The sequence below is a fragment of the Electrophorus electricus genome, chromosome 1 (assembly GCF_041902795.1).
Source record: "Electrophorus electricus isolate QZ-2024a chromosome 1, ASM4190279v1, whole genome shotgun sequence".
NCBI classification, from domain to species: Eukaryota; Metazoa; Chordata; class Actinopteri; order Gymnotiformes; family Gymnotidae; genus Electrophorus; species Electrophorus electricus.
This window is the reverse complement of record NC_137497.1, coordinates 117466-261644: the sequence shown is the minus strand read 5'-3', so window position 1 is coordinate 261644 and position 144179 is coordinate 117466. Positions and strand designations below refer to the sequence as shown.

Here is a 144179-nt window from a genome sequence, read left to right as displayed (position 1 = left end):
AGTTTGTAATGGGAATTGTGCTCATCATCAGCTGTGTGAAAGCCTCTTTGTGACCAAATTCAACCAACGTCATGTGCAACACCAAATGTGTAGCAACTATCTGTATAGATTGTTAGTGGGTGATCTGTGTACAGAGAACATGCTCTAATTAAACTGACAAGTTCAGCTGCTTGTGGTGAGTTTTAGGGAAGTGCCTGGGCTTCTAAAAAATTGTTGGGTAGATGTCAAACAGCATAACCGTGAAGAAATAACATCACTGGTTTAGAACAGGAACCATCAACCATTAACACTTTGTCCCATAATTCTAAAGGTCAAGATCCAATCTGTTTGCAGATTGTTCCACAACTTCTCTTGAACAGTCATATGTTTCAGCTACGAACTCAGGCAAGGATAGCATTTGATGTAAGTATTATGCTGTTGACTGAAGCTTTAAAAGTTAAATTGCTTGTGCATGTCAAAATATTTTTGTAGCCTCTTTGCCTTTGTGCCGTCATGTGCTGTGTTGATAATATATTGAGAATCACTAACACCTGATGTGAAGTATATAAAGTTAAGGATGTGATAAAACAACTGTTTCTGCATCCGTGATCGTAATAGCTGCTGCTGCCACAGTCAGGCAATTAAGCCTCGCACTACTGCATCTAAGGTTTTGGACAGGTATGCCTCAGGCCTGAGCTGCCCATTGTGTTGCTTGGTACACATATTGATGGCAGTCCCCGAATGTTCATGAGTGTATAGATGAAAAGGTTATGTATAGTCAGGCAATATAGTCAGGCAGAAAAGGCAATATCTGGATCACTCAAACAGATTACAGGCAGCTGATTGTTTTTGGAAACAAAACTGGCACTCACTTACTCCCACAGAATTAATAATTGCACCTGAAACAGGACCTTCATTGATTGCTGCTAGTTGATGAAAAAGTTGCTGTAGCATCAACCAAAAACTAAATTAGGACCATGTATGCATAATTCTTGGAGTCAGTTTTCCTGTAACTAATGTCATAATTTCTGAAAACATACTTGGGGCGCATTCTGCAGACAGACCTAGTTGCTGTTTAATTTCCAGACAGCGCGCTCTCCAGTATGTGTTTTAGGTTCTTCATTTTTTGCCCTATTTAGTTTGTGCGTCTGACTGTTGTTTAGAGTCGTTGGACTTTTTTTCTACAATCCCTAACCCATCGTCTACTTTACCTTTATATTGTTTGACTTCTCAGTTCTGCGTGTTCAACGTTGTTTAGGGTTAGGGTTAGCGTTACATTCCCGGAGCTTGTGAAGCGCAGGATAGAGGAGTTCCTGGCATTGTACCTATGAGAGCACAACCTGGTGCTAATTAAAATGCATACTCCACAATAAATTTTCTATAACACTGTAGTGGTTTTAACACTTTTAATAAATTGTCAGTTACAGTTGATAAGGTTAATTGGGGTACGATCCTGATTAACAAGGAACACTTATTAATTTTAATTGATTTATAAATTATTAATAATTTAGTCTCCACTCATGGAAGTCGTGAGTTCAATACATGATTATTTCTTGTCTACCAAACATTATAATATCACTCTTGACTCATAGACATAATAACTAAGGGATGTTAATTGAATAAGCAGAGATAAGAAAAACATTCACTACAATCACTAAGATTCTACAAATGACCAGGAGGAGTATTGAGTTTACTAGTATCACTGTAATAACAATCATAACAATGCAACCAAGCCAGAATTAACACACGATTCGTTGTGGATAAAAGTAGCAAACCTGGCTAATAAAGAAGAAAGAAACAAAAAGGAAAAGAAATTGAACATTTACACATTTTACTATGTGTAATAACCACACAGTCCTCAGTACTGCACCCTACAAAACATTTACATATTTTACTATTTGTAATAACCACTCAGTCTGTAGTACTGCACTCTAGAAAACATTTACACATTTTACTATGTGTAATATCCAAAGAGTCCTCAGTACTGCACTCTACAAAACATTTACATTTATGGCAATGAGCACTTTTATCCACTTTTAAGTAGCTTACAATTATGACTAATGCAATTCAAGCAACTGAAGATTAAATGGACGCCTTAGTCATCTAAACCCTCTAATTCCAATGTATCAGCTGGACATCCATGATGTGAGTCTGCTGTTTCACTACATCCTAATGGTGTCTGTTGGACTGAGATCTGAGGAGGACATTTGAGTACAGGGAACTCACTCTAATGTTCAAGAAGCAGTCTGAGATGATTTGCGCTTTATGACACGGTGCTTTATCCTACTGGAAGTATCCATGAGTGGACGGTACACTGTGGTCATAAAGGGATGGACATGGTCAGCAGCAATACTCAGGTAGGCTGTGGTGTTTAAACGATGCTTAATTGGTATTAAGGGGCCCAAAGTGTGCCAAGAAAATATCCCCCACACCATTACACCACCACTACCAGCCTGAACTGTTGATAGGGCAGGAAGGATCCATGCTTTTATGTTTCAACTGTTGCTCACTGGATAATTTCTCTTCTTCTGACCATTCTCTGTAAAGCCTGGAGATGGTTGAAAATCCCAGTAGATCAGCAGTTTCTGAAATACACAGACCAGCCTGTCTAACATAAATAAACATGCCATGTTCAAAGACACTTAAGTCACTTTTCTTCCCCATTCTGATGCTCAGTTTGAACTTCATGTCATGTGTACATGCCCAAATGTATTGATTTGCTGTCATCTGATTGGCTAATTAGATATTTGCATTAATGAGCAGTTGATCAGGTGTGCCTAATGTAGTGGCTGGTGAGTGTATATTGACAGAATTACATTTAAAATTACCTTTACATTTATGGCATTTATCAGATGCTCTTATCCAGAGCGACTTACAAAAGTGCTTTGTCATTTCCTCAGAATATATCCTAGAACAGTACAGTAGGTTAGAGTCCAACATACCAATGAACTAGAATACTGTATAAGTACAGGAATCAATGCTGATGCCTAGAAGTACAAAATACAATAGGTCTATCTTAAATAATGATAAGTGCAATAAACAATAAGTGCTAGAGTTTGTTACACAACATAATAAACAATACCCTACAATAAGTCCTAATTTACTCAGTCAATATGGGAACGGGGTCAGTTGTCCTTTAAATATTCTGCAAATAGATGGGTCTTCAGTCTGTGCTTGAAGACTGCAAGGGACTCTGCTGTCCTCACAGCAAGTGGGAGTTCATTCCACCATCTTGGAGCCAGGACAGAAAATAGTATCACTGCTTGTCGTCCATGAGTCCTGAAGCAAGGTATTTCAAGCTGAGCGGTACTTGAGGTTTGAAGTACTTGATGTATGGATCGAGCTTTGACTATTGTCCTCATTTATGAAGGGCCTGGTCCATTTTTGGCTTTGTAGGCAAGCATCAAGGTTTTAAATCTGATGCGTGCAGCTATTGCGAGCCAATGAAGGGAGCGCAGCAGTGGAGTAACGTGTGAATTTCAGAAGATTGAAGAGCAGTCATGCTGCTGCATTCTTGTCAAGTTGTAGAGGTCTGATGGCTCTTAGAGGAAAACAAGCAAGTAGCGAGTTGCAGTAGTCTAGCTTTGAGATAACAAGAGACTGCACAAGCACCTGGGTAGCTTCCTCTGAGAGAAAGGGCCAAATCCTTCGTATGTTACAAAAGAGAAATTTGCCAGACCGGGTTAGATTTGACACGAGTGGAGAACTAGAACTAGTTGTCCAAAGTTATGCCCAGGCTATTGGCAGCTTCAGATGGTGATACCAGGGAGTTCTCGAAGGAAACTGTGAGGTCATGGTAAAGGTTGGGAGTACCTGGGCTGAATAGAAGCTCGGTTTTACTGGGGTTGAGCTTCAAGTGGTGGGCTGTCATCCATGTCGCAATGTCAGTCAAGCATGCTGAGATACGTCTCGAGACCTGCGTGTCAGAGGGTGGAAAAAGAAATAATTGAAGGTCATCGGCATAGCAGTGGTAGGAGAAACCATGAGAAGATATCACATCATTAAGAGAAAGAGTATACAAAGAGAAGAGAAGGGGGCCCAATACTGAGCCTTGTGGAACACCAGTGGAAAGTCTACATGGTTTGGAAGTGGATCCTCTACATGTCACCTGATAGGACTGTCCCTCCAGATTGGAATGAAACCATCTCCATGCAGAGCCAGTCACACCAAGCCTGGAGAGAATAGAGAGAAGAATGCTGTGGTTCACTGTGTCAAAGGCTGCAGAAAGGTCTAGAAGAATCAAAACAGATGACAGTTTGGCAGCTTTAGCGGCATGAAGTTTCTCCATCACTGCTATGAGGGCTGTTTCTGCAGAATGTGCCCATGTGTAGCCAGACTGATTGGGATCATGCAGCTGGTTCTGGATGAGGAAAAGAGACAATTGATTGTAAACTGCTTGTTTGAGGGCTTTTGAGAGGAAAGAGAGAAGTGAGACCGATCTGTAGTTGGTAACGTTGGAGCCGTCAAGTGTGCCCTTCTTGAGGATTGGTACCGCCCTGGCGGTTTTGAGTGCAGTTGGCACATATCCAGAAGGTAAGGAGTTGTTGATGGTAAAAGAGATGAAAGGAAGCTGATCTCTTGCGACTGTCTGGAACAGAGTGGAAGGAATCGGATCCAGCGGGAATGTAGTTCGATTGCTGGGATGTAGCTGAAGAATTTCGTCTGAGGAGAGAGGAGAAAAAGAAATCACATAGTTGTATGTAATGTTCTGGCCTGACTGCCGAAGGGTGTGGAGCAGGACGCACAGACTATTTTGACATATCCGAACATTTAAGTACATAAAACATAGCGGCACTCACATATAACACAAGCAGTAAACGTGAACACTTAATGGTTAACACTGAACAGAGCAATGAACATGACTACCTTTAACAATGACAATGCTAGATCATCAATGACCAGCACCCAGCAGACAAGGACACTGGTTTCTATACAAACAAATATCCTCCCACTTCAGGTGGCAGGCCAAACCCTGTGACTCGCAGGAGGCGAACGTTCCGTGACAGCACCCCCTCCCAAGGGATGCAGCTCCTGACGCGTCCGTCCAATGAACATGAACCTCCAGGTGCTGTATAAACGTAAACACAAACAGAGCATGACAATTCCCAGTGCCCACCCAGTACCAGGCGGGCCAGGTGCTGGTAGATGTGGTAATGGACATAGATATGGTCGTGGACATATAGAGGACATAGATATGGTTGAGGACATATAGAGGTCCTAGATGTGGTTGAGGCACACAGACCAATGTCGTTCTCTCATTTTCATAAAAAAAAAAAAAAAAAATTAATTCAGTGTCACATGATATGATCATAACGAATCTTCCCACAGAAGTCTTGGAACCCACATCTAACAGCCGCCAGTGCCATGGAGGAGGATAACGAATATGAAAACACTGAGTGCATCTATACAAACATAAACAACTACAATAACCTGCCAAGAGTACATGAGAGATTCTGCCTGGACACTGAAGTACAGAAACGAGGTAAATGTTCAGATCAACCACAGAATCAAAGGCAGAACAAAGTGAGAATTATTTAGGATCTATATCCCTCTGTAACCAAAGAGAAAATTAACAAATTTTTTAGTTGCCTAATTTCTTTAATTCCCAGTAAAATAAAGTACATCTTTAAAAAAATGACTGGATTTAATTAAAATAAATAAGGAATGAATGGTTGAAATGTTTGGTTTGGCTGCAGCAGAAACAAAAAATTATTTTTTAAAATGTTTAAGAGTGAACAGTGTTAAAAAATGTAGTCCACACCTGTCTTAAGAACCCTCTTTGTGGAAACAGACTGTACATTTGTTCCACTCAAACAAAAGAACAAAATCCTTTAGCCAAAAGTAAATAAAACTATTAAAACACTTAAATCATCAAAGAACTATTACAACACTTAAATCATCATTAAAGGAATGTTTTAGATTTTGTCAGATGTAGACTGAAATACATCTGCAAAGCAGACAGCTGGAACATGATGTTTTAAAAAAATAAAGCAACATTTCAGGCTTCTAATAGACAGAAGTTATGGGTTAAGAAGAAAATAGATAGTATTACTTGAAGTTTCTAGCACATAAAGTAGCAGTCAAAAGTTTGGACACACTTGACAGATGTGTGTTTTTAATAGTAATAAAGGCATTTTAATCTAATGGATTATGCTTAAATTTGTTTTCAAGAACAATAGAATTTGGGAAAGGTGTTAGCATATATACAAAATCATTTTTAAAACACAATTTTAGATTCAAATGATTAGTTCAAATGATTAGATTAGTTCCTCACCGTACAAGTGCTCTGCATATGTGAGAACATCTTCAAGACTGATGTAAAAGCATCGTAGGTTGCTGTCTCATGAAGCTGGTTAAGAGAACACCAAGTGCATGCAGAGCTGTCATCAAAGTATAGGAAAGTTACTTCAAATGATGCAAACTCTACAATAGACAATATTTATCATAGCATAATCACATATGTGTTATTTCATTGGTGTGATACCTTCCCTGTTTTGTTTTAAAGGAGAAAATATTAAAAATAAACAAAGAGTAGGTGTGTCCAGACTTTTGAATAGTACTGTACCATTGCAGTAGAATCTGAAAAGCAGTAGAGGAAGTCTAACTGTGTTGCTGTTGTAACTCTCCCAGGCTGTGAGGCTGCGTCTGAGGGGAGGCAGGCGTGCTCTGGAAAACCAGCTGCAGTGTGTTTGGGGCTGCTGTGTGTTCTCCTGCTGGCTGTTATCATCGGCCTGTGGATAAAACACGATGCAGGCAGAGACCAGTTACAGAGTAGCTATGACAACATGACTAAGGAGAGAGACCAGTTACTGGACATTAACAATAAGTTGACTTTAGAGAGAGACCAATTACAGAGCAGTTATGATAACCTCACTATGGAAAGAGATGCATTTCAGCAAAAACAGGGTGAGGATGAATAATATTAGTACTACCACAATGGAAGATATACACTTACTGATGAAAATGCATTATTTGCTAGAAGACAGTTTACAGTCACACCACTCTTCACTGTCTTTCTTTTTGAAGAGAGGTGTTTTAAAGGTTGGAAGAAATTTGGAAGCAGCTGTTACTACTTTTCTAATGGGAGAAAGAACTGGACTGAGAGCAGGCAGTGCTGTAGAGAGATGGGAGCAGATCTGGTGATCATAAACAGCAGAGAGGAACAGGTGAGGGGAGTGGAGAGAAGACCCTCAGATCTGATAGAAATCTCCTAATTCAACTACATTCTGTAGACTGAGTAATATAGATTATATATTTACACTATCAGCACTAATCTCCTTATTCAACTACATTCTATAGACTGAGTAATCTAGATTATATGTATACACTATCAGCACAAATCTCCTTATTCAACTACATTCTATAGACTGAGTAATATAGATTATATATTTACACTATTAGCACAAATCTCCTTATTCTAATTATATTTTCCTTCCCTCCAGGAGTTCATTAAGGAGGTAAACATATATGCCTGGATTGGTCTCAGTGATGCACAAACAGAGGGGATCTGGAAGTGGGTGGATGGGTCACCACTAACCATTAAGTGAGTAATACAACGTGCCTTTTTCACACATTTCTGAGTGTAGACTACACCCATACACTTTATTTTCTAACATCCTGCGGTCAGTAAACATACATTTGTTCCATTTTTCAATGGCATGTAGGGTGGATTAACTCACTGAAAACAACCTCAAGGTTGCTGTTATGCACCAGTGCCATTTTGTGATTAAAACAAATTAAATGCAGTAAATTGTAATCTGTGTGCTGTATTCTGTGTGTTGTGTGTTATTCCCAGATACTGGAGGACAGGGGAACCCAATGATACTGGCAAAGATGAAGACTGTGCTGTTTTTTTCAATGAAGTTGACTTTCTGTTTACATGGATTGACAACCCCTGCTCATACAAGGCAGGCAGGATCTGTGAAACTACAATTGCTCCCACGTGGCTTTAGACATTTACATCAGTTGGTTTCTAAAACCAGTATAATTTTGGAAGGCTGTTAGTCTATAATTTAATTCATTTTCAAAACACACAATTTTAGATGCACCCTCAGAAAATAGTTTTCTTTCAGAACTTTAGTTCCTCACCTTACAAGTGCTCTGCATTTGTGAAAATGTATATGGAAAAGAGAACACCAAGAGCATTTAAAAGTGTCATCAAAGTTTAGGAAAACAAATAGGAAGCATAGACCAGACTATGGTATAGACCTTCAGTCTACCAGCCAAGTGCTCAACACTGAACCTCAGTGGAACGTTTCCTCTTACAAATACCACTCATGTTTTTTATCTTACTACATCCCTCAAAAATCTATCCAGTGTAGCTTTCTCTGTGTTTCTCTGTGTTTCTCTTGGTGTGAAGCCGATTAAAGACAGTCTGCACTAAATCATCTTTTCTTCAAGAGCAAACTTCCCTGTATAGAAGGAGACCCTCTTATGCATAAAACTACTGAGTAAAGACCACACACCTGTTCCAGGAAAAAGACCTGTGTGCACTGAACACAGCTCTTAATGGTGCATTGTAAAGGTGTATGTAGGAACAATGTTGCATTATAAAGTTGTTACCACAATGTTACTAAACATGTTCAAGTATGTAAATATATATATGTAGAGAGACCTCCTACTAATTCAGAAACACTTTGTTTGCACAGATGATGAAGGACCTCTGTCAGAAACGTCCTGTTTCTCTAGAAACTGTGTGTACTGTATATATATATATATATATGAATCTCCTGTCACATCACATCCAAAAGGTGCTCTGTTGGATTGAGATCTGGTGACTGTGGAGGACATTTGAGTTCAGTGAATACTTTGTCATTTTCAAGTTTGAGATGATTTGTGGTTCATGATAAGTGCTTTATCCTGCTGGAAGTATCCATCAGTAGATGGGTTCACGCTGGTCATAAAGGGATGGTGTAACGAATGCCCGAGTGCCGCAGGGTGTGGAGCAGGATGCACAGACTCTCTCGACGTTGTGAAACATTTAGGACATAGAACATTTAGGACAATGGTGGCACTCACAAATAACTGTAACAGCGAATATATACACACTAAACGTTAACGATTAAGATTGTAATGTAAACACACGCTATACAAACACTAACAAGGGCTACACAAACATGGACATTAACATTATACTCAGATGCTAACAAACAACGACCAACAGTGAGGCACACACTGACGGAGGTTTAAATAGACTGACAAACACTAACAATTAACCCAGTACAGGTGGGTGTGGCTACAGGGGTGTGGCTACAAACAGGAATAACCCCCCCCCGCCCCCTGCACGCGGCAGGCCATACCATGTGACTTGGACGGCACAGAAGGAGCGAGAGGTGAGGTTTCAGGGAAGTAGCTTTTATTGTCCATGACAATAAGCAGATCAAAACAAAGGAGAAGAAAATACATGGAGAAGTCGGAGTTTCAGTGGCGCTCGGTAATCTCTCTGTAGTCTGATAATGCACAGCACTGACTTCAGGTACCTGTGATCTTAAATAAAAGAGGAAAATAAGGAACAGATGTGTGAGGTCAATAATCAGGTGATTGTGAGAGGAGCAGGTGTGTAGTGCAGTCCTGGGCAGGAGTGGGCGTGTCCCTCCTGCTGGACGACCGGCCTACCGTGACAACAGGTCATCCTATCCAACACCAATAAACATGTTCAAAGCCACTTAAATCATCTTTCTTCCCCATTCTGATGCTCAGTTTTATCTTCAGCATGTCATGTCTACATGCCCAAATGCATTGATTTGCTGTCATCTGATTGGCTAATTAGATATTTGCATTAATGAGCAGTTGATCAGGTGTGCCTAATATAGTGGCTGGTGAGTGTATATTGACAGAATTACTTATATTCATCTAGATAGGAAGTGCTTAATTGCATGTAGAAGAGTGTATAACACAAATTGCACTGATCATATAAAACATGTATGATAATCAGTATTACTATACTTAACAGTAGGCAGATATTTGGTGTGTTTTTGTGGAAAGTACAGGCAGCTGTTGTACCTGCTGAGGTATTTGTTTGTTAAATGTGACATACTGACTTGATCATGATTCATGATGATGACACTGAAACACTGAAACACAAGGTATACCAAACCTAATGGCACAGTCCTGACCAAACAAACAGTAGTCAGATCAGAACTGACCCAACAGTCTTATTGGCAAGTGGAGGCAGATGCATGTGTGGAGAAGAGCAAGATTTATTAGGGGCAAATCCAAAGTCATGGTCGTTAGGGTCGGTAGTCCAGGGTCAGTTTACCAATACGAAGAGTACAAGGATACATGATAAACAAAACAAGGGGTAGGATAAACAAAGGCTAGGAAACACAAACCAAAAGCACACGAAGGCAAACAAGGGAAGCAGCTATAACAAAGATGCTAGGAAGAACTCGGAGAAACATACATCCAGCCAGATACAGGTTTTCAGATTATCAGACATTCAATGAACAGCAGAGACACCTGGAACCAGACAGGGTTTAAATGTATGAACTAATTAACTCAAAACCAGACACAGGTGAAAAGAATAACAGGCATGGAAAACAATACCAAGGAACGGAACAACTAGGAAATAAAGAAAAACAGAGACATGAGGGTAGCCATTCGTGACACAATGAATCACAATCAGATCAGAACTGATCACAGTGCCACATGGATACTGGCCTGGATAAAGAGCTTTAGACACAATATATTAATATATAAATGATATTTCTGGTCCAGAAGGTTTTCACAGGGAATTAAAGGAACTGCTGATTTCACATCAGATATTAACAAGAAACAAGTCAAGACATAAGTCAAGACAAACTGTCCTGGCTCCCAAATGGTGTAACAAACTTCCACTGGCTGTCCAGACAGCAGAGTCCCTTGCAGTCTTCAAACGCAGACTGAAGACCCATCTGTTTGTGGAATGTTTAAATGATTATTCATCTGGCATCTGTTGGATAACCAAACCTTTAGCACGTATAGTTTGATATTGTTTGTTATTGCACTTATCATGTCTGATATAGAGCTTGTATGTGTTTTGTACATCTAAGCATCAGTAGTGATCCTTGTGCTTCTACAGTATTCTAGTTCACTGGTGTCTTGGACTCTAACCTTCTGTACTGGGTAGGATGTACTCTATGAGTAAATGACAAAGCACTTTTGTAAATCACTCTGCATAAGAGCATCTGCTAAATGCTGTAAATGTTCATGGCATAAGACATAGTTAGTTTAAACTAAAATACTGCATAAACATCTTAGCAAATTCCCTTAAGTATAGCATATACATATGTAACCTTTGTCTCTCAGCGGCTCCCTAGCAAGGTGCACCAGCTGGTGGCGCTGTTTTATTGGCAAGCTTCTCTCTCTCAGCCCATAACAGGCAGTGGATTCTCTCTTCAAGAAATAAAACATTAGTGACACTATGGAAGCAACGCCACAGCAAAGAACATGAGAAAAGGTGTATGTGCCACCTAGTGGTTATAAATGTTAATAATACTACACATACATATATAAACAAGCAAAAACTAACAGTAACTAATTGATAAGTGAAATGACAGTTTTGTAACTAAATGTTTCTAAATGTAAAACTTCACATCTTGTCTAAGCAGAAATAGGCAGATAGTGTGGGGGGAAAAGCCACAAAAGATAACCACGCTAAATTAGTAGTCTGTCTGAAATGTGTAAAAGATTTAAGACTATTTGTTTGAATACTAATGCACAGGTCACAGCCCACATACTTCTTCTCTTATGGTAGATATGATGACCACAGAGGTGTGTACATTAGGTTTCAATTTAAATGTGAACACCACATACCGTGATTCAGCTCTCCGCTGCACGGTGGCCTTATGGGTCCATTACCATAGAGATTAACAGCCAGTCATGATACAGCATGAGAATATAAACAACCATAGAAGCATCACTAATATTTATCAATGCAATGCATGCTAACATTACACATACTTTATGCTTTTAACTTAACTGTTTTTCTCTAGCTAAGTCTGTCTGAAGAAATAATCTCCTCATTGATCCAATGCTTGCTTCTGTTGTTCGCATTTCTGACTTAAAGAAATAGTTTGTAAACACCCCTGATTTGTTGCATGCTTATAAATGCCTGTATATTCCTAATAGTGTTTTATCTTTCCTTCCTTGATGAATCTTTGTCTTTTTACCTCCAAACAGATTCAAGCCGGTCGGTGTGTATGAAGGACAGAGACAGATGATGGAGCAATGTGTTATAGGTTATGTTTGAGCAAACACAAGCGGCAGCAAAAATGTCTTTAGTGGATTTCTTTCCAAAAAGATTGTAAATTACAGTAAATGCAAAAATAGTTTATTGGGGAAAGTGTAGATTTTCACTGAGCCACAGTTCTGAACTTTGCTGATAGTTTCAAATATAATTTGATATTATGTAAAATGCTAAAGATTAAATGTAAATTTGTTTAGAAATTTAAAACCAATCTCAACCTAAAGGTGACAATAAAGGCAACTATGATTAAGATGCGGATAGAACTAGCCTGTTTTAAACCTTTTGTGGTAGTGTGATCTGTGCTGCATCATGTGTATTAAAATGTGCTAAGGTAAATAAACCAAATCTTTGCAGGTAGAAGACACTCTCTTAACCACACAGAATTTAACTTTTCAAAATCACTCAAAAAAACCCCAAAGAAAACCAAAAAACAAACCAAAAACAAAAAGGATCACTCAGGACACCCCCCTCCCCCTTAGTGATACATTAGATCATTCTCCAACCACTTATCTTATGGCTTAAAAAACTCCTACCTCCAGTATAATGGTTACTCTAACCCTAACCCTCCAAGTATAATGCTTAATCTAACCCTAAACCTAATCCTCCAAATGGTTAATCTAATAGTCTCAGGCAGGCTCATTACTTCCTTTGAATCAGAGTGGGACTGCCTCCAATGTCTTCCCTGTCCGTTTATGACAGATGCATCATAGTTAATCATTCTGAAGTGAAACAACCTTTAAGCATAATCTTTAAACAGTCTCATCTAGTACAAAGACGGGTGTCTATGAAACATCTTTCAAGTCGTGTTCAACTATCAAATATGAATAAATCAAAGAATAAATCAGTAGTTTTGCTAGTCGTTAATATCAGATTAGTTTCAAGTTTGGTTTATTTGTCACATACATAGTCATACATAGTATAACTTGCAGTGAAATGGTTGAGAGTGCTCTGTCCAAACTGAGGAAAAAGAAAAACAGGGGTGCATAGAGATTATGCAGAAACATCACTGGTGCTCATGACTCACAGATGTGTTTGAACTACTGAGTCTATATCATCACATGGATTGACTTGGGTTTGCTATTATACATGATCACCTGCCATTAATGCCAGTTGGGAACAACAAAGTTCTTTCTGTCTATCTAACTTAAGTTAACTTCTTGACAGCATCACCTGTTAATAATTAATTAGTTAATTAAATGAGCAACTAAACACCTCTAACACCTCTAACAATGGTTCATTTAGTCCACTGAACTCTTGGTTGAAGCTGGTATGAGGGCTCTTGATCTAGGCACTTTTAAGAAGACCTGTGTGTTTAAATTAGTTTTTAATTAACCTGTGACCTCTCCACTTTTTGCTGCTGTATTTTATTCCTTGTTTTATGTTATTACGACCCTCACTAAGATGGCTGGCTAGTGGAAGGCATTGTGAGGACCATAAACATGAGGTGGTGAGATCAGCAGACAGTAATGAGGCAGAAGTAAGAGTTCAACATATTTCATATTTCATATTTCACACCTGTAACACCGGCTCTTGGTAATGCCGCCTCTGGCCTCTAGAGGTCAGTTTTAGCTCGTCTCTCTCTGTCTGTTACCTGACTGTCCTCACCTCTTCTTAGTTTGTCAATTAGTCCTTCTGTGTCTTTAAACTTTGTTATGTCCTAGTCTCAGTGTGATGTTTTGTCTCTATCTGTTAGTTCTGTGTGGTTTCTTTGTTTCTCATCTATACTGTTATGGCCTTGTATTTTGGATGATGTTTTCATGTTTTGTCCTACAGTTTGGTTGATCTGCTTATCTTTCTGTTGCCTGATCTCTGCCTGTACTTATGTTACAGTCTTTGTGATTCTGTGTGGTTTGTTTCCTAATTCTAAGACTAGTTCCTCACATCCATGTGTAGTCTCCCCCCTTGACCTGACCTGACTCTGCAGAAATTCTTACAGTGCTCTGATTCCACAATATGCTACTGCTGGCAGTGAATGAAACTGATCTGTCTTTCACTGAGAACATAGTAGTTGTGTTGCGTACTACATCCTTCCATAAGGTGCACATGGCACAGTTGTTGTTCAAGCTTAAATACCAGAGTAGCACGTATGTACAGGACTAAGTAATGTATCTGTTAGATTAGTGTAACCCAGCCAATGCTTTAGGAGCAGTTGTGCAGACATGATTCTGTTTTCTGTGTTCATACCTGGAGCAGACATTTTTCTGTGTTTATAGTTGGAGCAAGTATGTTTCTGCACTTTGTTAATGGAAATCTTGTAACAATATGGTATGGTTTCACTCCATCCTTTTGTAACGTTGAGCATTAAGGAGGTGGACGCATGTGCAGAGAACAGTGAGATTTATTAGGAGCAAATCCAGAATCAGAGTCGTTAAAGCAGTCCAGGGTCATAGAGCCAATACGGAGAGCACATGATTACGGGGATACATGATTAAACGGGACCAGGGCTAAGATACAGGAGTAACTAAACACAGAGGCTAGAACTAAACACATGGAAGCAAACAAGGGAGCAGACTATAACATAGACTAGGAAAAGCTTGGTGCTAAAAGAACAAACTTAAACAAAATGATACAAATATACATACATGGAGTCAAGAAACAAGCACAGCCACATAAACACATTCAAATGAAGAGCCAAAACACAGGCATCAAGACATGGTTTAAATACATGAACTTCATGAGGGATAGGTGTGGGAGATCAAACGAGGGGCAGAGAAAATGAAACTAAGACCAAAACACACAAGACAGGGAAACCACAGAAGCTGGAACCTGGGAGGGACTAACCATGACACCTTTAGTTGCCCTTTGGTTGAAATGTTTTTTTAGCATCCTGATACAGTTAGCTTTATTCTTTGAAAATATTTAGATTATTGAACATAATATAACCTTACATGTGTCAGAATAAACTCAGCTCATTTTAAGACCTGACAACTGTGTGTGTGTCTCTGCTTCAGCTCAAGTCTCTCACAGCACTCCGGGAGTTTGACTGACTGAACCAAGACGAGTGAATCCTGAAAATGATCCAAAACAGTTTCAATCTCCTGTGCCTTTGGCAGCAGTGTACGGCTTACAGTAAATATTTTCCATGTTTCATCATTGTAGCATTAAAGGACACAAACTTGGAGATTTTGTGACAATGTGAAGTTCAATAACCTTAAAAGCAAAGTAATAGTACAATGTGTTTATTTGAATAATTATGTGATGTGACTGCATCTTTTTCAGGGAACACAGTTACTAACTGAGACATCATACATGACATCATTCAAATTAAACTGAACATCCAGATATAGAAGACAGCCTTGCTGTGATCATGACACTGGATATTCTGAGGCCACACATCACATATGAGATCAGTTTGACCCGTCTAAGACATGATCTACTGTAATCAGTGTCTGTTCTACCAGGTGTGGCTCAGTGAGTCATGTAGCTGCCTTCTGGATCAGCTGCAGAGGTCTAATACTGTGAGTTGTAGCTGTCCAGAGCTGATGAGGGACAGGACAAGCAACTGTGTGTCTTGTCAGGCATAGTGATAATGGAAGAGGCAAATGCAGAGAATTCACCATTTATTTTTAGAATTTGGATAATATAATTATTATATCATTATAATGTGATAATTTATAAACGTGCACAGACCAATGGGCAGTCAGAGTGCTTACCCCTACCAAACATACTGCACACATCAGACCTGTCATTCCAGCTGCACTGGTAACCTGTCATATCCCAGATTAAATATATCAGACATCTTCTAATCCACAGGTTTCAGTGCCCAAAAGGTCGCAGATGTGATTTTTTCAGATTTTCAGAAGAAACAAGAGAATAGTGATTTCTAAGAAGAAGAGGTATCTGAAGAAGAAGATGGGAAAGAACAACCTCGCACATGGTGTATCATCTTCAGATGAAGAGGAAATTTCCTGAGATGAAACACAGATATTTTTGTCCAAAAACAGCAAAATAGCATAATCCTTGTCACCATATGACAGTCAAGGCAGGATGCCAAACAATATCATAAGGACAACCCCAGCACCCACACCAGATGCATCTGCTCATGTCCAGGGCATCATCTCAACACTCTACATGCTCATCAAAAAATTTTGGAGGGTTTCTGTAAATATACATCTGGAAAAGGATGGATGAGGCTGACCTGAGGGTCAGATGTTAATAGGGCTGTTAATCATAGTGGTTGTTTATGGGTTTAGAGGTGAGGTAACATCTAGTCTCTAGCATGCAGTGAGTTGAAGGGCAATTTTTCATGCCACAATGGCATTGAAAGTCTTGCAGACTTTTGCAAGAATGCAATGATTTGATTACCATGAGTCAAGACTTGTGAAATGTTTGAGACAAATCGACCATAAGACAGGTCTCAGAGAAGTGGATAGAGTGTTTGCCAAACCTCCACAACCCTGGACCTGAAGAACAGTGGATGACTAACTCGTTCCATTCAGAGCTATATTTTTATTTTAATATTTGTAATATAAGGGACATTCATTGCTAATTATGCATTGCTGTAATATTATTGATTTAGGTTCTTGTTTTTTTTTTCTATTATTTTATTCTTATTTTTTTGTTGTTTAAAATCATATGGGTGGGAGTAATGGTTCAAAAAATGGAGAAAACTATTTATAGTTGAATTGATCATTGTACAGCATATAGGAATACTGTAATTGTGAGCGGTAAGGTGGCAGACACATGTGCAGAGAAGAGCAAGATTTAAAAGGGGCAAAACCAGAATTAGAGTCGTAGTCATAGACCAGGATCATAGTACCAATACGAAGAGTCTGAGAATACATGATAAACAAAACAAACACATGGAGGCAAACAGGGGAAGCAGGCTATAACAAAGACTAGGGAAAACTCAGAGATAAGAAACACGAAGGCTAGGATACACAGAGTACAAACCAACACAACCATACAAACACATTCACAATCATTACATTAAACATACATTTATCACCATTAACACATTCAGTGAACAGCCAAAACACAGGGATCAAGACAGGGTTTAAATGCATGAACTAAACGAGGGACAGGTGTTGAAAATCAAATGAGGTGCGGAGAAAATTAAACTGGAATGGAACTAAAAAAAACACAAGACAGGAAAAACACAGAACACAGAAGCTGGGAGGGACTGATCGTGACAAATACAGTATGTCACTATGTTGCCAAAAATGTTTTTTCCCTTCAATAAAATGCATTCAAAAATACTTTCTGTACAGTTTTACCACTTTTTTAAGCTACACAAGTGCTGATTCTGAGCAAACCACCTTTTCCATTCCATTGTATATATTTTTAATACTTATAAAATTAACCTGAACCTCATATCTTGCTAAAAATGAATGTTTACACCTATGCAGAACTTTATGATCACTATTATTTTTATTAATAATAATAACAATCCTCAACTTTATTAAAGAAAACCCAGGTATTCACAATATTGGTGATAAACTGTTGAACGGCTGAACTGCATGTGGAAACTTGCAACTCTGGCAGGGTAAACAGGTTTCAGTGCCCTGGGCCACTAGTGAAAGAGATGGTGAGATCTAATGTGTGCTGGAATAATCTTACACTGCCTTTTAAAACTAAACATTAAAGGCTTTCAATGACTTCAAATGGTGATGTGGATTTAAACCTTATTGTAATCCCTCCAACCAACCTCGAATTTAAATTTTTTTTTTTTTTTTTTTTTTTTTTACAAATTTGCTTGAACAATACAATTGATAAAGCTGGTTACCTTAAACAGGCTGTTACTAACGGTATGCTGCATGTCTAGACAGGCTTTTCTGTTGGTTAATCTCAACAGCACATACCTCCCACACTATGCCACTGCAGATCATCCCATAATGCAGCACTGTCCTGGGGGTTAACTGATTTGCAATGTAGTATGATGCAATAAAGCTGCTTGTGTGAATAGGGCATTAATTTATGAACATTTTTAGTTTGTGTTTTGACTTGGACTCGGTTTTGACTACAACACCAGGGAAGGGTATTTGTAGCAAAGCTTCAAAGAGACAGTGCAGACCTCTGATCATAACTGAAATTTCATAAACTGTTCAGTTGGTTCTCAGTTATGCTTTCTTAATTTTTGCCATATTTCATAGACACCTTGAATTCTTCCAAGTCCTTTTAGTATTTTCTTAACAGGCAGTTAGGAACCATGGGAGTTTTAGTAAGGCCCAAGGGTGTTTTCCTGTTTACCTGAGTCTGAAGTTCACTCCTTTGGATTCAAGTCTGCACAAAGTCTGTAGTACATCATGCAACCACATTTCTCATATTTGTGACTATTTCTGTTTGTTACTGACATGGTTGCATCAAGGAAAGAAGATGTCTGAATAAATCATCTAAGAACCACAGTACATTCTATCCTAGATCCACAATGAACTCAGAGAGGCCTCTACTTGTTTTGTTATTTTGTGTGTTTTTATGCAGGCAAATTACAGTATTTACAAATTGTAAGACACAACAAACTGTCTATTATGACTAATCACTGCCATGGTTGGGTCAAGTAAAGCAGAAGATTGAATGAAGCAAAAACCATAGAAACAAAACCATAGAGCTCTGCCTTGATCCATGAACACTCATGAATGAATGGATAAGTGCTTATAGACTCCATGCCCACCATAGTTGACTTTGGCTTTTACAACATACAGCTCACTTATTGACTGCTGAATACACTATGTCCTGTGCTTCTTCAGGTATCTGTAAAAAAAAAAACCCAAAAAACCCCATTATATATATTTTCAGCATTTGTCTGACAGTTTTATCCAAAGTGACTTACAATTATGACTGAACACAATTTGAGGGTTAAGGGCCTTGCTCAGCGGACCAACCGTGACACGTTCACAGTAGTGAGGCTTGAGCTGACAACCTTCTGGGCCATCACTGCAACATACACATGTGCATCTACAAATACATGTGCACATCTTGGGCACCATTTTATGGAGCTGTAAGGTTTACTTTGTTTATTTACTTTGTCCTCTGGGGTCCAGATATTCTTTTTTTATTTTATTGCTATGACACTGTGACATGATTTATCACGGTGCTGTGACATGGAAGCAGAATAAAAGAGCAGAAAGAAGCATTTTATTTACAGCTCAAACACAAACCAGAGAAACAACCAACAATAAGAGCAGAAAGGAGCATTTTATTTACAGATCAAACACAAAGCAGACTGAGAAAACATTCAACAATAAGCCCAAACACAGAGAGCACTCTCAGGTATTGTCTTGCAGCTTCTTTGTAACATGAAAGCAAAACGCAAAGCTCTGGAGGAGAGTTGTTACTAATACTGGGTCGGACCCTCTTTTGTTATCAGCTAAACAGGCTACTGAACTACACTAAACTGATTGTCGTGGTCAGTGAATCAGTTTGAGTTTTGTGACCTGGTGCCTTATCATGTTGGATGTTCCATTTCAGATGGTAATTTGTGGCTATAAAGGGATGCTGACCATGGTCAGCAACATCACTCACACAGACTCACACAGACATTCAAACGATGCTCGAATGATGTTCGATCCCCTCCATGGTTCTAACCCTATAACTCCTACTCTTTGTTCTTCACTCTATTGTATTTCTATTGCATTTTCGCTTAGTTAAATACCTGTTAACAGTCTGTGTGCTCGACAGGTCTGTCCAGTGTTACATACATGTGTGCACCCACCAAGACAAATTCCTTGTATGGGTAACATACTATGTGTAATAAAGTGATTCTGATTCTGATTAGTGGGTCCATTGAACTGTTCATACAAGGCAGGTTGGGTCAGTAGATTCATGTTGTTTACAACAAATTCTGACCATGCCATTTGTGTGTCACAGCTGAAAGTAAAATTCCTCAGACCTGTTTTCCCACTTTTTCTGTTCATTTTTGCTGAGTCTGTGACCATAATAATCTCAGATTCCTGTTCCTGTCTGACAGCAGTGGAACCTGATGTGGTTCTGCTGTTGTAGCACATCTAACCCAGTTTGATGCATTGTACTTTTAGAATTTTCTGCTTAGTAGAAAAACAGTAGTTGGTGGAGTATGTATTTCTTGTCAGTTTGAATTAATTGGCCAAATGCCTCAGACCTCTCTGTTCAACATGACTCTTTTGCCTACAGAACTGACTGGATTAAAACTCTAGAGAATGTTGCATGTGAAAATAGCAGATGAGGCTTAGTTTCAGAAATACTCAAACCACTCATGAAAGTCAGTCAGGTTACTTTCCTTCCCCATTTTTGTTTTTTGAATATTAGCTCAAACTCTTGACCCATGTCTACATGATTTTATGCATTCTAGTCCTCCCACATGATTGCTGTGCAAGTGTTCACATTAAGTGGACAATCTGTGTGTGTATCTGTGAATAGAAAAGCCACTCAAACAGCTTCTCTCTGGGCCTTAATAGAAAATAGCAAATATACTATATTGCCAAAAGTATTCGCTCATCGGCCTTCACACGCATATGAATGCATATGAACACACATATGAATCTTAATCCATGTCAACCCACCCTTTGCAGCTATAACAGCTTCAACTCTTCTGGGAAGGTTTTGTGCAAGGTTTAGGAATGCGTTTATGGGAATTTTTGATCATTCCATGAGATCAGACACTAATGTTGGATGAGAAGACCTAGCGCGTGGTCTCCGCTCTAATCCCAAAGCTGTTTTGTCAGGTTGACGTCAGGACTCTGTGCATTCTTCCATACCAAACCTGCTCATCCATGTCTTTATGGACCTTGCTTTGTGCACTGGTGCACAGTCATGTTGAAACAAGAAGGGGCCAGCCCCAAACTGTTCCCACAAAGTTGGGAGCATGAAATTGTCCAAAATCTCTTGGTATGCTGAAGCATTAAAAGTTCCTTTTACTGGAACTAAGCGAATACTTTGGGCAATAGAGCGTATAATCCTAGATTTTTATTCAGTATATTTGCACATCTAACTAGGAATAAAACTGAAACCTAGTAGTAACATAGTAGTAATGATGTTGTCATCAGTATTCTGCTGCACACTCAATGAGGTTGTGCCACTTAAAAATAAAAAGGATTAGTGACAAAAAAAAATGAGTACCTCAGTATAATGATCACATTCGCAATTTAAAACAAAACAGTTGAAAATGGAGTGTAAATGGCGCCACACGAAGCTTGTAGTCTTCCAGTTTGCATGGAAGGAGAGCCTTCTGAAGTATAGAAAGGCACTTATTACCGCTCAAACAGCTTAGCTCTCGACCCTAATAGAAAATAACAAAAATAATCCTAGACTTCTATTTATTACAATTGCATGTCTAACTAGGAATAAAACTGACACCAATGTTCAGATTACATCATCACACAGTATTAATGAGTTCATGAATTTCTTTAATGAGAAAATTAAGCACATTAGGGATAATATTAAGAGTATTAACGTGACATGGGGAAACTACTTAGAGATCGGAACACCTATCCAAGAGCCAGAATTTACATCTCTGATCTCATGCTCAAAATCGTCTACTTACTTACTAGATTCGCTTAAGGAAAACCTACCTGAAGCAATTGAACCTTCACTAAATATAATAACAGGCCGCCTTAAACCTTCCATTTATTTCCAAGATCCTAGAGAAAGCTGTAGCTCAGCAGCTAAACTCACACCTGAATCAGAACCAGATACAGGAAGTATTTCAGTCAGAGTTTAGGCCTCATCATAGGACAGAGACAGCACAGAATAAAGAATAATAATCTGTTGGTAGCCTCTAAACAGGGTTAAACCTAACCCTAACCCTAACCCTAATAATCTGTTGTTGGCCTCTAAAGAGGGTTAAACCTAACCCTAACCCTTACCCTAATAATCTGTTGTTGGCCTCTAGAAAGGGTTAAACCTAAACCTAACCCTAACCCTAACCCTAATAATCTGTTGGTAGCCTCTAAACAGGGTTAAACCTAACCCTAACCCTAATAATCTGTTGTTGGCCTCTAAACAGGGTTAAACCTAACCCTAACCCTAACCCTAATAATCTGTTGTTGGCCTCTAAACAAGGTTAAACCTAACCCTAACCCTAACCCTAATAATCTGTTGTTGGCCTCTAAACAGGGTTATGTCTCTTTTCTTATATTGCTTATATTGCACCATAGATCACATTTTAGTAGACAGACGCGATGGGATCTAATCGAGCCCATTGCTATGTTTGTCAACATACAGAGACTTTTCTGCATACAACAATATTAGCGATGGTGTCCCACAAGGATCTGTTCTAGGGCTTCTGCTTTTTCCTTTGTATATGCCACATCTATCTGACATTATATGTAAACACTGTGCTAGTGTCCACCTAGTTACAGCCAAAACAGAGGAAATATATCATCTTAGTGTTATTGAGGAATGGATAAAAGATGTCAGACAGTAGATGTGGAGAAACTTCCTCTCACTTAATCCTGACAAAACAGAAGTGCTTCTGTTAGGCCCAGAGACAGCCAGGTCCTCACTCTCTAATTACTCAATGAACCTCAATGATCTCCCAATCACATCTTCTCTAACAGTTAAAGATCTTGGAGTTATTATGGATCCCATAATATATCCCGTAATATATTACTTCTAATAACCTATAAAACACTGAATGGTCTTGCGCCACATGACCTTATAGAACTCCTAGTGCATTACGACCCACCACGTCTGCTTAAATCAAAAGGTGCAGGCTCATTACTAGTACCAAGAATAAGAAAATCTACCACATGGGGCAGAGCCTTTTCCCAAATTTCCCTAATTTATACACCCTTGTACCTGGACATGTCTAATAATGTATTCTCTCTTTCTGCCAAGGTTCACCTACCCCTGATGTCATGATGTTACTGAGCCTCAACTTGTCTTAGCTGCCATGGCTACTCCCATCACCCTCTGAATCACTTTATAAACATGCACTGGAGCAGCAGTTCACTGCCAATAAGAGGCCTTAGATCTAATGTGCTGCACATCTGCTTAATCTAAATTAATCTAAATTATCTAAATTAATGTATCATATCTTTATACCCTCAATCCTAATAATCTAGCATCCTAATTATGGAATTTTAAGGGTGCTGTTAACAGCTCTTAAGGTACATGGTGCAAATCTGTGATATTGCATTCCTGTTATTTTTTTTCTTATGTATTTTATTTTTAGCATAATCCCGTTTTACAGAGCATCATTTTATCATCTTCAGGAGAAATTTCTCCTCACAGAGACCTGATTCAGATGCTAAGAATCAGAGGCATCATAAGAATTATTGTACAAATTCAACTGGTCTGAAGAACAATATGAACACAAAAGATGATGTAGCTTCTGAGAAAAATGTGACACTGTTACAACAAAACATTTAACTTAGCCATGTTAAAGTCATTGTGTCTATGTACCTACATCCTAAACCAGTGATACATAAAGCCTGTACAGCAACTCTGATAAGAATGTACTATTATGAATGCAGAGACATAAGCATTGTACCCAGGCAGCACACGAGATTACAGGCAGGCGGACAAGTAACAGTGCATACACTGTAACACTGTAACACAGGTAACAGTGCATAGACTGTAAGACTAACAGAGGTAATAGCACATACACAGTAACACTAACAACAGGTAACAGTGCATACACTGTAACACTGTAACAAAGGTAACTGTGCATACACAGTAACACTAACACAGGTAACAGCGCATATGCTGTAACACTGTTACACAGGTTACAGCTCATACACAGTACACCTTACCACAGTTTGTGCACTTTGGGCACAAAAGATTGTATCAGCATAATGTAATGCTTCCTTATGCATTTGAACTATATAAGAATACATATATATTGTATAAGAACAACCATACATTTGCAAATACTGCTTGCTAAATATAATAGCTTGTAATAATTTAGTTTTTATATAGTTGCTAGAGCATTGCAATTAGTATCAGCCTTTATTGTAGAGCTTTACTTCTTTTGACCATCATGGTTTCCATCAACTATTATGTACAACACTGCAGAAATAAAGACTATTTAAAAAATACTTACTATTTTTTGCTTTTCTGAATTTCCAGAACAGGACCAGAATTAGAACCAGTAGTAGTGCAACTACAGGTATCACAGACAAAAGAATCAGCCGATGTCCTGTAAAGACAAGCGATAATTACTCTTCACTGACATTTAAATTATGCCACAGAAAACCCAAAACTGGTTTAGGGAAGCAGCACAAGATGGTCAGTCGATGAGGGAGGACGGATAAAAGTCCCTGTCATGAGTTTAAATGACAGATGGTGACACTGATGACCTTTTTAGTAGTAGAATATGGAAACAGGAAGGTTTATTACAGTTTTAATTACTCAATTATTGAAATTTAAATCTAAAACTAAATCTATAGAATTTGTATTGTTGATTTATGATAATGATCAAAATAAGGAACCATGATCCATGATAATGGCTTGGTTAACGAGAACCAAGAAATATGTTGACATTTTAGAGCTGTAGCCATCTAGCACAGTAGTGGAGAATATTACAATGTTACAATGTGGAGAATGATACAGTGGGGAATTTGGACTAAGATACATAAAATCTAAGATACAGTAAAGTAAATTTGAAATATGTTGACGTTAAAAAAAAAGTGAAACTAACACTTTGGATATATTTTCATATTTGGCAGATGCTTTTATTCAGAGTGACTTACAACTTCAATCATGTTCCAGAGGCAGGCAAATGTAGTGTTAGGAGTCTTGCCCAAGGACTCTTATGGGTATAGTATGGTGCATTTGCCCAGATGGGGAATTAAACTCTTGTTTATTAGATAAGTATTTAACCCTTACATTTAACAAACCTGTAACTAAAATAAAAAATACACACTCCAGTAATGTCAGTAATACTACATTACCTATTGATGCTGTCTAAACACCTCCAGTATAAAATACCATAGTTGGGACCAAAACTCAGAACATTTAATACAATTAATTTAAATTTAGATTTCTATGAGATATTAGAGTATAAGTATATTTGTGTTCTGCTTTAGCCTACATACCTGACACAGGCTGACAGATGATGGTTATGTTGAGCTGTGCCAGTTATGTTGAGCAGCTGTAGGTGTTTGATATTCAACTTCCAGAGGCAGAAAAAGTGAGCTGGTTTTAGAATCACTGACAGTGGAGATCACATGGTTGCCTTTGTACCAAGAGAGAGTCACCTTATTCACACTGTCCACAGAACACAACACTGGACATGTCAGGGATACGGAGCTCTTTCTTTTTGAATGTGATGCACGTGTGATGTTAGGCACAGGCAGAGTGGCTGAAAAAGAAACAACAGTAGAGAGAAGAACATTACCAAGGAACGATTCAGCTAACATCATTCAAACCATACACATGCAAATAAAAACCTATAAATACATATGATGTACTTTTGAGTTTTGTCTTTAATGAGAAGCACTTAAGTATACAGCAGAAATAAGTTATGACATCACTGTCCTAATATTTATGGATTTGTAATAGTGACACAGAACATTTTTTGTCCAGAGACTATGAAAAGTGTTACATTAATTTGATGGTCATCATGTCAATAATATCACTAATATTACAATGACAGAAAATCATACTGTGTTTCCTGAACACTGTTCTCAGTGAGAACCTGTCTGACCCACCTGACCTACCTGAACCTGTCTGACCCACCTGACCTACCTGAACCTGTCTGACCCACCTGACCTACGTGAACCTGTGTGACCCAGCTGACCTACGTGAACCTGTCTAACTCAACTGATCTACCTGAACCTGTCTGACCCACCTGACGTACCTGAATCTGTCTGACCCACCTGACCCTGTCTGACATAGCTGATCTAACTGAATCTGTCTAACCCAGCTGACCTACCTGAACCTATCTGACCCAACTGACCTAGATGAACCTGTCTGACCTAGATGACCTAGGTGAACATGACTGACGTAGCTGACCTAGGTGACAGTACAGCTCCTGACTGTGACTCATAACTCACTCCCTCTTTCAATCACAGCAGATATTGTTCATTAGACTGTGCACTTGTGTGATTGAGTCTCCCTTCACCAGTGGGGAAAAGGGGTCAGAGTTTAACCAGTATTTTGACTTTATGCAGTTTACCAATCAGCTGTTTGGAATTAATTTATGCATATTCATACATGCATATATGCATACATGCATCCATATTCATCAGTATAACACACACGTGCTGGGAAATTAAGTCATGACCTCGGTGTTACTAACACTGTACTCTACTTGCTTTACCAACTTCCCCATTTATGCAGAAGTGAAAGTGTTTACCAAAGACAAACATAAAAGATGGACAGTTAAAGACCTTAAAGAAAAAAGTTGTGAATTATGTGAATTATGCTATGTGCAGTGGATCCGGTGGCAGAAGGTGAGGCCTGAGAGCAAGATGGAGACACTGCAAAAGTACATCCAGTGCAGAGACACGAAGAAGAGCAGACAGCCGCACACGCACTCCGCAACCGTGGTGACCGCCTCTGCCTGCTCTGGCACCAGCGCTCCATCTTCCGGCTTTTACTGCTTGTGTGGGGAGAGGCATGCAAGCGTGCAGGGTGTGTGGATGACTGAGTCATGGAGTGCCTTTGACTGACTCTTGTCTGGTGTCTGAAGTTGCTCCTTGTGGCTGTATGCAAGCGTCTCCAGCCATTTCCGTGGGGTGAACTTCTGCACAGCAGTGGGGAAGATCATGGAGCAGTGGAAGGAGGAGATGAGGAGGAGATGCTGGACAGGGTCAGTGATCTGTTCTGTGTGTTGTGAATGAGCACTGTTTCATAATCATTTGTAGTTTTAAAAGTGAATGATCACTGTTTAATACTATATCATACTTCACAAAGTGAATGAGCACTGATTTATTCTGTTTGTACTTCTCACCATATGATGCATATGGTGCACACTGATTTATTCTGCTTTGTACTTCACTTTGTGAATGAGCAGATTTAAAACACTTTGCATTTCACAAATTGAATGACCAGCAGTTTATTCTGCATTCTATTACACAAAGTGAATGGGCACTAATTTAAACCACTTTGTTCTTTAATAAAGTGAATGAGCGTGTTTGTGACTTGTTGGTAATTAGACAAAATATGCTTACAAAAGATGCACTTGTTATTTTGATTGATATTATTTATTTGATGAACAATAAACGAGTGCTATTCAAACAGGTCAGTTTCCCGTGTATAAATCGGTTAAATTAACTTAATTCAATTAACATTCAATTAAGTCAAAATTATTATTATTAATCTTATTCTTAAATGATTATCCACATTTAACATTATATATAATAATGGGTTATATTTTTTAAAATGATGATAAACAATATGAAGGCAATAAAAATCAGACATTCATCTGCTGAATTTTTGCATGCAATCTTAATCATGATTAAAAATATAATTACATACACGGAGGTAGCGTATATACTGATTCTTGTTTAACAGCAAGAAACACATGCCTACTTGACATGCATGCTCAATTGCACATGGCTACTTAGCATATGAAACAACATCTGACTCTCTATCGCCATAGTCCTGCCTTCTTGCCAGAGAGGTCACAGAGGTGACCTGAGACAGGAATTTGGGCAGATTCTGGGTTCTGGGTTAACTGTGGGTCCAGGAACGCCAGGGACGGAGCAAATGAGATCGGGTGCCTCCGGACTGGCCACAGAGAAGATTGGCCCCCATCCGTTGTGCATAAAAAAGCTTGCTCTTCTCCGCACGTGTGCCCGCCTCCTAACCGCTCAACGTTACACGATGAACGTGGAGATACAACTAGATAAAAGCACATGATTACTTTTGATTCTCTAGGAGGAGACCTGCAGGGAGTCTATACTCCAGACTGGCTGCTGTGTGTTCTCCTGCTGGCTGCAATCACAGTTTTGTGGGTCACGTTCACTGCAGAGAGAGACCAGTTACAGAGCAGCTACTAACAACCTGACTATAAAGAGAGAAACCAGTTGCACATCAATTATAACTACATACTGTAGAGAGAGAAAGTGTATAAGGGGAGTGAGAAGGACTCAGAGGAGGCTTAAATTTGGTCCTGTTTTTTTCTGCTCTCTTTCCAGGACTTCTCTTCAGTAGAGACGTAGTAAACACTGGACCTAAAGTATCTCCAGCCTTGTTTAATGGCCTCTTAACGGTATTTCCGGAGAAATATAATCAATGAGTTGGTAAACTATTTCTCAGAACATTACTTTAAGAAAGAAACACATTGGTGCTGTTCACAAATGATATGCAGCACTGATCAAAAATCTTTAGAATCTTGTTTATTATCTTAAAATCATGTTTATTTTGCATATAACCACTGTAGTACACAGGCAAACATTACTATATCATTAATGCAAAAAATATCTTTGTAATAAAATTATTATTAGGATAAAATGTGGCAAGAAAGATTTTTCATTTGCTTTTAATACTTCAAGCTTGTTGCACCTCCAGTGGAGCCCAAGCGACATGTAAAATCTTTCAGCATGATAATGACAATCTCAATGACCCTCCTGCTGTCTATATATGTACACATACAGGAAGAACAGCACAGAGCCTCACTCTCAATATAACTGCTGAATTACAGAACAAAGCAAAAAATCACTCGGTGACATTGTAACATGTTTTAAGTAAATCAACACTTATTACCCATATAAGAAGCTTCAGATACCATTTTCATGGGTGCTTAAGACTTTTACACAGAACTGTAACAGCCTGGAAATGTTCACTTAACAGGTTGAGAAAACATTCTTTGGAGTCCCACTCTTTGTTTCTGTAGCTTGTCTCTCTCTTCAGTCAGGCTATTGACCCTGCTCTGTAGTTGGTCTCTCTCTGCAGTTAGGTTGTTGTAACCAGTCTGTAACTGGTCTCTCTCTGCAGTGAACTTGATCCACAGCACTGTGATTGCAGCCAGTAGGAGAACACACAGCAGCCCTAGACACAATGCAGTCAGTCTTGAGCATCTATTCCCTGCATTGTTGATTCCTGTATTCATACACATTTAAGAATTAATTTTTCAGGAAAAAAAACAAAAAATCTCCACACCCCCAATCTCTGTCTAACTGTCAGTCTCTCAGTTACACACATGCACACATGCACACACCCACCTTCCCTTTCTTATATGACACTGGTAATAAACAACAAGAGCACTAATATAACTAATATATTCCCTATACCCTACCTCCAACACCAACATATTCCCTATACCCTACTTTCTAAACTAATATATTCCCTATACCCTACCTCCTACACCAACATATTCCCTATACCCTACCTCCAACACCAACATATTCCCTATACCCTACCTCCTACACTAATATATTCCCTATACCCTACCTCCTACACTAATATATTCCCTATACCCTACCTCCTACACTAATATATTCCCTAAACCCTACCTCCTACACTAACATATTCCCTATACAATACCTCCTACACTAATATATTCCCTATACCCTACCTCCTACACTAATATATTCCCTAAACCCTACCTCCTACACTAACATATTCCCTATACCCTACCTCCAACACCAACATATTCCCTATACCCTACTTTCTAAACTAATATATTCCCTATACCCTACCTCCTACACCAACATATTCCCTATACCCTACCTCCTACACTAATATATTCCCTATACCCTACCTCCTACACCAACATATTCCCTATACCCTACCTCCTACACTAACATATTGTCTCTATATATTTTTGCTCACAGTCGTGTATATCATACAGGCCCTTACTGTTCTTGGACTCCCTAAAGGAGAAATAAATGGTGATTGAACAGACGCTTATACTGCAGCAGCTCAGAGACAAACGTGAGGAAGCAGGAGGACAATGTGGTTACACTGTCAGAATGACTTACACACACACATGCACACACACACACACACACACACACACACACACACACACACACACATGCGCGCACACACACACACACACACACACACACACACACACACGCACACACACACACACACACACACACACACACACGCGCGCACACACACACACACACACACACACACACACACACACACACACACACACGCACACACTCTGTGGGTAGTCGCCTGCCAGCTCTGTGGCAAGGGGCGGAGGTGATGCCTTTAGCCATTCTGAGGCTGTCTGGAGAATGGATCTCAGACGGAAGATCTAACGCTGTTAATACTGGGGGAGACAAAATACAAAAAGACACTCAAGGTGTTCCCCAGGTATCTGTCCTTGGCCCTCTCCTGTTCTTTATCTATATGCTGGCCCTTGGTCAGATTGTCCACAGGCATGGTCTTCATTTCCACTGTTATACAGATGACACTCAGATCTATATTAACACCGAGGCCAACACTACCCTACCATTTCCTGTTTTACTCTCCTGTATGCAAGATCTCAAGCAGTGGATGAGCATAAACTTCTAAAAACTCAATTCTGATAAAACAGAATTTCTACTTATTGACCTGAAGTCCAAAATATCAACATTTTCCAATCTTAAATTAAATATGGATGGTATCTTGATCAGTTCCTCATCCACAGTTATGAAAATTTGCATACTCTTTGACTCCTCTCTCTTTTAAACCCCACGTCACGTCTCAGGTCAAAAATGCCCCTTTTCACCTCTGTAATATTGCCTATCGAGCCACGGCCCCGAGACCAACACCAAATGGAGAGGCCAAAGCACCAAATGACCCGACACGGGCCAGCACGAGCAAGAAAGCGGGGGGAAGAACCTGCACCAAAAACAACAACAGACACACAGACACAGACACACAGACACAGAGACGGACACACTAACAGACACACAAACACAGAGACGGACACACTAACAGACACAGACACCTAGGGACAAAACATCTGGTACAAACAACGTGACGGGGACAGACACAGTGACATTAGTAACAATAGTAACATTATTTCACAAGTTAACAAGTCCAGGTAAGATGGCGAGAGCCCCAGGTTGTTCCCCAGTTGTCAGCTGGGCTGCAGGCTAACCCGCCTGTGGGGAATTGCCCCTCGCCGATTTGGGGGGTGGAAACTTTGCTGTCCCACCACAGGGGGCGCACCAGCCACCTTGCCCGTCTCTGGAGTGGACACTGGTATCGCCTCTTTCCTGCCTCCACGAGGCTTCAGTACGGGTTCAAGAGTTCCAGGGCTGTGTTCCCCAGGGAAGGGAGTTCTCTCCTCGAACAAGGTTCCCTCTAGGTGTTTTGCGCTGGCTGGCTTGCTTGCGACTAGGCAATACCGGAGCCTTGGGCCGCCTCATAGGTGCCGGAGACAGAACGAGCATCAATGTCTGCGGGAGAATCCCCATAGAGGACCTGTTCATGAGTGTATAGAAATTAAGGTTGTGTATAGTCAGGCAATATAGTCAGGCAGAAAAGGCAATATCTGGATCACTCAAACAGATTACAGGCAGCTGATTGCCAAACTTCTCCAATGAGCCCTCAGCCCTTTGTCTCTTCTGTGCTCTGCTCACCAAAAAACCTGGTGTGATTCAGGACGGGGGACAGAGAGGCAGAGGCAAAACCTGCAACATATATTTTGCCTCACAGTCGTGTATATCATACAGGCCCTTACTATTCTTGGACTCCCAAAAGATAAATAAATGGTGGTTGAACAGACGCTTACACTGCAGCAGCTCAGAGATGAGGAAGCAGGAAGACAATGTGTTTACGCTGTCAGAATGACACACACATGCACACACGCACACACACATATACACACACACACACACACACATGCACACACGCACTCACACACACACACTCTGTGGGTAGTCGCCTGCCGGCTCTGTGGCAAGCGGGGGCGGAGGTGATGCTTTTAGCCATTCTGAGGCTGTCTGGAGACTGGTTCTCAGAAAAGTTCTAAATATGCACGCAATAAGTGGTTTAAAGAGTGAGCTGAGATAAAGGAAGAGAAAAAACCCTCTTACTTGCAGTTCCTGCATGTTTCTTTGAAGCATCTGCACACACACACACACACACACACACATAAACACAAATACATACACAGGCATGTCAGGGAACAGTTGCCACTGTTGGGCCCCTGAGCAAGACCCTTAACCCTCAATTGCTCAAGATGAACTCAGTTGTAATTGTAAGTTGCTTTGGATAAAAGCATCAGATAAATGTAAAATTTGACACAATTATCCATAACATACTTTGCCTACCTTTCAACCATTGGCATTACTAACATGGGTTCTTGTCCTATATTTCTAATAGAACACATTATGTTGTTTTAGGTAAACACAAATTGCATACTGCTACCATCACTCAAGGTGTTCCCCAGGGGTCTGTCTTTGGCCCTCTCCTGTTCTTTATCTATATGCTGGCCCTTTGTCAGATGATCTGCGAGCATGGTCTTCATTTCCACTGTTATGCAGATGACACTCAGATCTATATTAACACCAAGGCCAACACTACCCTACCACCTCCTCTTTTATTCTCCTTTATCCAAGATCTCAAGCAGTGGATGAGCATAAACTTCTAAAAACTCAATTCTGATAAAACAGAATTTCTACTTATTGACCTGAAGTCCAAAATATCAAAATTCTCCAATCTTAAATTAAATATGGACGGTATCTTGAGCAGTTCCTCATCCGTATCTTGATCAGTTCCTCATCAGTTCCTCATCCTCAATCAATTATGAAAATTGGCATACTCTTTGACTCGTCTCTCTTTTGAACCCCATGTCACGTCTCTGGTCAAAAAGGCCCCTTTTCACCTCTGTAATATTGCTAGGCTTGACAGAGTCCCTCCCCAGTGGCGCGACTCCCGGTGCGCCGGCCTATCGAGCCACGGCCCCGAGAGCAACGCCAAATGGCGAGGCTAATGCACTGAATGACCCGACATGGGCCAGCACGAGCAAGACAGAAGGGGGAAGGAGAGGCACCAAGATGACAACAGACACAAACACAGGGACGGACACACTAACAGACACACAAACACAGAGACAGACACACTAACAGACACACAAACACAGAGACGGACACACTAACAGACACACAAACACAGAGACGGACACACTAACAGACACACAAACACAGAGACGGACACACTAACAGACACACAAACACAGAGACGGACACACTAACAGACACACAAACACAGAGACGGACACGCTAACAGACACAGACACCAAAGGGACAAAACATCTGGTACAAACAATGTGACGGGAACAGACAGTGACATTAGTAACAATAGTAACATTATTTAACAAGTTAACAAGTCCAGGTAAGATGGCGAGAGCCCTGGGCTGTTCCCCAGTTGTCGGCTGGGCTGCAGGCCAACTGGCCTGTGGGGAATTGCCCCTCGCCGATTTGGGGGGTGGAAACCTTTGCTGTCCCAACACAGGGGGCGCACCAGCCACCTTGCCCATCTCTGGAGTTGGCACTGGTATCGCCTCTTTCCTGCCTCTACGAGGCTTCAGTACGGGTGCAAGAGATCTGGGGCTGTGTTCCCTAGCAAACGGAGTTCTCTCCTCGAACGAGGTTCCCTCTAGGTGTTTTGCGCTGGCTGGCTTACTTGCAACTAGGCAATACCGGAGCCTTGGGCCGCCTCATAGGTGTCGGAGACAGACGGAGCATCAATGTCTGTGGGAGAATCCCCATAGAGGACCTCCTCCACCTCCATCGATGGATCCTCCGCATAATCGGAGGTCGCTGTATTCCTCTCTCTCTCCATACTCAGCATAGCCCTCATAATAGTCCATGTAGGGCTCGCAGGACCCAGCGGAGTCCAATTCTGAGTGCTGGTTCTCGTAGTCTGGCTGATCTCTGTAGGACTCAGCAGAGTCCAGTCCCCCCCAAATCGTCCAGTGGGTTCCTCCCCTGTTGTGGACTTATGGAGCGAGGCGAGGATGAGCGAGGATAACAGGATAACAGGATAACAGGAGTCTACAGAGTCCGACTCTGAGTACTGCTCATCATTGTACCAGTCCTGGTGGCAGGATGAAGTTCCGCATGACTCCCCAGCGTCCGCAGAAGGACCACACTCACCTGGACCACTCTCTCCTACTGTGGGAGTCGGGAGTGTGCCCAAGAACCTGTAGGGCTTCCTTGCGAGGGCAGTGGGGGGGTGTTTACTACCCTTCTTACCCTTCTTTTTCTTCCCTTTCCCAGGCATCCCTCGTTGGCCGGTGTTTCTGTAAGAGGGATGTTCAAGCAGGATGCAGGGATGAGTTGCAGACACAAGAACATATGTTTATTTGCACACATAACATATAACACTTAGCACGCAGGCTAATGGGGTTAAACACCGACAACACAAATGCATAAATGATAGACTTTTACACATGTATGCTAATCACACAATGAGGAGCAGGTGTGAGACACAGGGAGGGCATGTCCACTTTAACGAACATATCGTGACACCGTCTTGATTACTGTAACTCTCTCCTCATTGGCATCCCTAAAAAAAAAACATCCACTCACTTCAATATGTCCAAATCTCAGCCACAAAATCCTCCATCATATAAGGAAATCAGTCCACATCACCCCTAGTCTACAGCAGTACACCAATGGCTCCCTGTCCCTGAACACATTCAGTTCAAAATCCTCCTCCTTACATATAAAGCTCTGCACGGTCTATCACCTCCCTACCTAGCTCAACTCTTACACCATTACTGCCCCACCCATACACTTCAGTCCTCTAATGCAGGTCTCCTCTCCATCCCAAAGTTTAGACTGTTGCCTGCAGGAGGCAGATCCTTTAGTGTCATGGTCCCAAAACTATGGAACACTTTACCTCAATCTCTCCGTCTCTGCTCCACACTCTACTCCTTCAAATCCCAATTTAACACACACCTCTTTTCCGAACACTTTTCAAAACCTCTTTTCTTATCCGTAGTTGTTAATTAATGCGTTGTCAATTTGTGTCAATTTTATGTATTTACTTATTTATTCATTTTTTTCCGCTCTCATTGTAAAGTGATCTTGTGTCTGTGAAAGGTGCCATATAAAGTGAACTTATGTTAAATAGCATGGACTACAGCTGATACTCTTAAGGTGCCACAAATAAAGTTGGTGTGTGTGTGTGTGTGTGTGTGTGTGTGTGTGTGTGTGTGTGTGTGTGTGTGTGTGTGTGTGTGTGTGTGTGCAGGCAAAGTGCACAGGTTATTTTGGGTAGCAACTGTATAGAGATCTGTATATGTTCAATGCATAGTCAAAATTGCATTGATTAAAACTGTATCTGACAGAGGCCATCATGAAAAATATGGAAGTCTAGTATGTTAATGGGTTTGGAACACACATTCTCGGAGTGTAGGATCCAAATGCATATTTATTAACAGCCAGAATGCAAATAAGCAGACAAAATCTAAAAGGGCAAATCCAAAAACATAGTGAAACATCAGAAACTAGGGTCAAAAATGACAGACAATAAAATATACTCTGAAATGGGACGGCTCAGAAATTAAAAAGGACCGAGAAGACCTCATACAGATAGCACAGGTGATGAGCTATTAGCTTCCTTGGAAGAGAGTTCCAGTCTGCTCCGTCACAGTAGTAACTGTTTCAAGTACCTGAACTGTTGTGGGGAGCTTAGAGACAACAGGGTAATGGACAGCTGTCATATTTTCCACCATCAACTGTAGCTGTTTCTGCTGGTCATGTTGTTACTGGCTCAGAGCAGAGACAGACTAAGTAAATCCCCTGAACATTAGTTGGTGTTGTTTCAGTAACCTGACTTGGTCAGCGATACCAGAGGAAAGGGCATCCACATCTGCTGTCTGCATAGTGGCGAAGTCTTTCATGAACCAAGACAGAGACAGATGCTTGCAGGTGTGAGTAAATGAGTTAGAAATAAATGAGTATAAATACACAAGAAAGTAATGAGCAAAAGGTGAGAACAATCAGTAGTCCGGGGATGCAAATATGGTGCGAGTGTGAAGATTGGAGGCACTGGGCTGACAGCAGAGCTGGCAACTGGCGAATGCTGGGAGATGAAGTTCAGGCTAGAACGCATGACACAGAAGGTAGTAGCTCTCCGCTGATGAGGACTGACATCAACACACCCACTGAAGATATCATGATTATGTTTTGGTTTTAACACTTTAGTAAGTTGTCAATCACAGTTGAAAAGGTTAACTGGGACAAACACAGACATGTGGGCACTCTCGAACATCAGCAATTAGTCAATAAACTTGAGTGACAAAAGAGAGGTGATGTGACAGCTTCATAGCATTCCTGTTTACTATAAATCTCAATGTCCATGGAGCCTCAGAAATACACCTTTACCTAAGATGGTAAGTAGTAAATAAAATGCCTGACTATACTGATTTCAACCTAGTCTTAATTATTGAGTGTCACGGAAAGCTCTCCTCCCACGAGTCACATGGTTTGGTCTGCCGCGTAGGAGGGTCTTGTTTGTGTATCTTGTTTGTAACCACTCCTGCACACACCTGCACCGGGTTAAGTCTCATTATGTCTATGTATTTAAACCCAGACTGGTGTGTGCAGTATTGTTGGTCATTGTCCATGTTTGCCTTTGTTCAAGTTTGTGTTGTTTAAGTGTTATTCACAAAGTTAATGTTATGTTCGTTTTCACCATGTTCGTGTTTATCGGTTATGTTATATGTGAGTACCGTTATCTTCCGTCTTTTCCAATAAATGTTTGTGTACATCCACGGAGCCTTTGTGTCCTACTCCTCGCTCTGTGGCACTCAGGCTGTTACACTGAGACTGTGTCTGAGTCTCGAACATTTTCAAGATGGTTATTCCATAGTGTCGGAGCTTTATAGGAAAAGGCTCTGGCCCCTGCAGTATATTTTCTTATTCTTGGTACTAGTAGAGCCTGCGCCTTTTGATCTAAGCAGATGTGGTTGGTTGTAATGCACTAGGAGTTCATGAACTGTGGGGCAAGACAATTCAGTGCTTTTTAGGTCATTAGAAGTATATTATAATCAATGCAAATTTTTGCTGGGAGCCAGTGTAACAGATAAGATAGGAGTGATGTGATCAAATTTTCTAGTTCTTTGAATCACTCTTGCTGCTGTATTTTGAACTAGCTGGAACTTGTTTGGGCACTTAATGATACAAGCCAGCTAGTAATGCATTACAGTAGTCCAATCCTGAAGTGATAAATGCATGAACTAGCTTTTCTGTATCATGTGAGGAGAGTGTGTTTCTAATCTTTGCAATGCTCCTGAGAAAGGCTGTCCTAAAAATATTATTTACATGAGCTTTGAATGAGAGACTGGGATCAATAATCACTCCAAGATCTTTAACTGTAAAAGAAGATGCGATTTGGAGACCAGTGAGGTTAATTAAACTTACATCTACAGTTAAAGAGGTCACAGAAAAAGATGACAGTAACTTTAGGCCAAAAGATGATGATTAAAAATTTTTAATCTTGGGTTTAAGATGTGTGTTTACAGTGCCATCTCATGAACCTTCAAAATGTTCATTAGAATATCCATAATGCAATTGTGACCAATGTTAAATATCTCCATTTACCACAGTGGCATGGTCTGCAATGTCCGACATCGATCCAATTCAATTAATCCACACTGAGGATGTACAAATATAAATATGCAGTTGTGTATGTATGTGTGCGGCTGTGAAGGGGCCCCTTCTCCATCCCTTTACAACGTGTGCTCAGCAGAGGGGCCCCTGAACACTGGTGTTGAGCTGCTTGGCTGCAGCTGCTCAGTGCCCCTCTCTGCCACTTTCTAAGGGCCTGCTGGCTCAACAGAGCCCCCAGCAGCTCTGTGCCAGTGGGAACTCCTAGGTGGCCCCACCCTGCTCCACCCACCATGTTCCCATCAGCACAGAGCAGAAGCAGGAGAAGCATGTTGGAATTCCAGCAGGAGTGGGTGGGATTTGTGTGTGTGTGTGTGTGTGTGTGTGTGTGTGTGTGTGTGTGTGTGTGCAGGCAAAGTGCACAGGTTCTTTTGGGTAGCAACTGTATAGAGATTTGTATATGTTCAATGCATAGTCATAGTGTGGGTGTGTGTGGGTGTGTGGGTGGTACTCAGCGTATTGCCTATAGTGTTATAGATTATCTTTGGTCTTCTGTGTGTGGAACACAGAAGGCAGACACACAGGCAGACATAACAACACTTTAAATGAATACAGCATTGCTCATGACACAACTTTCATTGTCCATATAATTGTCATTTCTCAGATGTAACAAACGTCAGCTAAATGCTAAATGCTCAGACGACTTGTTCATAGCACGAAGTCCGAGGGATCGACAGTGATGATCAGTTGTTTGGGTAGCAGGTTGTAAAATACCCCATTAAGGTTGTGTCGTCATTCGGTTCTCTCAATGAGCAGTCAACACCACCTATGACCAGGAAGTGACCATCTCCCCACGCATACGGCAATGGCTGGTTCAACAAAGCCTATAAAAAGAACAAGAGAGATAGAAAGAAAAGTGGAACCAAGAGAAAATGGAACACACACACACAAAAACATACACACAAACACACACACACATACACACAAAAACATACATACACACACACACAAACACACACACACACAAACACAATCATACACACACACAAACACACACTAATTCACAGCCTGTTCTAAAAGGAGCCTGTTCTATACATCTTTTACATGACTAACATGTATCCATTAAGGCATTTCATCTGTCACAGGACATGGTGGTCCACACAACGCCTCACCTGGTTTCCTAGGGAGCCAAAGTTTGATTAGCGCCTCGTCTGCAGGTATGTTGGGGTGAGTTGGTTGACCTGTGGGAGGTGGAAGAGAGGCAGCTACATTAGCTTGTCTGCTTGTTGATTTGTTGATCTGAGTGGCTGTGTACTCTGTCACAATCGTGTCCATGTTGACATCAATCTTTGGGCCTGGTTTTCCTCTGACCCACGGTGCTGAGAACGGGCACACCATCAAATGTTCAAAAGGAGACAATTTTGTTGTTGCATTCAATCATTTGCATATCATGCTGCACTGCTGCTTCTCTGTTGCATTGCTTTATTTAATCCGATATTAATATTAACAATTAATCATCAATAGTGTCTGCTGTTAATATTATCAAACCAGCACGGGTCAGTGGCTACAGTATGTGAGAGGAAGGTGTCAGTACAGTCCGATGGACCGCTCAATGGCCTCACTGTCCCCTCTTTTGGTTCAAGTTTGTCTACTTCATCAGCCAATAAATTCCTAGTGGCCTCCTGACTGGACCCTGGGGACTCGTGTCTCTTAATTTTTACTATAACCAATTTTGTTGGCAGATTACACGCACACAAAAGATCAGAAATAAGTTTGTAATGGGAATTGTGCTCATCATCAGCTGTGTGAAAGCCTCTTTGTGACCAAATTCAACCAACGTCATGTGCAACACCAAATGTGTAGCAACTATCTGTATAGATTGTTAGTGGGTGATCTGTGTACGGAGAACATGCTCTAATTAAACTGACAAATTCAGCTGCTTGTGGTGAATTTTAGGGAAGTGCCTGGGCTTCTAAAAAATTGTTGGGTAGATGTCAAACAGCATAACCGTGAAGAAATAACATCACTGGTTTAGAACAGGAACCATCAACCATTAACACTTTGTCCCATAATTCTAAAGGTCAAGATCCAATCTGTTTGCAGATTGTTCCACAACTTCTCTTGAACAGTCATATGTTTCAGCTAAGAACTCAGGCAAGGATAGCATTTGATGTAAGTATTATGCTGTTGACTGAGGCTTTAATAGTTCAATTGCTTGTGCATGTCAAAATATTTTTGTAGCCTCTTCGCCTTTGTGCCATCATGTGATGTGTTGATAATATATTGAGAATCACTAACACCTGATGTGAAGTCTAGAAAGTTAAGGATGTGATAAAACAACTGTTTCTGCATCCGTGATCGTAATAGCTGCTGCTGCCACAGCTCATAGTCAGGCAATTAAGCCTCGCACTACTGCATCTAAGGTTTTGGACAGGTATGCCTCAGGCCTGAGCTGCCCATTGTGTTGCTTGGTACACATATTGATGGCAGTCCCCGAATGTTCATGAGTGTATAGATGAAAAGGTTGTGTATAGTCAGGCAATATAGTCAGGCAGAAAAGGCAATATCTGGATCACTCAAACAGATTACAGGCAGCTGATTGTTTTTGGAAACAAAACTGGCACTCACTTACTCCCACAGAATTAATAATTGCACCTGAAACAGGACCTTCATTGATTGCTGCTAGTTGATGAAAAAGTTGCTGTAGCATCAACCAAAAACTAAATTAGGACCATGTATGCATAATTCTTGGAGTCAGTTTTCCTGTAACTAATGTCATAATTTCTGAAAACATACTTGGGGCACATTCTGCAGACAGGCCTAGTTGCTGTTTAATTTCCAGACAGCGCGCTCTCCAGTATGTGTTTTAGGTTCTTCATTTTTTGCCCTATTTAGTTTGTGCGTCTGACTGTTGTTTAGAGTCGTTGGACTTTTTTTCTACAATCCCTAACCCATCGTCTACTTTACCTTTATATTGTTTGACTTCTCAGTTCTGCGTGTTCAACGTTGTTTAGGGTTAGGGTTAGCATTACATCCCCGGAGCTTGTCAAGCGCAGGATAGAGGAGTTCCTGGCATTGTACCTATGAGAGCACAACCTGGTGCTAATTAAAATGCATACTCTACAATAAATTTTCTATAACACTGTAGTGGTTTTAACACTTTTAATAAATTGTCAGTTACAGTTGATAAGGTTAATTGGGGTACCATCCTGATTAACAGGGAACACTTATTAATTTTAATTGATTTATAAATTATTAATAATTTAGTCTCCACTCATGGAAGTCGTGAGTTCAATACATGATTATTTCTTGTCTACCAAACATTATAATATCACTCTTGACTCATAGACATAATAACTAATGGATGTTAATTGAATAAGCAGAGATAAGAAAAACATTCACTACAATCACTAAGATTCTACCAATGACCAGGAGGAGTATTGAGTTTACTAGTATCACTGTAATAACAATCATAACAATGCAACCAAGCCAGAATTAACACACATGATTCGTTGTGGATAAAAGTAGCAAACTTGGCTAATAAACAAGAAGGAAACAAAAAGGAAAAGAAATTGAACATTTACACATTTTACTATGTGTAATAACCACACAGTCCTCAGGACTGCACCCTACAAAACATTTACACATTTTACTATGTGTAATAAGCAGAGTCCTCAGTACTGCACCCTACAAAACAATTACATATTTTACTATTTGTAATAACCACTCAGTCCGTAGTACTGCACTCTAGAAAACATTTACAGATTTTACTATGTGTAATAACCAAAGAATCCTCAGTACTGCACTCTACAAAACATTTACATTTATGGCAATGAGCACTTTTATCCACTTTTAAGTAGCTTACAATTATGACTAATGCAATTCAAGCAACTGAGGATTAAATGGAGGCCTTGGTCATCTAAACCCTCCAATTCCAATGTATCAGCTGGACATCCATGATGTGAGTCTGCTGTTTCACTACATCTTAATGGTGTCTGTTGGACTGAGATCTGAGGAGGACATTTGAGTACAGGGAACTCACTCTAATGTTCAAGAAGCAGTCTGAGATGATTTGCACTTTATGACACGGTGCTTTATCCTACTGGAAGTATCCATGAGTGGACGGTACACTGTGGTCATAAAGGGATGGACATGGTCAGCAGCAATACTCAGGTAGGCTGTGGTGTTTAAAGGATGCTTAATTGGTATTAAGGGGCCCAAAGTGTGCCAAGAAAATATCCCCCACCCCATTACACCACCACTATCAGCCTGAACTGTTGATAGGGCAGGAAGGATCCATGCTTTTATGTTTCAACTGTTGCTCACTGGATAATTTCTCTTCTTCTGACCATTCTCTGTAAAGCCTGGAGATGGTTGAAAATCCCAGTAGATCAGCAGTTTCTGAAATACACAGACCAGCCTGTCTAACACAAATAAACATGCCATGTTCAAATACACTTAAATCACTTTTCTTCCCCATTCTGATGCTCAGTTTGAACTTCATGTCATGTGTACATGCCCAAATGTATTGATTTGCTGTCACCTGATTGGCTAATTAGATATTTGCATTAATGAGCAGTTGATCAGGTGTGCCTAATGTAGTGGCTGGTGAGTGTATATTGACAGAATTACATTTAAATTTACATTTACATTTATGGCATTTATCAGACACTCTTATCCAGAGCGACTTACAAAAGTGCTTTGTCTTTTCCTCAGAATATATCCTAGAACAGTACAGTAGGTTAGAGTCCAACATACCAATTAACTAGAATACTGTATAAGTACAGGAATCAATGCTGATGCCTAGAAGTACAAAATACAATAGGTCTATCTTAAATAATGATAAGTGCAATAAACAATAAGTGCTAGAGTTTGTTACACAACATAATAAACAATACCCTACAATAAGTCCTAATTTACTCAGTCAATATAGGAACGGGGTCAGTTGTCCTTTAAATATTCTGCAAATAGATGGGTCTTCAGTCTGTGTTTGAAGACTGCAAGGGACTCTGCTGTCCTCACAGCAAGTGGGAGTTCATTCCACCATCTTGGAGCCAGGACAGAAAATAATATCACTGCTTGTCGTCCATTAGTCCTGAAGCAAGGTATTTCAAGCTAAGCGGTATTTGAGGTTTGAAGTACTTGATGTATGGATCAGGCTTTGACCATTGTCCTCATTTATGAAGGGCCTGGTCCATTTTTGGCTTTGTAGGCAAGCATCAAGGTTTTAAATCTGATGCGTGCAGCTATTGCGAATTACAGAAGATTGAAGAGCAGTCATGCTGCTGCATTCTTGTCAAGTTGTAGAGGTCTGATGGCTCTTAGAGGAAAACAAGCAAGTAGCGAGTTGCAGTAGTCTAGCTTTGAGATAACAAGAGACTGCACAAGCACCTGGGTAGCTTCCTGTGAGAGAAAGGGCCAAATCCTTCATATGTTACAAAAGAGAAATTTGCAAGACCGGGTTAGATTTGACACGAGTGGAGAACTAGAACTAGTTGTCCAGTTATGCCCAGGCTATGGGCAGCTTCAGATGGTGATACCAGGGAGTTCTCGAAGGAAACTGTGAGGTCATGGTAAAGGTTGGGAGTACCAGGGCTGAATAGAAGCTCGGTTTTACTGGGGTTGAGCTTCAAGTGGTGGGCTGTCATCCATGTCGCAATGTCAGTCAAGCATGCTGAGATACGTCTCGAGACCTGCGTGTCAGAGGGTGGAAAAAGAAATAATTGAAGGTCATCGGCATAGCAGTGGTAGGAGAAACCATGAGAATTTATTACATCATTAAGAGAACGAGTATACAAAGAGAAGAGAAGGGGGCCTAATAATGAGCCTTGTGGAACACCAGTGGAAAGTCTACATGGTTTGGAAGTGGATCCTCTACATGTCACCTGATAGGACTGTCCCTCCAGATTGGACTGAAACCATCTCCATGCAGAGCCAGTCACACCGAGCCTGGAGAGAATAGAGAGAAGAATGCTGTGTCAAAGGCTGCAGAAAGGTCTAGAAGAATCAAAACAGATGACAGTTTGGCAGCTTTAGTGGCATGGAGTTTCTCCGTCACTGCTATGAGGGCTGTTTCTGCAGAATGTGCCCCTGTGTAGCCAGACCTATTGGGATCATGCAGCTGGTTCTGGGTGAGGAAAAGAGACAATTGATTGTAAACTGCTTGTTGGAGGGCTTTTGAGAGGAAAGAGAGAAGTGAGACCGATCTGTAGTTGGTAACGTTGGAGCCGTCAAGTGTGGCCTTCTTGAGGATTGGTACCACCCTGGTGGTTTTGACTGCAGTTGGCACATATCCAGAAGGTAAGGAGTTGTTGATGGTAACAGAGATGAAAGGAAGTTGATCTCTTGCGACTGTCTGGAACAGAGTGGAAGGAATCGGATCCAGCGGGAATGTAGTTGGATTGCTGGGATGTAGCTGAAGAATTTCGTCTGAGGAGAGAGGAGAAAAAGAAATCACAGAGTTGTATGTAATGTGCTGGCCTGACTGCCGAAGGGTGTGGAGCAGGACGCACAGACTCTTTTGACATATCCGAACATTTAAGTACATAAAACATAGCGGCACTCACATATAACACAAGCAGCAGTAAACGTGAACACTTAATGGTTAACATTGAACAGAGCAATGAACATGACTACCTTTAACAATGACAACGCTACATCAACAATGACCAGCACCCAGTAGACAAGGACACTGGTTTCTATACAAACAAATATCCTCCCACTTCAGGTGGCAGGCCAAACCCTGTGACTCGCAGGAGGCGAACGTTCCGTGACAGCACCCCCTCCCAAGGGATGCGGCTCCCGACGTGTCCGTCCAATGAACATGAACCTCCAGGCGCTGTATAAACGTAAACACAAACAGAGCATGACAATTCCCAGTGCCCACCCAGTACCAGGCGGGCCAGGTGCTGATAGATGTGGTAATGGACATAGATATGGTCGTGGACATATAGAGGACATAGATATGGTTGAGGACATATAGAGGTCCTAGATGTGGTTGAGGCACACAGACCAATGTTGTTCCCTCATTTTCATAAAAAAATTACAAAAAATTAATTCAGTGTCACATGATATGATCATAACGAATCTTCCCACAGAAGTCTTGGAACCCACATCTAACAGCCACCAGTGCCATGAAGGAGGATAACGAATATGAAAACCTTGAGAGCAACTATACAAACATAGACAACTACAATAACCTGCCAAGAGTACATGAGAGATTCTGCCTGGACACTGAAGTACAGAAACGAGGTAAATGTTCAGATCAACCACAGAATCAAAGGCAGAACAAAGTGAGAATTATTTAGGATCTATATCCCTCTGTAACCAAAGAGAAAATTAACAAATTTGTTAGTTGCCTAATTTCTTTAATTCCCAGTAAAATAAAGTACATCTTTTAAAAAATGACTGGATTTAATTAAAATAAATAAGGAATGAATGGTTGAAATGTTTGGTTTTGCTGCAGCAGAAACAAAAATCATTTTTTAAAATGTTTTTAAGAGTGAACAGTGTTAAAAAATGTAGTCCACACCTGTCTTAAGAATTCTCTTTGTGGAAACAGACTGTACATATGTTCAACTCAAACAAAAGAACAAAATCCTTTAGCCAAAAGTAAATAAAACTATTAAAACACTTAAATTATCAAAGAACTACTACAACACTTAAATCATCATTAAAGGAATGTTTTAGATTTTGTCAGATGTAGACTGAAATACATCTGCAAAGCAGACAGCTGGAACATGATGTTTTAAAAAAATAAAGCAACATTTCAGGCTTCTAATAGACAGAAGTTATGGGTTAAGAAGAAAATAGATAGTATTACTTGAGGTTTCTCGCACATAAAGTAGCAGTCAAAAGTTTGGACACACTTGACAGATGTGTGTTTTTAATAGTAATAAAGGCATTTTAATCTAATGGATTATGCTTAAATTTGTTTTCAAGAACAATAGAATTTGGGAAAGGTGTTAGCATATATACAAAATCATTTTTAAAACACAATTTTAGATTCAAATGATTAGTTCAAATGATTAGATTAGTTCCTCACCGTACAAGTGCTCTGCATATGTGAGAACATCTTCAAGACTGATGTAAAAGCATCGTAGGTTGCTGTCTCATGAAGCTGGTTAAGAGAACACCAAGAGCATGCAGAGCTGTCATCAAAGTATAGGAAAGTTACTTCAAATGATGCAAACTCTACAATAGACAATATTTATCATAGCATAATCACATATGTGTTATTTCATTTGTTTGATACCTTCCCTGTTTTGTTTTAAAGGAGAAAATATTAAAAATAAACAAAGAGTAGGTGTGTCCAGACTTTTGAATAGAACTGTACCATTGCAGTAGAATCTGAAAAGCAGTAGAGGAAGTCTAACTGTGTTGCTGTTGTAACTCTCCCAGGCTGTGAGGCTGCGTCTGAGGGGAGGCAGGCGTGCTCTGGAAAACCAGCTGCAGTGTGTTTGGGGCTGCTGTGTGTTCTCCTGCTGGCTGTTATCATCGGCCTGTGGATAAAACACGATGCAGGCAGAGACCAGTTACAGAGAGACTATGACAACATGACTAAGGAGAGAGACCAGTTACAGAGTAGCTATGACAACATGACTAAGGAAAGAGACCAGTTACAGAGTAGCTATGACAACATGACTAAGGAGAGAGACCAGTTACTGGACATTAACAATAATTTGACTTTAGAGAGAGACCAATTACAGAGCAGTTATGATAACCTCACTATGGAAAGAGATGCAATTCAGCAAAAACTGGGTGAGGATGAACAATATTAGTACTACCACAATGGAAAATATACACTTACTGATGAAAATGCATTATTTGCTAAAAGACAGTTTACAGTCACACCACTCTTCACTGTCTTTCTTTTTGAAGAGAGGTGTTTTAAAGGTTGGAGGAAATTTGGAAGCAGCTGTTACTACTTTCCTAATGGGAGAAAGAACTGGGCTGAGAGCAGGCAGTACTGTAGAGAGATGGGAGCAGATCTGCTGATCATAAACAGCAGAGAGGAACAGGTGAGGGGAGTGGAGAGAAGACCCTCAGATCTGATAGAAATCTCCTAATTCAACTACATTCTATAGACTGAGTAATCTAGATTATATGTTTAGACTATCAGCACAAATCTCCTTATTCAACTACATTCTATATATTGAGTAATCTAGATTATATGTGTACACTATCAGCACAAATATCCTTATTCAACTACATTCTATAGACTGAGTAATCTAGATTATATGTGTACACTATCAGCACAAATCTCCTAATTCAGATACATTCTATAGACTGAGTAATCTAGATTATATGTGTACACTATCAGCACAAATCTCCTTATTCTAATTATATTTTCCTTCCCTCCAGGAGTTCATAAAGGAGGTAAACATAGATGCCTGGATTGGTCTCAGTGATGCACAAACAGAGGGGATCTGGAAGTGGGTGGATGGGTCACCACTAACCACTGTGTGAGTAATACAACGTGCCTTTTTCACACATTTGTGAGTGTAGACTACACCCATACACTTTATTTTCCAACATCCTGTGGTCATTTTTCAATGGCATGCAGGGTGGATTAACTCACTGAAAACAACCTCAAGGATGCTGTTATGCACTGGTGCCATTTTGTGGTTAAAACAAATTAAATGCAGTGTGTTGAAATCTGTGAGCTGTAATCTGTGTTGTAATCTGTGTTGGAATCTGTGTGTTGTATTCTGTGTGTTGTGTGTTAATTCCAGATACTGGAGGAAAGGGGAACCTAATGATGCTCATAAAGATGAAGACTGTGCTGTTTATTTCACTGGAGTTGACTCTCTGAATACGTGGAATGACATCCCCTGCTCATCCGAGGCAGGCTGGATCTGTGAACTATAGTTCCTTCCATGTGGCTTTAGACATTTACAACAGTTGGTTTCTAAAACCAGTATAATTTTGGAAGGGTGTTAGTCTATATATGAATTCATTTTCAAAACACACAATTTTAGATGCACCCTCAGTAAATAGTTTTCTTTCAGAACTTTAGTTCCTCACCTTACCAGTGCTCTGCATTTGTGAAAATGTATATGGAAAAGAGAACACCAAGAGCATTTAAAAGTGTCATCAAGGTTTAGGAAAACAAACAGGAAGCATAGACCAGACTATGGTATAGACCTTCAGTCTACCAGCCAAGTGCTCAACACTGAACCTCAGTGGAATGTTTCCTCTTACAAATACCACTCATGTTCTTTCTTTTACTACATCCCTAAAAAGTCTATCCAGTGTATCTTTCTCTGTGTTTCTGTTGGTGTGAAACAGATTAAAGCATCTTTTCTTCAAGAGCAAACTTCCCTGTATAGAAGGAGACCCTCTTATGCATAAAACTACTGAGTAAAGACCACACACCTGTTCCAGGAAAAAGACCTGTGTGCACTGAACACAGCTCTTAATGGTGCATTGTAAAGGTGTATGTAGGAACAATGTTGCATTATAAAGTTGTTACCACAATGTTACTAAACATGTTCAAGTATGTAAATATATATATGTAGAGAGACCTCCTACTAATTCAGAAACACTTTGTTTGCACAGATGATGAAGGACCTCTGTCAGAAACGTCCTGTTTCTCTAGAAACTGTGTGTACTTTACTACAATTTTGAGTATATACATTTCTTACTACAATATACTGCAGTTACTCATTATATATATATATATATATATATATATATATATATATATATATATATATATATATATATATATATATATATATATGTGTGTGTATATATATATATATATATATATATATATATATATATATATATATATGAATCTCCTGTCACATCATATCCAAAAGGTGCTCTGTTGGATTGAGATCTGGTGACTGTGGAGGACATTTGAGTTCAGTGAATACTTTGTCATTTTCAAGTTTGAGATGATTTGTGGTTCATGATAAGTGCTTTATCCTGCTGGAAGTATCCATCAGTAGATGGGTTCACGCTGGTCATAAAGGGATGGTGTAACAAGTGCCCGAGTGCCGCAGGGTGTGGAGCAGGATGCACAGACTCTCTCGACTTTGTGAAACATTTAGGACATAGAACATTTAGGACAATGGTGGCACTCACAAATAACTGTAACAGCGAATATATACACACTAAACGTTAACGATTAAGATTGTAATGTAAACACACGCTATACAAACACTAACAAGGGCTGCACAAACATGGACATTAACATTATACTCAGATGCTAACAAACAATGACCAACAGTGAGGCACACACTGACGGAGGTTTAAATAGACTGACAAACACTAACAATTAACCCAGTACAGGTGGGTGTGGCTACAGGGGTGTGGCTCCAAACAGGAATAACCCCCCTCCCCCCGCCCCCTGCACGCGGCAGGCCATACCATGTGACTTGGACGGCACAGAAGGAGCGAGAGGTGAGGTTTCAGGGAAGTAGCTTTTATTGTCCATGACAATAAGCAGATCAAAACAAAGGAAAAGAAAATACATGGAGAAGTCGGAGTTTCAGTGGCGCTCGGTAATCTCTCTGTAGTCTGATAATGTTCAGAACTGTGGCTCAGTCAAAATCTACACTTTCCCGAATAAACTATTTTTGCATTTACTGTAATTTACAATCTTTTTGGAAAGAAATCCACTAAAGACATTTTTGCTGCCGCTTGTGTTTGCTCAAACATAACCTATAACACATTGCTCCATCATCTGTCTCTGTCCTTCATACACACCGACCGGCTTGAATCTGTTTGGAGGTAAAAAGACAAAGATTCATCAAGGAAGGGAAGATAAAACACTATTAGGAATATACAGGCATTTATAAGCATGCAACAAATCAGCAGTGTTTACAAACCATTTCTTTAAGTCAGAAATGCGAACGACAGAAGCAAGCGTTGGATCAGTGAGGAGATTATTTCTTCAGACAGACTTAGCTAGAGAAAAACAGTTAAGTTAAAAGCATAAAGTATGTGTAATGTTAGCATGCATTGCATTGATAAATATTAGTGATGCTTCTATGGTTGTTTATATTCTCATGCTGTATCATGACTGGCTGTTAATCTCTATGGTAATGGACCCATAAGGCCACCGTGCAGTGGAGAGCTGAATCACGGTATGTGGTGTTCACATTTAAATTGAAACCTAATGCACACACCTCTGTGGTCATCATATCTACCATAAGAGAAGAAGTATGTGGGCTGTGACCTGTGCATTAGTATTCAAACAAATAGTCTTAAATCTTATACACATTTCAGACAGACTACTAATTTAGCGTGGTTATCTTTTGTGGCTTTTCCCCCCACACTATCTGCCTATTTCTGCTTAGACAAGATGTGAAGTTTTACATTTAGAAACATTTAGTTACAAAACTGTCATTTCACTTATCAATTAGTTACTGTTAGTTTTTGCTTGTTTATATATGTATGTGTAGTATTATTAACATTTATAACCACTAGGTGGCACATACACCTTTTTTCATGTTCTTTGCTGTGGCGTTGCTTCCATAGTGTCACTAATGTTTTATTTCTTGAAGAGAGAAACCACTGCCTGTTATGGGCTGAGAGAGAGAAGCTTGCCAATAAAACGGCGCCACCAGCTGGTGCACCTTGCTAGGGAGCCGCTGAGAGACAAAGGGTTACATATGTATATGCTATACTTAAGGGAATTTGCTAAGATGTTTATGCAGTATTTTAGTTTAAACTAACTATGTCTTATGCCATGAACATTTACAGCATTTAGCAGATGGTCTTATGCAGAGTGATTTACAAAAGTGCTTTGTCATTTACTCATAGAGTACATCCTACCCAGTACAGAAGGTTAGAGTCCAAGACACCAGTGAACTAGAATACTGTAGAAGCACAAGGATCACTACTGATGCTTAGATGTACAAAACACATACAAGCTCTATATCAGACATGATAAGTGCAATAACAAACAATATCAAACTATACGTGCTAAAGGTTTGGTTATCCAACAGATGCCAGATGAATAATCATTTAAACATTCCACAAACAGATGGGTCTTCAGCCTGCGTTTGAAGACTGCAAGGGACTCTGCTGTCTGGACAGCCAGTGGAAGTTTGTTACACCATTTGGGAGCCAGGACAGTTTGTCTTGACTTATGTCTTGACTTGTTTCTTGTTAATATCTGATGTGAAATCAGCAGTTCCTTTAATTCCCTGTGAAAACCTTCTGGACCAGAAATATCATTTATATATTAATATATTGTGTCTAAAGCTCTTTATCCAGGCCAGTATCCATGTGGCACTGTGATCAGTTCTGATCTGATTGTGATTCATTGTGTCACGAATGGCTACCCTCATGTCTCTGTTTTTCTTTATTTCCTAGTTGTTCCGTTCCTTGGTATTGTTTTCCATGCCTGTTATTCTTTTCACCTGTGTCTGGTTTTGAGTTAATCAGTTCATACATTTAAACCCTGTCTGGTTCCAGGTGTCTCTGCTGTTCATTGAATGTCTGATTATCTGAAAACCTGTATCTGGCTGGATGTATGTTTCTCCAAGTTCTTCCTAGCATCTTTGTTATAGCTGCTTCCCCTGTTTGCCTTCGTGTGCTTTTGGTTTGTGTTTCCTAGCCTTTGTTTATCCTAGACCTTTATTTATTATGTATCCTTGTACTCTTCATATTGGTAAACTGACCCTGGACTACTGACCCTAACGACCATGAATTTGGATTTGCACCTAATAAATCTCGCTTTTCTCCACACATGCATCTGCCTCCACTTGCCAATAAAACTGTTGGGTCAGTTCTGATCTGACTACTGTTTAAGTTTGGTCAGTACCGTAGCATTAAGTCTGGTATGCCTTGTGTTTCAGTATTTCAGTGTCATCATCATGAATCATGATCAAGTCAGTATGTCACATTTAACAAACAAATACCTCAGCGGGTACAACAGCTGCCTGTACTTTCCACAAAAACACACCAAATATCTGCCTACTGTTAAGTGTAGTAATACTGATTATCATACACATTTTATATGATCAGTGCAATTTGTGTTATACACTCTTCTACATGCAATTAAGCACTTGCTGCCTAGATGAACATAAGTGATTCTGTCAATATACACTCACCGGCCACTATATCAGGCACACCTGATCAACTGCTCATTAATGCAAATATCTAATTAGCCAATCAGATGACAGCAAATCAATGCCTTTGGGCATGTAGACATGACATGCTGAAGTTGAAACTGAGCATCAGAATGGGGAAGAAAGATGATTTAAGTGACTTTGAACATGTTTATTGGTGTTGGATAGGATGACCTGTTGTCACGGTAGGCCGGTCGTCCAGCAGGAGGGACACGCCCACTCCTGCTCAGGACTGCACAACACACCTGCTCCTCTCACAATCACCTGATTATTGAGCTCACACATCTGTTCCTTATTTTCCTCTTTTATTTAAGCTCACAGGTACCTGAAGTCAGTGCTGTGCATTATCAGACTACAGAGAGATTACCGAGCGCCACTGAAACTCCGACTTCTCCATGTATTTTCTTTTCCTTTCATTTGCTCTGCTTATTGTCATGGACAATAAAAACCTGAAACCTCGCCTCTCACTCCTTCTGTGCCGTCCAAGTCACATGGTATGGCCTGCCGCGTGCAGGGGTTGGGGGTGGGTGGGGTTTATTCCTGTTTGTAGCCACACCCCTGTAGCCACACCCACCTGTACTGGGTTAATCGTTAGTGTTTGTCAGTTTATTTAAACCTCCGTCAGTGTGTGCCTCACTGTTGGTCGTTGTTTGTTAGCATCTGAGTATAATGTTAATGTCCATGTTTGTGTAGCCCTTGTTAGTGTTTGTATAGCGTGTGTTTACATTACAATCTTAATCGTTAACGTTTAGTGTGTATATATTCGCTGTTACAGTTATTTGTGAGTGCCACCATTGTCCTAAATGTTCTATGTCCTAAATGTTTCACAAAGTGCGGCACTCGGGCATTCGTTACACCATCCCTTTATGACCACAGTGAACCCATCTACTGATGGATACTTCCAGCAGGATAAAGCACTTATCATGAACCACAAATCATCTCAAACTTGAAAATGACAAAGTATTCACTGAACTCAAATGTCCTCCACAGTCACCAGATGTCAATCCAATAGAGCACCTTTTGGATGTGATGTGACAGGTGATTCATATAAAATATATTTATAATGAGTAACTGCAGTATATTGTAGTAAGAAATGTAGATATACTCAAAATTGTAGTAAAGTACACAGTTTCCAGAGAAACAGGACGTTTCTGACAGAGGTCCTTCATCCTCTGTGCAAAGTGTTTCTGAATTAGTAGGAGGTGGAGCCAGTTTACATATGAAAAAGTATCTCTTTCTCTACATATATATAAACTTGAACATGTTTAGTAACATTGTGGTAACAACTTTATAATGCAACATTGTTCCTACATACACCTTTACAATGCACCATTAAGAGCTGTGTTCAGTGCACACAGGTCTTTGTCCTGGAACAGGCGTGTGGTCTTAACTCAGTAGTTTTATGCATAAGAGGGTCTCCTTCTATACAGGGAAGTTTGCTCTTGAAGAAAAGATGCTTTAGAGCAGACTGTCTTTAATCTGCTTCACACAAAGAGAAACACAGAGAAAGCTACACTGGATAGATTTTTGAGGGATGTAGTAAGATAAAGAACATGAGAGGTATTTGTAAGAGGAAACATTCCACTGTTTGAGGTTCAGTGTTGAGCACTTGGCTGGTAGACTGAAGGTCTATACCAAAGTCTGGTCTATGGTTCCTGTTTGTTTTCCTATACTTTGATGACACTTTTAAATGCTCTTGGTGTTCTCTTCTTCATGAGACAGTCACCTATGATGCTTTTCCATTATACATTTTCACAAATGCAGAGCACTTGTAAGGTGAGGAACTAAAGTTCTGAAAGAAAACTATTTACTGAGGGTGTATCTAAAATTGTGTGTTTTGAAAATGAATTCATATATAGACTAACACCCTTCCAAAATTATACTGGTTTTAGAAACCAACTGTTGTAAATGTCTAAAGCCACATGGAAGGAACTATAGTTCACAGATCCAGCCTGCCTCGGATGAGCAGGGGATGTCATTCCACGTATTCAGAGAGTCAACTCCAGTGAAATAAACAGCACAGTCTTCATCTTTATGAGCATCATTAGGTTCCCCTTTCCTCCAGTATCTGGAATTAACACACAACACACAGAATACAACACACAGATTCCAACACAGATTACAGCTCACATATTACAGCACACAGATTACAACACACTGCATTTAATTTGTTATAACCACAAAATGGCACCAGTGCAAAACAGCATCCTTGAGGTTGTTTTCAGTGAGTTAATCCACCCTGCATGCCATTGAAAAATGACCACAGGATGTTGGAAAATAAAGTGTATGGGTGTAGTCTACACTCACAAAAGTGTGAACCATCATGAAAATAGGGAAGTTTGTTTTACTCACACAGTGGTTAGTGGTGACCCATCCACCCACTTCCAACTCCCCTCTGTTTGTGCATCACTGACACCAATCCAGGCATATATGTTTACCTCCTTAATGAACTCCTGGAGGGAAGGAAAATATAATTAGAATAAGGAGATTTGTGTTGATAGTGTAAATATATAATCTATATTACTCAGTCTACAGAATGTAGTTGAATAAGGAGATTTGTGCTGATAGTGTATTCATATAATGTATATTACTCAATCTATAGAATGTAGTTGAATAAGGAGATTTGTGCTGATAGTGTATACATATAATCTAGATTACTCAATCAATAGAATGTATCTGAATAAGGAGATTTGTGCTGACAGTGTATACATATAATCTAGATTACCCAGTCTATAGAATGTAGCTGAATAAGGAGATTAGTGCTGATAGTGTAAATATATAATCTATATTACTCATTCTACAGAATGTATCTGAATAAGTAGATTTGTGCTGATAGTCTAAACATATAATCTAGATTACTCAGTCTATAGAAAGTAGTTGAATTAGGAGATTTCTATCAGATCTGAGGGTATTCTCTCCACTCCCCTCACCTGTTCCTCTCTGCTGTTTATGATCAGCAGATCTGCTCCCATCTCTCTACAGTACTGCCTGCTCTCAGCCCAGTTCTTTCTCCCATTAGAAAAGTAGTAATAGCTGCTTCCAAATTTCTTCCAACCTTTAAAACACCTCTCTTCAAAAAGAAAGACAGTGAAGAGTGGTGTGACTGTGATCTATTTCAGTGCTGTTTCATTTACAACTGTCTTTTAGCAAATAATGCATTTTCATCAGTAAGTGTATATTTTCCATTGTGGTAGTACTAATTTTATTCATCCTCACCCAGTTTTTGCTGAATTGCATCTCTTTCCATAGTGAGGTTATCATAACTGCTCTGTAATTGGTCTCTCTCTAAAGTCAAATTATTGTTAATGTCCAGTAGTCCGTCTCTCTCCTTAGTCATGTTGTCATAGCCTCTCTGTAACTGGTCTCTGCCTGAATCGTGTTTTATTCCCAGGCCGATGATAACAGCCAGTAGAACACACAGCAGCCCCAAACACACTGCAGCTGCGTGTCCAGAGCATGCCTGCCTCCCCTCAGATGCAGCCTCACAGCCTGGGAGAATTACAACAGCAAAATGGTTAGACCTCCTCTACTGCTTTTCAGATTCTACTGCAATGGTACAGTACTATTCAAAAGTCTGGACACACCTACTCTTTGTTTATTTTTCATATTTTCTCCTTTAAAACAAAACAGGGAAGGTATCAAACAAATGAAATAAGACATATGTGATTATGCTATGATAAATATTGTCGATTGTAGAGTTTGCATCATTTGAAGTAACTTTCCTATACTTTGATGACAGCTCTGCATGCTCTTGGTGTTCTCTTAACCAGCTTCATGAGACAGCAACCTATGATGCTTTTACATCAGTCTTGAAGATTTTCTCACATATGCAGAGCACTTGTAGGGTGAGGAACTAAAGTTCTGAAAGAAAACTATTTGCATCTAAAATTGTGTTTTAAAAATGATTTTGTATATATGCTAACACCTTTCCCAAATTCTGTTGTTCTTGAAAACAAATTTAAGCATAATCCATTAGATTAAAATGCCTTTATTATTATTAAAAACACACATCTGTCAAGTGTGTCCAAACTTTTGACTGCTACTTTATGTGCGAGAAACCTCAAGTAATACTATCTATTTTCTTCTTAACCCACAACTTCTGTCTATTAGAAGCCTGAAATGTTGCTTTATTTTTTTAAAACATCATGTTCCAGCTGTCTGCTTTGCAGATGTATTTCAGTCTACATCTGACAAAATCTAAAACATTCCTTTAATGATGATTTAAGTGTTGTAATAGTTCTTTGATGATTTAAGTGTTTTAATAGTTTCATTTACTTTTGGCTAAGGGATTTTGCTCTTTTGTTTGAGTGGAACATATGTACAGTCTGTTTCCACAAAGAGAGTTCTTAAGACAGGTGTGGACTACATTTTTTAACACTGTTCACTCTTAAAAACATTTTAAAAAATGATTTTTGTTTCTGCTGCAGCAAAACCAAACATTTCAACCATTCATTCCTTATTTATTTTAATTAAATCAAGTAAAATTTTTAAAGATGTACTAAGATTCGTTATGATCATATCATGTGACACTGAATTAATTTTTTGTAATTTTTTTATGAAAATGAGGGAACAACATTGGTCTGTGTGTCTCAACCACATCTAGGACCTCTATATGTCCTCAACCATATCTATGTCCTCTATATGTCCACGACCATATCTATGTCCATGACCACATCTACCAGCACCTGGCCCGCCTGGTACTGGGTGGGCACTGGGAATTGTCATGCTCTGTTTGTGTTTACGTTTATACAGCGCCTGGAGGTTCATGTTCATTGGACGGACGCTTTGGGAGCCGCATCCCTTGGGAGGGGGTGCTGTCACAGATTGTTCGCGTCCTGCGAGTCACAGGGTTTGGCCTGCCACCTGAAGTGGGAGGATATTTGTTTGTATATAAACCAGTGTCCTTGTGTGCTTGGTGCTGGTCATTGTTGATGTAGCATTGTCATTGTTAAAGGTAGTCATGTTCATTGTTCTGTTCAGTGTTAACCATTAAGTGTTCACGTTTACTGCTTGTGTTATATGTGAGTGCCGCTATGTTTTATGTACTTAAATGTTCGTCAATGTCAGAAGAGTCTGTGCGTCCTGCTCCACCCTTCTGCAGTCAGGCCAGCACATTACATCCAACTCTGTGATTTCTTTTTCTCCTCTCTCCTCACACAAAATTCTTCAGCTACATTCCAGCAATCCAATTACATTCCCGCTGGATCCGATTCATTCCACTCTGTTCCAGATAGTCGCAAGAGATCAGCTTCCTTTCATCTCTGTTACCATCAACAACTCCTTACCTTCTGGATATGTGCCAACTGCAGTCAAAACCACCAGGGTGGTACCAATCCTCAAGAAGGCCACACTTGACGGCTCCAACGTTACCAACTACAGATCGGTCTCACTTCTCTCTTTCCTCTCAAAAGCCCTCAAACAAGCAGTTTACAATCAATTGTCTCTTTTCCTCACCCAGAACCAGCTGCATGATCCCAATCGGTCTGGCTACACAGGGGCACATTCTGCAGAAACAGCCCTCATAGCAGTGACGGAGAAACTCCATGCCACTAAAGCTGCCAAACTGTCATCTGTTTTGATTCTTCTAGACCTTTCTGCAGCCTTTGACACAGTGAACCACAGCATTCTTCTCTCTATTCTCTCCAGGCTTGGTGTGACTGGCTCTGCATGGATATGGTTTCAGTCCAATCTGGAGGGACAGTCCTATCAGGTGACATGTAGAGGATCCACTTCCAAACCATGTAGACTTTCCACTGGTGTTCCACAAGGCTCAGTATTAGGCCCCCTTCTCTTCTCTTTGTATACTCGTTCTCTTAATGATGTAATATCTTCTCATGGTTTCTCCTACCACTGCTATGCCGATGACAATCAATTATTTCTTTTTCCACCCTCTGACACGCAGGTCTCAAGACGTATCTCAGCAAGCTTGACTGACATTGCAACATGGATGACAGCCCGCCACTTGAAGCTCAACCCCAGTAAAACCGAGCTTCTATTCAGCCCAGGTACTCCCAACCTTTACCATGACCTCACAGTTTCCTTCGAGAACTCCCTGCTATCACCATCTGAAGCTGCCCATAGCCTGGGCATAACTTTGGACAACTAGTTCTAGTTCTCCACTCGTGTCAAATCTAACCCGGTCTTGCAAATTTCTCTTTTGTAACATACGAAGGATTTGGCCCTTTCTCTCACAGGAAGCTACCCAGGTGCTTGTGCAGTCTCTTGTTATCTCAAAGCTAGACTACTGCAACTCGCTACTTGCTTGTTTTCCTCTAAGAGCCATCAGACCTCTACAACTTGACAAGAATGCAGCAGCATGACTGGTCTTCAATCTTCTGAAATGTACACATTACTCCACTGCTGTGCTCCCTTCAATGGCTCGCAATAGCTGCACGCATCAGAATTAACACCTTGATGCTTGCCTACAAAGCCAAAAATGGATCAGGCCCTTCATAAATGAGGACAATGGTCAAAGCCAGATCCGTACATCAAGTACTTCAAACCTCAAGTACCGCTCAGCTTGAAATACCTTGCTTCAGGACTCATGGACGACAAGCAGTGATACTATTTTCTGTCCTGGCTCCAAGATGGTGGAATGAACTCCCACTTTCTGTGAGGACAGCAGAGTCCCTTGCAGTCTTCAAACACAGACTGAAGACCCATCTATTTGGATTTTAAGCGAGTTTGAAAAAATTCAGTTTTAATATGTTGATGGTTAGAATCCAGAATCCAGTTTTAATATGTTGATGGCTTAATTGTGGCCTCATTGTGTCTGTGCTCCAACAGGTCAGGTGAAAGTGTTCAGGGCTCTATTCACCTTTGACCCAAGGACGGTGAGTTATCAATTAATGCCCTCAGACTTCCCTCACACTTCTTATTCCCACTAACACACTACCCCTATCCACACACTGCCCCATTTACACATACATAGAATCAGCTCCTAACCCTCAGTGTTCCTCTGTTTTAGCCAGATGAGCTCTACTTTGAAGAAGGAGATATTTTATACATCTCAGACACTGTGAGTTCCTCTTTATTTCTCTCTCTTTGTGTGAGACAGGGATGTGTAGCCTTGTTGATGTTTTGTGCTCTGTGCATTTAGAGTGACAGCATCTGGTGGAAGTGTGTTTGTGTGTGTGTGTGTGTGTGTAGTCTGGTTGATGTTTTGTGTTCTGTGAGTTTAGAGTGATAGTAACTGGTGGAAGTGTGTTTGTGTGTGTGTGTGTGTAGTCTGGTTGATGTTTTGTGTTCTGTGAGTTTAGAGTGATAGTAACTGGTGGAAGTGTATTTGTGTGTGTGTGTGTAGTCTGGTTGATGTTTTGTGTTCTGTGAGTTTAGAGTGATAGTAACTGGTGGAAGGGGACATGCAGAGGACGGACTGGCCTTATTCCTAGTAACTATGGTGAGTGAACGCACACACACAGACACACACACACACGCAGGTCCATAGACCATCACCACAGTGAGTGTTTTGGTGTAAACACACATAGTTTGACTTTGGTTAAAGAGCAGGAGAGGGTTTCCCAAACTTTCCTAAGACTAGCTTGCTGTGTTAATGGACTGATGCAGGAAAGGTTAACTGTGTATCTACATCTATAATTTTCATAATAATATTTTCTGGTATAATAATGAGAAAATATATGTAAATATATTTAAATCTGTGGTTTGGTTTTCTGCTGGTGGTGCTTTTCCAGCGCAGGTGCAGAGCTGGGGGTCAACAAAGAGCTACTATATATTTCATAGTTTTGGAGATTAAAAAGGTTTTGGAACAAACACACATTTTTAATTACATCGTTCTTAACGAAGTTCATAAGTTGCTAAGATGAATCATTATTGGGAAACACAGTTTCATTTTTGGTGTGTGTTTTTTCTGTTGCTGATGAAACCTTTTTCCTGTTCCACAGTGGTGTGTGTTTTTGCTGTTGCTGATGAAACTTTTTCCTGTTCAACAGTGGCTGAGCAAGCGGAGTCCATCGACAACCCCATGCATGAGGCAGCAAAGAGAGGTGCTGCCTACTTCACACTTTATCACCTACAAATTAAGAGTACTTAAAGATGGTGTGAGGTGCTGCCTACTTCACACTTTATCACCTCCAAATTAAGAGTACTTAAAGATGGTGTGAGGTGCTGCCTACTTCACACTTTATCACCTACAAATTAAGAGTACTGAAAGATGGTGTGAGGTGCTGCCTATTTCACAATCTTTTAGAAATTGACAAGCTCTTTTAGAATTTTTTTTTGTTTAGAAACTTTTTTAAAGGAACTAAAGGGCCTTTTATTCTTGTGTGAGCCATTTATTTATTTAGCAATCAGAAGTTCTTTAAGCAATTTATTTTTATAACACTTTCCTAAAACACCTTTACTTTCTAATAACTAACCCTATTGGTAAAGTATTCGGTCTGAGTTGGCCCTGAGCTCTGTAATAAAAACAAAAATCTGGTTCCAGCATACAGGTTTTCAAACCAGCAGGAGATGCCCTTGATATGACTAATTATCACAACTAATCACCTGGTGCACGTAATCAACTGTTACAACTGTGCGTTTGTGTGTGTGTGTGTGTGGACGTGCGTGTGCATTCATATGTGCATATGCAGGTAATCTGAGCTGGCTGAGGGAGTGTCTGGACAATAAGGTCGGCATTAATGGTCTGGACAAGGCAGGAAATACAGCTCTGTACTGGGGTTGTCATGGAGGCCACAGAGGTGAGAGCATGAATATGCACATATGAACACACCCACACCTGTATAAAACATGATGAATATGCTTGCACACATGAACACACCCACACCTTTATAAAACATGATGAATATGCATGTGTAGCAGTTTTAACTCTTTAATAAATCGTCAATCACAGTTGATAAGGTTATTTGGGACACCACCCTGATTAGGAAAATTTTGTAATTTTAATTAATTTATTAATGATTAGTAATTTAGTCTCAGCTCATGAAAGTCACTAATTCATGACATGATTATTTCTTGTCTATCAAACATTACAATATCACTCAGGGGCTCACATACCTAATAACCAAGGCATTTTTACTGAATAAGCAGAGAAAAGAAAAACACACAATAATCATTGACTAAGATTCGATTAATGACCAGGAGTGTCTAGTTCACTAGAATCAGTATAATAACAATCCAACAGTGCACACAGCCAGTGATGATGAAATCAAGATTCTAGGACCGAGGGATTGGAGCTGGCTCGGTTAGAGAGCCAGTATAACCAGGCTGGTAAGAGCTTTCTGCATTCCAGTCTGTGTGTTTTTGACACCTAAGAAGAGAGGAAGGGTATAAAAGCCAGGCCAGCATGGTGAGTTATCAGGATGTTTATGGTTTTGTTGCTCAGCATCAAGGAGCCAGGGGGGTCTTGGGTCCTGTCCATGGCCTTGGTGTGAAAGAAAGCCCACACTGACCAGATCAAAGTTTCATCAGAGGGACAATTTATATATCTTCACTACATATGAACACATCAACTCTCGTGGAAAACCTGATGAATGTGCATGCACATATGAACACACCCACACTATTAACCTGAGTCCGTTAACCTGTGTTTTTGTGATTGGGTGCACGTGTGTGTTTCTAGATGTGGTAGAGATGTTACTAATGCAGCCGAACTGTGAAATCAATCAGCAGGTGAGTCCACAAAAGAGTGAGTGATTTAGTTTAATCTGTGAAAGTCACTGAAAGAGCGCTGCATTAAGGTTTAAATGAGTAATCCTCATTAGGGACGTACGTATATATGCTTTTGGCCTATAGATGGCTTTGTATAGTTTGTAAGACTTTGTAAAGCTAATGTAGGTGTTATGGTTTATAACATTGTAACACTAATGTAGGTGTTATGGTCTGTAACACTGAAACACTAATGAAATTGTTATGGTCTGCAACACTGAAACACTAATGAAGGTGTTGTGGTCTGTAACACTGAAACACTAATGAAGGTGTTGTGGTCTGTAACACTGAAACACTAATGAAGGTGTTGTGGTCTGTAACACTGAAACACTAATGAAGGTGTTGTGGTCTGTAACACTGAAACACTAATGAAGGTGTTGTGGTCTGTAACACTGAAACACTAATGAAACTGTTGTGGTCTGCTACACTGAAACACTAATGAAACTGTTGTGGTCTGTAACACTGAAACACTAATGAAGGTGTTGTGGTCTGCAACACTGTAACACTTGTTTTTCCTCCAGAATAAACTGGGAGACACACCTCTGCATGCCGCTGCGTGGAAGGGCTATTCAGACATAGTGGAGATGCTTCTCAACAGGAGTAAGTAACAAGTGGCCAACTAACCCTCCCCACCATGTTACCTTCTCTACCTCTTTATGACTTCAGTTCATTTGGTTGAATTTATAAAGCACATTTAAAAACAATTACAGTTGACCAAAGTGCTGTACAACTAGACCATTTAAAGATTTATATACAAATAATAAAACCTTAAATTTAATCATAAAATGTACAGGAAGCCAGTGAAGGGCAGCCACCAATGTAGGGGAGATGTGTTTATGTTCACACTTATGAATTCACTATAGGGGAGATGTGTTCATGTTCACACTTATGAATTCACTGTAGGGGAGATGTGTTCATGTTCACACTTATTAATTCACTTATTAATTCACTATAGGGGAGATGTGTTCATGTTCACACTTATTAATTCACTATAGAGTACGTTCATGCTTGCGTGCATCTGTAATTCTGTACCCACTGTAAATGTGAGAAGGTAGTCTGCATAATACTGTCATACAGGTCATTGCAGTAGTCAAGTCGGGATGAAATAAAAGCATCTTTGACCCTCTGAAAATTGTTAAAACATAAAAAGGACTTAAACTGAGTGATTTAACTACCTAACTTTTCTGTTTATCCAATTTAAAATCACTATCTATTATCAATCCTAGATTTTTACAGTAGGTCTTCCAGTGAATGTAGAGCCATCGGATGGGCTTCACAGGCACTCCTAGGGCCAAAAATTAAAAGATAGATTTTTTTCATTAAAATTAAAAACAATTAAGGCCGTCCAAGGTTTTCCATTCTCAAGGAGGTCCAATAAATAAATAATTATTTTCTTTCAGCTCTAACATGAGGTACATAAGCAGAGGTCTCCAAATGAGAGCTGAGAATGCTATGGTCTGCTGAGTCAAAAGGTCTAAAAGCACAGGAATGGCAGAGTACCCAGAGTCAGTAGCTGATAATAAATCATTAAAAGAATTAGAAAGAGCAGATTCAGTACTGTGAGAAGCTTTAAAACCCGAATCACATACTTTGAAAAGACCATGTTTTTCTAAAAATGATTGTGTTTTGCATGTACAAGAATAGCTGGGCCAATAGACTCAAAAATCTCTGTAGAGAGAGCAAGGCAGGGCAACATCTGTGGGAGAAGCCGATAGGTTCAAATGACCAGTTATTTCGAGTTTGAGTACAAAAACATACCACTGAGTTCAGTACACTGATTTAAATTACCCATCTGACTAGATTTTCATACAACAATGTACCACAGATTATAGTAATGTCCTACTGATTAAATTATCATACAATAATGTCCCACTGATTAGCTTGTCATACAGTAATGTACTACTAAAATAAGATAAGATTAGATTATCGTCCCACTGATTAGATTACCATTTAGAACTGGAATTGGACTCCCTGAAATAGCAAGATCACTGCATAGCAAACTTGGTAGGGTTTTTAGCTGCCGACTGCAAAATGCTGAAATTGTTTATGGTCAAAATAATCGTGGCTGTTTTATAACTGTTAGTTGTAGGGTACATGTGCTCCCTCCTCTCTAATAGAAGCGGTTAGGGTTGGGGTACATGTGCTCCCTCCTCTCTAATAGAAGTGGTTAGGGTTGGGGTACATGTGCTCCCTCCTCTCTAATAGAAGCAGTTAGGGTTAGGGTACAGGTGCTCCCTCCTCTCTAATAGAAGCGGTTAGGGTTAGGGTACATGTGCTCCCTCCTCTCTAATAGAAGCGGTTAGGGTTGGGGTACATGTGCTCCCTACTCTCTAATAGAAGCGGTTAGGGTTGGGGTACATATGCGCCCTCCCCTCTAATAGAAGTGGTTAGGGTTGGGGTACATGTGCTCCCTCCTCTCTAATAGAAGTGGTTAGGGTTGGGGTACATGTGCGCCCTCCCCTGTAATAGAAGTGGATAGGGTTAGGGTACATGTGCTCCCTCCTCTCTAATAGAAGCGGTTAGGGTTGGGGTACATGTGCTCCCTCCTCTCTAATAGAAGCGGTTAGGGTTGGGGTACATGTGCTCCCTACTCTCTAATAGAAGCGGTTAGGGTTGGGGTACATATGCGCCCTCCCCTCTAATAGAAGTGGTTAGGGTTGGGGTACATGTGCTCCCTCCTCTCTAATAGAAGTGGTTAGGGTTGGGGTACATGTGCGCCCTCCTCTCTAATAGAAGTGGTTAGGGTTGGGGTACATGTGCGCCCTCCCCTGTAATAGAAGTGGATAGGGTTAGGGTACATGTGCTCCCTCCTCTCTAATAGAAGCGGTTAGGGTTGGGGTACATGTGCTCCCTCCTCTCTAATAGAAGCGGTTAGGGTTGGGGTACATGTGCTCCCTACTCTCTAATAGAAGCGGTTAGGGTTGGGGTACATATGCGCCCTCCCCTCTAATAGAAGTGGTTAGGGTTGGGGTACATGTGCTCCCTCCTCTCTAATAGAAGTGGTTAGGGTTGGGGTACATGTGCGCCCTCCCCTGTAATAGAAGTGGTTAGGGTTGGGGTACATGTGCTCCCTCCTCTCTAATAGAAGTGGTTAGGGTTAGGGTACATGTGCTCCATTGGTCAGGCATCTTTGGACACAAGAATGGGCAATATGCACAAATTGTTGTAAGCTTGAAGCTTTTTCTGAAAAATGTTTACATGAAGAGAAACCTCAAAATGGATCCAAAAATAGCAGCAGTGACAGCTTTGCTCACAGTATTGCTCACTTAGTTAATGTGAAACCACTATAGTTAGATTTTTCAACAAATATGTTTCTTATGAGATTATCCTTATTACATGTTGAGATGGAGTGGATTTTGTTACATGAATAAAAACCTACATTTAGAACAGTGTCAGATATGGTGTGAATGAACCTTTTGACCAAGAGCACTGTAACATATCTCCAGGACTGCCAGGACTGCCAGTGATGTTGTAGTGCTGGTGGTCTGTCTGTGTAGACAGCAAGACTTGCACATTTTAACCAATGCTGTGTGTGTGTGTGTGTGTGTGTGTGTGTGTGTGTGTGTGTGTGTGTGTGTGTGTGTGTGTGTGTGTGTGTGTGTGTGTGTGTGTGTGTGTATAGATGCCAGAACAGACATTCTAAACAATGAGAAGAAAACAGCACTGGAGATGGCCACTAATGCCCAGTGTGCATCTCTGCTGAAGAGAAAGCAGGGGGGTGGTAAGTCTTGAAAGCTCAACCATTTTAACCATTATCTCCAACCCTAACCCCTAACTTTAACCATTATCTCCAATGCTAACCCCTAACTTTAACCATTATCTCCAATGCTAACCCCTAACTTTAACCATTATCTCCAACGCTAACCCCTAACTTTAACCATTATCTCCAACACTAACCCCTAACTTTAACCATTATGTCCAACGCTAACCCCTAACTTTAACCATTATCCCCAACCCTATCATTAGTCTCTGCTTGAAAAGGAGTCAAGGGACTCTAATGTTCAATTTTTAACTTCTAAGTACTAGTTGTAACCTTCAGATATAGTCCGAACTGCAGATCTAGTTCTAATTCACAGATCTAGTCCTAACCTTCAGATCTAGTCCTAATCCCCAGATCTAGTCCTAACCCTTAGATCTAGTCCTAATCCTCAAATCTAGTCCTAGACCTCAACCCTACATATAATCCTCAGATCCAGTCTTAACCGTCAGATGTAGTCCTAATCCCCAGATCTACTACTAACCCTCAGATCTAGTCCCAATCCGCAGATCTAGTCCCAATCCGCAGATCTAGTCCTAACCCGCAACATAATGATGGTCTGAGTTGAATACAGTGATGCCACATAACAATTGAAAATAATGTGGAATACTGATTCCAGAACATTCATAATTAATTCTAATCATGTTCGTGAGTACTTTTAGTATTTTAAACTTAAATTATCACAGTACAAATTACACTTTATTTTAAGTTGATGTACAGATGTAGAATTACACTCTGTTTTAGGATGATGTAGAATTACACACTCTGTTTAATTAAGAGTTTGGTCTGTGTTATTCCAGAGATATCACACACACAGTAATGCAAAGAGGTAGATGATAACTGTGTGTGTGTGTGTGTGTGTCTGTTATTCCAGTGAAAACACGCACACACAGTAATGCAGAGGAGTATTTGGATGATGAAGACTCTGACTGAATGATGAAGAGGAGGGGTTTAGAGCATTCCGTAAATAATTACTATCCATACATGTGAATGAGCTTGTATGTTCAACTGATTGAAACTCATGGAGGGTAACTGCCTGCTTTGTGTAAAGGTCTTAAAGCCTTATAAATATAATTACTGCACTGGTTGAGCGAAGAGACAGGGTTGTCTCTGCTTATGATGGACTTTCAGTGAAATCTCATTGGTGTCGCTTAGATCATAACCCTAGCCTTAACATTAACAGCATGCACCGCTGTGGGAGTATCTGAGTCTCTTACTGCCCTGTAATTTTCAACCAGAACCAAATATTCATATAGTAAATTAATTTCCCATGAACTCTAGTTGCGTTACCTAGGTTAGGGTTGCCAAAAAAAGTTAGGTTGGGCGGTAACAGCTGGAGCTCCCCCTGGTGGCTCTGAGCGAGTAGGTGTATGGGTGATTTATTTGTACTTCCTGAAAGGCTTCTGTGTTGCATGTTTGGTTAGGGGGGAAGCAAATATGCAATTAAATCTGGTAATAATGTGTTCTTGCAATGTTTTTATTTACGCTGCTCGCCTCATAGCAGTGGTGTAGTTTATGTAATAGGGTTAGGGTATATGCTGTACACCCAATAAGGAATTCTTCATATACCATTTAAAAATGTTTTCCATATACCCACTTAAAATGCACAAGAACACATAACAGCTTTGTGAAAGCTTTCACTTCAGCAATTGTGTTTAGCAAATGCTGGGTATTTTTGCAGGGGAAGATATTTGCAGTCACTTGAACTAGCAACAGGATTTAGCAGACACTTTTGTCCAAAGCAACTTAGTTATGACTGAGTACAACTTGCTACATACAAAGAAAGAAAAAGGGAGACACATTGTAGGGAATGCTAACAATCCTTTAATCTTTAATTCCTCAGAATTACACCTACAATGCCAGATCCCTCCACCCGGGGCAAAAACCACCTTGTGTGCCAGTCAAAGAGGAAAAGCCCCAGTCTACCCACGTTTTTGCAACAGGGTTAATTCCTCAGCTGGAATCAAGTTTACTTGTCTGCCAAAGGTCACTGCTAGTGTCTTCCGATATTTTATGATCTGTAGTAGCCAGGGCAACTACTCCTGAATACAGGGGCCCAGATGATGGTGTACACTATCATCACTGTAGTGTTTATACCCTTTAAACGAATGCAGCATTGCTCATGACACAACTTTCATTGTCCACATAACTGTCATTTCTCAGATGTAACAAACGCCAGCTAAATGATAAATGCTCAGATGACTTGTTCATAGCACGAAGTCCGAGGGATCGACAGTGACGATCAGTTGTTTGGGTAGCAGGTTGTAAAATACCCCATTAAGGTTGTGTCATCAGTTGGTTCTTTCAGCAAACAGTCAACACCACCTATGACCAGGAAGTGACCATCTCCCCACGCATACGACAATGGATGGTTCAACAAAGCCTATAAAAAGAACAAGAGAGAGAAAAGGGGAACCAAGAAAAAGGAATACACATACATTTTATATATATATATATATACACACACACACACATCATAAAAGGTTGTATATAGTCAGGCAGAAAAGGCAATATCTGGATCACAGATTACGAGCTGATAGTTTCGTTTCCACTTACTCCCACAGAATTAATAGCCCCTGAAACAGGACCTTCAAGTTCAAGTTCAAGTTTGGTTTATTCGTCACACACAGTCATACACAGTATAACTCGCAGTGAAATGGTGGAGAGTGCTCTGTCCAAACTGAGGAAAAGAAAATGGGTGCATAGAGAAAAATATATATATGCAGATAAATATATATATTCTATGTATGTACAAAATATATTAATGTATGTACAATATATGTATATTATAATTATATACACAATGTACAATGTATATGGTTGGGTATATATGTACACAATCTACAGAATGTACAGTGCAGGTGTAATATGGTTGGGTATATATGTACACAATCTACAGAATGTACAGATCCATTTTGAAATAATAACATCTACATTTGTTGTGTAACAAGGTAATTGAGTATAAATCTATATATACAGATGTACAGATATACAGTTATGTTACATGGTGGTCCCCACAGTTTATCAGTTTCCCTGATTCAGGGTCCGAATGGCCTGTGGGAAGAAGCTACTCTTCAGCCTCTCTGTCTTGGTCTTCAGGGAGCTAAAGCACCTCCCTGACCTCAACAGAGAGAAGAGTCTATTGTTGGGATGGGTGGGGTCCTTCACAATTTTCCTGGCCTTGGTCTGGCACCGCTTGTAGTAGATGGTCTGCAGGTCAGGAAGTTCTGTGTGAGTGATGCGCTCTGCTGAACGCACTACCCTTTGGAGTGCTTGTCTGTCCTGCTTGGTGCTATTCCCAAACCAGACTGATGTTCCCCGTGAGGATGCTCTCGATAGTGCAGGTGTAGAAGTTCCGCAGTACTTTGGAGGGCAGTCTGAAGTCTCTTAGGCGTCTGAGGTGGTAAAGACGCTGACGAGCCTTCTTTGCCAGGGAGTTGGTATGGTGGGACCAGGACAGGTCCTGCGAGAGGTGAACTCCAAGGTACCTGAAACTATCTACTCTCTCCACTGTGGTTCCACTGATCCTCACAGGTTGGTAGTGCTGCTCCTGCTTCTTGCTGCAATCCACGATCAGATCCTTTGTCTTACTGACGTTTAGGAGGAGATTATTTTCCTGGCACCAGTTTTCCAGGTGTTTAATCTCCTCCAGGTAGGCCCTCTCGTCGTTGTCCGAGATCAGACCCATGACAACGGTGTCGTCAGCAAACTTGACAATGATGTTGGAGCTGGAAGTGGCTGTGCAGTCGTAGGTGTACAGTGAGTAGAGCAGGCTTTGAGTACCCTCCTGCAGATACCGTCTGGTCCAGCCGCCTTCCTGGTATTCACCCTTTTAAACACTCTCCTCACGTCACTCTCCGTTAGCATTAGCGCTGCTAGATGTAGCCTCGAAGCGAGCAAAGAATGTATTCAGCTCGTTCGCCAGAGACTCATCCCCACTCATCAGCCCAGAGGGTGGGCTCCTGTAGTCCGTGATCATCCGTAGTCCCTGCCACAGGGATCTAGAGCCACTCTGCTGGAACTGTGTCTCTAGTTTCTTCCTGTAGCGCCGCTTCGCCTCCCTCACCGCCCTGCGCACTCCGTATGCTGCGGACTTGTACTCGTCCATGTTTCCGCTGATGATCCCCGCATTGTAGGCAGCAGTTCGAGAGTTCAGAGCCTCGCGGATGGTTCTGTCCACCCAGGGCTTCTGGTTGGAAAACTTCTTGATGGTGATTCTTGGGATCGTGTCGTCCACCAGTTTCCCAATAAATCCTACTACTGCCTCCGTAAACTCGCTGACATCATCAGTGCTGCGCCGGAACATGTCCCAGTCCGCGTCATCCAGAGCGTCCTGCAGAGCGGCCACCGATTGGTCTGTCCAGCGCGCGACCTCCCTCTGAACCGGAGCTTCCAGTTTCAGCCTTTGTTTATATTTTGGTAGGAGGAAGATGGCGGTGTGGTCCGACTTACCAAACGGTGGATGAGCTAGTGCCTTGTAGCTGTCCTTGTATGGGGTGTAGCAGTGGTCTAGTGTCCTATTTCTGTGTGTTTAATTGTGCTTTCCTTAATAGTTGTACCATGTTTTGGGGCAACATCATACCTATACATGAGAGTCGGAACCTCTTGAATTAAATCTTCATCACAGCTCAGTCCTAACACTTGTGATAAAATCATTCTGTAATCATATCCTCATAGATGTAATAACTAAGGGCTATTAATTGAATAAGCAGAGATAAGAAAAACATTCTCTACAAACACTAAGATTCTACCAATGACCAAGAGGAGTATTGAGTTTACTAGTATCACTGTAATAACAATCATAACAATGCAACTAAGCCAGAATTAACAAATGATTTATACACACACGCACTAATTCACTGCCTGTTCTAATCGGGGGGGCCTTAATATTTTTTAACATCTTTTTCACGACTAACATGTATCCATTAAGGCATTTCATCTGTTGCCACACAATGCTTCACCTGGTTTCCTAGGGAGCCAAAGTTTGATTAGCGCCTCGTCTGCAGGTATGTTGGGGTGAGTTGGTTGACCTGTGGGAGGTGGAAGAGAGGCAGCTACATTAGCTTGTCTGCTGCTGATTTGTTGATCTGAGTGGCTGTGTACTCTGTCACAATCGTGTCCATGTTGACATCAATCTTTGGGCCTGGTTTTCCTCTGACCCACGGTGTTGAGAACGGGCACACCATCAAATTTTCAAAAGGAGACAATTTTGTTGTTGCATTCAGTCATTTGCATATCATGCTGCACTGCTGCTTCTCTGTTGCATTGCTTTAGTTAATCTGATATTAATATTATCAATCAATCATCAATAGTGTCTGCTGTTAATATTATCAAACCTCCCCTTTTGTGCAACATGAAAATGTCACACAAGAAATGATAAAAGATTTAGGTAATGCAATGCAGCCGTCAGGTCAGGTAAGAATGCCATCAGTACCTCAAGTGCAGTTATTTGCAACATCAAGTCAACATCTGCTTGTTCACTACTTTCTTGTATTATGGCGACGTCGGTCCAGCACGGGTCAGTGGCTACAGTATGTGATAGGAAGGTGTCAGTACAGTCCGATGGACCGCTCTATGGCCTCACTGTCCCCTCTTTTGGCTCAAGTTTGTCTACTTCATCAGCCAATAAATTCCTAGTGGCCTCCTGACTAGACCCTGGGGACTCGTGTCTCTTAGTTTTTACTATAACCAATTTTGTTGCCAGATTACACGCATACAAAAGATCAGAAATAAGTTTGTAATGGGAATTGTGCTCATCATCAGCTGTGTGAAAGCCTCTTCGCGACCAAATTCAACCAACGACATTTGCAACACCAAATGTGTAGCAACTATCTGTATAGATTGTTAGTGGGTGATCTGTGTACACAGAACATGCTCTAATTAAACTGACGAGTGCCATCTGCTTGTGCTGAATTTTAGGGAAGTGCCTGGGCTTCTAAAAATAATGTCAAACAGCATAACCACAAAGAAAAAACATTGCCTGGTTTAAAACAGGAACCATCAACACTTTGTCCAATAATTCTAAAGATCAAGATCAAATCTGCTTGCAGATTCTTCCACAACTTCTCTTGAACAGTCATATGTTTCAGCTAAGAACTCAGGCAAGGATAGCATTTGATGTAAGTATTATGCTGTTGACTGAGGCTTTAATAGTTAAATTGCTTGTGCATGTCAAAATATTTTTATAGCCTCTTTGCCTTTGTGCCGTCATGTGCTGTGTTGATAATATATTGAGAATCACTAACACCTGATGTGAAGTATAGAAAGTTAAGGATGTGATAAAACAGTTGTTTCTGCATCCGTGATCGTAATAGCTGCTGCTGCCACAGCTCATAGTCAGGCAATTAAGCCTCGCACTACCGCATCTAAGGTTTTGGACAGGTATGCCACAGGACATCAATCTTTGGGCCTGATTTTTCTCTGACCCACGGTGTCGAGAACGGGCGCCACATCAAAATTTCAAAAGGAGACAATTTTGTTGTGTTCAGAGTCATTTGCATCTCACACTGCATTGCTGCTTCTCTGTTGCATTGCTTTAGTTAATCTGTTATTAATATTATCAATCAATCATCAACAGTGTCTGCTGTTAATATTATGAAAAAAACCCTTTTGTGCAACACTTGGACAGATTACAAGCAGCTGATGTGTTTTTGGAAACAAAATTGGCACCCACTTACTCCCACAGAATTAATAGCACCTGAAACAGGACCTTCATTGATTGCTGCTAGTTGATGAACAAGTTGCTCTAGCATCAACCAAAAACTAAATTTACGACCATCTACACATAACTCTAGTAGTCTGTTTTACTGTAACAAATGTCATTGTTTCTGAAAACATACTCGTTGAGTTTTGGGGTGCATTCTGCAGACAGGCCTAGTCGCTATTTAATCTCCAGACAGTGGGCTCTCCAGTATTTGTTATAGGTCCCTCATTTTTCGCCCTCCTTAGTTTGTGCATTTGACTTTTATTTAGAGTCGTTGGACATCTTTTTATCTACAATTCCTAACCCAGTGCCTATCTTCTACTAATTTCTGTGTGTTTAATTGTGCTTTCCTTAATAGTTGTACCATGTTTTGGGGCAACATCATACCTATACATGAGAGTCGCAACCTCTTGAATTAAATCTTCATCACAGCTCAGTCCTAACACTTGTGATAAAATCATTCTGTAATCAGGTCCTGATAGTTGTGAAGTGTGTCGGCAAAATGATACGGTTGTTTTACTGACGTTAAGCTTGAAACAATTTGCTTGATGACATTAATATCAGGAGCAGATAATTTTACAGTAGTTCCTGAAAGAGAAAAGGTGCATCTACATTGCAGTTTTCATATCGGTCGCTGTCATCTGAACACCAACCCTAGAGTCAGGTTAACCCTCTCCCTAACCCTAGAGTCAGGTTAACCCCCACACTAATCGTAGAGTCAGGTTAATCCCACCCTAACCCTAAGTGCTATGCTATGTTCTGAGGTACTTTTGCCTGGGGGTGGGGGTGGTTAGGGTTAGGGTTACGTTCCTGGAGCTCGTCAAGCACAGGATAGAGGGGTTCCTGGCATTGTGCCTATGAGAGCACAACCTGGTGCTAATTAAAATGCATACTCCACAATAAATTTAGTATAACACTGTAACGGTTTTAACACTTTTAATAAATTGTCACTTACAGTTGATAAGGTTAATTGGAGCACCATTCTGATTAACAGGAAACATTTATTAATTTTAATTAATTTATAAATGATTAATAATTCAGTCTCCACTCATGGAAATTGCGAGGTCAATGCATGATTATTTCTTGTCTACCAAACATTATAATGTCACTCTTGACTCATAGACATAATAACTAAGGGATATTAATTGAATAAGCAGAGATAAGAAAAACATTCACTACAATCACTAAGATTCTACCAAGAGGAGTATTGAGTTTACTAGTAGCACTGTAATAACAATCATAACAATGCAACCAAGCCAGAATTAACACAAATGATTCATGGTGGATAAAAGTAGCAAACTTGGCTAATAAAGAAGAAAGAAACAAAAAGGAAAAGAAATTGAACATTTACACATTTTACTATGTGTAATAACCAAAGAGTCCTCAGTACTGCACCCTACAAAACATTTACACATTTTATTATGTGTAATAACCACACAGCCCTCAGTACTGCACTCTACAAAACATTTACATTTATGGCATTGAGCACTTTTATCCACTTTTAAGCATCTTACAATTATCACTAATGCAATTCAAGCAACTGAGGGTTAAATGGAGGCCTTGCTCATCCAAACCCTCCAATTCCAATGTATCAGCTGGACATCCATGATGTGAGTCTGCTGTTCCACCACATCCCAATAGTGTCTGTTGGACTGAGATCTGAGGAGGACATTTGAGTACAGGGAACTCTCTCTAATGTTCAAGAAGCAGTCTGAGATGATTTGCGCTTTATGACACGGTGCTTTATCCTACTGGAAGTATCCATGAGTGGACGGTACACTGTGGTCATAAAGGGATGGACATGGTCAGCAGCAATACTCAGGTAGGCTGTGGTGTTTAAAGGATGCTTAATTGGTATTAAGGGGCCCAAAGTGTGCCAAGAAAATATCCCCCACACCATTACACCACCACTACCAGCCTGAACTGTTGATAGGGCAGGAAGGATCCATGCTTTTATGTTTCAACTGTTGCTCACTGGATCATTTCTCTTCTTCTGACCATTCTCTGTAAAGCCTGGAGATGGTTGAAAATCCCAGTAGATCAGCAGTTTCTGAAATACACAGACCAGCCTGTCTAACACAAATAAACATGCCATGTTCAAAGACACTTAAATCACTTTTCTTCCCCATTCTGATGCTCAGTTTGAACTTCATGTCATGTGTACATGCCCAAATGTATTGATTTGCTGTCATCTGATTGGCTAATTAGATATTTGCATTAATGAGCAGTTGATCAGGTGTGCCTAATGTAGTGGCTGGTGAGTGTATATTGACAGAATTACATTTAAATTTACATTTACATTTATGGCATTTAGCAGACGCACTTATCCAGAGCGACTTACAAAAGTGCTTTGTCATTTCCTCAGAATATATCCTTGAACAGTACAGTAGGTTAGAGTCCAACATAGCAATGAACTAGAATACTGTATAAGTACAGGAATCAATGCTGATGCCTAGAAATACAAAATACATTAGGTCTATCTTAAATAATGATAAGTGCAATAAACAATAAGTGCTAGAGTTTGTTACACAACATAATAAACAATACCCTACAATAAGTCCTAATTTACTCAGTCAATATGGGAACAGGGTCAGTTGTCCTTTAAATATTCTGGAAATAGATGGGTCTTCAGTCTGCGTTTGAAGACTGCAAGGGACTCTGCTGTCCTCACAGCAAGTGGGAGTTCATTCCACCATCTTGGAGCCAGGACAGAAAATAGTCTCACTGCTTGTCGTCCATGAGTCCTGAAGCAAGGTATTTCAAGCGGAGCCGTACTTGAGGTTTGTAGTACTTGATGTTCGAAGTACTTGATGTACGGATCGGGCTTTGACCATTGTCCTCATTGATGAAGGGCCTGGTCCATTTTTGGCTTTGTAGGCAAGCATCAAGGTTTTAAATCTGATGCGTGCAGCTATCGCGAGCCAATGAAGGGAGCGCAGCAGTAGAGTAACGTGTGAATTTCAGAAGATTGAAGACCAGTCATGCTGCTGCATTCTTGTCAAGTTGTAGAGGTCTAATGGCTCTTAGAGGAAAACAAGCAAGTAGTGAGTTGCAGTAGTCTAGCTTTGAGATAACAAGAGACTGCACAAGCACCTGGGTAGCTTCCTGTGAGAGAAAGGGACAAATCCTTCGTATGTTACAAAAGAGAAATCTGCAAGTCCAGGTTAGATTTGACACGAGTTGAGAACGACAACTAGTTGTCCAAAGTTATGCACAGGCTATGGGCAGCTTCAGATGGTGATAGCAGGGAGTTCTCGAAGGAAACTGTGAGGTCATGGTAAAGGTTGGGAGTACCTGGGATGAACAGAAGCTCGGTTTTACTGGGGTTGAGCTTCAAGTGGTGGGCTGTCATCCATGTCGCAATGTCAGTCAAGCATGCTGAGATACGTCTCGAGACCTGCGTGTCAGAGGGTGGAAAAAGAAATAATTGAATATCATCGGCATAGCAGTGGTAGGAGAAACCATGAGAAGATATTACATCATGAAGAGAATGAGTATACAAAGAGAAGAGAAGGGGGCCTAATACTGAGCCTTGTGGAACACCAGTGGAAAGTCTACATGGTTTGGAAGTGGATCCTCTACATGTCACCTGATAGGACCATCCCTCCAGATTGGACTGAAACCATCTCCATGCAGAGCCAGTCACACCAAGCCTGGAGAGAACAGAGAGAAGAGTGCTGTGATTCACTGTGTCAAAGGCTGCAGAAAGGTCTAGAAGAATCAAAACAGATGACAGTTTGGCAGCTTTAGTGGCATGAAGTTTCTCCGTAACTGCTATGAGGGCTGTTTCTGCAGAATGTGCCCCTGTGTAGCCAGACTGATTGGGATCATGCAGCTGGTTCTGGGTGAGGAAAAGAGACAATTGATTGTAAACTGCTTGTTTGAGGGCTTTTGAGAGGAAAGAGAGAAGTGAGACCGATCTGTAGTTGGTAACGTTGGAGCCATCAAGTGTGGCCTTCTTGAGGATTGGTACCGCCCTGGTGGTTTTGAGTGCAGTTGGCACATATCCAGAAGGTAAGGAGTTGTTGATGGTAACAGAGATGAAAGGAAGCTGATCTCTTGCGACTGTCTGGAACAGAGTGGAAGGAATCGGATCCAGCGGGAATGTAGTTGGAATGCTGTAATGTAGCTGAAGAATTTCGTCTGAGGAGAGAGGAGAAAAAGAAATCAGAGAGTTGGATGTAATGTGCTGGCCGAGTGCCGAAGGGTGTGGAGCAGGACGCACAGACTCTTTCAACATGAACGAACATTTAAGTACATAAAACATAGCGGCACTCAGATATAACACAAGCAGTAAATGTGAACACTTAATGTTTAACACTGAACAGAGCAATGAACATGACTACCTTTAACAATGACAACGCTACATCAACAATGACCAACACCCAGCACACAAGGACACTGGTTTATATACATAATGACAAGACAATGTGCAGGTGTGTGCAGGTGTGGCCACAAACAAATATCCTTCCACAGGTGGCGGGCAAAACCCTGTGACTTGCAGGAGGCGAACGTTCCGTGACAGCACCCCCTCCCAAGGGACGCGGCTCCCGATGCGTCCGTCCAATGAACATGAACCTCCAGGCACCGTATAAATGTAATACAAACACAGCATGACAATTACCGGTGCCCACCCAGTACCAGGCGGGCCAGGTGCTGGTAGATGTGGTCATGGACATAGATATGGTCGTGGACATACAGAGGACATAGATATGGTTGAGGACATATAGAGGTCCTAGATGTGGTTGAGGCACACAGACCAATGTTGTTCCCTAATTTTCATAAAAAAAAATAAAAAAAATTAATTCAGTGTCACATGATATGATCATAACGAATCTTCCCACAGAAGTCTTGGAACCCACATCTAACAGCCACCAGTGCCATGGAGGAGGATAACGAATATGAAAACCTTGAGAGCAACTATACAAACATAGACAACTACAATAAGAGGGCAAGAGTACATGAGAGATTCTGCCTGGACACTGAAGTACAGAAACGAGGTAAATGTTCAGATCAACCACAGAATCAAAGGCAGAACAAAGTGAGAATTATTTAGGATCTATATCCCTCTGTAACCAAAGAGAAAATTAACCATTTTTTTAGTTGCCTAATTTCTTTAATTCCCAGTAAAATAAAGTACATCTTTAAAAAAATGACTGGATTTAATTAAAAATAAATAAGGAATGAATGGTTGAAATGTTTGGTTTTGCTGCAGCAGAAACAAAAATCATTTTTTAAATGTTTTTAAGACTGAACAGTGTTAAAAAATGCAGTCCACTCCTGTCTTAAGAACCCTCTTTGTGGAAAAAGACTGTACATATGTTCCACTCAAACAAAAGAGCAAAATCCCTTAGCCAAAAGTAAATAAAACTATTAAAACACTTAAATCATCAAAGAACTATTACAACACTTAAATCATCATTAAAGGAATGTTTTAGATTTTGTCAGATGTAGACTGAAATACATCTGCAAAGCAGACAGCTGGAACATGATGTTTTAAAAAAATAAAGCAACATTTCAGGCTTCTAATAGACAGAAGTTGTGGGTTAAGAAGAAAATAAATAGTATTACTTGAAGTTTCTAGCACATAAAGTAGCAGTCAAAAGTTTGGACACACTTGACAGATGTGTTTTTAATAGTAATAAAGGCATTTTAATCTAATGGATTATGCTTAAATTTGTTTTCAAGAACAATAGAATTTGGGAAAGGTGTTAGCATATACACAAAATCATTTATAAAACACAATTTTAGATTCAAATGATTAGTTCAAATGATTAGATTAGTTCCTCACCCTACAAGTGCTCTGCATATGTGAGAACATCTTGAAGACTGATGTAAAAGCATCGTAGGTTGCTGTCTCATGAAGCTGGTTAAGAGAACACCAAGAGCATGCAGAGCTGTCATCAAAGTATAGGAAAGTTACTTCAAATGATGCAAGCTCTACAATAGACAATATTTATCATAGCATAATCACATATGTGTTATTTCATTTATTTGATACCTTCCCTGTTTTGTTTTAAAGGAGAAAATATTAAAAATAAACAAAGAGTAGGTGTGTAGGTACTTTACCATTGCAGTATAATCTGAAAAGCAGTAGAGGAAGTCTAACTCTGTTGCTGTTGTAACTCTCCCAGGCTGTGAGGGGAGGCAGGCGCGCTCTGGAAAACCAGCTGCAGTGTGTTTGGGGCTGCTGTGTGTTCTCCTGTCAGCTGTTATCATCGGCCTGTGGATAAAACACGATGCAGGCAGAGACCAGTTACAGAGTAGCTATGACAACATGACTAAGGAGAGAGACCAGTTACAGAGTAGCTATGACAACATGATTAAGGAGAGAGACCAGTTACTGGACATTAACAATAATTTGACTTTAGAGAGAGACCAATTACAGAGCAGTTATGATAACCTCACTATGGAAAGAGATGCATTTCAGCAAAAACTGGGTGAGGATGAATAATATTAGTACTACCACAATGGAAAATATACACTTACTGATGAAAATGCATTATTTGCTAAAAGACAGTTTACAGTCACACCACTCTTCACTGTCTTTCTTTTTGAAGAGAGGTGTTTTAAAGGTTGGAGGAAATTTGGAAGCAGCTATTACTACTTTTCTAATGGGAGAAAGAACTGGGCTGAGAGCAGGCAGTACTGTAGAGAGATGGGAGCAGATCTGGTGATCATAAACAGCAGAGAGGAACAGGTGAGGGGAGTGGAGAGAAGACCCTCAGATCTGATAGAAATCTCCTAATTCAACTACATTCTATAGACTGAGTAATCTAGATTATATGTTTAGACTATCAGCACAAATCTCCTTATTCAACTACATTCTATAGACTGAGTAATCTAGATTATATATTTACACTATCAGCACAAATCTCCTTATTCTAATTATATTTTCCTTCCCTCCAGGAGTTCATTAAGGAGGTAAACATATATGCCTGGATTGGTCTCAGTGATGCACAAACAGAGGGGATCTGGAAGTGGGTGGATGGGTCACCACTAACCACTGAGTGAGTAATACAACGTGCCTTTTTCACACATTTGTGAGTGTAGACTACACCCATACACTTTATTTTCTAACATCCTGCGGTCAGTAAACATACATTTGTTCCATTTTTCAATGGCATGCAGGGTGGATTAACTCACTGAAAACAACCTCAAGGTTGCTGTTATGCACCAGTGCCATTTTGTGATTAAAACAAATTAAATGCAGTAAGTTGTAATCTGTGTGCTGTATTCTGTGTGTTGTGTGTTATTCCCAGATACTGGAGGACAGGGGAACCCAATGATACTGGCAAAGATGAAGACTGTGCTGTTTATTTCAATGAAGTTGTCTCTCTGAATACGTGGAATGACATCCCCTGCTCATACGAGGCAGGCTGGATCTGTGAAACTACAGTTGCTCCCACGTGGCTTTAGACATTTACATCAGTTGGTTTCTAAAACCAGTATAATTTTGGAAGGCTGTTAGTCTATAATTTAATTCATTTTCAAAACACACAATTTTAGATGCACCCTCAGTAAATAGTTTTCTTTTAGAACTTTAGTTCCTCACCTTACCAGTGCTCTGCATTTGTGAAAATGTATATGGAAAAGAGAACACCAAGAGCATTTAAAAGTGTCATCAAGGTTTAGGAAAACAAACAGGAAGCATAGACCAGACTATGGTATAGACCTTCAGTCTACCAGCCAAGTGCTCAACACTGAACCTCAGTGGAATGTTTCCTCTTACAAATACCACTCATGTTTTTTATCTTACTACATCCCTCAAAAATCTATCCAGTGTAGCTTTCGCTGTGTTTCTCTGTGTTTCTCTTGGTGTGAAGCCGATTAAAGACAGTCTGCACTAAATCATCTTTTCTTCAAGAGCAAACTTCCCTGTATAGAGGGCGACCCTCTTATGCATGAAACTACTGAGTAAAGACCACACACCTGTTCCAGGAAAAAGACCTGTGTGCACTGAACACAGCTCTTAATGGTGCATTGTAAAGGTGTATGTAGGAACAATGTTGCATTATAAAGTTGTTACCACAATGTTACTAAACGTGTTCAAGTATGTAAATATATATATGTAGAGAAAGAGATGAAAAAGTATCTCTTTCTCTACATATATATATTTACATACTTGAACATATATAAACTGGCTGCACCTCCTACTAATTCAGAAACACTTTGTTTGCACAGATGATGAAGGACCTCTGTCAGAAACGTCCTGTTTCTCTGGAAACTGTGTACTTTACTACAATTTTGAGTATATCTACATTTCTTACTACAATATACTGCAGTTACTCATTATAAATATATATATATATATATATATATGAATCTCCTGTCACATCACATCCAAAAGGTGCTCTGTTGGATTGAGATCTGGTGACTGTGGAGGACATTTGAGTTCAGTGAATACTTTGTCATTTTCAAGTTTGAGATGATTTGTGGTTCATGATAAGTGCTTTATCCTGCTGGAAGTATCCATCAGTAGATGGGTTCACGCTGGTCATAAAGGGATGGTGTAACGAATGCCCGAGTGCCGCAGGGTGTGGAGCAGGATGCACAGGCTCTCTCGACGTTGTGAAACATTTAGGACATAGAACATTTAGGACAATGGTGGCACTCACAAATAACTGTAACAGCGAATATATACACACTAAACGTTAACGATTAAGATTGTAATGTAAACACACGCTATACAAACACTAACAAGGGCTACACAAACATGGACATTAACATTATACTCAGATGCTAACAAACAACGACCAACAGTGAGGCACACACTGACGGAGGTTTAAATAGACTGACAAACACTAACAATTAACCCAGTACAGGTGGGTGTGGCTACAGGGGTGTGGCTACAAACAGGAATAACCCCCCCCCCGCCCCCTGCACGCGGCAGGCCATACCATGTGACTTGGACGGCACAGAAGGAGCGAGAGGTGAGGTTTCAGGGAAGTAGCTTTTATTGTCCATGACAATAAGCAGATCAAAACAAAGCAAAAGAAAATACATGGAGAAGTCGGAGTTTCAGTGGCGCTCGGTAATCTCTCTGTAGTCTGATAATGCACAGCACTGACTTCAGGTACCTGTGGGCTTAAATAAAAGAGGAAAATAAGGAACAGATGTGTGAGGTCAATAATCAGGTGATTGTGAGAGGAGCAGGTGTGTTGTGCAGTCCTGGGCAGGAGTGGGCGTGTCCCTCCTGCTGGACGACCAGCCTACCGTGACAACAGGTCATCCTATCCAACACCAATAAACATGTTCAAAGCCACTTAAATCATCTTTCTTCCCCATTCTGATGCTCAGTTTCATCTTCAACATGTCATATCTACATGCCCAAATGCATTGATTTGCTGTCATCTGGGCTAATTAGATATTTGCATTAATGAGCAGTTGATCAGGTGTGCCTAATATAGTGGCTGATGAGTGTATATTGACAGAATTATTTATATTCATCTAGACAGCAAGTGCTTAATTGCATGTAGAAGAGTGTATAACAAATTGCACTGATCATATAAAACATATGATAATCAGTATTACTACACTTAACAGTAGGCAGATATTTGGTGTGTTTTTGTGGAAAGTACAGGCAGCTGTTGTACCTTCTGAGGTATTTGTTTGTTAAATGTGACATATTGACTTGATCATGACTCATGATGATGACACTGAAATACTGAAACACAAGGCATACCAAACTTAATGCTACGGTACTGACCAAACTTAAACAGTAGTCAGATCAGAACTGACCCAACAGTTTTATTGGCAAGTGGAGGCAGATGCATGTGTGGAGAAGAGCAAGATTTATTAGGGGCAAATCCAAAGTCATGGTTGTTAGGGTCAGTGGTCCAGGGTCAGTTTACCAATATGAAGAGTACAAGGATACATGATAAACAAAGGGGTAGGATAAACAAAGGCTAGGAAACACAAACCAAAAGCACACAAAGGCAAACAGGGGAAGCAGCTATAACAAAGATGCTAGGAAGAACTCGGAGAAACATACATCCAGCCAGATACAGGTTTTCAGATAATCAGACATTCAGTGAACAGCAGACACCTGGAACCAGACAGGGTTTAAATGTATGAACTAATTAACTCAAAACCAGACACAGGTGAAAAGAATAACAGGCATGGAAAACAATACCAAGGAACGGAACAACTAGGAAATAAAGAAAAACAGAGACATGAGGGTAGCCATTCGTGACACAATGAATCACAATCAGATCAGAACTGATCACAGTGCCACATGGATACTGGCCTGGATAAAAAGCTTTAGACACAATATATTAATATATAAATGATATATCTGGTCCAGAAGGTTTTCACAGGGAATTAAAGGAACTGCTGATTTCACATCAGATATTAACAAGAAACAAGTCAAGACATAAGTCAAGACAAACTGTCCTGGCTCCCAAATGGTGTAACAAACTTCCATTGGCTGTCCAGACAGCAGAGTCCCTTGCAGTCTTCAAACGCAGACTGAAGACCCATCTGTTTGTGGAATATTTAAATGATTATTCATCTGGCACCTGTTGGATAACCAAACCTTTAGCACGTATAGTTTGATATTGTTTGTTATTGCACTTATCATGTCTGATATAGAGCTTGTATGTGTTTTGTACATCTAAGCATCAGTAGTGATCCTTGTGCTTCTACAGTATTCTAGTTCACTGGTGTCTTGGACTCTAACCTTCTGTACTGGGTAGGATGTACTCTATGAGTAAATGACAAAGCACTTTTGTAAATCACTCTGCATAAGAGCATCTGCTAAATGCTGTAAATGTTCATGGCATAAGACATAGTTAGTTTAAACTAAAATACTGCATAAACATCTTAGCAAATTCCCTTAAGTATAGCATATACATATGTAACCTTTGTCTCTCAGCGGCTCCCTAGCAAGGTGCACCAGCTGGTGGCGCTGTTTTATTGGCAAGCTTCTCTCTCTCAGCCCATAACAGGCAGTGGATTCTCTCTTCAAGAAATAAAACAGTAGTGACACTATGGAAGCAACGCCACAGCAAAGAACATGAGAAAAGGTGTATGTGCCACCTAGTGGTTATAAATGTTAATAATACTACACATACATATATAAACAAGCAAAAACTAACAGTAACTAATTGATAAGTGAAATGACAGTTTTGTAACTAAATGTTTCTAAATGTAAAACTTCACATCTTGTCTAAGCAGAAATAGTCAGATAGTGTGGGGGAAAAGCCACAAAAGATAACCACGCTAAATTAGTAGTCTGTCTGAAATGTGTATAAGATTTAAGACTATTTGTTTGAATACTAATGCACAGGTCATAGCCCACATACTTCTTCTCTTATGGTAGATATGATGACCACAGAGGTGTGTACATTAGGTTTCAATTTAAATGTGAACATCACATACCGTGATTCAGCTCTCCACTGCACTGTAGCCTTATGGGTCCATTACCATAGAGATTAACAGCCAGTCATGATACAGCATGAGAATATAAACAACAATAAAAGCATCACTAATATTTATCAGTGCAATGCATGCTAACATTACACATACTTTATGCTTTTAACGTAACTGTTTTTCTCTAGCTAAGTCTGATCCAACACTTGCTTCTGTCGTTCGCATTTCTGACTTAAAGAAATAGTTTGTAAACACCCCTGATTTGTTGCATGCTTATAAATGCCTGTATATTCCTAATAGTGTTTTATCTTTCCTTCCTTGATGAATCTTTGTCTTTTTACCTCCAAACAGATTCAAGCCGGTCGGTGTGTATGAAGGACAGAGACAGATGATGGAGCAATGTGTTATAGGTTATGTTTGAGCAAACACAAGCGGCAGCAGCAGCGTCTTTAGTGGATTTCTTTCCAAAAAGATTGTAAATTACAGTAAATGCAAAAATAGTTTATTCGGGAAAGTGTAGATTTTCACTGAGCCACAGTTCTGAACTTTGCTGATAGTTTCAAATATAATTTGATATTATGTAAAATGCTAAAGATTAAATGTAAATTTGTTTAGAAATTTAAAACCAATCTCAACCTAAAGGTGACAATAAAGGCAACTATGATTAAGATGCAGATAGAACTAGCCTGTTTTAAACCTTTAGTGGTAGTGTGATCTGTGCTGTATCATGTGTATTAAAATGTGCTAAGGTAAATAAACCAAATCTTTGCAGGTAGAAGACACTCTCTTAACCACACAGAATTTAACTTTTAAAAATCACTCAAACCCCCCCCCCCCCCCCCCCCCCCCCAAAGAAAACCAAAAAACAAACCAAAAACAAAAATGATCACTCAGGACACCCCCCTCCCCCTTAGTGATACATTAGATCATTCTCCAACCACTTATCTTATGGCTTAAAAAACTCCTACCTCCAGTATAATGGTTACTCTAACCCTAACCCTCCAAGTATAATGCTTAATCTAACCCTAAACCTAATCCTCCAAATGGTTAATCTAATAGTCTCAGGCAGGCTCATTACTTCCTTTGAATCAGAGTGGGACTGCCTCCAATGTCTTCCCTGTCCGTTTATGACAGATGCATCATAGTTAATAATTCTGAAGTGAAACAACCTTTAAGCATAATCTTTAAACAGTCTCATCTAGTACAAAGACGGGTGTCTATGAAACATCTTTCAAGTCATGTTCAACTATCAAATATGAATAAATCGAATAATAAATCAGTAGTTTTGCTAGTCGTTAATATCAGATTAGTTTCAAGTTTGGTTTATTTGTCACATACATAGTCATACACAGTATAACTTGCAGTGAAATGGTTGAGAGTGCTCTGTCCAAACTGAGGAAAAAGAAAAACATGGGTGCATAGAGATTATGCAGAAACATCACTGGTGCTCATGACTCACAGATGTGTTTGAACTACTGAGTCTATATAATCACATGGATTGACTTGGGTTTGCTATTATACATGATCACCTGCCATTAATGCCAGTTGGGAACAACAAAGTTCTTTCTGTCTATCTAACTCAAGTTAACTTCTTGACAGCATCACCTGTTAATAATTAATTAGTTAATTAAATGAGCAACTAAACACCTCTGACACCTCTAACAATGGTTCGTTTAGTCCACTGAACTCTTGGTTGAAGCTGGTATGAGGGCTCTTGATCTAGGCACTTTTAAGAAGACCTGTGTGTTTAAATTAGTTTTTAATTAACCTGTGACCTCTCCACTTTTTGCTGCTGTATTTTATTCCTTGTTTTATGTTATTACGACCCTCACTAAGATGGCTGGCTAGTGGAAGGCATTGTGAGGACCATAAACATGAGGTGGTGAGATCAGCAGACAGTAATGAGGCAGAAGGAAGAGTTCAACATATTTCATATTTCATATTTCACACCTGTAACACCGGCTCTTGGTAATGCCGCCTCTGGCCTCTAGAGGTCAGTTTTAGCTCGTCTCTCTCTGTCTGTTACCTGACTGTCCTCACCTCTTCTTAGTTTGTCAATTAGTCCTTCTGTGTCTTTAAACTCTGTTATGTCCTAGTCTCAGTGTGATGTTTTGTCTCTATCTGTCAGTTCTGTGTGGTTTCTTTGTTTCTCATCTATACTGTTATGGCCTTGTATTTTGGATGATGTTTTCATGTTTTGTCCTACAGTTTGGTTGATCTGCTTATCTTTCTGTTGCCTGATCTCTGCCTGTACTTATGTTACGCTTCTGTCTTTGTGATTCTGTGTGGTTTGTTTCCTAATTCTAAGACTAGTTCCTCACATCCATGTGTAGTCTCACCCCTTGACTTGACCTGACCCTGCAGAAATTCTCACAGTGCTCTGATTCCACAATATGCTACTGCTGGCAGTGAATGAAACTGATCTGTCTTTCACTGAGAACATAGTAGTTGTGTTGCGTACTACATCCTTCCACAAGGTGCACATGGCACAGTTGTTGTTCAAGCTTAAATACCAGAGTAGCATGTATGTACAGGACTAAGTAATGTATCTGTTAGATTAGTGTAACCCAGCCAATGCTTTAGGAGCAGTTGTGCAGACATGATTCTGTTTTCTGTGTTCATACCTGGAGCAGACATTTTTCTGTGTTTATAGTTGGAGCAAGTATGTTTCTGCACTTTGTTAATGGAAATCTTGTAACAATATGGTATGGTTTCACTCCATCCTTTTGTAACGTTGAGCATTAAGGAGGTGGACGCATGTGCAGAGAACAGTGAGATTTATTAGGGGCAAATCCAGAATCAGTCCAGGGTCATAGAGCCAATACGGAGAGCACATGATTACGGGGATACATGATTAAACGGGACAAGGGCTAAGATACAGGAGTAACTAAACACAGAGGCTAGAACTAAACACATGGAAGCAAACAAGGGAGCAGGCTATAACATAGACAAGGAAAAGCTTGGTGCTAAAAGAACAAACTTAAACAAAATGATACAAATATACATACACGGAGTCAAGAAACAAGCACAGCCACATAAACACATTCAAATGAAGAGCCAAAACACAGGCATCAAGACATGGTTTAAATACATGAACTTAATGAGGGACAGGTGTGGGAAATCAAACGAGGGGCAGAGAAAACGAAACTAAGACCAAAACACACAAGACAGGGAAACCACAGAAGCTGGAACCTGGGAGGGACTAACCATGACACCTTTAGTTGCCCTTTGGTTGAAATGTTTTTTTAGCATCCTGATACAGTTAGCTTTATTCTTTGAAAATATTTATATTATTGAACATAATATAACCTTACATGTGTCAGAATAAACTCAGCTCATTTTAAGACCTGACAACTGTGTGTGTGTCTCTGCTTCAGCTCAAGTGTCTCACAGCACTCCGGGAGTTTGACTGACTGAACCAAGACGAGTGAATCCTGAAAATGATCCAAAACAGTTTCAATCTCCTGTGCTTTTGGCAGCAGTGTACGGCTTACAGTAAATATTTTCCATGTTTCATCATTGTAGCATTAAAGGACACAAACTTGGAGATTTTGTGACAATGTGAAGTTCAATAACCTTAAAAGCAAAGTAATAGTACAATGTGTTTATTTGAATAATTATGTGATGTGACTGCATCTTTTTCAGGGAACACAGTTACTAACTGAGACATCATACACGACATCATTCAAATTAAACTGAACATCCAGATATAGAAGACAGCCTTGCTGTGATCATGACACTGGATATTCTGAGGCCACACATCACATATGAGATCAGTTTGACCCGTCTAAGACATGATCTACTGTAATCAGTGTCTGTTCTACCAGGTGTGGCTCAGTGAGTCATGTAGCTGCCTTCTGGATCAGCTGCAGAGGTCTAATACTGTGAGTTGTAGCTGTCCAGAGCTGATGAGGGACAGGACAAGCAACTGTGTGTCTTGTCAGGCATAGTGATAATGGAAGAGGCAAATGCAGAGAATTCACCATTTATTTTTAGAATTTGGATAATATAATTATTATATCATTATAATGTTATAATTTATAAACGTGCACAGACCAATGGGCAGTCAGAGTGCTTACCGCTACCAAACATACTGCACACATCAGACCTGTCATTCCAGCTGCACTGGTAACCTGTCATCTCCCAGATTAAATATATCAGACATCTTCTAATCCACAGGTTTCAGTGCCCAAAAGGTCGCAGATGTGATTTTTTCAGATTTTCAGAAGAAACAAGAGAATAGTGATTTCTAAGAAGAAGAGGTATCTGAAGAAGAAGATGGGAAAGAACAACCTCGCACATGGTGTATCATCTTCAGATGAAGAGGAAATTTCCTGAGATGAAACACAGATATTTTTGTCCAAAAACAGCAAAATAGCATAATCCTTGTCACCATATGACAGTCAAGGCAGGATGCCAAACAATATCATAAGGACAACCCCAGCACCCACACCAGATGCATCTGCTCATGTCCAGGGCATCAACTCAACACTCTACATGCTCATCAAAAAATTTTGGAGGGTTTCTGTAAATATACATCTGGAAAAGGATGGATGAGGCTGACCTGAGGGTCAGATGTTAATAGGGCTGTTAATCATAGTGGTTGTTTATGGGTTTAGAGGTGAGGTAACATCTAGTCTCTAGCATGCAGTGAGTTGAAGGGCAATTTTTCATGCCACAATGGCATTGAAAGTCTTGCAGACTTTTGCAAGAATGCAATGATTTGATTACCATGAGTCAAGACTTGTGAAATGTTTGAGACAAATCGACCATAAGACAGGTCTCAGAGAAGTGGATAGAGTGTTTGCCAAACCTCCACAACCCTGGACCTGAAGAACAGTGGATGACTAACTCGTTCCATTCAGAGCTATATTTTTATTTTAATATTTGTAATATAAGGGACATTCATTGCTAATTATGCATTGCTGTAATATTATTGATTTAGGTTCTTGTTTTTTTTCTATTATTTTATTCTTATTTTTTGTTGTTTAAAATCATATGGGTGGGAGCAATGGTTCAAAAAATGGAGAAAACTATTTATAGTTGAATTGATCATTGTACAGCATATAGGAATACTGTAATGGTGAGCGGTAAGGTGGCAGACACATGTGCAGAGAAGAGCAAGATTTAAAAGCGGCAAAACCAGAATTAGAGTCGTAGTCATAGACCAGGATCATAGTACCAATACGAAGAGTCCGAGAATACATGATAAACAAAACAAACACATGGAGGCAAACAAGGGAAGCAGGCTATAACAAAGACTAGGGAAAACTCAGAGATAAGAAACACGAAGGCTAGGATACACAGAGTACAAACCAACACAACCATACAAACACATTCACAACCATTACATTAAACATACATTTATCACCATTAACACATTCAGTGAACAGCCAAAACACAGGGATCAAGACAGGGTTTAAATGCATGAACTAAACGAGGGACAGGTGTTGAAAATTAAATGAGGTGCGGAGAAAATTAAACTGGAATGGAACTAAAAAAAACACAAGACAGGAAAAACACAGAACACAGAAGCTGGGAGGGACTGATCGTGACAAATACAGTATGTCACTATGTTCCCAAAAATGACTGTTTTTTCCCTTCAATAAAATGCATTCAAAAATACTTTCTGTACAGTTTTACCACTTTTTTAAGCTACACAAGTGCTGATTCTGAGCAAACCACCTTTTCCATTCCATTGTATATATTTTTAATACTTATAAAATTAACCTAAACCTCATATCTTGCTAAAAATGAATGTTTACACCTATGCAGAACTTTATGATCACTATTATTTTTATTAATAATAATAACAATCCTCAACTTTATTAAAGAAAACCCAGGTATTCACAATATTGGTGATAAACTGTTGAACGGCTGAACTGCATGTGGAAACTTGCAACTCTGGCAGGGTAAACAGGTTTCAGTGCCCTGGGCCACTAGTGAAAGAGATGGTGAGATCTAATGTGTGCTGGAATAATCTTACACTGCCTTTTAAAACTAAACATTAAAGGCTTTCAATGACTTCAAATGGTGATGTGGATTTAAACCTTATTGTAATCCCTCCAACCAACCTCGAATTTAAATTATTATTATTATTATTTTTTTTTTTACAAATTTGCTTGAACAATACAATTGATAAAGCTGGTTACCTTAAACAGGCTGTTACTAAAGGTATGCTGCATGTCTAGACAGGCTTTTCTGTTGGTTAATCTCAACAGCACATACCTCCCACACTATGCCACTGCAGATCATCCCATAATGCAGCACTGTCCTGGGGGTTAACTGATTTGCAATGTAGTATGATGCAATAAAGCTGCTTGTGTGAATAGGGCATTAATTTATGAACATTTTTAGTTTGTGTTTTGACTTGGACTCGGTTTTGACTACAACACCAGGGACGGGTATTTGTAGCAAAGCTTCAAAGAGACAGTGCAGACCTCTGATCATAACTGAAATTTCATAAACTGTTCAGTTGGTTCTCAGTTATGCTTTCTTAATTTTTGCCATATTTCATAGACACCTTGAATTCTTCCAAGTCCTTTTAGTATTTTCTTAACAGGCAGTTAGGAACCATGGGAGTTTTAGTAAGGCCCAAGGGTGTTTTCCTGTTTACCTGAGTCTGAAGTTCACTCCTTTGGATTCAAGTCTGCACAAAGTCTGTAGTACATCATGCAACCACATTTCTCATATTTGTGACTATTTCTGTTTGTTACTGACATGGTTGCATCAAGGAAAGAAGATGTCTGAATAAATCATCTAAGAACCACAGTACATTCTATCCTAGATCCACAATGAACTCAGAGAGGCCTCTACTTGTTTTGTTATTTTGTGTGTTTTTATGCAGGCAAATTACAGCATTTACAAATTGTAAGACACAACAAACTGTCTATTTTGACTAATCACTGCCATGGTTGGGTCAAGTAAAGCAGAAGATTGAATGAAGCAAAAACCATAGAAACAAAACCATAGAGCTCTGCCTTGATCCATGAACACTCATGAATGAATGGATAAGTGCTTATAGACTCCATGCCCACCATAGTTGACTTTGGCTTTTACAACATACAGCTCACTTATTGACTGCTGAATACACTATGTCCTGTGCTTCTTCAGGTATCTGTAAAAAAAAACCCAAAAAACCCCCCATTATATATATTTTCAGCATTTGTCTGACAGTTTTATCCAAAGTGACTTACAATTATGACTGAACACAATTTGAGGGTTAAGGGCCTTGCTCAGCAGACCAACCGTGACACGTTCACAGTAGTGAGGCTTGAGCTGACAACCTTCTGGGCCATCACTGCAACATACACATGTGCATCTACAAATACATGTGCACATCTTGGGCACCATTTTACGGAGCTGTAAGGTTTACTTTGTTTATTTACTTTGTCCTCTGGGGTCCAGATATTCTTTTTTTATTTTATTGCTATGACACTGTGACATGATTTATCACGGTGCTGTGACATGGAAGCAGAATAAAAGAGCAGAAAGAAGCATTTTATTTACAGCTCAAACACAAACCAGAGAAACAACCAACAATAAGAGCAGAAAGGAGCATTTTATTTACAGATCAAACACAAAGCAGACTGAGAAAACATTCAACAATAAGCCCAAACACAGAGAGCACTCTCAGGTATTGTCTTGCAGCTTCTTTGTAACATGAAAGCAAAACGCAAAGCTCTGGAGGAGAGTTGTTACTAATACTGGGTCGGACCCTCTCTTGTTATCAGCTAAACAGGCTACTGAACTACACTAAACTGATTGTCGTGGTCAGTGAATCAGTTTGAGTTTTGTGACCTGGTGCCTTATCATGTTGGATGTTTCATTTCAGATGGTAATTTGTGGCTATAAAGGGATGCTGATCATGGTCAGCAACATCACTCACACAGACTCACACAGACATTCAAACGATGCTCAAATGATGTTCGATCCCCTCCATGGTTCTAACCCTATAACTCCTACTCTTTGTTCTTCACTCTATTGTATTTCTATTTCATTTTCGCTTAGTTAAATACCTGTTAACAGTCTGTGTGCTCGACAGGTCTGTCCAGTGTTACATACATGTGTGCACCCACCAAGACAAATTCCTTGTATGGGTAACATACTATGTGTAATAAAGTGATTCTGATTCTGATTAGTGGGTCTATTGAACTGTTCACACAAGGCAGGTTGGGTCAGTAGATTCATGTTGTTTACAACAAATTCTGACCATGCCATTTGTGTGTCACAGCTGAAAGTAAAATTCCTCAGACCTGTTTTCCCACTTTTTCTGTTCATTTTTGCTGAGTCTGTGACCATAATAATCTCAGATTCCTGTTCCTGTCTGACAGCAGTGGAACCTGATGTGGTTCTGCTGTTGTAGCACATCTAACCCAGTTTGATGCATTGTACTTTTAGAATTTTCTGCTTAGTAGAAAAACAGTAGTTGGTGGAGTATGTATTTCTTGTCAGTTTGAATTAATTGGCCAAATGCCTCAGACCTCTCTGTTCAACATGACTCTTTTGCCTACAGAACTGACTGGATTAAAACTCTAGAGAATGTTGCATGTGAAAATAGCAGATGAGGCTTAGTTTCAGAAATACTCAAACCACTCATGAAAGTCAGTCAGGTTACTTTCCTTCCCCATTTTTGTTTTTTGAATATTAGCTCAAACTCTTGACCCATGTCTACATGATTTTATGCATTCTAGTCCTCCCACATGATTGCTGTGCAAGTGTTCACATTAAGTGGACAATCTGTGTGTGTATCTATGAATAGAAAAGCCACTCAAACAGCTTCTCTCTGGGCCTTAATAGAAAATAGCAAATATACTATATTGCCAAAAGTATTCGCTCATCTGCCTTCACACGCATATGAATGCATCTGAACACACATATGAATCTTAATCTATGTCAACCCACCCTTTGCAGCTATAACAGCTTCAACTCTTCTGGGACGGTTTTGTGCAAGGTTTAGGAATGTGTTTATGGGAATTTTTGATCATTCCATGAGATCAGACACTAATGTTGGATGAGAAGACCTAGCGCGTGGTCTCCGCTCTAATCCCAAAGCTGTTTTGTCAGGCTGACGTCAGGACTCTGTGCAGGCCAGTCAAGTTCTTCCATACCAAACCTGCTCATCCATGTCTTTATGGACCTTGCTTTGTGCACTGGTGCGCAGTCATTTTGAAACAAGAAGGGGCCAGCCCCAAACTGTTCCCACAAAGTTGGGAGCATGAAATTGCCCAAAATCTCTTGGTATGCTGAAGCATTAAAAGTTCCTTTCACTGGAACTAAGCGAATACTTTGGGCAATAGAGTGTATAATCCTAGATTTTTATTCAGTATATTTGCACATCTAACTAGGAATAAAACTGAAACCTAGTAGTAACGTAGTAGTAATGATGTTGTCATCAGTATTCTGCTGCACACTCAATGAGGTTGTGCTACTTAAAAATAAAAAGGATTAGTGACAAAAAAAATGAGTACCTCAGTATAATGATCACATTCGCAATTTAAAACAAAACAGTTGAAAATGGAGTGTAAATGGCGCCACACGAAGCTTGTAGTCTTCCAGTTTGCATGGAAGGAGAGCCTTCTGAAGTATAGAAAGGCACTTATTACCGCTCAAACATCTTAGCTCTCGACCCTAATAGAAAATAACAAAAATAATCCTAGACTTCTATTTACAATTGCATGTCTAACTAGGAATAAAACTGACACCAATGTTCAGATTACATCATCACACAGTATTAATGAGTTCATGAATTTCTTTAATGAGAAAATTAAGCACATTAGGGATAATATTAAGAGTATTAACGTGACATGGGGAAACTACTTAGAGATCGGAACACCTATCCAAGAGCCAGAATTTACATCTCTGATCTCATGCTCAAAATCGTCTACTTACTTACTAGATTCGCTTAAGGAAAACCTACCTGAAGCAATTGAACCTTCACTAAATATAATAACAGGCCGCCTTAAACCTTCCATTTATTTCCAAGATCCTAGAGAAAGCTGTAGCTCAGCAGCTAAACTCACACCTGAATCAGAACCAGATACAGGAAGTATTTCAGTCAGAGTTTAGGCCTCATCATAGGACAGAGACAGCACAGAATAAAGAATAATAATCTGTTGGTAGCCTCTAAACAGGGTTAAACCTAACCCTAACCCTAACCCTAATAACCTGTTGTTGGCCTCTAAACAGGGTTAAACCTAACCCTAACCCTAACCCTAATAATCTGTTGTTGGCCTCTAAACAGGGTTAAACCTAACCCTAACCCTTACCCTAATAATCTGTTGTTGGCCTCTAGAAAGGGTTAAACCTAAACCTAACCCTAACCCTAACCCTAATAATCTGTTGGTAGCCTCTAAACAGGGTTAAACCTAACCCTAACCCTAACCCTAATAATCTGTTGTTGGCCTCTAAACAGGGTTAAACCTAACCCTAACCCTAACCCTAATAATCTGTTGTTGGCCTCTAAACAAGGTTAAACCTAACCCTAACCCTAACCTTAATAATCTGTTGTTGGCCTCTAAACAGGGTTATGTCTCTTTTCTTATATTGCTTATATTGCACCATAGATCACATTTTAGTAGACAGACGCGATGGAATCTAATCTAGCCCATTGCTATGTTTGTCAACATACAGAGACTTTTCTGCATACAACAATATTAGCGATGGTGTCCCGCAAGGATCTGTTCTAGGGCTTCTGCTTTTTCCTTTGTATATGCCACATCTATCTGACATTATATGTAAACACTATGCTAGTGTCCACCTAGTTACAGCCAAAACAGAGGAAATATATCATCTTAGTGTTATTGAGGAATGGATAAAAGATGTCAGACAGTAGATGTGGAGAAACTTCCTCTCACTTAATCCTGACAAAACAGAAGTGCTTCTGTTAGGCCCAGAGACAGCCAGGTCCTCACTCTCTAATTACTCAATGAAGCTCAATGATCTCCCAATCACATCTTCTCTAACAGTTAAAGATCTTGGAGTTATTATGGATCCCAGTCTCTTGTACGAAGCTCATGTAAATAATATTTCTAGGACTGCCTTTCTCCACCTCAGGAACATTTCAGAGATTCGGAACACGCTCTCCTCACATGATGCAGAAAAGCTAGTCCATGCATTTATCAATTCGAGATTAGACTAAATTAATGCCTTACTATTGGGCTGTACCATTAAGTGCCTAAACAAGCTCCAGCTAGTTCAAAATGCAAAATGCAGAGTTTTTATTAGAACTAGAAAATTTGACCACTCCTATCTTAGCAAATTCACATTGACTCCCAGTAAAATTTCATATTGATAATATATTACTTCTAATAACCTATAAAACACTGAATGGTCTTGCGCCACATGACCTTATAGAACTCCTAGTGCATTACGACCCACCACGTCTGCTTAAATCAAAAGGTGCAGGCTCATTACTAGTACCAAGAATAAGAAAATCTACCACATGGGGCAGAGCCTTTTCCCAAATTTCCCTAATTTATACACCCTTGTACCTGGACATGTCTAATAATGTATTCTCTCTTTCTGCCAAGGTTCACCTACCCCTGATGTCATGATGTTACTGAGCCTCAACTTGTCTTAGCTGCCATGGCTACTCCCATCACCCTCTGAATCACTTTATAAACATGCACTGGAGCAGCAGTTCACTGCCAATAAGAGGCCTTAGATCTAATGTGCTGCACATCTGCTTAATCTAAATTAATCTAAATTATCTAAATTAATGTATCATATCTTTATACCCTCAATCCTAATAATCTAGCATCCTAATTATGGAATTTTAAGGGTGCTGTTAACAGCTCTTAAGGTACATGGTGCAAATCTGTGATATTGCATTCCTGTTATTTTTTTTTCTTATGTATTTTATTTTAGTCCTGTCTTACAGAGCATCGTTTTATCATCTTCAGGGGGAAATTCCTCCTCACAGAGACCTGATTCAGATGCTAAGAATCAGAGGCATTATAAGAATTATTGTACAAATTCAACTGGTCCGAAGAACAATATGAACACAAAAGATGATGTAGCTTCAGAGAAAAATGTGACACTGTTGCAACAAGACATTTAACTTAGCCATGTTAAAGTCATTGTGTCTATGTACCTACATCCTAAACCAGTGATACATAAAGCCTGTACAGCAACTCTGATAAGAATGTACTATTATGAATGCAGAGACATAAGCATTGTACCCAGGCAGCACACGAGATTACAGGCAGGCGGACAAGTAACAGTGCATACACTGTAACACTGTAACACAGGTAACAGTGCATACACTGTAACACTGTAACACAGGTAACAGTACATAGACTGTAAGACTAACAGAGGTAACAGCACATACACAGTAACACTAACAACAGGTAACAGTGCATACACTGTAACACTAACACATGTAACAGTGCATACACTGTAACACTGTAACAAAGGTAACAGTGCATACACAGTAACACTAACACAGGTAACAGCACATACACTGTAACACTAACACAGGTAACAGTGCATACACTGTAACACTGTAACACAGGTAACAGTGCATACACTGTAACACTGTAACACAGGTAACAGTGCATACACAGTAACACTAACACAGGTAACAGTGCATACACTGTAACACTAAGACAGGTAACAGTGCATACACTGTAACACTGTAGCAAAGGTAACAGCACATACACTGTAACACAAACACAGGTTACAGCACATACACAGTATACCTTACCGCAGTTTGTGCACTTTGGGCACAAAAGATTGTATCAGCATAATGTAACTCTTCCTCATGCATTTGAACTATATAAGAATACATATATATTGTATAAGAACAACCATACATTTGCAAAAACTGCTTGCTAAATATAATAGTTTGTAATAGTTTAGTTTTTATAGAGTTGCTAGAGCATTGCAATTGGTATCAGCCTTTAATGTAGAGCTTTACTTCTTTTGACCATCATGGTTTCCATCAACTATTATGTACAACAATGCAGAAATGAAGACTGTTTAAAATATACTTACTTTTTTTTACTTTTCTGAATTTCCAGAACAGGACCAGAATTACAACCAGTAGTAGTGCAACTGCAGGTATCACAGACAAAAGAATCAGCCGATGTCCTGTAAAGACAAGCGATAATTACTCTTCACTGACATTTAAATTATGCCACAGAAAACCCAAAACTGGTTTAGGGAAGCAGCACAAGATGGTCAGTCGATGAGGGAGGACGGATAAAAGTCCCTGTCATGAGTTTAAATGACAGATGGTGACACTGATGACCTTTTTAGTAGTAGAATATGGAAACAGGAAGGTTTATTACAGTTTTAATTACTCAATTATTGAAATTTAAATCTAAAACTAAATCTATAGAATTTGTATTGTTGATTTGTGATAATGATCAAAAATAATGAACCATGATCCATGATAATGGCTTGGTTAACGAGAACCAAGAAAGATGCTGACATTTTAGAGCTGTAGCCATCTAGCACAGTAGTGGAGAATATTACAATGTTACAATGTGGAGAATGATACAGTGGGGAATTTGGACTAAGATACATAAAATCTAAGATACAGTAAAGTATATCTGAAATATGTTGACGTAAAAAAAAAAGTGAAACTAACACTTTGGATATATTTTCATATTTGGCAGATGCTTTTATTTAGAGTGACTTACAACTTCAATCATGTTCCAGAGGCAGGCAAATGTAGTGTTAGGAGTCTTGCCCAAGGAATCTTAATAGTATAGTATGGTGCATTTGCCCAGACGGGGGATTAGACTCTTGTTTATTAGTTAAGTATATACCCTTACATTTAACAAACCTGTAACTGAAATAAAAAAGAATATCTGGAGAAAAAAAGTAAGGAAAAAAGAGAAATGTAACTGATGTTTTCATAGTGTTTACCTAACACACTCCAGTAATGTCAGTAATACTACATTACCTACTGATGCTGTCTAAACACCATATGGTACAAAATACCATAGTTGGGACCAAAGCTCAGACCATTTAATACAATTCATTTAGATTTAGATTTCTATGCGATTTTAGAGTATAAGTATATATGTGTTCTGCTTTAGCCTACATACCTGACACAGGCTGACAGATGCTGGTTATGATGAGAAGTGCTGTTTGGTTACTGACAGGGTTGGATGCTACACAGCTGTAGGTGTTTTTATCATGATATTCAACTTCCAGAGGCAGAAAAAGTGAGCTGGTTTTAGAATCACTGATAGTGGAGATCACATGGTTGCCTTTATACCAGGAGAGAGTCACCTTATTCACACTGTCCACAGAACACAACACTGGACATGTCAGGGATATGGAGCTCTTTCTTTTTGAATGTGATGCACGTGTGATGTTAGGCACAGGCAGCCTGGCTGAAAAAGAAACAACAGTAGAGAGAAGAACATTACCAAGGAACAATTCAGCTAACATCATTCAAACCATACACATGCAAATAAAAACCTATAAATACATATGATGTACTTTTGAGTTTTGTCTTTAATGAGAAGCACTTGAGTATACAGGAGAAATAAGTTATGACATCATTGTCCTAATATTTATGGATTTGTAATAGTGACACAGAACATTTTTTGTCCAGAGACTATGAAAAGTGTTACATTAATTTAATGAGTCATCATGTCAATAATATCACTAACATTACAATGACAGAAAATCATACTGTGTTTCCTGAACACTGTTCTCAGTGAGAACCTGTCTGACCCACCTGACCTACCTGAACCTGTCTGACCCAGCTTACCTACGTGAACCTGTCTGACCCACCTGACCTACCTGAACCTGTCTGACCCAGCAGACATACCTGAACCTGTCTGACCCACCTGACCTACCTGAACCTGTCTGACCCAGCAGACGTACCTGAACCTGTCTGAGCCGGCTGACCTACGTGAACCTGTCTGACCCACCTGACCTACCTGAACCTGTCTGACCCAGCTGACCTACATGAACCTGTCTGACCCAACTGACCTAGATGAACCTGTCTGACCTAGATGACCTAGGTGAACATGTCTGATGTAGCTGACCTAGGTGACAATACAGCTCCTGAGTGTGACTCATAACTCACTCCCTTTTCAATCACACCAGATATTGTTCATTAGACTGTGCACTTGTGGGATTGAGTCTCCCTTCACCAGTGGGGAAAAGGGGTCAGAGTTTAACCAGTATTTTGACTTTATGCAGTTTACCAGTCAGCTGTTTCGAATTAATTTATGCTTATTCATACATGTATATATGCATACATGCATCCATATTCATCAGTATAACACACATGTGCTGGGAAATTAAGTCATGACCTCAGTGTTACTAACACTGTACTCTACTTGCTTTACCAACTTCCCCATTTATGCAGAAGTGAAAGTGTTTACCAAAGACAAACATAAAAGATGGACAGTTAAAGACCTTTTACTTAAAGACCTTAAAGAAAAAAGTTAACATTTTTACTAGACTCTAATGATTAGGATATTATTTTCAGGTATTTGTGTTTAATAGGTTATGTGAATATCATTAATTGTACCACAAACATGTTGATTTTGGTAAAGTTATACTAATATAATCTTTAGCTTTGAACATATATAATTTTTATTTTTCATCCACTAAGGGAAAATGACAAAGACTCACCATAAACAGTGACATTGAATTGCTTGGTTGAGACATCATTACTTATAATTTGTAGTTGATAAACTCCAGAGTGTGTGATGCTGATGTTGTGGATGGTCAGAGATCCAGTCTGTGTGTCCAGCTGCAGTCTGTTTCTGAATATCTCATCATAATGAGTGAAAGGTTCCATTTTAAATATCTGTGCTATGCGAATGTTTCTAGTACCAAATGTCCACAGTATTCCATCATCACTCTTTACTCCAGTTATGTGAGAGTTTAGAGTGATCGTTTCTCCTTCTGTAACTTCTACTGTCTCCAGGTCTGCAGTGGCTCTCACATCTGGAAACAGAATTATTCAGGAAGATGTGAAATAAGGAGTTTGTGTGTGTGTGTGTTTGTGTGTGTGTGTGTGTGTGTGTGTGTGTGTGTGCAGTCTCCACTGAAACAAAAGGGCAGGCAAATGTAAAGTATAAAGTATGTAAAGTAAACCTTTACACTCATGTAAAACATTTACAACAATAGAACACTCGTTTGCTGTTTGGCATGTGTTGTAATGAATCACATCATAAACCTGCTGATAAATCTGTGATATTTGTACAGTAGGTAGCAGTATTGTAACATGTACATGTCTGCAAGCTGAGGCCATGAGCATCAGAAGTACAGGCATAATATGCAGTGTACAACACAGAACACTACTGGCAGATTAGATCTTCTAGCACCTCTACATGTACCTCATTTTATCTTTAGACAACAGTAACTCCTGGCAGTTCCTTGTTGGGCTCTTGATTTAGGATGCAGCTGCATAACTCATACAAGTGTTTTAAAAAGGCTCCTTTTAGCTGAATAATAATAATAATAATAATAATAATAATAATAATAATAATAATAATATGGTTACAAAACATTCACATAAAAAATCTGAAGCGAAGGTACATAGCAAAGTACACTGGTTTAAAACGGATTAATTTGAAGTAGGCCACAGAATGAATATTCATGATTTACAGGTAAGTAAACTAAGATTAAAAGGCTGTTTTAAAATAATTCTACACCTGTGTTTTAAATAATTCCGTTTAGATGTGATTAGGCTACTTAATTTTGGTCACAAGAAGGAATATTCTATTTACGCTATCGCATGAGTTTTCCACATATTTAACGTGTCTTTTTGAAGACTACTTATATATTAATTTCCATCCTTTTTGCATTCTAAATGAGAGAATAAATGTTTGTGTTTATATTAACCCGTAACGGATAGGCATATGAAAGTACCTTACACACTTACCTCTCCTGTAGAAGTTAACTAAAATGTTAAGATTAATTTCATCTAAATTATTTAGCTCAGATTATTTTACCGACGAACCAACACGAGTAGGTTTCACTCGTGTAAAGAGTATTCAGGAGGAAACAAACAGATATTTGTGAACTTACCGTTAACTAAGACGTGAATTAACAAAGGGGAAAATTGAAGAATAAACGAATAAACAGTCAGCGAAGAAATAATCCACTTTTGCTCGCATATATTCAGCATTCTTTCAAAAATAGGAATCCTTTGTTCTCGTCGCTTTTTTCTCTACCTCGTCCATAATCTGACAATCAAACTGATAGACATATTCACAAGGTTAAAAGTATTGCTTTTCTCGCCTTTTAGAATGTGTAATTGATAACAACGACCGGTAGAAAGAGAACAACATCAGTGCGTGCTAAAGGAATGAGAAACACATCTGAGGCGTATCGTTTAACTGACTCAGTGACGTTGATTTATGAGTACAGTGGGATCCTATAACACTGCGAACCAAAACACTTTGTGGTTTTTTTTTGTTTTTTTGATAACGTTACGAGAGTTCTGATGCATCGAACTGCATTTGAAAGAAGTGAACAATCTTGCCATAAACCCAGACAGATAAATATTTGTTCACGTAATTCTAACAAAGAAATGAACGCGTCATTCACTTTTTTTTTCTAACAAAATGGCCCACTCTCTAACACTTCAACCATTATGTTAGATAGATAGATAATGTGAAGACTGGTTTTAATTTGATCAATTCTCACAAAGAAATTCCCTTTCCCTTTTTATTTATTTTTTTTAATTAATTAATTATTTTTTTAAAATACAAAATGGCCCACTCTCTAACACTTCACTTTCCTGCCTGTGATTAAGTATGGTGACATATATGCACGCTGCCTGCTCTGTTTTATGAAAAATAAATGAAATAAATTAATTGTACTACAAACTACAGAAAATTGTTAACTCAAATATACTACAGATAAATTACAGTATTTGTTGACATCAGAATAATGTAACAAATGTATGTTAAAAGCAAATTAAATACCATAATGAGACCAAGGATATTGTACATAACATATGCAGCAACAAGAACACTACCTCACTGTTAACTGACAGACTGAAAGAGGGATAAAGCGGTACATCATCAGAGAGCGATATAAGGCCTAGAGAAGATCTCTCTGGACCTTGGAGAGCCCGTGTCTCCCTGCCATTCTAATCATGCTCAGAATTCCTTGAATTTTATCTTGGAGATACAAAATATGATTCATGACCTGGAATTGTTAACCCTTTACATGCCACTGAAAATTCACGATGACTGGGCTTATGGTAACCATGCTTTTCCCAACATTAAACAAGCATAAGTCAGAATATAAAGGGTCTGAATCCTTTCTGAATTCACTGCACAAGAACAAACTGATGTAAACGGGGCTGGTGAGATTGTTTTAATGTTTCTATAACATTTCTATAATATTTTCCCACATTCACACTACTTAATTTGCCTTGTCTGTTCTTTTTATTAATGTTGGGGTCTGAAGTTGGTGTGGTAATAAGTTTGGTTTTCATTGCTTGTTTAGTTGATTAAAAACTGATTTGGAAGCTGAATTAAGGTTTGAACATGAGCACAAAGATTGGAAATGTATCTGAAATATAAATGGTGATTGTGGTAATAAGCAGATAATTTAACTATTTCTTATAAAAGCTTATTAAATTCTTTATTTATGTTTATTTATAAATGACCTGTCCCTCGTTTAGTTCATGCATTTAAACCATGCATGTTTCTTGACTCCGTGCGTACATATGAATCATTGTGTTTAAGTTTGTACTCCGTGTCTTTGTGTTTCCTTGCCCTCGTGTTTCTTAGCCCCGAGTTTTCCTAGCGTCTTGTTATAGCCCGATACTCCTGTTTGCCTTCATTTAGCCTAGCCTTTGTTTTGTAATCATGTACCCCGTACTCTCCGTGTTGGTAATATGATCCTGGACTCTTCACTGCTCACCATTACAGTTGTCACAAAGCAGCTTTACAAATATCCAAGTCCAAGTTCCCAGTGAACAAGCCAAGGGCGACAGTGGCAAAGAAAACCTCCCCAGAGCATGAGGACGAAACCTCGAGAGGAACCAAGATTCAGAGGGAGGACCCAACCTGCCCTGGCCGACAACGGTCACCACAATAACAACAATTTTAAGAGAAAAATTAATTTGTTAATTTAATAATAATTGTTAGTTTAATAATTAATTAATTTTAAAAAGGCAATTAATGTAGGTTATCAGTGGCACTGGTTAGGTAGAAACAGGTTGGTGTGATATAATGCCACAGGTTCTCAGAAGTAGATGACCACCTAGATGTACCACCTGCACTAGCACTGGTGCTCACTGGGTCCTAAAACATTATAGAGCTGATTAGTCTAGTAGGCCCTACCTCCCATGTTTATGTTGTGTGATCAGTCTCATAAAGGGAGATAAAGTTAACAATGCCCTATCAGCTTGTTGTTAGGTCTGATATTCTGGTATAGAAGGTAAACCCACACATGAGTACGACTGTTCATTCAGATGGACTGGGACATTTACAATACAATAATATAATACAATAATAAGTCATATGAGAAATGTAAAAGAAAATGTAGTTTTGCTTGCTATGTGTGGTTTAATTTTACATTGATAGAATATCTGGAATATTCTTATGTATGTCATTCACTGCTGCCAAAGGCACCTGGGATACATGTGTTGCTTAGTACTGTAGAAGTTAGAACGCCTGATTTTAGGATTGTATTCCATCCTTATTTGATTGATGATTGGCGGTATCATGGAACACAGTTGCCATGTTCTCAATGAAAGGCAGAACATCAAGGTTTCACTCTGTCAGCAATCACAGGACATCAAAGAAAGTATTGAAAGAAGTTCTGCAGGCTCAAATCACATCAAGGCAAGGTCAACATTTACAAAACTGTAAAAATGAACTAGGTTTGAATATAAAATATGCTGGTGACATCTTTGCTTTTTCATATCCCTCAACCAACCCTTATGACACACAATCAGATACAGTTCCATAAGAAAAAAACTTGTATGTGGGTGGTGGTTGTTATTACAATGTGTAAATAGCATAAAAAGTAAATTGCAAAAGTATTTGTAAACCTGAATCTATGTGGTAAATTAATTTAGCAACATTTGTTGCCAGCATTACTTGCTATGGAAATAAAACTTTAGTCTGATTACATTAATCAATAACTTACATTTATAATGAAATGAACAATGAAGTAAACTGATGCTCAGGATGGTGAGCCGTTATACAAACAGAAACAGACATTTATTTTGACAGTAATAGCAAAACACAAAGCAAAAACAATACAAAACGTGAGCAGTGAATGTTTCAAAACACAATAGGGCAGCTGAAAAGCAGCACACACTGGGTGAAACACTGATGAAAGACAAACACAGAAGAGGACCTTAAATGCACACACTGACAAGGACGATAGCCAAGGACAGGTGTGACTGATTAACAAGGGAGCGGCATGGCGATGATGAGAGACATGCAGGCATACACACACAAACTCACAAAAACCAACACGATGTCACACGGACATGAAGAGGAGTTTAGGAAGAGAGGGCTGTGCTGTGACACAAACATTTATATTATCAACCAAGACAAGGATAAAGTTATATAGCACCAACAATTAACAGTCCTATGAGAAGGAAGGTTTTTCAGAAGATTCAGGGCAGCTACTTCAAAGGTTTGATCACGTCTTCGCTTAAGCTTAGACCTGAGTATTTCTAAAAGAACAATGTTGGCAGAACTAGGAGCTCTCATCAGAATACAAACCTAGAGAACCTCTGCAAAATAATGATGGTGCCATCCCATTCATGGCTTTAAAAACCCACAATAAAATATTAAAATGATCCCAAATTTCGCTGGAAGACAATGAAGGGATGATGTAACGCGAGGAGGCAGAGCAGGATGTGGGGATGAGTTGCGTGAAACAGAAACACATGTTTATTCAAACACGTAACAAAGATGACATAGCTCGCAGGCTTCATATGGTTAAACACCGACAACAACCACGACTTGACAAGAGACTTATATACGCTCATGATAATGACACAGAACAAGGATCAGGTGAGATACATGAGAGGGTGTGGCCATGCGGGCGAACACACACACAGGGAGACGTTTGGGAGCAGGGGCCGTACCGTGACAGATCCCAGGACAGGCAGTATGGAATCACGTTTCCTTCTCCCAGTTAAAAGTTGAAGCTTCAACATTTGAAACTAGTTGCAGATGACAAAGAGAAAGTAGATTCACACCAACAAATTATAACAATAGCAACAACTAATAACAATAATCTATTCAAGAATACATCAAATCATTAATTATTTTTTCAAAATAATCAACCCCTAAGTGCACCTCCACTTTTGGGCATATACATGAAATTATTGAGGAGCTACACAGTATTTTCCACTAGGTGTCCTAGACATCTCCAAAGTTCCCAAAAACCTCTCCAAATGCACACAAAGTCATCAGTATACACTATAAATCAAGTATGCAAGATTCTTCTGCTAAAACATCAAATAATGTTCATCAATATACTAAACTACAATAATAGCTTCTTTATAGCTTCATTGTTAAAGGCTAAAAGGTTATGCTGGAGAAAATATTGTAATACTGTAAATGCTGTAATATCTTAAAGAAAGTATATTTTCTCATATACACTTACAATTTGTAGCAGGATTAAGAATTTTTCCAGCAATGAATGGAAACATCCAGTGATTTGCGATGCAAACATCGTAGCTAGTCCATGCTAGCAGCCACTGAACCGTCTCTCAGCTTCGAGCTCATAACTGCACCCAAACAACTCCACATAAACTTCAGCTAAAATAAGCCTCTTCCTTTCCATGATGTCCAAAAGTATTGGAGATCAAATTATTCATTAAAAATAATATCCATGACTGCATCAGTTTCGCCAAACAGTGAACATGCATTTGCTGGCTTATCTTGTTTAGAATATACAAGCTATGTTTTGCTGTGTGCATGGCTGTAGAGTGTGGTGTCTACGTTTTTGTCTAAGCATCCTCTATTTGCTGATACAGTTGCCAATCACACCGACTGCACCTGGACACTTGTGATGAACATGAGCTAAACACATTCTTCGCTCGCTTCAAGGCTACATCTAGCAGCGCTAATGCTAACAGCGCTAATGCTAACTATGCAAATGGTGCTATCAGTGCAGCCAACGGCGCATGCGCAGAGCCCACCATAGAACAGCGCCCCCTCATCATCACGGAGAGTGACGTGAGGAGAGTGTTTAAAAGGGTGAATATCAGGAACGCGGTGGGACCAGACGGTATCTGCGGGAGGGTACTCAAAGCCTGCGCAGACCAGCTAGCCCCAGTATTCACCGACATCTTCAATCTCTCCCTGATGTGGGGAACCGTCCCATCCAGCTTTAAGCGGTCCACCATCGTCCCGTCCCAAAGAAACCTCGACCCTCCGACCTCAATGACTACCGCCCTGTTGCCCTCACATCAGTCGTGATGAAGTGCTTTGAAAAGCTAGTCAGAGACTTCATCACATCTTCACTGCCAGCCTCCATGGACCCACTGCAGTTTGCATACCGCCACAACCACTCCACTGATGTCACAATTGCACATCTGCTACACACCACACTGACCCACCTGGACAAAGGGAGAGGTAATTATGTTAACATGCTGTTTGTCGACTACAGTTCGGCATTTAACACTATCATCCCCTCCCTACTCACTACTAAGTTGGAGGATCTAGGACTGCATACATCCCTGTGCGACTGGATCTCCAACTTCCTAACAGACAGACCACAATCAGTACAGGTGGGCAACTGTGTCTCATCCACCCTCACCCTCAGCACTGGAGCTCCTCAGGGTTGTGTCCTAAGCCCCCTGCTCTACTCACTGTACACCTACGACTGCACAGCCACTTCCAGCTCCACCATCATTGTCAAGTTTGCTGACGATACCGTCGTCATGGGTCTGATCTTGGACAACGATGAGAGGGCCTACCTGGAGGAGATTAAACACCTGGAAAATTGGTGCCAGGAAAATAATCTCCTCCTAAACGCCAGTAAGACAAAGGAGCTGATCGTGGATTGCAGCAAGGAGCAGGAGCGGCACTACCAACCCATGAGGATCAATGGAACCATGGTGGCGAGAGTAGATAGTTCCAGGTACCTTGGAGTTCACATCTCGCAGGACCTGTCCTGGTCCCGCCACACCAACTCCCTGGGGAGAAGGCTCATCAGTGTCTTTACCACCTCAGATGCCTAAGAGACTTCAGACTGCCCTCCAAGGTACTGCGGAACTTCAACACCTGCACTATCGAGAGCATCCTCACGGGGAACATCACAGTCTGGTTTGGGAACACCACCAAGCAGGACAGACAAGCACTCCAAAGGGTGGTGCGTTCAGCAGAGCACATCACTCGTACGGAACTTCCTGACCTGCAGACCATCTATTACAAGTGGTGCCAGACCAAGGCCAGGAGGATTGTGAAGGACCCCACCCATCCCAACAATAGGCTCTTCTCTCTGTTGAGGTCAGGGAAGCGCTTTCACTCCCTGAAGACCAACACAGAGTGACTGAAGAGGGGCTTCTTCCCACAGGCCATTTGGGCCCTGAATCAGGGAAACTGTAAATCTGTAAATTTGTAAACTGAAATTGTACATTGTGTACATACACATATATCCATATATACATTGTACATTGTATACATATATTGTACATACATTGTTTTATATATATATATATATATATATATATATATATATATATATATATATATATATATATTTTGTGTGTGTGTGTGTGTGTGTGTGTATATATATATATACAAATATATATATATATATATATATATATATATATATATATATATATATATATATATATATATATATATATATATATATATATATTTTTTTTTTTTTTTTTTTCCTTATGCACCCCTGTTTTTTTTCCTCAGTTTGGACAGAGCACTCTCAAACCATTCCACTGCGAGTTATACCGTGTATGACTATGTACGTGACACATAAACCAAACTTGAACTTGAACTTGAACTTCTTAACACCTTGGTAGCCCTAGGTGTGAACAAGTGTCACTTTGTCTTCTGCATGAGGTGTGATTGATTTCCAGAGTTTCCGCCATAAACATGGCAATGAGGATGGGATGGCATGACTGGGGTGCCTGAATCTGGAAAACCACAAAAGAGACAAAAGGAAACAAAAAATCACTTGGTCTCAATTTAGGATACATTCAGAGACAGAGATTAAGGAGTTAAAAGACTAAGCTGCATTGAGAGGAAAGAGTTACTGATCTAATTTTTATATATAAACAATGTTTTATATCTAAATAGTGTTACTATTGATACCAACCTGTAATGTAATAAGAGAAGTACCTGTTCTTGTGACTGTTGGGCTCGACCATGTCAAACCACCTGGATGGCACTGAGAGAGTGTCTGTTTTCTGTCACAAGTTAATTGATCAGGATGAACAATTCAAATTAATAAGGAACACGTGATGAAAAGAATAATGAAACAATGGACACATGAAAAAATAGAAGCAAACCACAATTTGGAGACTGTTAAAATAACCATACATACATTAACATACATACAATAACCATACATTATATAACAAACTATTAGTCTTATTTTAACCTGTAAAAAGGAAGAGCAGTATTCAAACATGAAGTCAAAGATCTATATGGAAGACTGGGAGCAGGGAAGTAGTTGCTAAATGCCTGGGTGTGTGTGTCTCTGGCTGGGTGCTGCCTTTGTGTATGTGTGCATGTCCGTGTGTGTGTGTGTGTGTGTGTGTGTGTGTGTGTGTGTGTGTGTGTGTGTGTCTGTGTGTGTGTATGTCTGTGTGTGTGTCTCTAGATGAGTGCTGCCTGTGTGTGTGTCTCTAGATGAGTGCTCTGTGTGTGTGTGTGTCTGTGTGTGTGTGTGTGAGTGTGTGTGTGTCTGGCTGCCTGAGCCATAACAGTAACAAAGAGAGGTGTAAGTACCAGGAGTGAAAAAGGTTTCTACAGTTTCTAAAATAACAATGATTTTTAAAAAGTGCAATAGGAAATTTTGCTTCATGAGTTGAAACTTGTGTTTGGTTGATACCATTTACCTGATGCTTTTATCCAAAGCAACTTGAGCAATTAAGGGGTTAAGGGCCTTGCTCAGGGGCCCAACAGTGGCAACTTGGTAGCAGTGGAACCAACAAACTACTGATTACAAGACAAGTACCTTCACCACTGAGCCACCACTTCTATATTCTGTGAGTTGGGGGGCTGCTGATAGCTGCCATGTGAGAAAAGTACATCAACCACAAACCAACATCATGCATAGCCACACCAGGCTAATAGCTTACAATTAATGTTTCTATCAAAGTGGTGATGAGCGATAAGTGTACTGGACCTGTATAGTGAAGTAATAAAATGTTTTAGGGTAAAGGAAAGGTCAAGCATTATTCTGTATTTTCACGATCTAATTATAATAGGCTTTGAAGTTCTCTGTACCAGGTATAGAGTGGTGCAAGACTGTGTTTGAAAGCATAAAGATGAATAATGTTTCTGGCATATCTTAAGATCAGAGGGCTTTTGGGTCTCTAAGTGCAGAGCAGAGACTTTGATACAGGTGATTTCAAGGTCTCTTTGGAAGTCTAAGGTAGATCACACTGGACTGTTCTCATGATAACTTAATTGGTATTGGCAAATATTATTGATTTTAATAGACTTGAAAGCCTCTTTGAGAGGCAGGGTGATGCTGACCTGCAACTTTATCTTGCGCGTGTTTGGTGGTGGTGAGTTGAGTTTAGAAAAAGGAAACTCCAATGGGATATACTGGTGTCAAGCTTCAACTTTTATAATGATAGGTAACCTGCACATTATTGGATCTCAATTTGCAAATATCAAATAATGTATGGTTTGGATATAATTGTGGAGATTTCAAACGTTAGTATGTAAAAAGTTGGGCCGATTACATAATCACTTCTGAAAACTGCATTAAAAAGTGGGTTCTTTATGAATGTCAGACATTATCTGGGGGATTGGCTCAATAATGCTTCTTGATTTTGATCTTCAGTAAAGGATGGAACCAGCTATTCTCTTGAACTAATTCTTGAGTCTGCATCTTTGGTTTATATTTGAAAGTATAATTTTGAAATTAAATAACAGGGGGTTTAGGCACAATAATTGTCTAACTGTACACATACAACAGTTGCTCTGCACATACAACTGATGGGGTATTGTATATTTCTGCACCTACAATGTGGTTCTAAGAAATAAATGTTTCTATTAAGGTGGTGATGAGTGCTGAATGTATTGGGCCTGCAGCTGCCACAACAATAATGGAAAAATAACTCCACCTTGTGGATAAGCCGTTCATCAAAACCTAATAACCCAATAACTTAATATCACATTATATGTGTTGGCAAAAGAAACAGACAGATGCAGATTTAAATATAGAAATCATGGAATATGTCATATGTCAAGAAACTCCCTCAAGCTGTGTGCTGTCCAGCTGTGTGCCCACTCATCCATCACCTACACTTGTTTATAAAAAGCCCCTGATGTGCTAATGTGGATGGCAAAGTCACACTAGTGTTTGTAGTTATAAGCTTAAAGAAGTTTTTCAGTATTGTTTTTGAGATCCTGGAAAGTGACACATACAGAAGCACTGGAAAAGGTTGGTTCATAATATTGTTTTTCCACTTTATTCTTTTGCTTAAATAATTATATCTCTAAGTAAATGAGACCAGATAACATTACATCTGAACTGAACTGAACATGACATCTGTATCTGAACTGAAAACAGTTGGCCTTATTAAGCTGATGAACTGTTATTAACCTGATACAGACAGATGCACAAAGTTTGATTTCCCAAAGGTATATTCACTTTATTCAGTTGCTCAGCTTTCAGTGTGTTTGTTTAGTACATGAGGCAGGTAGCAGAAAGTAGGCCATAAACCACATGCACACATTCACATACAAATATAAATAGACATACTATTACATACTACATTCTGCCCTAGATAAAGCAACCCACAGCTTCTGTTAGTAGTTTGCAATTTTTTACACTGTGCAGGCAAAGAAATATAATACTGAAATACGTTTGTGTCAGACTGAGATCTTACAGCACGTTTTATCCCATGTTCACGCGTGCATGTGCATGTATTGAAATGTATTTCATATAATTACAAAACTATGTTTACAATAGGGACTTACTGTGAACCCTCATGTACTTCAGTTGGCAGTGTGGCAAACACAATGGCCACGTAATGCCCCACTGTTTCCTGTATTGGGTCCTATGTTGCTGTTCAGCATACCAGTTTGTTTTCTGTATAGGTCACTGGAGAGATAGCATGAGCATAATTATTGGAGACTTCACCTTCCACATGTTTTCTAGCTCTTCTTTTCTGTGTGTATCTGCAAGTTCCACAGGATCTTAGCATGGTGATTTTCTACCACCTTTGGGGGTATAACCCACTTAGACTTTGGAACTTCCAGCCTGTACTCAACACAGATGTTTCTGTATACTATGCGAGCCACTTGGTTATGGCAGTCCATGTATGCCCTGCCTGCTAGCATCTTGCATCCTGCTGTTATGTGCTGGACTGTCTCAGGGGCATCTTTGCACAGCCTGCATCTGGGGTCCTGCCTGGTTTGTTAGATTCCAGTCTCTATTGAGCTTGTGTTCAGTGCTTGTTCTTGTGCTGCCATGATTACTGCCTCTGTGCTGTCTGTCAATCCTTTCAGCCTTTTCCAGCCTTGATATATATTGCTAGGACTCCACCTAGGCTGAGCTCAAACTCAGGACATTCCTTGTACCTGCTGGCTACAATACAGCTGCGAGATGAAGATGAAGAAAACACAGTTTTGTGCGTTAACACAAACTCTGTCAAAGAAGCAGCAGACAGACTACATTCAAACTACTCAGCTTCAGTCAAAACATTCAGACTACTCACCTTCCATTTGTTTCATTTGCAGTTCCAGTTCTTTCAACTTAACCACCAGCACGGGATCCACCACAGGGGACTGAGTCGCTCCTGGATCCACGTGCACCCTGACCATAGTGTCATTGATGGCCTCCGCCATCAGCATGCACAGAGCTGAGCACTGTCATGATTGGCCACCCTACTGGCATCCATGGCATCTCCATGGTTTCCCTGTCATGTCTGGTTTCCTTTGCTTACTTGTTGTTCCGTTCTTTAGTTTCATTTTCTCCGCCCCTTGTCTGGTTTTCCACATCTGTCATTGCTTTCTCCTGTTCCCCTTTTCCAGTCCTTGTTTGGTTTTTGCTGTTCATTATGTTCACCTGTGTCTGCTTAGTATTCATCAGTATCACTTATTTAAGCCCTGTGTCTTGTATTTCAGTTTGTTGGTTATTTTGTTAAGTTGGGTATATTTGGTCTTCTTCAGAATTATTGTTTCTGCCTCCATCATTGTACTGGTTCTGCCTTTTGTCTAGTTCATGTGTTTTCATTTCCTCTGTGTTTTCCCATGTCTTCATCACTAGCCTTCTGGTTTTTTTTGTTGTTTCCGTCACTCAATAAACCACCACCTGCATTTGCATTCTGCCTCTTGCCTGGTTCCTGCTGGAAACATTACAGGCACTCCGCAACACCTGGAGGAGTGCCCCTTCCAGACAGGATCCCCTCTCAAATAAGGCAAGCCTCCAACACTGACTTGATTTCCCTTTTGGATTGAAATGAGACACATTCACATAAAAAATTGGCAATCAGCAACAGATCTGCCTTCCTACACTTGTTGAACTACTCAAGCATCAGGCTAATCATGAACGCTGTGAGGTCAGACATGGTCAAGGTGCATCACACAAACCAAACCAAACACCAGACTGAACACAACATGACCACACACACACAAAACAACCAGACAAACACCACCCCAGCAACCAGATGAGGACAAGCCCCCAATTTCTGTTATGACCCCATCTAGGCTGAGCCCGAAAGAATGTGGATTTGTGAATTGAGAAAAAGGGAAACAACTATAATAGTGAAAGAGAGCAAAAGCCCAAGAAATAATCCACAAATGGCTCAATGGTTGATATAAGTGAAGATATATATTTTAAATGTGAAACATATAACAGAAACAAGCACACCAGACTTTGGGATGGTCCTCCTGAAAACCAAAAACAACTAAAGAAATAAAAACACCACACTGACTACCCAAGGAGTGCCTAACTTCCCTACACCAATCAAAAAGAGGAACCAAAGACAAGCACACTTCCCTACCATCCTGGCTAGCCAGAAAAACAACAACAAACCCCAAAACTACAAAGTAAACAGTAGCCAACCCTACACCTGGTATGATGTTCAAACAGTGAATGGAATATATACAATTACAAGAGAATATCTAGCAACTATACAAAAAGGGCAATCCAATCTTGTACGCCAAATAACACATGAGATCAATGAGATCAAACATAGAACAGCATGTTGCTAACAAGCAACACGCGCACACACACAAGATTATATATATATATACACACACATACCTTTACATTTACATTTACGGCATTTAGCAGACGCTCTTATCCAGAGCAACTTACAAAAGTGCTTTGTCATTTACTCATAGAATACATTCCTAGTACAGTACAGCAGGTTAGAATCAGACATAGCAATGAACTAGAATACTGTAGAATACAAGGATAATGCTGATACCTAGAAGTACAAAATACATAAGGTCTATCTTAAACAATGATAAGGGCTATAAACAATGAGTGCCAGAGTTTGGTAAACAACATAAACAATACCCTACAATAAGTATTAATTTAGTCAGTCAATATGGGAGCAGTTGTCCTTTAAATATTCTGTAAATAGATGGGTCTTCAGTCTGTGTTGAAGACTGCAAGGGACTCTGCTGTCCAGATAGCAAGTAAGAGTTCATTCCAGCATCTTGGAGCCAGGAAAGAAAATTGTCTTGATGCTTGTCATCCATGAGACCTGAAATAAGGTATTTCAAGCAGAGCTGTTCTTGAGGTTCGAAGTACTCGAGCTACGGATCGGGCTTTGACCATTGACTTCATGTATGAAGGGGCTGGTCCATTTTTGGCTTTGTAGGCAAGCATCAAGGTTTTAAATCTGATGCGTGCAGCTACAGGGAGCCAATGAAGGGAGCGCAGCAGTGGAGTAATGTGTGTGAACTTTGGAAAATTAAAGACCAGTCGTGCTGCTGCATTCTGGACAAGTTGTAGAGGTTTGACGGCTCTTGGAGGAAGACCAGCAAATAACGAGTTGCAGTAGTCTAGCTTCGAGATCACAAGAGACTGCACAAGCACCTGGGTAGCTCTAGATCTATATATAGTTACAAATCTAGACACCCCTTGATATTCTAGGACAAGGGCGCAACTTAAAAAAAACCACAGAGATGCACACTCCACTGGTGTCATGATAAGTCCCTCCCAGCTTCCATGTTACATGTTTTCCCTGTCTTGTGTATTTTAGTTCCATGCCATAGTTTCGTTTTCTCCACCCCTCATTTGATTGCTTACACTTGTGCCTCGTTTCTACCTTGTTAAGTTCATGTATTTAAACCCTGGTGTGTCCCCTGTGTCTTGACTATTCATTGTTAGGTTCATTGTGTATCTTTGAATCTGCGCATTTATGTTTATTTGGTGGTTGCAATTGTGTTAGGTTCATTGTGTTTGGTTTAATGTCTGAATGTTTGAAAGCTCATCTGTTTCAAAGCTTTCATTTATTAGCCGACTTTATTAGTTTTGTTACCCTAGCCTCTGTTATATCCTGCTTCCCCTGTTTGCCCTCATGTGTTTTGTTCGTTTGATAATGTATCCTTGTACTCTCTGTATAGGCTCTATGACCCTGGACTACCCTAACGACTCTGATTCTGCATCCACCTCCTTACCACTCAACATTTACAGGTAGTTTCTCATTTTCCATGTTCCTATTTAGAAACCAAAATTGTATAACAGACTGTTGTTTGTTTTCCATCTTCTTATTTTGAAAGGTAGATCAAATGGCCAAAATGTACATGAAACAAGAAAGCACACAAACAGGTAACCCTGAATCTAAATCAGTGTTGAATCTAAAGTCAGATATTATGAGGATTTAGCTGCACTTCACTGAGGGACTTACAGGACCTAACTATTTCAATAAACTGAAAAAACACCCACAACATCCAGTAAAAGGGCCTACTCTTGTCTTTCACCTAGGGCCCCCAAATCTGTAAACCCATCCCTGACAATGACATTCTACTGAGTACCGACATATTACAACTATTATGTACTATTTTGTAGTATTTTATGTACACTGCCACCAGCTTAGAACAATGAATGCAGTAAGTGTACATGTTTTAATGCCCCAATTTGAAATCACAATAATAAAACCTAAAATACATTTATATTTACATTTATGGCATTTAACAGGCACTATTATCCAGACCGACTTACAGAAGTGTTTTGTCATTTACTCATAGAATATATCATAGCCAGTACAGTAGGTTGGAGTTCAAGATACCAATGAGCTAGACTACTGTAGAATACAGGGATCAATGCTGATACCTAGAAGTGCAAAACACATATAAGCTTTATAATAGGCAATGATAAGTGCAATCACAAACAATACCCTATAATAAGTAGTACAGTTTTAGTTAGTCAATATATATGCAAGATCAGCGGTCATTTAAATATTCCACAAATAGATGGGTCTTCAGCTGCATTTGAATACTGCAAGGTATTCTGCTTTCTGGACAGCCAGTGGAAGTTCCTTCCACCATCTTGGAGCCAGGACAAAGAATAGTCTTGATGCTCGTCTTCCATGAGATTTAAAGGATGGTGATTCAAGCCAAGCCATACTTGAGGTTCGAAGTACTCGAGGTATGGATTGGGCTTTGACCATTGACATCATGTATGGAGGGGTTGGTCCATTTTTGGCTTTGTAGGCAAACATCAAGTTTTTAAATCTGATGTGGACAGCTACTGGAAGCCAATGAAGGGAGCACAGCAATGGAGTGACGCGTGAACTTCAGACGACTGAAGACAAGTCGTGCTGCTGCATTCTAGACAAGTTGCTGTTGCATTCTGTACAGAGGTCTTAGAGGAAGCCCAGGAAGTAGCAAGTTGCAGTAGTTTTGCATTGAGATCACAAGAGACTAGACAAGCACCTGGGTAGCTTTCTGCATGAGAAAGGGCCAAATCCTTCGTAAGTTACAAAGGAGAAATCTGCAAAACCGGGTCAGACTAATTAGACCAACCGCCCTCTGAAATCATTCTGTCATTTACTAAAGTGAATGAAATGTAGTTTATATTTAGGGCTGCTGTAAGCAATATTAACAACAATTTCACTAAACTTTGTTATATCCCTGAAAAGCTATCACAACAGTTTGTTAAATATCCTTCACCCCAGCTTTAATTTGTTTTATACTTGGAAGAGTTTAGGTTCTTATTGGTTAATGGAGTTGAGCTTTCTCTGGCTCCCCATAATTCAAACACTGCCACCAACTGTAACGGCCCAAGTGCCGCTGGACAAGAAGCAGGACATACAGACTCCCTGGAAGGAGACAAACATTTATTAACAGACACTGGCACTCACGTATAACACAAACTGTGAACATGAACACACAAACGATGACCAAGAACAATGTGAACACAAACATGATCAATGACCGACAATAATGCACACACTGAAAAGGGTTTAAATACATACAAACAAGACAAGACTAAACCGATGAAGGTGTGTGGTAAACAACATTGGCATGGTTACAAATGAGACACAGTGAATGAAGAACTCCCACTGCACGCAGCAGACCATGCCATGTGACCAGTGGAAGGGGAGCATTCCATGACACCACTTGCTGAAGAGGGTGGAGAATGTCTGCAAATCTTACTTGGGACTGTTCTCTGAACAGTAAGTTTTATACTATGAATTCAATTTATGCTATTATATATGATGTCATTTATTTGCACTGAAATCACCATGGTACTGCTAGTAATACTTAATTTATACTACAAGTCACACACTTCACTTAACAGTACATACATGTTTCTGATCTTGAACTGTTCTTCTCTCAAAGAATAATGTAATAAACGTATGTCACAGTCAGGGAGTCTGTGTGTCACTCGGGCCAGCAGCAGCATTACATCTAGTAATACTTTAAGACGTAGACAACAGTGGCACTCATACACAACAAGAAAGAAGAACATTAACACACACTTAACATTAACAAAGATTATACAAACATTGATTTTTACTACACAAATGAACATTAACGCAACATCTACATAAACAATGACCAACAAGGGAGCACACACTGACAGGGGTTTAAATACAGACAAAACACTACACTAAATCCCATGCAGGTGTGTGCTATGCCAGGGGGGCATGGTTTAGACAACCATGAATCTTGCACGTGGCGGGCCGTACCACGTGACTCGTAGGGGGAGGAGCATTCCGTGACACTAGAGCTATAATGATCACAACCTACATCTATAAAACAGTTGGGCTTCTGTACCAAAGTCTTTGATGTAACCTACTGAGCTATCTGAAACCCTAAGTGATAGCAAGTAACAAGGAAAACACAAAGCTCAAGTAATACCAAGGCAAAAAAGTATAGCTGGAAAAGATGTGTATGGTGAAGGCAACAGTGTCTCCTGTGGTAATCGGAGCACTCGGGGCTGTAATATGTGTCAGGAATATTGTACATAACAGGTGTAGATGCAGGATAGAGAATACTACATCAATGTTACCTGACACAGATTGAAAGAGATATCAACAGGGCTCTAGAGAAGCTCTCTCCAGATCTTTGAAAGCCAATGTTTCTCTGCCATTCCATGCCAGGCTGAGAATTCCTTGAAGTTCATATTGATGATTTCATCCTGTTTAACTTTCATCCTGTTTAACAAAAGAACTTGTGAAAAGGTGAACATGGATACCGTGATGAGATGTCTCATTTCTGTAAGAATGCATATATGGAAAGCAGTGAGAATAGAGCAAACTTCCATGATGGCAGGCCAGAATGACCACAGTTTGGCCTCAGCATGTCTAGTATATAATTGCCATAATAATAAAAGTTTTGTTTTGAATGACATAACATAATGTATAACTATAATGGGACAAGGGTTCGTAGGCCCAAGTTCAGAACTGTTAAAAAACTGAAAACATGTTAAAATCATGTTAAGTGTATCTTTGTTTTCACCATTTGACAATGTCAAGCCACTGCAAGCTGATCATCACATACCACTTATTCAAATTTGTACCCAGTACCGTTACACTGCCATTAAGTTAATGGTTAACCAAACTTCACATTATCTCAATCAATTAAAGGTTTGTTCTCTGAAATGATTTTATATAATTTTCCTCCTAAATGATTCTATTTGTTGCACTATGGATATTTTTTTGACACTTTTTATCAAATTGTTCAATTATTTTTAAGATTTAACATTTTGTCATTTGCTGTTATCAGATGTAAACTGAATCTCCACCTCATTTAGAAGCACATGATCTTTAGCCACTTCAAGGCACTTACACTCAGGTCTACATACACACATAAGGACTTCTTTTATGGGGACAATAAAACACTCTGAAAGCAACTCTGAACGAGCAAGTCTCTCTCTCTCCTGCTCTTCCCTCTTTACACCCATGAGAGTGCAATACCTCTGATAGAACCTCTGACTACTCTGGTTGGTCTCATCTCAAATAATGATGAGTCTGTGTGCTGGAAGGAAGCAACATAGCTGGTGTGATGGTGTGGAGCTAATAACCTGGAGCTAAACACACAAAAACTGTGGAGATGATCATAGACTTCAGAACAAAACCCACCCCACTGCCTCCAGTGGAAATATACAGTTCTACACTCAGCAGAGCAGAGTCCCACAAATTCCTAGGTGCCACCATTCCAGCATGATCTCTAATGGGACAGACAAAGCACTGCAGTGATGAAGGATCTCTAATGGGACACACTCAGCACTGCAGTGATGACAAAGGCCGGGTAGCGCCTGTATACCTGAGTCAACACACATAATTTGGGATACCTCAGGCACTACTGGTCAAGTTTTAATCATATTAGAGTGAATCATCACATGCTCCATCTACATCTGGTCCAGTTTTACACTGCCATAATAGAGTCCATCATCACATCCTCATCTGGGTTGGCTCTGCATCTTCTCAGACCAAGCACAAACTGCAGTGAACAGTGCAAGAGGCAGAGAAAAGCATTGGCTGTCAGATGCTCACCCTCAAAGACCTCTACACAGCTAGAAAAAGGAAGAGGGCAGGTTAAATCAGGATGGAACCCTCACACCCCGGTGAGTCTTACTTCCAGCAGTTTACATCACAGTGGAGACCAAGAGTGAGTGCCCTTAACACTTAAAACATTGTCATTACAAGCTGGTGGGGGAGCCAAATGGGAGATCTGACAGACTCAGTTTTCTGTAGCTTTTTATTTTCCTTTTGACTTTTCTTTAACATAATTATCCTATCCAATTTTCATTTTAGTCCAACTTATTAAACACATCCATTTACTCTTAAACCCAATTTGGGTCTCCCTGACCATCTCTTTTACAGGTGGCAGCCAGAGTGAGCTTCCTCAAAAGAGCCCTCCCATGGATAGGATTGGCCAAAATAAGATCTGGACCCCTTGGTCCAACCCAAAAAGGGTCCAACCCATTCTACTACACCAATTCTGTCCATCTAAGCCCTTGGACTCTCCCCTGGAGGTTTCACAATTTTACCCTCCATTTTGTCTGAAGAACAAACAGGACGGGTTTGGGACTGATCTTCATTGCCCAGCCGGACTAGGACAGATAACCTGAAAAAAATAGTGTGTCTTCTCAAGACTGCAGATTCTGAATGCAGAATTATATACAGTTGTCACAGTCGCCCCTCCCTGACATCGCAGTTTCCACACTCTGGATTAGGTGACACTATCTATTGTGTTTTCTTCCTGATTCTTTCCTCATACTTCCTTGTTTTGGTTTTGGTTTGTTTTGGTCTTTATTGCCTGATACCCCAGATAAACTAATGTGTCTCCCTGAGCTTCTGACTGCAAAATTATATACAATTGTCATGATTGCCCCTCTCTGGCATTGCGGTTCCCACAGTGATACTATCTGTTTGTTTTCTTCCTGATGGTTTCCTTGTGCTTCCTTGTTTTGGTTACAGTGTCCCACGCCCTTGTTTGTATTTTCCACCTGCAATTGTGTTCACCTGTGTTTTGTTATCCTGAATAGTCATAATGTTTAACCCCTGTATTTGGTTACCCTAGTTTGTCAGTAATTTCAGTTCATTCAGTTTGTTTGGTTCATGCTGTTTTGGTGCCCTAGTCTTTGTTTGGGACTTGTCATTTAATAAAATCTTTCTGACCTTGCATTTGACCCCATGCCTCCCTTTTTGCTTGCCCACAAGCTGTTACAACAATTCACATTTAGTAGATTTACTAATATCACTATGGGAATATTACCCATGGGGTAGGGACACTAATAGAATAGTCACCAAGAGGTCAAGTAAAAATGAGAAAATCCCACCAAACACTAAACAAAAGTTCATTATTTTTAACTCTTTCCTTTGTTCTTCCTTTTTTGCATGGTTAATATTTAAGTGATTGGGCCTGGGAAGTGATTGGAGAGCGTGAATCATGGATTTGTGGACTTGTTCTTGACAGATCAAGTTTAGTGTGTTATAGCCCCTGGTTTAATATCATTACCAACCAAAGTCATAATTGTTACAAAACACAACAACCTTATAATGGGTTATGCATTATACATTCTTGCATTTCCCTGTTTATCTGTGAAGAGCTTGATCATAAGCTGATGAACTGATTAAAGTGTGTTAGAACAGAATGAATGCATGAAACTGTGACAGGCAGTGGGCCATCCAGATATGAACTGATTTACAGTATGTGCCAAGTCAGTGTAAAATATAAATACTTCTGCCATTTTTAACCCTGTCCTGTGACCTGTAGTTTCTACCTCTCATTTTCTGTGTTGGCTTTCTGCAGTTAAAGACTCCAGTAATAGTCTGAAGGTTAGACTGGTAGGTGCTTATGAGGGGATGGAGGTAATTTGCACACATACCGGCACACACAGGAACTGTGCCACACAATGCAGCCAGAGGCATGCATCTATTTTCAGTCACCGTAGCAAACCACACTGCCTTCAGGCAGATTTTTAACGTAGAAACCACATTCACTTCTTGTAGACCTTCATACATTCTGATCTGGATCTGACCACAGTGGAGTATCATTCTGACTGTGCAAGACAGTGATGCATTTGTAACTCACATGTATTTTCAGTATGTTTGTGAAACTTGAAAAGGGACATATAAATATAATGTATTGTTATTATTATTATTATTATTATTATTATTATTATTATTATTATTATTATTCCTGTGAAGCTTTTGGGGGCATTTGTCTCTACATTCATAAACTCATTGATCACCTTTAGCCTCATGATAAACTTTTTCCTACACAGACATCTACTGGCTGTTTGAGGGTTGGAAACAGTGAAGATGTTTGGGGTTTGACACCATTGTGGTGAAGGTTTTCTTTGTTCTCACACTTTGTCTTTTAACTTCTTGTGTGCATGTATTGTCCCAAACAAACTGAGAGAACAGTTATTTTTCACCATTTGTTTTGTTCCTACATAAATCTGATTTGCAGTCTCTTAATTACAGCACATTAATGTCATTTATTTACACAGTGTACACCCTTATCCATAGTGATCCTCATCAAACAAAACACACTGAGTGAAATTCTGACAATGCAGAAAGGAAGATGCATGTAAAACCTCAGATGGAGATTGATTTTTCTCTAGCAGTGTTCTTTATTTGCTTAAGTCCCACAGTCTCCTTGTTGACTCTTTATATTCATTTTACAGAAATGACATTTTTTAAAACTATAAAACAATCTAGTCCAACAGCCATTAAAAGTGATATTTAAATGAATTTAAGTTTAACTTTAGAGCACCTGGTAAAGCACTCATGTATGGGAGCATGTATGGGTTGCTGAGGTGAGTCACATGCTGTTGTGTCACTCCTACCATAAGTACAGGGCAGAGGTACGGCTTCATCTGATTTTTATAGACAATTTGAGATTAATCAGACTGGATCAACATATAACTAGTCCTGTATGTCACTCCAGGACTGACATTGTCAGAACCAAGGCACTCCAGTATTTCAAAGGGACCTTCTCAATGAGGGGCAAGCTCATGTCTAGCTCCTGGATTATGTGTGACGTGGGAGGTGAGGCAGGATGCACAGACAAGCCGTGTCACGCAAAAAACGTTTATAAAAACAAAATGAAACAGAATACGAAGAACATTAAACACTAACACTACTTGGAACACATACAAGCAGTCTAGATGTACAACGAGGCAACGCAGAATGAAGCAGCTGATACACAGCATACCTGGGGTCAAACACTGACAAACACTAATGCTTAACCATGACCTTATATACACACACGGTAACAACATAAAACAAGGAACAGGTGTGATACATAGGAGGGGTGTGGCCATGAACATACACACGACAACACACAAACATAGGGAGGAGTCTCGGAGGAGAAGGCTGTGCCCTGACAGAATGTGTTGGGTAAGCTTGTTGTAGTGACATTGTTGCTTGGTATGCACATAATCTCTGTTTTGTGCAGTAGAATCAAAGTTGATTGGCATTTGCAGATCAGCAGGGTGGCATAATCTGCCAAAGGCACAGGAGATTGAAACTGTTAGGGAAAATTATTCAGGACTCATGACTGTCTTGGTTTAGTCTTTTAAACTAGAATGGGTTGATGCAGAGACACACACACAGTTATCAGGTTTTAGAATGAGCTGAGTTCATTCTTACATACGTAAGGTTATATTATGTTCAATAAGCAATGTGGATACGAAGAATAAAACTAACTGTATCAGGCTGGATAAAAAGGCATTTCAACTAAAGAGCAACTAAAGAATGAAGTGAAACCATACCATATTGTTACAAGATTTCCATTAACAAAATGCAGAAGCATACATGCTCCTAAAGCAATGGCTGTGTTACACTGATCTAACTGATACACTACCTAGTCCTGTACATATATGCTACTCTGGTATTTAGGCTTGAACAACAACTGTGCCATGTGCACTTTATTGAAGGATGTAGTATGCAACACAACTACCATGTTCTCAGTGAAGGACAGATCACAGTTACATTCACTGCCAGCAATAGCAGGTTGTGGAATCAGAGCACTGTGAGAATTTCTGCAGGGTCAGGTCAGGTCAAGGGGTGAGACTACACATGGATGTGAGGAACTAGTCTTAGAATTAGGAAACAAACCACACAGAATCACAAAGACAGAAGCGTAACATAAGTACAGGCAGAGATCAGGCAACAGAAAGATAAGCAGATCAACCAAACTGTAGGACAAAACATGAAAACATCATCCAAAATACAAGGCCATAACAGTATAGATGAGAAACAAAGAAACCACACAGAACTGACAGATAGAGACAAAACATCACACTGAGACTAGGACATAACAGAGTTTAAAGACACAGAAGGACTAATTGACAAACTAAGAAGAGGTGAGGACAGTCAGGTAACAGACAGAGAGAGACGAGCTAAAACTGACCTCTAGAGGCCAGAGGCGGCATTACCAAGAGCCGGTGTTACAGGTGTGAAAGGAAATATGTTGTTAGGCAGCAGTACATGTTTGCACATTTACTGCTTTCAAATGTTCAAGCCAACTGAGTAAAACCTTTTTCCAAAAATAAATAAATAGACCTCTCTACAACAAACACACACAGACCACATTATAATATGTGATCCACAAACTAGCCAAAGCCTACAAATGGATCCAAAACTGTTTTTGAGAAGCAGAATGTAAAAACTAAATCTACTGAAGCCCATTAAAGTATATAAGAACCGAGCAGACTTGTGTTCAAGTGATGATTCAGTTAGCAATACAGGGACTGTGATGGTGGAAAATGTCTATAATGCATGTGACACTGACAGTAGTTGAAATGTAGGATATTTGACACTGATGAATATGGCTAAGAGTGATGTGTGCAAATACAAGTAGATGAAAAGTGATGAAATTGAGTATAAAGTGGAAATTCCAAGATAAACCTGAATAGATACATTATATTAAATAGCAGTAAACTCAATATAGTCCTTCACTTTAAATTTATATTCAGATTGATTGGGGAGTCATACAATTATTTTAAACTGCTAACTAGATCCAGCACATCTGTCTTTGGTGAAAATCTTGTTAAGAACTGCTTCATGTAAGTTTAAGTTAGTGTTTATTTAGGGTATGATTTATAATATTTTTATTGTTTGTAATGTTTAAGGTTTATAATATTACAGGTTGGAATATTCTATATTCTATATATGGAATATAATATGTGGTACAAGCTCAAGCTGAATATTAACATATGTGTGTGTGTGTGTGTGTGTGTGTGTGTGTCTACAGAGGGAATTTCTGTTCAGTCTTTTATCAGGATATACATATGCAGAACTCCATTACACACCCACTTCCACCTTTTATGCACAAAATACACAGAACAGTCTTTTGTCTCTGAAACCAGTCTTTGCATATCTCAAGGCAGTGCTTCATGGTTTAACTAGACAGTCCTTACCAACATCCAATAAAGTGAGGACTGGCTTGTTGGTCAGTTGTCATGAGGACTGCCAGAGAGTCACACAGGTGAAGGGGTTGGCATTTATTGGGATATAATAAATCCCAAGGCAGCATTCTCATTCTGAAGCAGCACAGTAAGTAACTGCCTTGGTTCACTGTAGTCCATAACCCCTTGCATCATAAGACTTGTGGCCAAAATTTGGCAGGAAGACGTATAAATGATTAACATTTATTCTGTTTTGGATTCAAGGTACAAGCAAGGTTTCTTTCAACCCAGTTTGTGAAGTGTTTAAATGAGTTCAGGAGATGGTGATCTCAGACAACAATAAGTGCAATAAACCATAAGTACTAGAGTTTGTGAACAAAAGAGTAGATAACATCAATGCAATAAATGGTAGTTTCAGTTATTCAACTAGTCAAATAATCCACAAATAGATGGGTCTTCAGTCTGCATTTTAAGACTGCAAGGAACTCTGCTGTTTGGACAGCAAGTGGAAGTGTGTTCAACCATCTAGCAGCCAGGACAGAGAATTGTTGAGAAAGACAGTTGGTTGAGAAAGACAGCTGGTTGTCCAAAGTAATGCCCAGACTATGTCAAAGGCTGCCAAAAGGTCTATGAGGGCTGTTTCTGTTGAATGTGCTGGTTTTAGCCAAACTGTTTGAGATAATGTAGCTAGTTCTGGGTGAGCAATAGAGATAATTGGTTGTAAACTGCTCATTGAAGGATTTTTGAGAGGGAAAAAGAGAAGTGATTGGTCTTTAATTGGTTATGTTGGAGCCATCAAGTGTGGCCTTCTTGAGGATTGCTACCACCTTGGTGGTACATGTCCAGAAGATAAGGAGTTTTTGTTGATGACAGAGATGAAAGGAAGCAGCTCTCTTGAGATTGTCCAGAACAGAATTGAAGCAATGTAGATTGGATTGCTGGAAATCAGGAGTTAATGAATTCTGTCTGAGGATAGAGGACAAAAAAGAAGCCAAAGAGTTGGATGTAGGGGAATGAACACTGGTCAGAAGAGTAAGAACAGAGGAAAAGGACTGGTGAATTGCTGCAACCTTCTCCTCACAGAAGGTGATGAAATCCTCAGGAGTAAGAGATGAGGAAGGAGTGGGAGGGGCAGGATTAAGGAGAGATGAAAAAATAGTGAAGAGCATGGATCTCATGCTAATGATTTGAATTTTCCTTTGTAGAAACTTTGCAGAAGTTACTTCCAGGGAGAACTTGGAAAGAAGAGGCTGGTATGATCTGAAGTCTGATTCTAGGTGAGTTTTCCTTCACCACCTCTCTGCAGTCCTTAGTTCTTTCCTGTGGCCATGGGGCAGGTACAGAAGATCTTGCAGGTATAGAGAAGAGAGGGCACAGAAAGTATTTGTAACTGTATCCAAAGAGAGAGATGAAAGAGAGTCAGGATGAGGAAGTGTGGACAAAATAGTAAAAGTAAGGGAAGATGTAGTGATGGAGTGCAGATTACGATGGAAGGCAGAGGAATATGTTAAGGAGGTATGGATGGAAAGAGAATGGAGGGACAGAGAGAGAGAAGGACAGAAATGATGGTCTGAGAGTTGCAGGGGAGTGACTACAATGTCCAATGTTGTGGTGGTCCAGGTGAAAATCAGGTCCAGAACATTGCTCGCACCATGAGTCAGAGGAGAGGGTGAGGTCAAATGACATCAACAGCGGTAGGAGGCAGGAGGAATGTAACTTGTCTGATGGAAGACTGAAGTCACCAAGGAGAATGAGTGGATTTCCTTCAGTGGGGAATTGACTCAGGAGAACGTTAATCTCGTCACTGAAGTTATCTAGGGAACCTGGAGGGCAGTAGATGACAAAGATGTGAAGTTTGCTAGGGAAAAACACTGTAATAGCATGAAATTCAAAAAAGGAGATGGAAAGAGTAAAGAAGGAAAGTGGAGTGAAATGCCACTCTCAAGACAGTAGTAAACCTGTGCCATAACCCATGGCGAGACGCCTCTGAGAATGTGTGAATGAAAAGACAGAGGACAGGGCAGCCGGAGTCGCTGAGTTGCCACGGGTGATCCAGGTCTCTGTTAGAGCCAGGAAGTGTAGCGAGTGAAGGGATGCTGGGGCTGAGATGATGTCAGCCTTCTGGACAGCTGATTGACAATTACAGAGTCCTCCTGCCACCATGATCTGTGATCGTGGCAACTGTTCGGAAAAAATAAAGTTGCTGATATGATACAATGATGTCTAGGAGGTCTGTGGGATATGTAGACAGGAACTGTCTTAAACATTTCAGATTGGAAAGATGCTAGTTTTGTGGACGTATGAGATGAAAGTTTGAGATAGTCTGAGATAAAACATATATTTAGATGAATTTGAGAAGTCCGGTCTCAGTGTAGATAAGGAACTAAATGAAAAGCACAACAGGTGTTGATCACATATATGTCGATAGTAGAGTCTGCCCAAATTTAACAGTTCAATAAGCGCTGAGTCCACCCCCCAATTAGCCTCATTGAGGGGAAAAACTAGACAAAATGACATGCTACTACATAAAGCAACACCTGATATTCCTTAGTGGTGAAGAGGATTTGATTCTCCTCACTCCTGTTCGTGTGGATGAAGTAAAACTGGTGAACTGGTGTCCAAAATCATCACACTTGTGTCATGTGTGGATAGAGGGGAGACGTGAGTAGTCACTTGTCTCTGATGCTACGGCGCATGTCCATATGCACCGAGGATTTGAGTATTGGACAGTGACTCAGTGCTTCACATATCATCTATTCAAGCTTCTACAAATGTGCACCAATGATTTTCACCCCAACAGGTGATGATGCAAGCACTTGTGAAAACCGAAATGTTTAGGTGGTCATTGGCAAGCTCAGTTTCATTGTTGCATTTATTTTGTTGCAGACGTATTATCGAGTGCTTAATTTAACTCATTTTATTGTTTATTTAATTCATTATTTACAGTTGGTGCGTCTAAGGATGAGATAAATATTGTTTTTAGTGACATTTGTGTATTTGTGTACACAAACTAACACTGGTAAGTAGGATGTTTAATAACTCCCCTTCCCCCAACATGTGTATACAACAACTCTACAAGTAGTATTATACAAATATTCCCAACATAATATCACACACCAGGACATCCAACACAGCCACCTTGACATTGGTAAAAAAAGCATTCATAACAGGGAAGGAATGAGCACTGTAAAACAAGATGGAGAGTCAGCAGTCTCGTTACCCTTCACAGCTCACCCCACCGGTCCCCTTTGGTAGACAGGAAAGCAAAGTTTTTAAATCCCTCAGCAAAATTCTGTCCACAGTCAATAATATCGCAGGGTAAGAGGAAAAAAAATATCCTACTCCTTCAGATGTATATCCACTGTGTGAAAGTGGAGGGAGAAGATTTCCCCAAGCTTTCCCCAAGTGAAGTCCTACGACTTGATGCTTCCTTGTGTTCCATGAGTTTTGCTGGATCGTGGGATTCCCTATTTCATCGTTAACCCCATAAACATCCTGCCAATTGGGCAATCAGACCCAAATACAGCCATCAACTCCAAAAAGGGATGAGCCCTGAACTCATGTACCACGCCCCCTTCATTACAGGGTATGCGCTCAACAACAACACAAGTATAAATCTAACAAAAGGGGAAAAGGTCGATCCATGTGTACATATTTTACCCGATGTGATTGTTACAGATCCATAGAGCATGTCACCACCTTCTCCCAACCAAGTCTCAACCAAGTCGTTCTGGTCTATGACACCTGCTCTCATGCTACAACAGGCTTCGGTCCCTTTTTCATCACTCATAGACATGACGCAAGAATGCCTGCTAAACTGCTATTAGCTAGCAATATGCCATCTGTTTCTTCACCAGAATAACCAGCAAATTATGCTGCCCATCTGATCCGCAAACTCCAATTATCTTTGAGACTACTGCACAAAACAGAGACTATGCACATACCAAGCAACAATGACAATACAAGCTTATCATTCTGTGTGCTCTAAGGTCACACAGCATATTTTCCTGGAGACCTTGTGTGGTTAAATGACCCCACCACAGCTAGACATGAGCTTGCTCCTCACTGGAAAGGTCTATTTGAAATACTGGAATGCCTTGGTTCTGACAATGTCAGTCCTGGAGTGACATACAGGACTAAATATATGTTGAACCAGTCTGATAAATCTCAAATTGTCTATTAAAATCATCTGAAGCCTTACCTCTTCCATGTACTTATGGAAGGAGTCACACAACAGCATGTGACTCACCTCAGTAACCTCAACTCCCATACTTGGGTGTTTTATCAGATGCTCTAAAGTCAAAGTCAAATTTATTTATATAGCACTTTTTACAACAGCCATAGCTACAAAGCAGCTTTACACTTGCCTGAGTCCAAGCCACCAGTGAGCAAGCCAAGGGTGACAGTGGTGAGGAAAAACTCCCTAGCGCATGAGAAAGAAACCTTGAGAGGAACCAAGACTGAAAAGGGGGGCCCATCCTCCTCTGGCCAACAATGGACACTACATAGTAACAATATAAACAATAAACAGCAGAATAAATATTGAGAGAAAATAAATAAATAAATAAAGAAAGAAGTAATTAATGTCTATTATATCCAGTTTTCGCCGCTACCTTTCACACATTCAGCACCAGACCCTCAGTGTACCTGCTAACAGCCCCAACATCTGCAGTGTACCTGCTAACAGTCCCAGCATCTACAGTGTACCTGCTAACAGCCCCAGCATCTGCAGTGTACCTGCAAACAGCCAACCTTCATCATCTTTGCAGACTTACCCATCTCAAGTTCATACACATCAGCCCCAAGTTCAGACACTTCATGAAGGAATGAAGGGGGTGTTCACTTCTCATTCAAAATGTTGTTTGAGAGGTTCTACTGACATATGACATATTCCATATATTTGAACCTATGTCTGCCTGTTTCTTGTGCCAACACATATTGTGTGATATTAAGCTATTGGGTTATTAGGTTTTGATGAATGGCTTATCCACTAGGTGGAGTTATTTTCCTTTATTTTTGCGGTACCTGCAGGCCCAATGCATTCATCACTCATCACCACTTTAATAGAAACATTTATTTTTTAGAACCACATTGCAGGTGCAGAATTAGTCTATAGTCCAGTGATTGTATGTGTAGTTATACAGGTCCAGTACGCTCATCACTATGACGGCACGAGTGCCGCAGGGCAAGGAGCAGGACGCACAGATCTCTCTTGACAAGGACAAACATTTATTGACATAAGACACGGAGAAACAGTAAATGATATTGGCACTCACAGGTAACATCAGTGCAGCTTGAACATAGGCACAGGCAACAAACCTGAACATGTACTATGAACATGAACATGAACACGAATAATGACCGACAAATAATTACACAGGCAGAGGGGTTTAAATACAAACATAAATGAAACACAGAATAAGATGCAGGTGTGAAATATCAAAGGGGCGTGGCCACAAATAAGATCACAATAAACAACTAAGTCACAATAAACAGTCAACAATGAACTCGCACTGCATACGGCAGGCCATACCACATGATCAGTGGGAGAGTGCTGTGACAATCACCACTTTACTAGAAACATTTATTTCTTACAAACACGTTATAGGTGCAGAATTAGACTATAGCAAAACTGTTGTACTGTATGTGTAGAGTTATACTATAGCCCAACTGTTGTATGTGTAGTGTTATACTATAGCTCAACTGTGGTATGTGTAGAGTTATATTTTAGCCCAACTGTGGTATGTGTAGAGTTATATTTTAGCCCAACTGTTGTATGTGTAGAGTTGTACTATAGCTCAACTGTTGTATGTGTCGAGTTGTACTATATCCCAACTGTTGTAAGTGTAGTTATACTTTAGCCCAACTGCTGTATGTGTAGACTTACATAGACAGTAAGTCTTCATTACACAGACAGTACATCTTCTTTACACAGACAGTACACAGTGATTTGACTGGTGAAGATCACTTTTGATAAGGGTTTACATTGTCTAAATAAATTACATTAATGTGCTGTAACTAAGAGACTGCAAATCATATTTATGTATGGACAAAACAAATGGTGAAAAATATTTTAGTTCACTCAGCCCTTTTGGGACAATACAGGCACACATGAAGTTAAAAGACAAAGTGTGAGAACAAAGCAGACCTTCACCACAATGGTGTCAAACCCTAAACACCTTCACTGATTCAAACCCTCAAACTGCCAGTAGTTGCCTGTGTAGGAAACCCAAGTCTATCATGAAGTTCTAAAAGTGATCAATGAGTTTATGCATGTAGGGAGAAATTCCTCCAAAAGCTTCACAAGCATAATAATAATAATAATAATAATAATAATAACAATACATTGTATTTATATGTCCCTTTTCAAGCTTCACAAACATACTGAAAATACATGTGAGTTACAAATGCATCACTGTCTTGCACAGTCAGAATGATACTCCACTGTGGTCAGATCTACATCAGAATGTATGAAGGTCTGCAAGAAGTGAATGTGGTTTCTACTTTAAAAATCTACCTGAAGGCAGTGTGGTTTGCTATGGTGACTGAAAATACATTTGAACAGAAGCATGCCTCTGGCTGCATGTATGTGGTCACAGTTCCTGTGTGGACATGAACCCCATCCCCTCATAAGCACCTAACAATCTAACCTTCAGACTATTACTGGAGTCTTTAACTGCAGAAAGCCAACACAGAAAATGAGAGGTAGAAACTACAGGTCACGGGACAGGATTAAAAATGCCAGAGGTATTTATATTGTACACTGACTTGGCACATACTGTAAATCAGTTCATATCTGGATGGCCCACTGCCTGTCACAGTTTCATGCGTTCATTCTGTTCTAACACACTTTAATCAGTTCATCAAGTAGGATTTTTTCCCCTCTTACTCTGGGGTATTATTGACTGTGGACAGAATTTTGCTGAGGGATTTACTGCCCCTGACTGCCATGCCCCCGGACCAGCCCAGTTCTCATCCTGGTGTGAAAGACACCTCACAGCTTGTTCCTGGAGGGGAAGTAGCCAGGCCTTTTCCCTTGCCTCGCACCAGGCCTGTTCCCCTGCCTCGTGTCAGGCCTGTTCCTATGCCTCATGCCGGGCCTATCCCTGGGGTTGTTCCTTATGAGTCTCCTGTGTTCAAGAAGGCTGCAGACAACACTTGTCCTGATCCTGAGAAAGGCTGCCCATCCTGATCCTGTTCCCAGTGTGAGAGACGCCGCCCAACCTGATTATGTTCCCGGCGTGAGAGACACCGCCCATCCTGATCCTGTTCCCGGCATGATAGACGCCATCCATCCTGATCCGGTTCCCAGCATAGTGAATGCCACCGCCAAGACTGTTTCCAGCGTTAGAGATGCCTGATCCGGTTCCTGTTCCCAGCATAGTGGATGCCACCCCTCCTGTTATCAGGTCTGTTCCTGTGGTAAAGCATCCAGACCTGTTGGACTTGCCTCTGCTGATTGTTCCAGACCCAGTGCTAATCTCCATAGCCATGCATTTGGACCTCCCGGACCTGAACAGCATAGCCGCACCTCTGGACCTCCCGGACCCACCGCTGAATGCCGCAGCCGTGCCTCCGGACCTCCCAGACCTCCCAGACCTCCCAGACCTCCTGGACCCACCACTGACCACTGCAGCCAAGCCCCTGGACCCGCCGCTGACCACTGCACCCTCGGGCCAGCCCAGTTCTGGTCCTGGTGCGAAAGACACCTCACAGCTTGTTCGTGGTGGGGAAGTAGCCAGGCCTTTTCCCGTGCCTCACACCAGGCCTTTTCCCACGCCTCATGCAAGGCCTGTTCCTATGCCTTGTGCCGGGCATATCCCTGGGGTTGTTCCTCATGACTCTCCTGTGCCCAAGAAGGCTGCTACAGATGGGCTCCCTGAGATGCTTAGGACTCCTTCGGCCACACCTCATAGTCTGCCAGTGATTCCTACGACCTCTCTGTCTCATGTCGCTCCTATGTTCCCTGGGTATGATGCGCCAGCTCCTATAACTGCCCCAGTGTCTGCTCCTATTGATTCCTCAGCTCCTATTTTGCCTGCTCCTGTTTCTGGTTTTGTCAATATACCTGTCCATACATCCATGCCTGCTTGTTACCATGGTGAAGCTTGTTATCCTATCTTGTGGCATTAGTGTTCCTTTGCCTGTCCCAGTTTCTGTTCCCATGCCAGTTGTGAGTTTTGTTCATTTGTCTGTCTCTGTTATATTGAAAATACTTACCTCCTGTCCCTGTTCCTGTCCCTGTTCCCACGGCTATACCTCATACCAATGTTTCTCCTCTTGTATCTGTGCCCACCTGTTCCAGCCATGTCGCCAGGCCGACTCCCTTTCCCCATCTTGCTTCTGTCCCTTGGTCTGCCCCAACTCCTATGTCTGTCTGTAGTCCTGCCCTTGTCCCTACTTCTTTGTTTTCTCCTTGTGTCCCTCAGGTTTGTCTGTTCCCATCTCTGCTCATGGTTCTTGTTCTGTTGCTTCTGCTCCTGTTCCTCCGGTTTCTGTGTCTGCTTCTGTTGGGTCTTCTGTTCCAGTGCCTGCTCCTTGTCTTGTCCATTCTGTTCATGTTTCTGTCTCATCCTCGTCCTGTTTTTTGGGGTTTTTTTTTTGGTTTTGGTGGTTCCTGTTTGTGTGCGCCCTGGTGTTGTGCATTTTGGAGAGGGTACTGTCATGGTTAGTTCCTCCCAGCTTCCATGTTCCGTGTTTCCCTGTCTTGTGTATTTTGTGTATTTAACAAAGACCAACAATGGGAGCACACACGGACAGGGGTTTAAGTAGACAAGACATTAATACTAAACCCTCTGCACGTGTGTACAATCCCGAGGGGGGCATGCTTACAAAACAAACGGTGTATGTGGATCCCCCTGCATGCGGCAGGCCATACCACATGACTAATGGGGGAGGAACAGTCCATGACAGAACCCCCTCCCAAGGGGCACGGCTCCCGAAGTGTCCACCTTTGGGACTGTGAATCCCAGACTGCTGTACATACATACTCACACAAACACTGCACTGCTCTGATGGGTGCCCACCCACTAGGTGGACCAGGAACCGCCAACCAGGGAGACTTCCATGGAAGGAAAGCATCACTGCCTTTCTTGGGGTATTCCTGTGCACTCCATGTGAAGTGTGTGTGGGGGGGGGGGAGTGCTCCCCTAGACGACCCCTCCCTAGGGGAAGGGGAAACTCTCGACGCTTCCCCTTCTAGGATAGGGAACTCCAGGTAGCCGTGCAAACACACATGGCACGGCACTGCCTGGCGCCCACCCAACACAAGGTGAGCCAGGAACCTCCCATCTGGGAGACCTCCCCAAACAAGGGGGAAAGGGAGACTTCCTGGCCCTCTCAGGTCCATCCGGTATGCTTCCCACAACATCATGCACCTGCAGGTAGCGTAAACATGCCCTTGGCCTCAACAGACATGTGGGGGTGCACGTCCACCCCGGTTCCGGCCGTGCTCCTCCCCCGAATGGTCCTCCTTTTCTCAGTTGCTCTAGGAGTGCCGCAGAGGTGGTTTGCCTCCAAGGCTATGGGCAGACCCATCCAGTTTCACTGGCGAGTCCGCTGAAGGGAAGGGACTTGGGCTACAGCTCTGCCCTCCAGAGATCTCGCTGCCTCCACCCAACATCCCTCTTTCTGGTTTTTGTGGGGCACATCGTTCCTCCTTGGCCCAGGCTCGATAGCCTTAGGCCCCCCCCAAGAAATTCCTGGGGGTGTTCCCCTCCACCTCCGGAGTGGACACAGACACCAGTCGCAGTCCTCTCCCCAATATCCTGGGATCCGAGCGGCAGTGTGGGGGGGTGCCTATGCACCTCCCGCTAGGAAGTCCATCCTTAGTCGAGGGAGCTGGCATCCTGTGGTGGTTGGCCATTCTGTAATGATGCCCGAGTGCCGCAGGGCGTGGAACAAGACACACAGACTCCCTTGAATTTGTGCAACATTTAATGACATTAAACAAACAGGACATTGGTGGCACTCACACTTAACTTTAATGGTGAACATAAACACACTTAACATTAATGATTAACATGGGCTAGATAGACACAAACCTGAATAGAAACATACGCTAACAAACAATGACCAACAATGAGAGCACACACAGACAGGGCTTTAAATAGACAAGACATTAATACTAAACCCTGTGCACATTTGTGCAATCCCGAGAGGAGCGTGCTTACAAAACAAACAGTGTATGTGGATCCCTCTGCACGTGGCGGGCCATACCACGTGACTAATGGGGGAGGAGCAGTCCATGACATAAACACTAACAAGGGAGAGGCACACAATGTAATGAACCAGGCTAAGAAAGATAACGAAGGCTAGGGCACAGAACAACACAAACCAAACATACTGAATGAACTATAATAACCAACAAACTAGGGTAATCAAACACAGGGCTTAAATATTATGACTAATCAGGCTAACAAATTATGGATGACTAATCAAGACACAAAGAAGGGAGTCAAAACCAAAACAAGGAAGCATGAGGAAACAACCAGGAAGAAAACAAAACATATTGCCCAATCCAGATCATGGGAACCATGATGCCAGGGAGGGGCAATTGTGACAATTGCATTTCTTAAAGAGACACACTTGTTTTTTGGGTTACTTGTCCTAATCGGGCCAGGCAATGAAGACCAGTCCCAAACCCGTCCTGGTTCTTCTTCAAACAAAATGGGGGTAAAATTGTGAAACCTCCAGGGAAGAGTCAAAGGCTTGGATGGACAGAATTGGTCCAGTAGAATGTACTGGTCCATGGGTAGATGACCTAGTTGGTTGGACCAAGGGGTCCAGCTCTTATTTTGGCCAAACCTATCTACAGGAGGGCTCTTTTGAGGAAGCTCACATGAGGCAGGCCACAACCTGTATAAGGGATGCTCAGGGAGACCCAAATTGGGATTATGAGTACATGGATGTGTTTAATAAATTAGACTAAAATTAAAATTGAATAGGATAATTATGCTAAAGAAAAGTTAAAAAGGAAAATAAAAAGGTACAGAAAAATGTGTCTGTCAGATCTACCATTTGGCTCCACCACCAGCATGTAATGACAATATTTCAAGTGTTAAGGGCTCTCACTCTTGGTCTCCACTGTGATGTAAACTGCTGGAAGTAAGACTGACCGGGGTGTGAGGGTCCACCCTGCCCTCTTCCTTTTTCTAGCTGTGTAAAGGTCTTTGAGGGTGAGCATCTGATAACCAATGCTTTTGTCTGCCCCTTGTACTGTTCACTGCAGCTTGTGCTTTGTGTGAGAAGATATAGAGCCAAACCAGACAGAGATGGAGGATGTGATGATGGACTCTATTATAGCAGTGTAAAGCTGGACCAGTAGTGCCTAAGGCATCCCAAATTTTGGGGGTTGATGCAAGAATACAGCCACTGCTGGGCCTTTTTCACCACAGTAGTGCTGTCTCTGTCCCATTAGAGATCTTGCTGAATGGTGGTGCCCATAAATGTGTGGGACTCTGCTCTGCTGACTGTTGAACTGTGTATTTCCAGAGGAGGCAGTGGAGTGGGTTTATGAAGTCTATGGTCATCTCCAGTTTTTGTGTGTTTAGCTTCAGGTTATTAACTCCAAATCATGACACCAGCCATGTTGCTTCCTTCCAGCACACGGACTCATCCTTATTTTGCATGAGGCCAACCAGAGTAGTGTCATCTGCCAACTTCATAAGTTTAATTGTGTTTATACGTTTATCAGAGGTACACTCACTGGTGTAAAGAGAGAAAAACAGGGGAGAGAGAGACATGCTTGTCCAGAGTGACTTTCAGAGTGTTTTATTGTCCCCTTAAAAGAAGTCCTTATGTGTGTATGTAGACCTATGTGTAAGGATCCCATTGACTGCCTTGAAGTGGCTAAGGATCTTTTAAGCACTTCTAAAAGGGGTGGAGTTTCAGTCTGCACTTAAACAGCAAGCAACTCTCAAAATGTTAAATCTTAAAAATAATTAAACAATCTAGTAAGAGGTGTTGCAAAAATATCCATAGTACAACAGCAATAGAATCATTTAGGAGAAAAATGAAACAAAACATATCAGAGAGCAAACCTTGGGTGGATTGTGATAATGTACCTCAAGTGTGTAATTCATACATTGAGTACAACTACAGTTCTGCTTGAAACCATGCTTCAAGTCTCATGGATGACAAGCATCATGACTATTCTCCATCCTGGCTCCCAGATGGTGGAACAAACTTCTGCTGGCTGTTTGGATATCAGAGTGCCTTGCAGTCTTCAAAGCACTGACCCTGCTCCTACGTTAACTAATTGAAACTCTAGTACTTATTGTAGGGTATTGTTTACTGCACTGATGTTGACTGGTCCTATGTTGACTAACTGAAACTCTAGTACTTATTGTAGGGTATTGTTTACCTCACTAATGTTGACTGGTCCTATGTTGACTAACTGAAACTCTAGACCTTATTTTTTATTGCATTGATTGTTGTCTGTAGAGCTTATATATGTTTTGCAATTTTAGTCATCAGCTTACATGTGTTTTATACTTCTACATATCAGCATTGATCCCTGTATTTCAACAGTATTCTAGTTTCTTGGTATATTAGACTCTATCCTGTTGTACTGTACTAGGATACGTTCAATGACTAAATGACAAAGGACCTTTGTAAGTCGCTCTGAATAACCGTGTCTGCTAAATGCTATAAATGTAAATAAAGTACATTTATTTAACCATTAGAACTTAAGCAAAGTAATGGTATTGGGTACAAATCTGAACAACTAGTATGTGATATGAGCTTGCACTGGCTTTACATTGTCAAATAGTGTAAACAAAGATGCTCTTAAATTGATTTTATCAGTGATTTTTTAAAAGAATGTACACCATCTGAGCTCACCCTGTGCTGCTGACAGGCAGCAGGGGGCCTCAGCGTGGCGTTAGGAGAGCAGGCACTCCCAGCCCTGGGAACTCCACTACCCAGGATCCTTTAAGATAATTAGCACTGACTGTGCTCATCTGCTTGGCTCTGTATTTAATCCCACATGGACAATAGCCCAGTGAGTCAACTTAAAAAGTTAATATTATGAATCAAAGCAGGGTGGCTGATAGGTTGGGCCACTGTAATTAACCCTGAAAGAAGGATATATGCTGAGCAAGTTAAAGTAGAAATCGTTCAATATAAACTGAACTTCAACATGTAGAACTGTGGTCACTCTGGAAGACTATGAGTTCAGTTCTTCATAGTTGTAGTACAATTCATTTATTTCATTTGCTTTACTTTACCAGGAAGTCCCATTGAGATTAAAAAAAAAAAACAAAACATTTTATAAGAGAGACCTGGCAAGGATAGCAGCCATCCCGACACACAACATTTCAAAATACAACATAATATATAGAACCATTGATTACACTAAAAGGCCTCTCAAGAAAAATAACCACGTCTCATTTATCACTTTATTTATAGTGCATTTAAAATTTTCAGTGGATATGTTTCTAGTTTTAAATCTTTCTGCAGTTTATGTTTAGGGTGGAAAATAAAAAATACAGATTTCCCCAGATCTGTAAAACACAGTGTACAATCAAAAGCAGCCACCTAGAAGAGTATAGCTGATAACTACCCAAGCTAAAACAAAGAAATGTACGACGGTACACTGGAAGTTTGGCCGGAATCACAGAGGAGGCAGCGTGCATATATCTCACCATACTTAATCACAGGCAGGAAAGTGGCTTCCACAAGGTTTCTTAGCATTTAAAGTGAAAAAGATTTATTGATAAAATGAAAACCAGTCTTCACATTATCTATCTATCTAACATAATGGTTATGATAGATAGATAGATAGATAGATAGATAGATAGATAGATAGATAGATAGATAGATAGATAGATAGATAGATAGATAGATAGATAGATAGATAGATAGATAGATAGATAGATAGATAGATAGATAGATAAGATGGATAAATGAAGTGTTAGAGAGTGGGCCATTTTGTTAGAAAAAAAAGTGAATGACGCGTTCATTTCTTTGTTAGAATTACGTGAACAAATATTTATCTGTCTGGGTTTATGGCAAGATTGTTTACTTCTTTCCAATGCAGCTCGATGCATCAGAACTTTCGTAACTTTATTTTAAAAAAACAACAGAAAAAAACAAAGTGTTTTGGTTCGTAGTGTTATAGGATCCCACTGTACTCATAAATCAACGTCACTGAGTCAGTTAAACGATAAGCCTCAGATGTGTTTCTCATTCTTTTAGCGCGGACTGATGTTGTTCTCTTTCTACCGGTCGATGTTATCTATTACACATTCAAAAAGGCGAGAAAAGCAATACTTTTAACCTTGTGAATATGTCTATCACTTTGATTGTCAGATTATAGACGAGGTAGAGAAAAAAGCGACGAGAACAAAGGTTTCATATTTTGAAAGAACGCTGAATATATGTGAACAAATGTGGATTATTTCTTCGCTGAATGTTTATTCGTTTATTCTTCAATTTTCCTCTTTGTTAATTCACGTCTTAGTTAACGGTATGTTCACAAATATCTGTTTGTTTCCTCCTGAATACTCTTTACACGAGTGAAACCTACTCGTGTTGGTTCGTCGCTAAAATAATCTGAGCTAAATAATTTAGATGAAATTAATCTTAACATTTTAGTTAACTTCTACAGGAGAGGTAAGTGTGTAAGGTGCTTTCATATGCCTATCCGTTACTGGTTAATATAAACACAAACATTTATTCTCTCATTTAGAATGCAAAAAGGATGGAAATTAATATATATGTAGTCTTCAAAAAGACACGTTAAATATGTGGAAAACTCATGTGATAGCGTAAAGTAAATAGAATATTCCTCCTTGTGACCAAAATTAAGTAGCCTAAACACATCTAAACGAAATTATTTACAACACAAGTTTTGTAGCCATATATTATTATTATTATTATTATTATTATGCAGCTAAAAGGAGCCTTTTTAAAACACTTGTATGAGCTATGCAGCTGTATCCTAAATGAAGAGCCCAACAAGGAACTGCCAGGAGTTACTGTTTTCTAAAGATAAAATGAGGTACATGTAGTGGTGCTAGAAGATCTAATGTGCCAGTTGTGTTCTGTGTTGTACACTGCAAATTATGCCTGTACTTCTGATGCTCATGGCCTCATCTTGTATATATGTACATAATAGAATACTACCACCTACTGTACAAATGTCACATAGTTATCAGCAGGTTTATGAAACACAGCAAAGCAGTGTTCTGTTATTTTAAATGTTTTACATGAGTTTACATACTTTATACTTTACATTTGCCTGACTTTTTGTTTCAGTGGAGACTGCACACACACACACACACACACACTCCATATTTCACATCTTCCTGAATAATTCTGTTTTCCAGATGTGAGAGCCACTGCAGACCTGGAGACAGTAGAAGTTACAGAAGGAGAAACGATCACTCTAAACTCACATAACTGGAGTAAAGACTGATGATGGAATACTGTGGACATTTGGTACTAGAAACACTTGCATAGCACAGATAGTTAACAGGAAACCTTCCAATCATTATGATGAGATATTCAGAAACAGACTGCAGCTGGACACACAGACCATCCACAACATCAGCATCACACACTCTGGAGTTTATAAACTACAAATTACAAGTAATGATGTCTCAACCAAGCAATTCAGTGTCACTGTTTATGGTGAGTCTTTGTCATTTTCCCGTAATGGATGAAAAAAAAAAAAAGTTCAAAACTAAAGATTATATTAGTATAACTTTACCAAAATCAACATGGTTGTGGTAAAATGAATGACATTCACATAACCTATTAAACACAAATACCTGAAAATAATCTCCTAATCATTATAGTCTAGAAAAATGTTAACTTTTTTCCTTTCCAGCAAGGTCTTTAACTGTCCATCTTTTATGTTTGCCTTTGGTAAACACTTTCACTTCTGCATAAATGGGGAAGCTGGTAAAACAAGTAGAGTACAGTGTTAATAACACAGAGGTCAAGTCACCTAGGTCAGCAAGGTCAGACAGGTTCACCTAGATCAGCTAGGTCAGATATGTTCTCCTAGGTCAGACAGGTTCAGGTAGGTCAGGTGGGTCAGACAGGTTCTCGCTGAGAAGAGTGTTCTGGAGACATAAACCCTTTTCAGAGTCTCTGGAAAAAAATGTTCTGTGTCACTATTAAAACTCCATAAATATTAGGACAATGATCCCATAACTTATTTCTCCTGTATACTCAAGTGCTTCTCATTAAAGACAAAACTCAAAAGTATATCATATGTATTTATAAGTTTTTATTTGCATGTGTATGGTTTGAATGATGTTAGCTGACTCATTCCTTGGTAATGTTCTTCTCTCTACTGTTGTTTCTTTTTCAGCTATGCTGCCTGTGCCTAACATCACACGTGCATCACATTCAGAAACAAAGAGCTCCGTATCCCTGACTTGTCCATTGTTGTGTTCTGTGGACAGTGTGAATAGGTGACTCTCTCCTGGTACAAAGGCAACCATGTGATCTCCACTATCAGTGATTCTAAAACCAGCTCACTTTTTCTGCCTCTGGAAGTTGAATATCATGATAAAAACACCTACAGCTGTGTAGCAGCCAACCTTGTCAGTAATGAGACAGCACAGCTCAACATAATCAGCATCTGTAAGCATGTGTCAGGTATGTCGGCTAAAGCAGAACACATATATACATATAATCTGATGTCTCATAGAAATCTAAATGAATCTAGTTAGACATGAATAATGAATTGTATTAAATGGTATGAGCTTTGGTCACCAACTATGATATTTTGTACTGGATGTGTTTACCTACAGCATCAGTAGGTAATGTAGTATTATTGACATCACTGGAGTGTGTTAGGTAAACACTATGAAAACATCAGTGACGTTTCTCTTTCAAGCAACAGTTACAGGTTAGTTTTGTGAAACTTAAGAATTAAACAGTTACCCAATGTAATGGGTAACAATGTTGCATCTCTTGAGTTTGGGCCTGTCTGAGCAAATGCACCATGCTATACCCATAAGAGTTCTTGAGCAAGACTTCTAACACTACATTTTCCTGCCTCTGGAACATGATTGAAGTTGTAAGTCACTCTGAATTAAAGCATCTGCCAAATATAAAAATGTATCAAAGCTGTTAGTTTCACTTTAAAAGTTTTGATATATTTCAGATTTTATTTTCTGTATCTTAGATTTTATGCATCTTAGTCCAAATTCTCCACATTGTAACATTGTAACATTGTCCACTACTGTGCTAGATGGCTACAGCTCTAAAATGTCAACATATTTCTTGTTTTGGTCTATCAAGCCATGTTTTGTCATAATTGTTTTCTTTAATAAAGTTGAAGATTGTTGTTATTATTATTAATAAAAAAATTAATAAAGTACTGCATAGGTGTAAACATTCATTTTTAACAAGAGATGAGGTTCAGGTTAATTTTGCCATTTAAAAGTATTAAAAATACAAACATTGGAATGGAAAAGTTGGAGTTTGCTCAGAATCAGCACTTGTGTATCTTAAAAAAGTAGTAGAATTGTACAGAAAGTATTTTTGAATGCATTTTATTGAAAGGAAAAAAACAGTCATGAACGTTTTTGGCAACATACTGATATACTGTATTCTTATATACTGTACAATGAGCAATTCAACTACAAAATTCTAGTCTTCTCCATTTTGTGAACCATTGCACCCACCAACATGGTTTTAAACAACAATACATAAGAATAAAATAATAGATACAAAATGCAATGCATAATTAATTGTGAATGTCCCTTACGTTACAGATATTAAAATAAAAAAAATTAGCTCCACTGTTCTTCAGGTCCAGGGTTGTGGAGGTTTGGCCAACACTCTACCCACTTGTCAGAGACCTGTCTTATGGTTGGTTTTTCTCAAACATTTCACAAGTCTTGACTCATGGTAATCAAATCATTGCATTCTTGCAAAAGTGTGCAAGACTTTCAATGGCATTGTGGCATGAAAAATTGCCCTTCAACTCACTGCATGCTAGAGACTAGACGTTACCTCACCTCTGGACCCATAAACAATCACTATGATTAACAGCCCTATTAACAGCTGACCCTCAGGTCAGCCTCATCCATCTTTTTCCAGTTGTATATTTACAGAAACCCTCCAAAATTGTGAGATGATGTCCTGGACATGAGCAAATGCATCTGGTGTGGGTGCTGGGGTTGTCCTTATGATATTGTTTGGCATGCTGCCTTGACTGTCATATGGTGACAAGGATCATGTTATTTTGCTGTTCTTGGACAAAAATATCTGTTTAATCTCAGGAAATTTCCTCCTCATCTGAAGATGATACACGATGTGCGAGGTTGTTCTTTCCCATCTTCTTCTTTAGATACCTCCTCTTCTTACAAATCACTGTTCTCTTGTTTCTTCTGAACATCAGAAAAAAATCACATCTGTGACCCTTTGGGCAGTGAAACCTGTGAATTCATGCAGGGTCAAATGCCAGGTCAAAAAGACAATCTATGTACCCCAAATGTGGACAGTTTTCATGAAAATATTTAATAAAGAAATGTTTTACTTTTTGTAAAGTTAGGATCATTTCATGCAAAAAGAAAATTATTTAGTGTGTTTTTTTTCCACAATTAAAAGGCAAAAAGTGTTATTTTTGGCCTGCACGACAAGAAGAATGGAAGAGGATCTAAGGTTCAAGAAGGGCAGTATAAATGACTGAGCTCAGAGAGACAATGAAGATCTTAAACCATGAAGAGCTTTGAAGGTTAGAAGGTGTCTGATATACTTAATCTGGGAGATGACAGGTTACCAGTGCAGCTGGAATAACAGGTCTGATGTGTGCAGTATGTTTGGTAGCGGTAAGCACTCTGACTGCCCATTGGTCTGTGCACTTTTATAAACACAATGCAGAAACATACTTGCTCCAACTATAAACACAGAAAAAGTCTGCTCCAGGTATGAACACAGAAAACAGAAGCATGTCTGCTCCAGTTATGAATACAGAAAAATAATATGTGATCCACAAACTAGCCAAGTCCTACAAATGGATCCAAAACTCTTTTTGAGAAGCAGAATGTAAAAACTAAATCTACTGAAGCCCATTAAAGTATATAAGAACCGAGCAGACTTGTGTTCAAGTGATGATTCAGTTAGCAATACAGGGACTGTGATGGTGGAAAATGTCTATAATGCATGTGACACTGACAGTAGTTGAAATGTAGGATATTTGACACTGATGAATATGGCTAAGAGTGATGTGTGCAAATACAAGTAGATGAGAAGTGATGAAATTAAGTATAAAGTGGAAATTCCAAGATAAACCTGAATAGATACATTATATTAAATAGCAGTAAACTCAATATAATCCTTCACTTTAAATTTATATTCAGATTTATTAGGGAGTCATGCATTTATTTTAAACTGCTAACTAAATCCAGCACATCTCTGTGTGTGTGTGTGTGTGTGTGTGTGTGTGTGTGTGTGTGTGTATATATATATATATATATATATATATATATATATATATATATATATATATATGTGTGTGTGTGTGTGTGTGTGTGTGTGTGTGTGTGTGTGTGTGTGTGTGTGTGAAAATGTGAAAATTAAACTGGAATGGAACTAAAAAAACACAAGACAAGAAAAACACAGAACACAGAAGCTGGGAGGGACTGATCGTGACAAATACAGTATGTCACTATGTTGCCAAAAATGACTGTTTTTTTCCCTTCAATAAAATGCATTCAAAAATACTTTCTGTACAGTTTTACCACTTTTTTAAGCTACACAAGTGCTGATTCTGAGCAAACCACTTTTTCCATTCCATTGTATATATTTTTAATACTTATAAAATTAACCTGAACCTCATATCTTGCTAAAAATGAATGTTTACACCTATGCAGTACTTTATGATCACTATTATTGACTGCTGAATACACTATGTCCTGTGCTTCTTCAGGTATCTGTAAAAAAACCCCCAAAAAAAACCCCATTATATATATTTTCAGCATTTGTCTGACAGTTCTATCCAAAGTGACTTACAATTATGACTGAACACAATTTGAGGGTTAAGGGCCTTGCTCAGCGGACCAACCGTGACACGTTCACAGTAGTGAGGCTTGAGCTGACAACCTTCTGGGCCATCACTGCAACATACACATGTGCATCTACAAATACATGTGCACATCTTGGGCACCATTTTACAGAGCTGTAAGATTTACTTTGTTTATTTACTTTGTCCTCTGGGGTCCAAATTTTATTGCTATGACACTGTGACATGATTTATCACGGTGCTGTGACATGGAAGCAGAATAAAAGAGCAGAAAGAAGCATTTTATTTACAGCTCAAACACAAACCAGAGAAACAACCAACAATAAGAGCAGAAAGGAGCATTTTATTTACAGATCAAACACAAAGCAGACTGAGAAAACATTCAACAATAAGCCCAAACACAGAGAGCACTCTCAGGTATTGTCTTGCAGCTTCTTTGTAACATGAAAGCAAAACGCAAAGCTCTGGAGGAGAGTTGTTACTAATACTGGGTCGGACCCTCTTTTGTTATCAGCTAAACAGGCTACTGAACTACACTAAACTGATTGTCGTGGTCAGTGAACCAGT

The 144179-nt window shown here is 40.0% G+C and overlaps 5 protein-coding genes, 2 long non-coding RNA genes and 2 pseudogenes across 22 annotated transcripts; 5 read left to right on the top strand and 4 right to left on the bottom strand.

Moving 5' to 3' along the window:
* Positions 1–5343: 5343 nt before the first annotated feature.
* On the top strand, positions 5344–8362 carry LOC145651342 (uncharacterized). Its single transcript, XM_081697952.1, has 6 exons — positions 5344–5461; positions 6610–6885; positions 7006–7145; positions 7422–7522; positions 7775–7886; positions 8339–8362. Exons 1-6 carry the CDS (start codon positions 5344–5346, stop codon positions 8360–8362), a joined length of 771 nt encoding a protein of 256 aa, XP_081554078.1.
* Positions 8363–18594: 10232 nt separating this feature from the next.
* LOC145652428 (uncharacterized) lies at positions 18595–24263 on the bottom strand. Its single transcript, XR_014118741.1, has 2 exons — positions 24165–24263; positions 18595–18895 (listed from the first exon to the last, which is right to left on the bottom strand). It is a non-coding gene; the product is annotated as an uncharacterized LOC145652428 (long non-coding RNA).
* Positions 24264–36790: 12527 nt separating this feature from the next.
* On the bottom strand, positions 36791–38916 carry LOC145651336 (uncharacterized; annotated as a pseudogene).
* Positions 38917–42908: 3992 nt separating this feature from the next.
* Positions 42909–45875, bottom strand: LOC145652431 (uncharacterized). The gene is made up of 3 exons (XR_014118746.1): positions 45626–45875; positions 44218–44419; positions 42909–43274 (listed from the first exon to the last, which is right to left on the bottom strand). It is a non-coding gene; the product is annotated as an uncharacterized LOC145652431 (long non-coding RNA).
* A 99-nt stretch (positions 45876–45974) lies between these two features.
* On the top strand, positions 45975–47451 carry LOC145651331 (C-type lectin domain family 4 member E-like; the record flags this gene model as incomplete). The annotated part of the gene is made up of 4 exons (XM_081697820.1): positions 45975–46341; positions 46477–46601; positions 46945–47045; positions 47316–47451. Coding segments are annotated over 4 exons (729 nt in total), but the record flags the coding sequence as incomplete, so codon positions are not given.
* A 10685-nt stretch (positions 47452–58136) lies between these two features.
* Positions 58137–66555, top strand: LOC145651327 (osteoclast-stimulating factor 1-like). The gene is made up of 10 exons (XM_081697767.1): positions 58137–58179; positions 58458–58504; positions 58639–58689; positions 59007–59070; positions 59621–59674; positions 60263–60370; positions 61252–61301; positions 61859–61937; positions 64960–65058; positions 65969–66555. The coding sequence occupies exons 1-10, from the start codon at positions 58137–58139 to the stop codon at positions 66025–66027; spliced, it is 654 nt and encodes a 217-aa protein (XP_081553893.1). The 3' UTR covers positions 66028–66555.
* Positions 66556–69632: 3077 nt separating this feature from the next.
* Positions 69633–79322, top strand: LOC113568990 (uncharacterized). Of its 8 annotated transcripts, none has more exons than XM_081702179.1 (7): positions 69633–70100; positions 71014–71213; positions 76644–76797; positions 77932–78237; positions 78358–78497; positions 78707–78807; positions 79060–79322. In XM_081702179.1, the coding sequence occupies exons 2-7, from the start codon at positions 71175–71177 to the stop codon at positions 79214–79216; spliced, it is 897 nt and encodes a 298-aa protein (XP_081558305.1). In that variant the 5' UTR covers positions 69633–70100; positions 71014–71174; the 3' UTR covers positions 79217–79322. The 8 variants fall into 8 exon arrangements, with proteins under 8 accessions (XP_081558305.1, XP_081558524.1, XP_081558398.1 ...); XM_081702398.1 differs by adding an exon at positions 76274–76394 and having other exon boundaries at positions 69633–71213; positions 76647–76797; XM_081702272.1 differs by adding an exon at positions 76274–76394 and having other exon boundaries at positions 69633–71213.
* Positions 76839–100499, bottom strand: LOC113569083 (SLAM family member 5-like). Of its 9 annotated transcripts, none has more exons than XM_081701955.1 (6): positions 100181–100496; positions 98777–99094; positions 97228–97518; positions 96167–96262; positions 77867–78020; positions 76839–77694 (listed from the first exon to the last, which is right to left on the bottom strand). In XM_081701955.1, the coding sequence occupies exons 1-5, from the start codon at positions 100278–100280 to the stop codon at positions 78013–78015; spliced, it is 813 nt and encodes a 270-aa protein (XP_081558081.1). In that variant the 5' UTR covers positions 100281–100496; the 3' UTR covers positions 76839–77694; positions 77867–78012. The 9 variants fall into 9 exon arrangements, with proteins under 9 accessions (XP_081558081.1, XP_081558037.1, XP_081557884.1 ...); XM_081701911.1 differs by having other exon boundaries at positions 76840–77663; XM_081701742.1 differs by lacking the exons at positions 76839–77694; positions 77867–78020 and adding exons at positions 89987–90287; positions 95877–95944 and having other exon boundaries at positions 100181–100499.
* LOC145651133 (uncharacterized) lies at positions 92977–95867 on the top strand (annotated as a pseudogene).
* Positions 100500–144179: the final 43680 nt, after the last annotated feature.

Coding starts and splice junctions, on each gene's coding strand:
- LOC113568990 (XM_081702179.1), top strand. CDS start 71,175: ATGTTTCAGCTAAGAACTCAGGCAAGGATAGCATTTGAT. Junction 71,214..76,643: donor AGGCAAGGATAGCATTTGAT/GTAAGTATTATG, acceptor ATCTTCCCACAG/AAGTCTTGGAACCCACATCT. Junction 78,808..79,059: donor GGGTCACCACTAACCACTGA/GTGAGTAATACA, acceptor TGTTATTCCCAG/ATACTGGAGGACAGGGGAAC.
- LOC113569083 (XM_081701742.1), bottom strand. CDS start 100,280: ATGCTGAATATATGCGAGCAAAAGTGGATTATTTCTTCGCTGACTGTT. Junction 99,095..100,180: donor AATTCACGTCTTAGTTAACG/GTAAGTTCACAA, acceptor TTCTGTTTCCAG/ATGTGAGAGCCACTGCAGAC. Junction 97,519..98,776: donor ATTCAATGTCACTGTTTATG/GTGAGTCTTTGT, acceptor TTTCTTTTTCAG/CCAGGCTGCCTGTGCCTAAC.
- LOC145651327 (XM_081697767.1), top strand. CDS start 58,137: ATGGTCAAAGCCAGATCCGTACATCAAGTACTTCAAACCTCAA. Junction 61,938..64,959: donor GGAGATGCTTCTCAACAGGA/GTAAGTAACAAG, acceptor GTGTGTGTATAG/ATGCCAGAACAGACATTCTA. Junction 65,059..65,968: donor GAAGAGAAAGCAGGGGGGTG/GTAAGTCTTGAA, acceptor CTGTTATTCCAG/TGAAAACACGCACACACAGT.
- LOC145651342 (XM_081697952.1), top strand. CDS start 5,344: ATGGAGGAGGATAACGAATATGAAAACACTGAGTGCATCTATACAAAC. Junction 6,886..7,005: donor TGCATTTCAGCAAAAACAGG/GTGAGGATGAAT, acceptor TTCTTTTTGAAG/AGAGGTGTTTTAAAGGTTGG. Junction 7,887..8,338: donor ACAACCCCTGCTCATACAAG/GCAGGCAGGATC, acceptor CTTGGTGTGAAG/CCGATTAAAGACAGTCTGCA.